Source organism: Scylla paramamosain, chromosome 22 (assembly GCF_035594125.1).
Source record: "Scylla paramamosain isolate STU-SP2022 chromosome 22, ASM3559412v1, whole genome shotgun sequence".
Taxonomy (NCBI): Eukaryota; Metazoa; Arthropoda; class Malacostraca; order Decapoda; family Portunidae; genus Scylla; species Scylla paramamosain.
This window is the reverse complement of record NC_087172.1, coordinates 8,420,899-8,565,077: the sequence shown is the minus strand read 5'-3', so window position 1 is coordinate 8,565,077 and position 144,179 is coordinate 8,420,899. Positions and strand designations below refer to the sequence as shown.

The 144,179-nt window shown below is 40.4% G+C and overlaps 2 protein-coding genes and 1 long non-coding RNA gene across 3 annotated transcripts; all 3 read left to right on the top strand.

The window, feature by feature from the left end:
• Positions 1 to 52,794: 52,794 nt before the first annotated feature.
• Positions 52,795 to 95,487, top strand: LOC135111808 (organic cation transporter-like protein). Its single transcript, XM_064025520.1, has 5 exons — positions 52,795 to 52,936; positions 60,081 to 60,171; positions 90,778 to 90,931; positions 95,076 to 95,181; positions 95,380 to 95,487. Exons 2-5 carry the CDS (start codon positions 60,090 to 60,092, stop codon positions 95,485 to 95,487), a joined length of 450 nt encoding a protein of 149 aa, XP_063881590.1. The 5' UTR covers positions 52,795 to 52,936; positions 60,081 to 60,089.
• Positions 95,488 to 97,727: 2,240 nt separating this feature from the next.
• On the top strand, positions 97,728 to 116,528 carry LOC135111853 (uncharacterized). The gene is made up of 3 exons (XR_010273924.1): positions 97,728 to 97,879; positions 116,171 to 116,312; positions 116,442 to 116,528. It is a non-coding gene; the product is annotated as an uncharacterized LOC135111853 (long non-coding RNA).
• A 1,160-nt stretch (positions 116,529 to 117,688) lies between these two features.
• Positions 117,689 to 142,909, top strand: LOC135111807 (organic cation transporter protein-like). The gene is made up of 5 exons (XM_064025519.1): positions 117,689 to 117,962; positions 118,393 to 118,577; positions 141,596 to 141,741; positions 142,044 to 142,078; positions 142,827 to 142,909. Exons 1-5 carry the CDS (start codon positions 117,689 to 117,691, stop codon positions 142,907 to 142,909), a joined length of 723 nt encoding a protein of 240 aa, XP_063881589.1.
• Positions 142,910 to 144,179: the final 1,270 nt, after the last annotated feature.

The following is a 144,179-nucleotide window of genomic DNA, read 5'->3' as shown; positions in this document are numbered from 1 at the left end:
GAGAACAATAGGAGGGACCCCATCAGGTTCATAAGCCTTCCAAGGGTTTAGGCCAGCGAGGGCATGGAAAACATCATTGCGAAGAATTTTAATAGGTAGCATGAAGTAGTCAGAGGGTGGAAGGGGAGAAACAATCCCAGAATCGTCCAAGGTAGAGTTTTTAGCAAAGGTTTGAGTTCAGCTTTAGAAATAGATGTGATAGCAGTGGTGTTATCTGGTTGAAATAAAGAAGGGGAAAGAAGAAGATGAAAAGTTAGGGTCTCTGACACGGAAGCAGTAGTCATTCCAAGGAAAATCAGCAAAATACCTCCTCAGGTCCCCTCCAACTAGCAGAGGCAAAACGCCAGAGGCACCTTTGCTTAGGGGATCCTGAGGAGGGATTGGAGCGATACTCATACAGATATGAGATTGTGATCGGAAGAGCCCAACAGAGAAGAGAGGGTGACAGCATAAGCCCAAGGATTACAGGTCAGGAAAAGGTCAAGAATGTTGGGCGTATCGCCAAGACGGTCAGGAATACGAATAGGGTGTTGCACCAATTACTCTAAGTCGTGGAGGATAGCAAAGTTGAAGGCTAGCTCACCAGGATATATATATATATATATATATATATATATATATATATATATATATATATATATATATATATATATATATATATATATGTATATATACGGAATACGAATATATATATATATATATATATATATATATATATATATATATATATATATATATATATATATATATATATATATATATATATATATATATATATATATATATATTCGTATTCCTGACCGTCTTGGCGTATCGCCAAGACGGTCAGGAATACGAATAGGGTGTTGCACCAATTACTCTAAGTCGTGGAGGATAGCAAAGTTGAAGGCTAGCTCACCAGGATATATATATATATATATATATATATATATATATATATATATATATATATATATATATATATATATATATATATATATATATATATATATATATATATATATATATATATATATATATATATATATATATATATATATATATATATATATATATATATATATATATATATATATATATATATATATATATATATATATATATATATATATATATATATATATATATATATATATATATATATATATATATATATATATACGAGTATATATATATATATATATATATATATATCGCCAAGACGGTCAGGAATACGAATAGGGTGTTGCACCAATTACTCTAAGTCGTGGAGGATAGCAAAGTTGAAGGCTAGCTCACCAGGATATATATATATATATATATATATATATATATATATATATATATATATATATATATATATATATATATATATATATATATATATATATATATATATATATATATATATATATATATATATATATATATATATATATATATATATATATATATATATATATATATATATATATATATATATATATATATATATATATATATATATATATATATATATATATATATATATATATATATATATATATATATATATATATATATATATATATATATATAATGTGTGTGTGTGTGTGTGTGTGTGTGTGTATGTGGGTTTTATTGCTGTTTCAATCAGTACACCGCATGTAGCTGTAGCCCTTCGAATTTTACCCTGTCAGAAATTAATAATAACGTTACCCTATGGGAGGGTCCACAGGGGCTGGAGTCCCACGGTTAATAGGTTACAAAATGTAGCCCCTTTCCCCCATTTAAGTTACAAAATGTTTACCCTATGGGGGGTTAGTTTACCTTATGGGGGTCTAGTATTTTAGGGGTGGTCGAAGGGAGAGTATTAGTTAAAACTGCCAATTACCTTGTGTTAGAAAATGTGTAAGAAAACTATTGATGTAAGTGGCAGAAAAAGAAGTCTAAGCTGTGATTCTTTAACTGTAACATATTTTTAATATGGAGAAGGTTTGTTATTTTTATTCATATCATTTTAACATACTTCTCTGATATTTCTCCTGCAACTGATCTAAGGATAGCCTAACTTAATAACCTAACCACAGAGGATTAGCAAACTCATTTATCTTTGTCTTTATCTTTATTTGCTTATTTCAGGCCCCATTCCACGAACACATTGTTCTCTACAGAGCCTTATACAATATCCCTCATAAAAACATAAATAACAATCTTAAATACAAATAATAAGCCTATAAAAAAAGAAATAGTTATAAAAATGAATAAAATCTAGAAATAAATTGACATTTTCACTTATCTGATTCTGATCTACGTTCACATCTATAAGGCAATGGAAAATCACATGACAACCATATGAATTTTATTTGATGTAGTATCTAAAAATAAATAAATAAATAAGAATAAAGACTTCACATTGTTTTCTCTTTTTTTCTGAATAAACAATTATTATATTTAGTAAATAGTTAGTTTGAGTTGTGGGATCCATATACTAGCAAGAATAACAATACACCTAATCAGTTGATGATAAAAAATTTAAAAAAATAAATAATAAAAAAATGAGTAACTTACAATTAATTTGAGTATGGCCAGTTACCTTAATTTTTGATAATTAGCATCCTAAGTAGTATAAAGTTATATTAAAACTGGTATCACTGGTGTATTTTCCAATACATATCAAAATGACATTTTTACCTATCATGATCTGATCTAAGTTTACATCAATACGGCACTGGAAAATCCCATGACAACCAGATTAATTTTATTTGTCCATTCTATACTGGACTAATTTGGACATGGGTTTGTAGTTTGTGTGTTTGATGTATGCTATATAATTACTTCAGTGTTTCTTGTGAGTCAATTATTACCTACAATAAGTTTACTGACATGTTAGGAGGAGGCAGAAGACACCTGCCGAAACGATAATTACTCCCAGTGAGGTCTAAAGCACTGTTCAGGGGGTGCTGTGAACTTATCATTAAGCTGTGACCTCACTGAACGTTTCCCTTTGTGTCTCACAACACAAGGGGGCAGTCACAGCCTGCCCTCTAAAGACAACTCTCTTCCTCCACACAAAACTACAAGCACCTAATAACACACACACCCTTCACTCAAAAATTTTAAAATCATCATGGCGACTCCTACACCAGCCTCGGACTCCTCATCTGGGGAGGGGACCATAAATATCCCCAGGTCGGACTGCCTTTCTGTCGACGACCCTAAGTGTCTTGACACCCCCCTCAACTTTTTCTTCATTAACTTCTGCAACATTCGCGGTCTAAGATCTAATTTTCAATCTGTAGAACACCACCTCTCCTCTTCTAAACCTCATCTTCTTTTCCTCACTGAAACTCAGGTGTCTGAGGCAACTGACAGTAGCCCCTTTTCTGTTCCCTCCTACTTTCTCTGTCCTCATTTTCGATCCAAAGCTGGATGCTGCGTTTATGTGCGCAATGACTTAACCTGCTCTCGTGCCCACGCTCTTGAATCTTCCGAGTTTTCCACCATCTGGCTACGACTACAGAGTCATTCTCATACTAAATTTATCTGTACTGTATACCTCTCTCCTAACTCCTCTGACTATAAGAAATTCTTTGACTACTTAACTTAAAAAGTGGAGCACATTCTGACCCTCTTCCCTTTTGCAGAGATCTCCATTCTTGGAGACTTCAATGTTCACCACCAGCTTTGGCTTTCCTCTCCCTTCACTGACCATCCTGGTGAACTAGCCTACAACTTTGCTATCCTCCATGACCTAGAGCAATTGGTGCAACACCCTACTCGTATTCCTGACCGTCTTGGAGATACGCCCAACATTCTTGACCTTTTCCTGACCTCTAATCCTTATGCTTATGCTGTCACCCTTCTTCTCCGTTGGGCTCCTCTGATCACAATCTCATATCTTTATCTTGTCCTATCACTCCAATCCCTCCTCAAGACCCCCCCTAAGCGAAGGTGCCTCTGGCGTTTTGCCTCTGCTAGTTGGGGGGACCTGAGGAGGTATTTTGCTGATTTTCCTTGGAATGACAACTGCTTCCGTGTCAGAGACCCGTCTTTGTGTGCTGAGCGCATAACAGAGGTGATAGTGTCTGGCATGGAGGCGCACATTCCTCACTCTTTTTCTCGTCCTAAACCTTCTAAACCTTGGTTTAACACAGCTTGTTCTCGTGCTATACATGATAGAGAGGTGGCCCACAAAAGGTACTTAAGCCTTCCATCACCAGAATCTCATGCACTTTATATTTCTGCCCGGAACCATGCCAAGTCTGTTCTCCAACTAGCCAAAAACTCCTTCATTAACAGAAAATGTCAAAACCTTTCAAGATCTAACTCCCCTCGTGATTTCTGGCATCTAGCCAAAAATATCTCCAATAACTTTGCTTCTTCTTCTTTCCCTCCTCTACTTCAACCAGATGGCACCACTGCTATCACATCTATTTCTAAAGCTGAACTCTTTCCTCAAACCTTTGCTAAAAATTCTACCTTGGACGATTCTGGGCTTGTTCCTCCCTCTCCTCCACCCTCTGACTACTTCATGCCACGTATTAAAATTCTTCGCAATGATGTTTTCCATGCCCTCGCTGGCCTAAACCCTCGGAAGGCTTATGGACCTGATGGGGTCCCTCCTATTGTTCTCCGAAACTGTGCCTCCGTGCTTGCACCTTGCCTAGTCAAAGTCTTTCAGCTCTGTCTGTCAACATCTACCTTTCCTTCTTGCTGGAAGTTTGCGTACATTCAACCTGTTCCTAAAAAGGGTGACCGCTCTAATCCCTCAAACTACCGTCCTATTGCTTTAATTTCCTGCTTATCTAAAGTTTTTGAATCTATCCTCAACAGAAAGATTCTTAAACATCTATCACTTCACAACCTTCTATCTGATCGCCAGTATGGGTTCCGTCAAGGCCGCTCTACTGGTGATCTTCTGGCTTTCCCTACTGAGTCTTGGTCATCCTCTTTTAGAGATTTTGGTGAAACTTTTGCTGTTCCCTTGGACATATCAAAAGCCTTTGATAGAGTCTGGCACAAGGCTTTGATTTCCAAACTACCCTCCTACGGTTTCTATCCTCTCTGTAACTTCATCTCAAGTTTCCTTTCTGACCGTTCTATTGCTGCTGTGGTAGACGGTCACTGTTCTTCTCCTAAATCTATTAACAGTGGTGTTCCTCAGGGTTCTGTCCTGTCACCCACTCTCTTCTTATTATTCATTAATGATCTTCTAAACCAAACTTCTTGTCCTATCCACTCCTACGCTGATGATACCACCCTGCACTTTTCCACGTCTTTTCATAGACGTCCAACCCTTCAGGAAGTAAACATATCACGCAGGGAAGCCACAGAACGCCTGACTTCTGATCTTTCTAAAATTTCTGATTGGGGCAGAGCAAACTTGGTATTGTTCAAAGCCTCAAAAACTCAATTCCTTCCATCTATCAACTCGACACAACCTTCCAGACAACTATCCCCTCTTCTTCAATGACACTCAACTGTCCCCCTCTTCTACACTGAGCATCCTCGGTCTGTCCTTTACTTATAATCTGAACTGGGAACTTCACATCTCATCTCTAGCTAAAACAGCTTCTATGAAGTTAGGTGTTCTGAGACGTCTCCGCCAGTTTCTCTCACCCCCCCCAGCTGCTAACTCTGTACAAGGGTCTTATCCGTCCATGTATGGGGTATGCTTCACATGTTTGGGGGTGGTTCCACTCATACTGCTCTTCTAGACAGGGTGGAATCAAAAGCTTTTCGTCTCATCAACTCCTCTCCTCTAACTGACTGTCTTCAGCCTCTCTCTCACCGCCGCAATGTTGCATATCAAGCTGTCTTCTACCGCTATTTTCATGCTAACTGTTCTTCTGATCTTGCTAACTGCATGCCTCCCCTCCTTCCGCGGCCTCGCTGCACAAGACTTTCTTCTTTCTCTCACCCCTATTCTGTCCACCTCTCTAACGCAAGAGTTAACCAGTATTCTCAATCATTCATCCCTTTCTCTGGTAAACTCTGGAACTCCCTGCCTGCTTCTGTATTTCCACCTTCCTATGACTTGAATTCTTTCAAGAGGGAGGTTTCAAGACACTTATCCACCAATTTTTGACCACTACTTTCTATGTTTTTTTTATGCTTTTATGGGACTGGCATTTCAGTGGGCATTTTTTTTTTTATTAGATTTTTGTTGCCCTTGGCCAGTATCCTTCCTACATAAAAAAAAAAAAAAATGCACGTGGGATGTGAGTCTATACAAAAAGATGGACACTTTAATTCGTCATGTAAGACACACTTGGTATCAAAAGTAAAGTTTTTGGAAATAGCATTTACAGTCATATATACTGAAATATTATATTTTCTGCTTGTTTTCCTAAATTTGCCAAATAACAAGTGGAATATTATTTATTGTTAGCAAGAAATACAGTGTAAGCAATTTACTGTAGGTAATGTATGCTTTCCTTCATTTTATGATCGAGTTGATCTAGCAGCCTTATTCATAATAGCTTCCAACTTCTTCAGTTCATATTTTGCCAGATTAAAGTACAAAAGAATTGCAATAATCAAGTCTGCTAATGACTTAATTATGAACTAACATTTTTACAGAGGAATCATCAAGATATATCGTTATTAAGCAATATTATGCAGATAATACCTACGAATTCTTGTAACCTCATCTACACGATCATTGAAATTTAAGTGTTTATCTAGTGTAACACCCAAATTCTTAACTTTATTAGAAACATTTACAATTCTTCCATTAATATTAAAGTAATGTATGCCATACAGTCTTCTAATATCACACATTTTACCAACTATAAAACATTCAATTTTGTTTTCATTCAATTTTAGCTGTTTTCCATCCATTCATTTCTTAGCATCACACACAATCATAAATAGATTATTATCCATATTCTGCACATGTTTATAAATATATAAAATTGGGCATTGTCAGCATAAAAAGTAAAGTTTACATCATGATTGCAAAGTGTGACAATTCAATAGTGTGTGTGTGTGTATATATATATATATATATATATATATATATATATATATATATATATATATATATATATATATATATATATATATATATATATATATATATATATATATATATATATATATAAGCGCACCAGTCCTAGCACACTACGAGTACTTTGAGGTACCACCTTTCAGGTCTTGGCTCAGAGAAAACATTGCCAACCTACACACAATACATCTTTTCCTCCAAGTAACTTCTCAAGTAACACAGAGCACCATCTTTCACTCCTATAGCACATAAATCATGAAGTAACAGCTCATGCACAATAGTATCAAACCCTGCACTCAGATCTAACAGTACTAGGATACTACGCTGTCCTGCATCCGTACACGGTAACAGAGAATGAACAACATTGCACAGTGCCGTCTCAGTGGAATATAATCGTGTGTAAGCAAACTGATTATCGGTTAATACATTGATTTGTTCTAAGTATTCCATTAACTGGTCAAGTATTAAAATTTCAAAAATATTCAACAAAAACAATGAGTTCGATAGTGGTCTGTAAGAATTAAAATCCTGGTGGTTTAAATTTCTCTTCAGGATTGACTTAACAATGGCTATTTTTTTCACTTGATGGAAATGAACTTTGTGATGCTTAGGTTTACAATATTCAGCAATATACATATACAGTATTTAAGAAGTTCTTATCTTGCGTTAAGTAAAAAAAAAAAAAAAAAAATCGGCATAGAATCACTAATCAAATAGGTTTTCTTAATTTATTCATGATTGTATTTAGTTTATTAAAGCTAATGGGCACAATACGGAACATCAGGCAGATAGTCTGGACAGTCTTAGGGGTATTCTTTGAAAGCTGTCAATTACTTTTTTTAATCTTATTGTGAAAGAAATCCAAAAAATAATTTGCAAATGCAATGTCTGAATAACCATCGCGAAGTGTTTTTCTCTTCCTATGTGTTTCCGGTTGATATTTTTGTTACCACTGTTTTGATGATGTGCTTCTTACCGCTCCGTTGAGATGATATAAGATAATTGCCGCCTTTGTTGATGATGATTGCCACTACTGGATCAGATGAGGACACTTGGTGTGGTGATGGCTGCTCTGGAGGAACGGGTAGTAGCTTGATGGTGTTGATAGCGTAGAGGTCGTTGGTAGAAGTTTGATATTGTTGGTTGTGCAATTAAAAGACAATTTATAAGAGCTCTTCTTGATTTAATAATGGACAGAATGTACACACGTGATACCGAGAGACAATTTATTAAAGACGTGATGATACTGATGTGCTCTCTCTCTCTCTCTCTCTCTCTCTCTCTCTCTCTCTCTCTCTCTCTCTCTCTCTCTCTCTCTCTCTCTCTCTCTCTCTAAACTTATATGAACTGGTCTCATCCTGGTCTGATGATGAACTGAACAGACTGATAAGAATTGCCTCTCTACACACTGATATGAACTGACTCTATCAACATACTCAAATGAAATGACTCTCTCAACAGACTGATGGTCTAACTACAGGTACGCTCTATTTTTGTGAGAGAAACGGATCAGGATACAACCTCTGATATGAAAAAATGACCAATGAGATGCTTGGTGAAGGAATCAGTGGTAGAGGTTGTTGTTCTGATTAGTGCCTTGCGAGGAAGACAAGGGAGGCAAATGCAGATAATTTCCCTAAGGACTGGCAGGAATGTAGAGAAGGAAGGTGTGGTGAGAGGGAGAGAGGAAGGAAAAAAGATAAAAAATACAGCAGACTGGCTGGCCATGTGGGAGAATGTATGAATGATGAAACGCACGTGGAATTAAATATATGAATGATAAATATATATAGTAATAATTGTTATGATTAATGCAGTTGCCTTCCCCAACGAAAAAAGCGTCCTCGCATTTAAACATAACAATAATGAGAGCAATAAGATATGAGCAATTAATAGATAATACATGACATCAGAGAGAGTGAGAGTACTGAAACGATAACCTTAATAATAATATGCACACATGATAACATAATATAATACATATCCTTCAATTGTTTACTACCGCTTTGGACCTTTTTATGGGACTGGCATCTCAGTGGGCTTTTTTTTATTATTGGATTTATGTTGCCCTTGGTCAGTGTCCCTCCTACATTAAAAATAAATAAATGAATAAGAGAAATATACACATATATACAGGATGTTGAAAATGGATGATTAAACTTTAAAGTGGGAACGAGGTTTCAGTCTGTAAGAAGAAGGTGTGTGTGTGATTAAGCTTGAGTTGCTTTGAGGATCAGCTGAATCAGAATGAATTCTTACCTGATGTCTACACGCATCGGCAAACCCTTTGTTCACACGATTCAAATGATCAACATGGACGATTTGTTCAACTAAGGTTTTGAGATGTATTAATTTTACTATGTGGCCATGGAGAGGTTCGATTACACGATGTGGACCAGATAACAATGGATCTAATTTAGAGTTGCGATCATGAACTCTGGTGAAGATGTTATCACCGACTTCGATGGGAGAATCTGTTGCTCTACGATGTTGTTTCTGCAACATCTCAGTTTGCGATGCAGTGAAGCGATCATGAATGAACTTATGAGTTATGAGATGACATTTGACGTAGTCATCCATGCTGTAGACAGGACACGGCGCGCTGTGAAGAAATTCATGTGGAAGACGCTCGTCGGTACCGAACAGCATGAAATTGGGAGACTCGTTGATAGTGGAGTGAATTGCTGAGTTTAGAGAGCAAGCTAGCTGAGGAAGCCATTCATCCCATGAGTGCTTTGCTTCTGTTCTGTAATGCAGAACGTCAAGGATACGTTTATTACTATTCTATTTTGCCGTTTGAACTGGGCAAGTGAGGAACAATGTTACATTTCTTGATATAAAATTCTTTACAAATCTGCAGTAAGATAGTGTTATTGAATTCAAAGCCATTGTCAGATAAGATGACACGAGGAGAGTCATAAAGACAAATTATGACGTCAATGATTGCACGAACAACAGAATTTGGAGTTTTGTCTTTGAGAGCAACGAGAATGGTGAAACGAGTGAAACTATCCACGCAGACTAGAAGATACTGATAACCGTTCTCTGTAATTGGAAGTTTGAGCAAATCAACAGAGACTGAATCCCAAGGAGCTGACTTATATAAGAGATCGTCCTGCATGAAAAAAGTATCAGCAGTCACTTGTAACTTAGGAAGATTTGTCTCATCACCAGATTCGAGGTAATAAGCAACACTAGAACATAACATGTCTGATGTTTCTTTATTTCATCCATGGTTGGTATGGCAGGATTCTCTGTGATGGCTCTGAGATAGTGGCAATATTTCGTGAGAGTGCATCAGCCACTGAGTTTGCCTTATCGGAAATGTATGAAAATGTAGGACTGAATTCTTGAATCGTGAGATGTAAGCCAGCAAATTGACCTGTGAAGTTGTTGCCTTTGAAGATCTCTCTGACAGCATAATGATCAGAGTGGACATGAATTTTATAGCCTAATATGAGTTAGCGAAAATGACGTAACGCCCAGATCACAGAGAGACTTTCACGCTTTGTGACGTCATAATTTTGCACTGCCTTGTTGAGAAGTCTATTAGTATACGCTAATACAAGATATTTACCAAGTGAATCCTTTTGTATGAGAACAGCACCGATTCGAAAACCTGAAACGTCAGTGTATAAGATGAAATCTTTCTCGAAATTAGGAAAAGCAAGGACTGATGCTTGACACAAGACAGTTTTGAGAAGATGAAAGGCATTTTTTTTTTTTTTTTTTTTTTTTCAGACTGTATGAATGCAAGATTTTTCTTGAGGAAATGAGTGAGAGGCTGAGCGATAAGATTGATTTTATATATATATATATATATATATATATATATATATATATATATATATATATATATATATATATATATATATATATATATATATATATATATATATATATATATATATATATATATATATATATATATATATATATATATATATATATATATATATATATATATATATATATATATATATATATATATATATATATATATAAACTGGCGATAAAATCCAGTAAGCCCGATGAATTGTCTGATCTGATCGATATTAGTAGGAACGGACATTTTTCACGGCATTTACCTTGTCATTTAAAGTGTGAATACCACCTCTGTCGACTTTATGGCCAAGGAATTTGACTTGCTGTATGAGAAACGAGCATTTGCTGAGTTTGATTTTTAAGCCAGAAGCTTGAAGGCGTGACAACGAGAGACAGTGTGTGAAAATGCTCTTGTTGAGTCTTTGATGTAATGATAACGTCATCAAGGAAGTAGAACAAGGAAGTGAATTTTCCTAAAGTTCAACTTCAAAGAATATTAAATGTAAATCTAGGGTGGAAAATACCCTATTTGAATCACTTACAGCCTGAAGATCACCTGACCTCGGCACTGGATAACGGTCAGGAATAGTAGATACGTTTAATCTCCTGAAGTCGATAACGACACACTAATCGCCTTGTTTCTTAGGAACAAGTAACAAGGGAGCGTTATGAGGTGAACGGGCGGGTTCCACAACATCCTGAAGCAACATACCTTGAACAGCTTCGTCAAGCAGAAGTCTACGTCTGTGTGGCATCCTGTAGCTGGGGATGTAAGATGGTTTGGACCCAGATGTCAGATGGATAGAGTGTGTGACGATGTCTGTGTTGCCCAGAGGTTCGCAAAGGAGCCAGGCAACATTTCTGAAATAATTTAGAAGAGCGAGTAATTCTTGTTCAGATTCTGAGAAATCAAGTACAGGTATGTGATCATCCGTGACAGGCGGGAGAGAAAACATGTCATGGCTGTCATACGTAGATACATTATTGACAGAGGAAGAAGGCAGATCATCCAAGGTTACAACTTTCTTAGAGTAAGGCAAGGCTTCTCCGAGTAGTACACCAGCATTGAGCTTTGGAGGCGCAGATGTAACATTTTTCAGCCCAATTTTGCAGAATCCATTGTCATCGATTGCGGTAAGAACACCTTTACATGGAGATTGTTTTGCATAACAGAGGATATCAGTGCCTGATACAGCAGATTTAACTTTACACCATATAAATTCAGATAGCGTTACTGGATCTGCTAGCAAAATGTGTTTACAAGGAGTTACACCGTCGTCTGACTGGGAAGATGATTGAGAATGAAGCTGTGAGACAGGCAAACTAGATGATGTAATACAAGAATCCCGTGTAGGTAATGTTTAATTGCTACTAGAAAGAAGAGTTGCTACAGACGTTACTACACCAGAAAGAGAGAAAGTATCAGAGGGAAAAACAGTAGGAATATAAGTATCTCTTTGACCGATTTCATTGATGGCAGGAAAAAGGCTGATGCCATACTTGCACGTGGTGTTGAAGCCTATGAGAAGATTAGCATTGAAAGATATGTTTTATACAATGTAGAAATAACCACTTATGTCTGGTTCCTGGGGTGATAAAGACAGTGATAAGAGTACTTTTCTGTGAGGTATGATAATTTTCCCAGATATACCATTGAGATTAATATCAGGAGGTAATGCAGTGATGTGATTCTGTGAAGAGGAATAGAGTCCCCTAAATACATCCATCTTGATAAGGTTAACCGTAGAACCAGTGTCGAAGAAAGTTTTGTATGATGCAGTGACACATAACATCTGTGACCATGCCATTGAATTATCCAGCATATAATATAATGTTAATTGAAGGAAGTACTGAGTTAGGAGGATGGGTGAAGCATACTTTGTGCTCTGTTCGATTTTCTAGGTACATAAGAAGGTAAAGCTTTGAGGATTGATGATGGATTAGCCAGAGAAAGGCGCGAAGAATTTCCTTACAATGTTGAGCAGCCTGAGACTATAATAATGCCTGCAGTCCTGCAAGAAATGACCTACCCTTTTGTGGAAGGAGCAGAATGCATCAGGATTAAATGAGTGTCTTTCTGAGTTATAAAGAACAATCCTACATTGTACGAGAACATGACCAGGCAGCTTGCAACGGTTGCAGGTAACAATTTCTTGATCTCGATTTCGATCGAGTGTACTGATATCTAGGCGAAGGGGATGTACGTCTAGTGTAACTTCCACCAGAAGGAGAGGAAGAACAAGAAGGTGGGTGATGGGGTGAGGTGAAAGATTACCTGAACAGCCTCAGAGTTGGGAAGAGGAGCTTATCGGATATGACTTTGCAGACATCATATATGTAATCTGTTTTGTTGAATTCGATGTCACTTGCAGCCTGGAAATTGGGAGCATCAAGGAAGGTGGTGAACAAGAGATAAAGCTATGAGTCTTTTAACTCATCTTTTGACATTGAGTCACCAGGGAACCAATTTAAGTCTTGGAGCTGAGCGATCAATTCCAAGCTCAGAGAGGAAGCAATGTCTTCTGCCTTATAAGAATTAGTATGTGAGCGGACGTGTTGTGTGATAGATTTTGAAAGTTTGAGAAAAGAATGGGTGGCTCCAAGCCTGGAGTGAATCTAGAAATTTCTTCTGAGGTGAGTGGTGAAGTCATCAAAGGTAGTGCGAGAAGCAAATTTATCTGATCTCACCAACAGGCCAACGAGACTCGAGGGCTCGTGACAGATATGTGATTTCAAAATGGATATTATCTCCTTATCGGATGTGGCTGAAAGTCTAGTACATTCCTCCTCAGTCCTCTGAATAAACTGATTAACAATTTATGTGCCAGCTCCAGAAAAATTTGGAAGTTGATGAAATTTGTGAATGAAGGTTATGTGAGTAGTTGCGGAGGTGTCCGCAGACATTTTGGCAGGTAATGATTAGATAGTGCAGAGTGTGAGTGTGTTTTTATAAGCGACTTGAATCGCACAGATAATCAATGAATAATATGCACAGAAATGTAAAACATAGAATAGCACACAATATGAGAACACAGAATAGCAAACAATATGAGAACACAGAATAGCACACAATATGATAACACAGACAACAATAAATAATAATGAAAGACAGAAGGGAATAATATGTACATTGATAGACAGACAGACAGACAAATGGACAGGCAGGGGCATGATAGGCAGACAGACAGACAGACAGACAGATAGACAAACAGACAGACAAACAGACAGACATAAAGACAGACAGATAGATAGATAGATAGATAGATAGATAGATAGATACCACTTAATATCAGATGGAAGAGATGAAAAGGCAAGAATAATCTGAATCAGATTGAATCTGAATGCAGATGAGGCTTGACCGCGAGTACACAGATGGGAGAAAGTGGTGGGTGGACATGGCTCAGGGAAGGAGAGCCAAGGGACACCCACACTTCAAGAAGAAACAGGAGCGGCAAAGAAGCAAAGAGAAGCGGCGTGATGAGCAGGAACAGGCGGCAACAGGTGTGTCGGCAGACAGGTGTGGCCACGGGGATGAGGCAGGAGCGACAGGAGAGTGAGCACGTGGGGTCTGTGGTAACCCAGGATTGAAGCGTTGTGTGAAGTGATGACGCCTCGGAACTTGCCTGTGATGGGGTGTGATAATCGTGCCTCAACATGTACTGGATTTTTGAGACAGCCGAGAGTTTGCGTGTTTTCAATCGCACATCGCCGCTGGCACCACTGTTTCCGGTTGATTTTTAACTGTCGGTTAATCTCGGCCACACCTGGTCGGATAGATATTACCGCTCCGTTGAGAAGAGATCAGATACTTGCCGCCTTTGTTGATGATGATTGGCATTACTGGATCAGATGAGGAGACTTGGTGCTCTGGAAGACCGGGTAGTAGTTTGATATTGTTGGTCGAGAGTAGGTCGTGGGTAGTGGTTTGATATTGTTGATTGTGCGAGTAAGTCACAATTTATAAGAGCTCTTCCTGATTTAATAATTGACAGAATGTAAACGCATGATACCGAGACAATTGATTACAGACGTGAAGATATTGATGTGCTCTCTCTCTCTCTGAACTGGACTGATCGTAGTCTGATGATGAACTGAAGAGACTGATATGAACTGACTCTCTCAACAGACTGATATGAACTGACTCTCAACAGACTGATTCTCTACCTACGCGTACGCTTTATTTATGTGAGAGAAACGAGTCAGATACAACCTCTGATATGGAGAAATTACCAATGAGATGCTTGGAAATGGGGTGCAGGAGCCAATGGTAGAAGTCATTATTCTGACCAATGCCCTGCGATGAAGACAAGGAAGGCGAATGCAGGTGTTTTTCCCTAAGGACTGGCAGGAATGTAGGGAAGGAAGGTGTGGTATTCCCTTGAGAGGGAGAAAGGAAGAAAAAAGAAAAGGTTAAAAATAGATCAGACTGGCTGGCCATGTGTGGCACACGTGGTATGAAATATATGAATAATGAAACACACCGCATGTGGAATGCAATATATGAATGTGAATATATATAATAATAATTGTTATGATTGATACATATGTGTTCGATCATCAGATAGATAGTAAAAGTATTTTTACATTGGAGGCCATCTCTAAAATTCTCCTTAAAATAAATACATTTGTATTCCCTTGTCATCTTATTAACCTTACTTTTGGATTCAATATTATCTTGCCGCGTCAGCTCATTGGAAAATTTATGCCATTTTCTCTCATTCCTTCTCCTTTCAATTATAGGATTTTGAATCTCAAAATTAAATCACTGTGTGCCTTCTTTCACAACTACCTCCTTATTTATCATTGGACACATATTATCATAGCATGACTTACTGATACTATAATAAAGTTCAACCATGTAACCTAAACATTCCCCCTTAACATTTAAGTACATATCATGAGAGCAAGCAGTTGCAGTTTCTTTTTTTTTTTTTTTTTTTTTTTTTATGTAGGAAGGATACTGGCCAAGGGCAACAAAAATCTAATAAAAAAAATGCCCACTGAAATGCCAGTCCCTAAAAGGGTCAAAGCAGTGGTCAAAAATTGGTGGATAAGTGTCTTGAAACCTCCTTCTTGAAGGAATTCAAGTCATAGGAAGGTGGAAATACAGAAGCAGGCAAGGAGTTCCAGAGTTTACCAGAGAAAGGGATGAATGATTGAGAATACTGGTTAACTCTTGCGTTAGAGAGGTGGACAGAATAGGAGTGAGAGAAAGAAGAAAGTCTTGTGCAGCGAGGCCGCGGAAGGAGGGGAGGCATGCAGTTAGCAAGATCAGAAGAGCAGTTAGCATGAAAATAGCGGTAGAAGACAGCAAGAGATGCAACATTGCGGCGGTGAGAGAGAGGCTGAAGACAGTCAGTTAGAGGAGAGGAGTTGATGAGACGAAAAGCTTTTGATTCCACCCTGTCTAGAACAGCAGTATGAGTGGAACCCCCCCAGACATGTGAAGCATACTCCATACATGGACGGATAAGGCCCTTGTACAGAGTTAGCAGCTGGGGGGGTGAGAAAAACTGGCGGAGACGTCTCAGAACATCTAACTTCATAGAAGCCGTTTTAGCTAGAGATGAGATGTGAAGTTTCCAGTTCAGATTATAAGTAAAGGACAGACCGAGGATGTTCAGTGTAGAAGAGGGGGACAGTTGAGTGTCATTGAAGAAGAGGGGATAGTTGTCTGGAAGATTGTGTCGAGTTGATAGATGGAGGAATTGAGTTTTTGAGGCATTGAACAATACCAAGTTTGCTCTGCCCCAATCAGAAATTTTAGAAAGATCAGAAGTCAGGCGTTCTGTGGCTTCCCTGCGTGATATGTTTACCTCCTGAAGGGTTGGACGTCTATGAAAAGACGTGGAAAAGTGCAGGGTGGTATCATCAGCATAGGAGTGGATAGGACAAGAAGTTTGGTTTAGAAGATCATTAATGAATAATGAGAAGAGAGTGGGTGACAGGACAGAACCCTGAGGAACACCACAGTTAATAGATTTAGGAGAAGAACAGTGACCGTCTACCACAGCAGCAATAGAACGGTCAGAAAGGAAACTTGAGATGAAGTTACAGAGAGAAGGATAGAAACCGTAGGAGGGTAGTTTGGAAATCAAAGCTTTGTGCCAGACTCTATCAAAGGCTTTTGATATGTCCAAGGCAACAGCAAAAGTTTCACCAAAGTCTCTAAAAGAGGATGACCAAGACTCAGTAAGGAAAGCCAGAAGATCACCAGTAGAGCGTCCTTGACGGAACCCATACTGGCGATCAGATAGAAGGTTGTGAAGTGATAGATGTTTAAGAATCTTCCTGTTGAGGATAGATTCAAAAACTTTAGATAAGCAGGAAATTAAAGCAATAGGACGGTAGTTTGAGGGATTAGAGCGGTCACCCTTTTTAGGAACAGGTTGAATGTAGGCAAACTTCCAGCAAGAAGGAAAGGTAGATGTTGACAGACAGAGCTGAAAGAGTTTGACTAGGCAAGGTGCAAGCACGGAGGCACAGTTTCGGAGAACAATAGGAGGGACCCCATCAGGTCCATAAGCCTTCTGAGGGTTTAGGCCAGCGAGGGCATGGAAAACATCATTACGAAGAATTTTAATACGAGGCATGAAGTAGTCAGAGGGTGGAGGAGAGGGAGGAACAAACCCTGAATCATCCAAGGTAGAGTTTTTAGCAAAGGTTTGAGCAAAGAGTTCAGCTTTAGAAATAGATGTGATAGCAGTGGTGCCATCTGGTTGAAGTAGAGGAGGGAAAGAAGAAGAAGCAAAGTTATTGGAGATATTTTTGGCTAGATGCCAGAAATCACGAGGGGAGTTAGATCTTGAAAGGTTTTGACATTTTCTGTTAATGAAGGAGTTTTTGGCTAGTTGGAGAACAGACTTGGCATGGTTCCGGGCAGAAATATAAAGTGCATGAGATTCTGGTGAAGGAAGGCTTAAGTACCTTTTGTGGGCCACCTCTCTATCATGTATAGCACGAGAACAAGCTGTGTTAAACCAAGGTTTAGAAGGTTTAGGACGAGAAAAAGAGTGAGGAATGTACGCCTCCATGCCAGACACTATCACCTCTGTTATGCGCTCAGCACACAAAGACGGGTCTCTGACACGGAAGCAGTAGTCATTCCAAGGAAAATCAGCAAAATACCGCCTCAGGTCCCCCCAACTAGCAGAGGCAAAACGCCAGAGGCACCTTCGCTTAGGGGGATCCTGAGGAGGGATTGGAGTGATAGGACAAGATAAAGATATGAGATATTTTGTCTGTAATTTTACTTAGCAGTTCATTAACATTCAGATTTATGACCTGAGCGAAACATTGAGTGGCAAAGTTATAGAAAGCCATCACACTTAAAAATTATGCGGCATAGTGGTCCTAATAGTCATCCACCCATAAATTAAAGACACCACCGAGATAAATTATATTGTGACTGTAATCATAAAAAAATAGGGTCTCTTTAGATTTTTGGGATATATATATATATATATATATATATATATATATATATATATATATATATATATATATATATATATATATATATATATATATATATATATATATATATATATATATATATATATATAAGCAACAAGAAATGTAGACATTTGATCCAGCTTTAGATTCAGTTCCATATCCTCAAAGGTACTAAACCTACGAAAATCAATAATTTTTACATGAGTGAAGTTCTTTGATATGAACATCCCTACTCCTCCTCCTCTCTTGTGAACCTTTGGTTGGTGTTTCAGGGTATAAGTCAAAGGAGTAATCTCATAAATATCAAACTTATGCTCAATGATCAACTCCCATAATCATATTGTTTTATTTCCAATGGACTGGATGTTGGCATATGCACAATTGATGTTATTAGTATTACTGTACTAGTGTAATTTTTTTGAAGTACACAGTGCCCTGACCATCAAACGGAATAAAGAGAATAAAAAGAATAAAGATTATTCCATTCTTGATAAGTTGGATGGGTGTGCAGACTGTTGTTAGCTTAAAGATGTGCCCACAAAGTAAGCAATGAACAGAAATGTAAATGGTTAATCTCGCTAGAGGGTCGGTTCTCAATATAAAGACGAAGAAGGGCGAATATTTTTCTTTCTCATGTTAATATTACTGCACCACGGAAGTAAAAATTCCGTGTGAATATGGTATATTCATGCTTCTTTTGCAGTATGTCCACAGAAAATTGTTTTGTAGCCCACTTTTTGTAAAATATGAAAGTGCGAGGGGCGTTGTGACTCAAGGATTTTTAGTTCTCGTGCTGTGATCGACTGAGCCTCATAATTATAAGCCTCATTATTACAAGTTTATTTTGGGTAAGTCTATGTTTTCCTTTCAGCCGAATTTGTAGGAGTCCTTATTTTATTGATATGCGTTACCACAATCGCTGTGTGTTAACAAATATATTAGAAACACCACATTTTATTAAGTTTTTCGGAGCGGACATTTGCATCGTTGCATCGGAGGTGAATGGGCCGACCTACTTTGATCAATAAATGAGCTGATAGTGACCATTTCTTATTGAAAAATTACGTAGAATAGCGCAAATCACTCCTTTCTCTACCCTAGCAAAAAAAAACATGGAATTCGCAGTGTTTGCTTCAAAAAGTGAAAGTGCAGGATGATATGTCCATACCGTGCGGAACTCTGTGAATCGAAGGTACTCGGAGGCTGTTAATATTCGATAAATAATTATAAATTATCAGACTACGGATGATGCGTTATATATACTCGTAATAACAATTATTGATGATCATGCTTTATTTGGGATATCAGCCCCATAAAACCTTTCATACACGAATTTGAGCAAGGATAACAGAGGGGTGTGGAGCATAGGGAACACTTTCGCACCTGGACACTTTTGCATGCTATAGCGGGAACAGTAAGAGGGAGAGGTAGGTGGGAACAGGGAGAGGAGAGATAGACAGAGATAGAGAAGGGGAGAGGTGGGAGTACAGGAAGCGGGGGACGTAAGGATGACAGATAGATAGATAGATAGAGAGAGAGAGAGAGAGAGAGAGAGAGAGAGAGAGAGAGAGAGAGAGAGAGAGAGAGAGAGAGAGAGAGAGAGAGAGAGAGAGAGAGAGAGAGAGAGAGAGATTTAGGGGGAACAGAAAAAAAGGGAGAGGTAGGGGAGAATCAAAGAGAGAGGGAGAGGTATGGGGAATAGTGGGCGTGATGAGCTAGGGGAGAACAGTGAGTAAGCGGAAATAATGTGGGGGTAAGAGAAGTGTGATTAGGGGGCATAAGCTGGAACATGGGTACAACATGGGAAAGAGGGGAAAGTAAGTGGACTAAATTATTGGAATAACATTCATATGAATATTAACATAATTTCTATCATTTACATACATCCAATGCATATGAATAGTGCACATGACACATAGTCTTATGTTTGTGAAGACAGTATTGAAAGTGCGTGTTTTGTTTCAGTATTGTGTGCTTGTTGGCTAGTACTTCATCAGTAATAATTATATGTTTTTGATTAGAGGTCTTGAGTTATACACATATTTTTTAAACCAATTTCTGCGTTCCTTCCTGATATCCTATATGATTCTGAATAGCGAACGGCGTTTGGGAGTCAGACTTTGATACGGAGATTACGTTTAACTGTAATACAGGCATTTATTATTTCTGATTTTTTTTCCTTGTCTCCTGTAAAACCTAACTATAATAAGTCTGTTTGTGTTCTGGATTTTCCTTGTTTCTATCGTGTGTGAAACGTTTATTTTTTAATTATTTATTTATTTATTTTTTTTTATGTAGGAGGGACACTGGCCAAGGGTAACAAAACTCCAATAAAAAAAAAAAGCCCACTGAGATGCTAGTCCCAGAAAAGGGTCAAAAGCGGTAGTCAAAAATTGAAAGATGTGTCTTGAAACCTCCCTCTTGAAGGAATTCAAGTCATAGGAAGATGGAAATACCGAAGCAGGCAGAGAGTTCCAGAGTTTACCAGAGAAAGGGATGAATGATTGAGAATACTGGTTAACTCTTACATTAGAGAGGTGGACAGAATAGGGATGAGAGAAAGAGGAAAGTCTTGTACAGCGAAGCCGCGAGAGGAGGGGAGGCATGCAGTTACCAAGATCAGAAGAGCAGTTAGCATGAAAATAGCGGTAGAAGACAGCTAGAGATGCAAAACTGCGGCGATAAGAGAGAGGCTGAAGACAGTCAGTTACAGAAGAGGAGTTGATGAGACGAAAAGCTTTGAATTCCACCGTATCTAGAAGAGCGGTATGAGTGGAACCCCCCCCCCCCCCAGACATGTGAAACATATTCCATACATGGACGGATAAGGCCCCTGTACAGTTAGCGCCTGGGGTGGTGAGAAAAACTGGCGGAGATGTCTCAGAACGCCTAACTTCATAGAAGCTTTTTAGCTAGAAATGAGATGTGAAGTTTCCAGTTCAGATTATAAGTAACAGATAGAGGATGTTCAGTGTAGAAGAGGGGAACAGTTGAGTGTCACTGAAGAAGAGGGGATAGTTGTCTTGGAGGTTATCGAGTTGATGGATGGAGGAATTGAGTTTTTGAGTCATTGAACAATACCAGGTTAGCTCTACCCCAATCAGAAATTTAGGAAGATCAGAAGTCAGGTGTTCTGTGGCTTCCCTGCGTGAAATGTTTACTTCCTGAAGGGTTGGACGTCTATGAAAAGGTGTGGAAAAGTGCAGGTGGTATCATCAGCATAGGAGTGGATAGGACAAGAAGTTTGGTTTAGAAGGTCATTGATGAATAATAAGAAGAGAGTGGGTGACAGGACAGAAAAATGAGGAATACCACTGTTAATAGATTTACAAGAATAGTGACCGTCTACTACAGCAGCAATAGAACGTTCAGAAAGGAAACTTGAGATGAAGTTACAGAGAGAAGGGTAGAAGCCATGGGAGGGTAGTTTGGAAATCAAAGCTTTGTGCCAGCCTCTATCAAAAGCTTTTAATATGTCCAAGGCAATAGCAAAAGTTTCACCAACATCTCTTTGAGAGTGACTGTGTAGCCGTTACCAGATGGTGGAAAACTCGGAAGATTCAAGAGCGTGAGCACGAGAGCAGGTTACGTCATTGCGCACATAAACGCAACATCCAGCTTCGGATTGAAAATGAGGATAGAGAAAGTAGAAGGGAACAGAAAAGGGGTTACTGTCAGTTGCCTCAGACACATGAGTTTCAGTGAGGAAAAGAAGATGAGGTTTAGAAGAGCAGACGTGGTGTTCTACAGATTGAAAACTAGATCTTAGACCGCGAAGTTAATGAAGAAAAAGTTGAGGGGGGTGTCAAGACACTTAGGGTCGTTATCAGAAGGGCAGTCCCACCTGGGGACATTTGTGGTCCTCTCCCCAGATGGTTGCTCCGAGGCTGGTGTATGAGTCGCCATGATAATTTTGAAATTTTGAGTGAATGGTGTGTGTGTTATTAGGTGCTTGTAGTTTTGTGTGGAGGAAGAGAGTTGTTTTTAGAGGGCTGTGACTACCCCCTTGTGTTGTGAGACACAAAGGGAAATGTTCAATGGGGTCACAGCTGGGTTTAAAGGTAAGTTCACAACATCCCCCCTGATTCAGTGCTTTAGACCTCAATGGGAGTAATTATCGTTTCGGCAGGTGCCTACTGCCTCCTCCTGTTTATGTCTGAATCTGAAATGTTAATATGGAGATTATCTTTTATGGACCTCACTATCACTTATATACTCTTTTCACTAGGCAGTTCTAATGGCAATGCTGGTCCACCAATAATAAGGGTGTCCTTTCTCTCATATTAACATCGGCAATCTGGTTTTCTAGTTGAGTCACTCTACTTTCTAGCTGTGATGGATGGTTTTTCATTTGGGATATTGTTTATTCTTTTTGAAGGATGATTATTAGCAGGGCTTTCACTATTATGATGAGGTTTAGCGTGTTAGCAGGAATGGTAGGGTCCTGCACCACTTGACTAGAAACATCTGGTGTCAGTGGCACTGAGTTCAGTAGCACTGACAGGGGTTGTGCAGCAGGTAAAGCGGTGGCGGCTTCTCGTTCCTTGGGTTGTTCTGGGGCCTGGCTGCCTCGATCTTTTGTTTAGGGCATCTTGATACTGTGAGTAGGTCACTATGGCAAATGTTTGAGCGAAGAGCTCAAATTTAGAGATAGATGTGATAGCAGTGGTGCCATCTGGTTGAAATAAAGGAGATACAACAGAAGAAGCAAAGTTATTGGAGATATTTTTGGCTAGATGCCAGAAGTCGCGACGGGAGTTAGATCCTGAAAGATTTTGACACCTTTTTTTTTTTTTGTGTGGGGGGCTAGTTGGAGAACAAAGTTGGCCTGGTTCCGAGCAGAAATATAAAATGCATGAGATTCTGGTGATGGAAGGCTTAAGTACCTTTTGTGGGCCACCTCTCTATCATATATAGCACGAGAACAGACTATGTTAAACAAAGGTTTGGAAGATTTATGTCGAGAAAAAAGAGTGAGAAATGTACGCCACAATGCCAGACATTATCACCTGTTATGCGCTCGGCACACAGAAGCAGTTGTCATTCCAAAGAAAATCAGCAAAATACCTTCTCAGGTCCCCCTAACTAGAAAAGACAAAGCGCCAGAGACATCTCCACTTAGGGGGATCCTGAGGAATATTGGAGCGATAGGACAAGGTACGCAGGATGATCAGTGAAGGGAGAGGAAAGCCAAAGCTGGTGGTGAACACTGAAGTCTCCAAGAATCGAGATCTCCGCAAAAGGGATGAGAGTCAGAATGTGCTCCACTTTGGAAGTTAAATAGTCAAGGAATTTCTTACAGTCAGAGGAGTTAGATGAGAGTAATACAGCACAAATAACTTTAGTTTAAGAGTGACTCTGTAGTCGTAGCCAGATGGTGGAAAACTCGGAAGATTCAAGAGCGTGAGCACGAGGGCAGGTTAAATCGTCATTGCGCACATAGGCGCAACATCCACCTTTGGATTGAAAATGAGGATAGAGAAAGAAGGAGGAAATGGAAAAGGTGCTACAGTCAGTTTCTTTAGAAACCTGAGTTTCAGTGAGGAAAAGGTGGTTAGGTTTAGTAGAGGAGAGGTGGTGTTCTACAGATTGAAAATTAGATCTAAGACCTCGAATGTTGTAGAAGTTAATGAAGAAAAAATTGAGCGGGGTGTCAAGACACTTTGGTTCCATATCAAAAGAGTAGTCTAACCTGGGGACATTTATGGTCCCCTCCCCAGATGGGGTCTCCGAGGCTGATGTAGGAGTCGCCATGATAATTTTGAATTTTGAGTGAAGGGTGTGTGTGTAATTAGGTGCTTGTACTTTTGTATGAAGGAACAGAGTTGTATATATATATATATATATATATATATATATATATATATATATATATATATATATATATATATATATATATATATATATATATATATATATTACACAAATACATGCACACACAGATGTGTATACATGTATGCATGTATATTTCGCCTTTGTTGACAAAACAAGCTTTACTCCTAACTCTGTAAAAGTCCCTCCGGGGTACTTTTGTCTTTCAGCCACTTTGAGAGCACTTTTAGGAGTAAACTCACAATTTTGAGACCCGTTTTAGGAGTTAGAAGGAACATTGAAAGTAATCTTTTACTTTGAGAGTAACTTTTAGCTTTCAAAGTGTGTATTAATAAGGACCCAGACACAGTTCAGAAAGAGAGTCAAACATCGTCACGTCCGTCGAAATCTGTGTTTCGATATCGCGCGTGTTCATCTCTGTCCATCGTTAAATCAAGGAAGTGCATTTGTCTGTTGTGTTACCTTCACTCACACAATCAACCATAATCTAACCCACTACCCATGTACTCCAGTTGTTCATCGGAGAATCAACGAACCACCATCATCTATCCTGTCACCAGCATCTCCAGCAACATCCAGGAAATCAATTTAGTACAAAGTGGTGGCCAGCGTTATCCAGCTGCCATTAGAACAAAGTGGTGTGCTGCGATACTGTGCGATCGAGGAACAGACAAACCTCTCGACTTTCTCAAAATCTAGTACACGCTAAGACCAATTTGCGAGGCGTCTTCTTCATCACATAGAATCGTGTATGTATCGCTATCGGCGTGGCAAATCGTAGTCCTGGGGCCGGATGCTCAAAACTCTCCCTTAGCACGCCTCTAAGGGACCATACAATCACCTTAAGGGCGATCTCTAAGGTCGATGCTCAAAACTCCTTTTAGCGTCTCGTTAGCTTAAAGGAACGTTGTGTTGGGGAGTACAGATAGCATGGCATCTGATGACGTCAGAGTGTCTCGGCCTATTAAATGCAGGTATTACAGTGACGTGCAGCCAATCACATTCGCGGAATTTATCAGCTGTTTGTAAACTTGGGCATGAGGAAAAGCATACCCTGGCAAGCTAAAGGCTAAAAGGCTAAAGGAAGAGTTCTATTACTCATCAGAGAAGTACAAGAGAGAAAGGCAGTTCTGCTGGGAGCGCTAAGTGCTCCTGTAACCACGGAAATCAAGCACACTTAGCAGTGTGTGGACACCTTCTGTTGAGCTTGTGCTGGAGGAAGAAGTGTAGCGGTCCACATCCTCTTCCTTAGGGCTTCCCGTGTGCCTTCCCCTTTAGTTCCCTCGGAGATATACACAAGGGATGGTGACACAGTTCAGGAACCTCAGCAAGAATCTCCATCACCACCAAGGCGACAGAGAGCTCAAATGTAATACCAAAGGTATACCAGAGAGGGAATAGCAATGCAAATATGACAAATGCAAACATCAGAATTTTTTGTATGAAAATTGGAACTCTTTGGACCAGTTGAGCAGCACTTGACTGCTTTACAGACAAATTTGACACTTTTGTTAGGTTGTGGCAGGTTGAGCAAAATAAAGTTTAAGCAAGTTTCTTGTAGTTTGTATTTCTTTTATGTATATTTATAGATAAGCTAAAACTAAGAGGTATTAATAATTAGCATTAAGAAATAGCCATTATTTGTTTAAATATTTAAGTGTAAGGCATAACCATATTTTATGATCCGATTTTGCAGTTTTAGTTATAATGTGATATACATGTATCATTATTTAGAACTGTTAAGGCTTTGTGATGTACAATATGATGTGTGATTGCCTTCAGATATTTAATTGACTCGACTGCAAAAATAACTAATGAACTACCTCTGCTCAGTTCTTAGTTAAATAATTTCGTGTAGTACACACTCCTGAATAATGATAAAATGTAGTCATTATCACCATCATTATAAGATGATGGTGATCAAAAAATTTCTATGCTGGATAAAACATAAGTTATGTGAACTACAAATTATTTGAAATATTACTATATGATCTCAGACTGTGATACCTCTAGTTTTGGATGAAGCACAAATCTCCGTTACAAGTATCCTAGGATACCTCCCCCTCCCCCCCATTACCATTGTATTTTTTTACCTCTGGCATGCATTCCATGCAAATATCTTATGACTGTAGTTTTGTGTGATGCAAAAAATATATTTTTCATTGTACAATAAATGTTGTCATTATATTATACTTTATCATCTTTATCAGTAAATGCGACAAGTTTAAAAGAAATAATGTCTTTGACTTAGTTTTTGGTTTTCCCCACTTCATAAGGTATTAGAACAATTTTTGTTTTCTTTTTCATCATTACAATTAATCCTCCATGCTGTAATTTTCTTCGGAGATTACAGATTGTTCAAATAAATGAGCTGTGTATATTTCCAGGGTATCTTTCAACATATTTCATGATTAAGTGTTCACTATTACACACATCCTGACAATGAAGGGAATGGTACACTTTGTGTCTCACAACACAAGGGGGCAGTCATAGCCTGCCCTCTAAAGACAACTCTCTTCCTCCACACAAAACTACAAGCACCTAATAACACACACACCCTTCACTCAAAAATTTCAAAATTATTATGGCGACTCCTACACCAGCCTCGGAGTTCCTATCTGGGGAGGGGACCATAAATGTCCTCAGGTCGGACTGCCTTTCGGTCGATGACCCTAAGTGTCTTGACACTCCCCTCAACTTTTTCTTCATTAACTTCTACAACATTCGCGGTCTAAGGTCTAAGGTGGTGTTCAGTAGAACACCACATCTCCTCTTCTAAACCTCATCTTCTTTTCCTCACTGAAACTCAGGTGTCTGAGGCAACTGACAGTAGCCCCTTTTCTGTTTCCTCCTACTTTCTCTATCCTCATTTTCGATGTTGCGAAAATGCTGGATGTTGCGTTTATGTGCGCAATGACTTAACCTGCTCTCGTGCCCACGCTCTTGAATCTTCTGATTTTTCCACCATCTGGCTACGACTACAGAGTCACTCTCAAACTAAATTTATATGTGCTTTATACCTCTCACCTAACTCCTCTGACTATAAGAAATTCTTTGACTACTTAACTTCCAAAGTGGAGCACATTCTGACTCTCTTCCCTTTTGTTGAGATCTCCATTCTTGCAGACTTCAATGTTCACCACCAGCTTTGGCTCTCCTCTCCCTTCACTGAACAACCTGGTGAACTAGCCTTCAACTTTGCTATCCTCCACGACCTAGAACAATTGGTGCAACATCCTACTCGTATTCCTGACCGTCTTGGAGATACGCGCAACATTCTTGACCTTTTCCTGACCTGTAATCCTTCTGCTTATGCTGTCACCCTTTCTTCTCCGTTGGGCTTCTCCGATCACAATCTCATCTCTGTATCTTGTCCTATCGCTCCAATCCCTCCTCAGGATCCCCCTAAGCAAAGGTGCCTCTGACGTTTTGCCTCTGCTAGTTGGGGGGACCTGAGGAGATATTTTGCTGATTTTCCTTGGAATGACTACTGCTTCCGTGTCAGAGACCCGTCTTTGTGTGCTGAGCGCATAACAGAGGTGATAATGTCTGACATGGAGGCGTACATTCCTCACTCTTTTTCTCGACCTAAACCTTCCAAACCTTGGTTTTACACAGCTAATTCTCATGCTATACATGACAGAGGTGGCCTACAAAAAGTACTTAAGCCTTCCATCACCAGAATCTCATGCACTTTAGATATCTGCCCGGAACCATGCCAAGTCTGTTCTCCAACTAGCCAAAAACTCCTTCATTAACAGAAAGTGTCAAAACCTTTCAAGATCTAATTCCCCTCGTGACTTCTGGCATCTAGCTAAAAATATCTCCAATAACTTTGCTTCTTCTTCTTTCCTTCTTTTATTTCAACCATATGGCACGCAAGAGTATAACGCAAGAGTTAACCAGTATTCTCAATCATTCATCCCTTTCTTTGGGAAACTCTGGAACTCCCTGCCTGCTTTTGTATTTCCACTTTCCTATGACTTGAATTCCTTCAAGAGGGAGGTTTCAAGACACTTATCCTTCAGTTTTTGACTGCTGCTTTGGACCCTTTTTATGGGACTGGCATTTCAGTGGGCATTTTTTTTTCGGATTTTTGTTGCCCTTGATCAGTGTCCCTCCTACATAGAAAAAAAAAAAATTACAATTAATGTAAAAAATTTCCATTTTGGCTTGGTGTTTTTATAACAATCATTTCACAAAAACTTGTTTTCCTCAATATTTCCTACTACAGTTGTGCGTTCTTGTAGTCCGCTGGGCATCTTAACCCCTGTGAATGTTTTCCTGTAGAGAGCTTCAGTGACACCAGTTATTCGTCTTGAAACACTTGACATACTTGTATCAACAACACTTAGAAAAACACCACTTGCAAAGCATCTCAGGTTATTTAACACTTGTGTTACAACGAGTTGGTTGAGCAACATGTGGATCTAGTTCCTAGCACAGCTGCACGATTTTTTTCACGCAGAAGTGTAGGTAAATTTGCAGTTTCAACTAGTACTCCGCTCCTCTGACCCCTCTTAACCTACTGGACCACCACTCATAAGTAAATTAACCTCACATTTTGTAACCTCCTAACCGGAGCAGGACTTCGCCCCTCCTGGATACCCCTATATTGTAAACTAACCTAACATAACATTTTGTAACCTAAACGATAAGGCTTTGCCCCCCCCCCTGGACTTCCCATAAAATAAACTAACCTAACAACACAGCGGGTGGGGCCTTCGTCCCCTCCCTCACACAGGTCCTCCATATGGTAAACTTATTATTAATTTCTGACAAGGTAAAATGTGGCTAGAAATGCTCCAAACAGTGAGATAAGAACCTGTGAAGAACTGTAGTTACATACTGTGTACTGGTTGAAACTGCAATAAAATCGAAGTGTTCATCACTGACGTGCAGAACATCGAGTGGGTCTGTATCCCTTGTCTATCGCCTTAGAGCACGATCAAGCTCTTCCATCACAAGGAACTCTATCCTGCCAAAAATAGCACGACCACCAGTTCGCAGCGGAGCCGTCTGTCTGCATATCTCAAAACACTTCTGCCATCCTAAAATTATTTTTGGTACTGAATATCAGAAGAAATAATTTTAAAACACCGATAATGCCGATTCACAGGGTATATAGAGTTCGCAGCCTTTATATTAAGGATGGTACCGAAACAACCTTTACTAAAGGGACCTTTGGCGCTGATTGTTAGGGACTTTTACGCTTTGAGCATCGCCCTTAAAGGACCATTAGCACTTAAAGGGTCCTTAAGACTTTTGAGCATCCGGCCCCTGATCCTGCTTGTCCATCACCACGCTAAAATCCTGGGTCAGCTCACCTCGCCGGCGCCCGCTCTGTCCCAGTCATCTCTGCTCTCGCCCGCGAAGCCACTGTGACCCAGCAGAGCCGCTCCATGACACTGGGTTGCTGCACCTTTCTGCCGCCGCGCACCTCGCCCCCGTTCCTGCTCATCACGCTGTTCCTGCTCACCCTCTTCGCTTTGCCTGGTCGCCGCCCTGCTTTATTCTGAGGTGTGGGTGTCCCTTAGCTCCTTTTGAAGCCACCCCCTCCCCCACCAATCTCTCCCATCTGGGTACTCGAGATCACGCCTCATCTGGTCATATTCCCGGTTCGCGGTACACACTAGATCACCGCGCCCTCATCTGCTCCATTTATCTCCGCCGCTGAAGCCCGCCCTTCCCGGACTCGCCAAGGTCATTTCTTCCTGTCTCCACCCTGAGTCCTTCCAGCCGTGTTCTCCAGTCATCCAGCCGTTGAAGGCCCAAAGAAATATTAAAGTTATATTTGGCGCTGGTCAGACCTCATCAAGACAACACTGTGCAATTCTGATTACCACATTACAGGAAGGATATAGGTGTATTAGAATCAGTACAAAGGAGAATGACTAAAAAGATACAAGGGTTGAGGAGTATTCCTTACGAGGTGAAATTGAAGCTCTTAAATTTACATTCTTTAGGAAGACGTAGGTTAAGAAGGGATCTGATAGAAGTTTTTAAGTGGTATAAGGGTTATAACAAGGGAGACGTAAGCAAAATTCGTAGGATCAGCAACCAGGACAGAACAAGAAATAACGGATTCAAGCTTGAAAAAAGAAAAAAAAGTTTAAGAACGAGATAGGAAGAATTTGGTTCTCAAATAGAGTGGTAAATGAATGGAACGGACTCAGTAATTATGTTGGTAGTGCTAGGACATTAGGAACCTTTAAGAGAAGATTAGATGGGTTTATGGATGGGGATGATAGGTGGAAATAGGTAGCTATATTTCATACAGAGACTGCCACGTCTTGCCTCTTGCAGCTTCCCTTATTTCTTATGTTCTTATGTTCTTATGTTCACTGTAAATTTAAGCATTCATTTCAATTCTCATTCATTTCCTTGTCTTCTCCAGTCTTCCTTTTTCTGTTGCCGATCTACTTGTCTGTCTATTTATTTGTCTGTCTGCCTATCCGTTGTTGTTCTGTGTTTATCATATTGTGTGTTATTATGTGTGTGTGTGTGTGATATCTCAGTGCATGTTTATTCATCTATTCTTCTGTGACACACACGTTTTATGAAAACACGGTCTCAGTCTGCACTGTCATCTTCATCAGTATCTGCCACAATGTCTGTTGAAAACACCACCTTTATTCATAAATATCAACTTCCTAATTTCTCTGGAGCTGGTGCAGAAACTGTTCATCAGTTTATTCAGAGGACTGAGGAGGAATGTACCAGACGTTCAGCCATATTTGATAAGGAAAAAACATCGTATCTGTCACTAGTCTTCGAGTCTCGCTGGCCTGTTGGTAAAATCAGATAAATTCGCTTCCCTCACTGCCTTTGATGACTTCACTCAGTTCAGAAATAATTTCCAGAGTCATTCAAAGCTTGGAGCCACCCATTCTCTCCTCAAACTCTCGAAATTCATCATACAGCACACATACTAATCCTTACAAGCCAGAAAACATTGCTCCCTCCCTGAACTCGGAACTGATCGCTGAACTCCAAGATTCAAATTAGTTTATTGGTGACTCACTGTCTAAGGATGAGTTAAAAAGACTCAAAGCTTATCTCTTGTTCACCACCTTCCTTGATGCTCTCAACTTCCATGTCGCAAGCAACATCGAATTCAAGAATACAGATTACATACGAGTATATGATGTCTGCAAAGTAATTTCTGATAAGCGTCCTCCTCTCAGCTCTGAGGCTGTTCAGATACTTGACGCTCCATCTCAGCTCCTGACCTGCCTTCTCGTCCTCCTTCACCTTCTCGCTGACGTTTTTACGCTAGACTTTATCCTTCACACAGAGACCACTATGCTAGATCGAAATCGAGGTCCAGATATGTTACTTGTAAAGTTGCAAACTTGTAAACTATCTGGTCATGTTATCGCGCAGTGCAAGGTTGTTCTTGATAGTTCGTTCCACAAAAGGGTAGGTTATTTCTCGCAAGACCGCAAGCATTATCATGCTCAGTCTCAGATTGCTCTACAATTACCGTCGGGAAACGTCCCGCGCCCTTCTCTGGCCAATCCATCATAACATCATCAATTATTAAATCATCACTTTCTTATGCATCTAAACAATCTACATAGCACAAGGTATGCTTCACACATCATCCTAACTTGGCACTTCCTTCATTTAACATTAGATATGATGGATTATTTAATGGCATTGTCACAGATGTTACGTGTCACTCTGCATCATACAAAGCTTTCTTTGACGCAGGTGCTGCTGATAACCTTATCAAGATGGATGTATTTCGAAGACTCTTTCTCTTCTCAGAATCATATCACTGCATTACCTACTGATATTAATATCGATGGTACGAGTATATCAGGGAAAATTGTCTTACCTCACGGAAAAAGTACTCTTATCACTTTCCTTATCACCCCAGGAGCCAGACGTATCTGATTATTTCTACAATGTATCAAATGTCTCTTTCAAAGCTAATCTTTTCATAAGCTTCAACACCATGTGCAAGTATGACGTGAACTTATTCCCTGCTGCCAATGAAATCGCTCAAGAGGATACTTATATTCCTGTTCTCCCCTATGATACTCCTCTTGCTGGTGTGGTAACGTCAGTCGCAACTCTTCCTTCTCCTAGCGACCAGACATTATCCCCACGGGATTCTCATGTTGCATCATCTAGCTCGTTTGTTTCACAATCTCCTTCTCAATCGTCTTTTCAGTCTGACAACAATATAACTTTTTGTAACCACATTGTGTTAGGAGATCCAGTAACGCTATCTGAATATGCTTTATATGTTGTGAACGCTAAGTTTGTCTGCTGTATCAGGCACTGATATCCTCTGCTTTGAACAGCAATCTCCATGTAAAGGTGATGAGTTAGAATTTGTTATTGCTACCAACAATGACAATGGATTTTGCAAAATCGGGCTGAAAAATGTCACATCTATGCTTGTCAAGCTCAAAGCAGGTGTGCTACTCGGAGAAGCCTTGCCTTACTCTGAGAAAGTTGTAACCTTGGATGATTTACCTTCTTCCTCTATCAATAATATATCTGCATCTGACAGCCATAACATGTCGTATCTGCCGCCTATCATGAAAAATCACATATCTGTTCTTGATTTCCCAGAATCTCAACAAGAATTATTCGCTCTCCTAAATTCTTTCAGGAATGTTATCTCACTCCCTGACGAACCTCTGGGGCACACAGACGTTATCACCCACTCTCTGCATCTGATGCCTGGGTCCAAGCAATCTTAAAACCCCAATTACAGGGTGCCGCACAGCCATAGAGTTCTACTTGATGAAGCTGTGCAAGGTCGGTTGCGTCAGGTCTCTTATATAAGTCGAGTGATGTATCTACTGTGAATTCTAGAGAGCGTTTATCTCAGCTCGTGATACCTCATTCGTTAAAGAGTACCATACTTTACCATGTCCATCTTTCAGCATAGTGCACTCTGTTCTCAGTGTGCTTCACATCGTTCATCGCTCGCGACAGCCCTCACTGCCTTACCCCTTCCCCCACTAGTGAGATCCTCCTTGTCATTGCGGTAGGGGGGGCGGACTTGCATGTCCCTAAGACCTTACGACATGGCGAACGAGGCTAGAGAGGGCTTCAGCCCCTTCTCCGCCCTACTTAGGGAGAGAGGGCTACTCATGCTAGCAAGGTCGCCAGTGAGGAACCAGACTAAATGATTCCCAGAGTCAGGCTGCCAGTACAGGTCAACGGTGCTGCTCATCAGAGGGGCCACTTTTTCGTCCTGTGTTGAATGGTTGGGTGTCTGGGCTGGGATGCGTCGTGGGGGGAGGTCTTAGCTCCGTTGTGGATACACTTTCGCGAAACATGAGGGGCCACCTTTTTTAAATGAGTGGCCTCCATGGGGAAAAGGTACCCCATTCACGGCGGCCAGCGCTCACTCCCTTCGCTCTCCCATTAGGTGGTCTCCCTTGGTCCCTGGAGCCAATCTATTTTTATAGTATCCATCTGGGTAAATACAAGAACTCCTCTGATTCTTGAGGGGCGGTCGACCAGGCCCTCGAGACGTCACCCTCTGGTTGTAATGGTGTTGTGCAGGCGAGAGCTCGTACTCCCTCTGCTGTTATTTCCCAAGATGAAAGACGCCTTGGGTGAGTTGTTGAATCCTGTCTTGACATTCTCATGATCATTAATGTCTATGCCTCCATGTCATACCGTGCTATTCACTCAGTTCTCAAGCCTTTCGGAACAGTTCTCTGTATCCGCCTCAAATTATGAAGGCGATTCTCTCTATAATCGATGTTACCTGACATTTACATCAGATGTTGCTGCCAAAGCAACATCTTCAGGCAATAAACTCTCTGCGTTTTGGAGAGAGCAGCTTAATTACTGAGGTCATTCGATGAAGCATTGTAGCTGACAGCGAGAATGATTATTCTCCTAATGTCTTTGATGATGATGAAGAACGAGTTCCCAAAGTTCGCCACCCACCTACACCTTACTGGTTTGTAGCATATTATAGGGAAAGTCAAGGAAACTTTATTCACGATACCAAGTATCTAGAAAGGGGGATTGGAGTACTCCCTACAAATAACATCAAGAAATATGACAAATGGGTCTTGATCCAAGCTAAAAATTTAACATAGGCGATGATGTTCCTCCATCTATCATGCCCTTCTGATGGAGTCTTTGAATCTATCGAGCTACACCAAACATTCAGTTACTGTAAAGGAAGTATTTACAACAAGGGACTGTACGAACTCTCAGAAGATGACATCTTTCACTTATGTTCAGATGATGTTCAACGAGTGGCCAAGATTAAAGGCAAAGGTAACATGATAATGCTCACATTCTATGGTTCTTTTCTCCCTGACCGTGTTAAGATCAGTCCTCTCTCTCTCTCTCTCTCTCTCTCTCTCTCTCTCCCAGTAAAGGCTTTCATCGATCGTCCATTGCAATGTTACCGGTGTTACGAGTTCGGTAATGGGAGAAACAACTGTACAAGTCTTCCCCGGAGTGGTCACTGCTCTGCCCTTGACTCCCACCCTACTCTCAAATGCAAATCAGTAAACCTTATTTCTTCTTCTGCAGGGAAGTTCATCTATTACGCTCTCGACAGTGTAAGAAGTACCATCTTGAGCAGGACATCCTTCAACTGATTAATTCTCAATTCATTAGTCTTGGTAGTACCAAGAGGGAACTTCTTTTTAGACAGAAAGATGGTGGTGCAAAAACATACGCCTCCTCCCTCCATTCTAGTTTTTCTACCTCTACCAAAGATAATGAGGCTGCAACACCTTTCCGCCTTTCTCAATCATCAAGCATTTCTGCCCATTCCTGTGAGAATGCTGCACCTTCAGTTACCGCCAGCAACCCGTTTTCTGTTTTGGAAAGTGTCATCTACTCTGCATTTTCAACCAAGCTACATGACAGACTCCTCATACAAAAAGTACATATATTCGAAGTCCACGCCCCCGTGGATTCCCAACCAGGAACGACTTCCGAAACTTTTAAGCCACCACAGCAACATAATAACAATTATCTCACGCTTCCTCCTCAGTCCTACGAGAAGTGTTCCCGAGGATCTGCTGAATCCTTAGAGTCAATAGGTGTCTCCCCTTAGAAAATCCCTGTGGGAGCGTCAGATATCCCTGACCCAGACGTAATCAATTAAAGTGATTCATCCAATTCTGATATGGATATAGAGGGGTTCTCTGCCTGTCATCCAAATAAATCTACCTCCAAGAGCGATACCGATACATTTTTGTCGAGAAATCCTCCTCCTCCGGTCTCTTCAGGAGTTTTGGAGACTTGTATGCGAGCAGCTATCCCCACACCAGTTACAGAATCTCAGGTTTCTGTACCTACAAATAACGTACGATCAGAGGAGCCTTGCCAGCCAAGTAAGGTAACTAATCAGGTTAGTAAAGGGAAGCTTCTTTCTCTGGCTTCCCTGAAAACCCCCTCAAAATAGTAAAATTCAAGATCTTGCAGTGGAATTGTCGCGGTTTGTATGCCTTCTGGGAGGAACCCCGGGTGTTGATCTCTAGGTTTTCTCCAGCTTCCATTTGTCTACAAGAGACAATGATCGGAGAATCAACTCACTTTGGTCCTCCTGGGCATCGTACTTTCTTCTCCACTCCATTTCCTGGTCAGGGCCACCACGGTGGCACTGTTAATTTTATTCGCAATGATATTCCTTTTGTTCACCTCCATACTCACCCGTCGCTGTAGGTTGTTGCTATTAAATTTTTATAATTTTTTTTTTTTGTTTATTCATTGTGCAGTATGTATCTGCCTCCCAGTATTCCTATCGAGAGAAATTAATTTGATAATCTTTTAAATGATCTTCCTTTTCTTCTTATTTTATTGGGAGACCAGTGGTCGCCATCCTTTGTGGGATGATGACGCTGTCAATCCTCGTGGTATTTTAATTGTTTCTTTTTATTGAGGATTCAAGATTGAAGATTTTATACTCCAGAGACGTGACCCATTTCCACAGTCAAACTGGTATTTTTACAACAATAGATCTCTCTCTCTCTCTCTCTCTCTCTCTCTCTCTCTCTCTCTCTCTCTCTCTCTCTCTCTCTCTCTCTCTCTCTCTTTGTATCTCTATTTCTTTTTTGGATTTGATCCCAATTTTATTTTTTTTGGATTGGATCCCAATTTTATTGGAATCAACTGATTCTGCACCACAGTCACGTCCTCCCCGATGGTGGCTAGATTGGCACCTATTGAAAGATCTCAACACCATTGCCGGCTCATTGGATGAGATAGGAAACTGTGATGCGGCTTCAACACACTTAACTGATGTCTTGCACTCCGATGCTATTCAGTACATCCCTAATTTCCTAACCATACCGTTCCATGATGGAATGCGGATTGTACAGCCGCTGTTCAAGAAAAGCGTGCCGCTTTTTCTCCCCTTCAACGGTATCGTTGGGACGTCCACTGTTTGGAGGCTTTTCGACGAGCGCGTGCCCATGCTCGCCGCATTTTAAGGAGGATTCGGCAGGAGTCTTGGAAGCATTGTCTCTTCCATCACAGTTCGCACACCACTCACCGAGGTATTCAACAGAGTCCACAAAATATCTAGAAAGTACACTGCTCCTCCCCCACCTGTTTTATCCCTTGATGGGGACATGGTGGCAGACCCGAAGACAGTTGCTGACCTGTTTCCTGAGTACTTTGCAAGTGTCTTTAGAAAGGACCCAACACCTATGACACTTCATTGTCGACATTTACAATCTGCTGGCGTCAATTTTGCCTCCCTGGTGGAGTCTTATAATATCCCATTTTATCGGTCTGAGCTACGCATGTCTGTTTCCCAGTGCTATGATTCATCCCTGGTTCCCAATGACATCCCATATTCCTTTTTTGTGCCACATGCCCGATGAAACTTTTACGTTTTTACTCGACCTCTATAACTTTATTTGAATACCGGTGATTTTCCATCTTCTTGGGGTGTGGCTGTGATTATTCCCATTCCAAAGCATAGAAAAATCATCAGCTAATGATCAATTATCGCTTCATTTTTTTAATTTCATGCATTGGTGGTGAATATCAGGCTTATGTAATATTTAGAGAGAGGGAATTAATTGTCTCCTGTTCATTGTTTCCAGAAAATGCGATCTACGACTGCTGCTTTATTGTCTCCATTTGTGAGCCATTATTTGTCTTCCATTTGTGAGGCATTTGCTAATAAGTAACACTATGCCAGTCTTTTTTTTATTTAGAGAAAGCTTACAACACAGCCTGGCGTCATCGCATTTTACTTTGTTTGTTTGGTCTTTGTGGATGACTCCCCGTTTTTTTTTATAGAACATTCGTTTTTTACGGGCACGTTTTGGTGGCGATCTGTTAAGAGTACGCCCACTTGAAGATGTGCCGGAAATGTCACACTTTTCGCTATAGCTATAGATAATGTCATTGGTGTACTTCCGGAAAGAGTTCTTGGTAGGTTATATGTCGATGACTTGTCTATCTCTGTTTCTGCAGCTCAGATGTCATTGAATGAGAGGAAGCTGCAGGTGGCACTCAACAGGAATTCTCAGTGGGCCAGAAATCAGGGATTTCTCGGCTTCATAGACTATGCCCATGAATTTTTGCTGCATTCGTGTTCACCCTAACCCAGACATTCTGTCATGTGACAGAAAAATCTGGTGTGTGCAAGAAATTTGTTTCATAAGACTTACATTTGACAGTCGCCTGACTTGGGTACCCCACCTTCGTTATATGAAGGCAGCATGCATGAAGGTGCTTCCACTTCTAAGAATTTTGGCTCATACTTCTTGGGCCACTGACAGACAGACACTCCTCGCCTTGCAACGAATTTTTATTTATTTATTTATTTATTTGTTTGTTTTTTATTTATTATTATTATTATTATTTATTTTTTTTTCTAAAATAGAGTACGGTTGTGAAATCTATGTGAAATCTATGTTAGATGCGCTGCACCATACTGGTATTCGCCTGCAACTGGTGCGTTTCGCTCATCCCCAACCCCTAGCTTAATGGTGGTGGACGCTGGTATCTTGCCATTAGACCTACGCCGTCATTCTCTAGTAATAAGGTGTTGGTATCGAATCCATCGCCTTCCTGAGTCTGTCACTTGTACTACAGTTTCTCATGATGCACGTTCACCATTACATGATGCATTCCTAAGCCTTTTGGATATCGGGTTAGGTCTGCCATGACCGAATTTGATATAACTTCCATCTCCCTATGCCTCCATCGCGTTCCAACGCTTGAGTACTGGTAGTTTTCGCGAGTATCGATCTGCCCTCCTGTTGTTATTAAGTCTGGTTCACGGTGAGCACCACGAAAGCGGCAAAATTGCATGGCGACAGTCTTCGAAGCCGAGAAACGAAATCCCAGAGTTGTGGCCCAGTGAGAAATCCTACTGCTTGCCACCCGCAGCTTCTTTTATGTCAGTGCCATCCGCACTACAAAAAAAAAAAAAAATGGAGATAGACAAGTCATCGACATGTAAGCTACCACAAATTCCTTCCGGAGGTACAGCAATGACATTATTTATTGTTACAGCGAAAAGTGTGACACTGTCTATAGTTACAGCGAAAAGTGACACTAAGTATACTTCCTTGCAGCACGCCATTTTCAAGTGGGAGACTCCTGACAGATCGTCACCAACCCGTACCAGTAAAAAATAAGACGTGATAAAAATAATTGTTACATAAAAATAGGGAGTCGGCCACGGAGACTAAATTCGAACAGATTAAGTAAAATGCCATGACGCCAGGCTGTGTCGTGACCTTTCTCTAAATCAAAAAAAGACTATGACATGGTGATGCTTATTAACAAATGCCTCACAAATGGAAGATTCCAGAGACAATAAAGCAACAGTCATAGACATTTTCTTAAAACCGTACTGAACAGGTGTCAGGTAATCTCTTTCTTGAACTACCACATAAGCCTGCCAATTACCAGCAACTTACAAATGCATGATGTTAAGGAAATTGGACGGTAATTGGTCAATAACTGATAATCTTTTCCAGGCTTTAGAATGGGGATAACCACAGCAACACGCCAAGAAAATGAAAAATCACCGGTATTCCAAATAAAATTATGAAGGTCAAGTAAAAAGGTAAAAGCTTCATTTAACATATGGCGCAAAAAGGAATATGGGTTGTCATCGGGGCCTGGGGAAGATATCTTGGCACAGGGACAAAGCCATGAGCAGCTCAAAGAAAATGGAACATTATAAGATTCACCACCAGAGGAGGCAAAATTTATGCCAACAGATTCCAAGTGTCGACGATGAAGGAGTGATGAATTGAAAGTCTTGTGCATATAGTGGGGTCGTAGGGTATGGGGAGGCATGCAGTTAGCAAGTTCAGAAGAACAGTAAGCATGAAAATAGGAGTAAAACATAGTGAAAAACGCAACATTGTGATTCTCAAGAGATGGAAGTCAGAGGAGGGGAGTTGATAAGATGGTGAACTTCTGACTTGACTTTCTTTTAAAAGTGCTGTGTGAATGGAAATCCCCATTACAAAAGAAAAAAAATGATTGAGATAGTGCAGGATGCCTAACTTAATTGAAGCTGACTTAGCAAGAGATGAGATGTGTAACTTTCAGTTAAGAGTTTTAGTGAAGAATAGCCCGAGGATGTAGAGTAATGTTGAGTACAGAGATAGTCGTGTGTCAATGAAGTAATGGGGAAAGCTATCTGGATGGTTGTGTCGAGCAGACAAATGTAGAAATTGAGGTTTTGAGTCATTGAATAACGCAAGGTTTGCTCTGTCCCGTTTTAAAAATTATAGAAAGATCAGAAGTTACGCGTCATGTAGCATCATTGTCTGGCGATTTTTTTTTTTCAGTGTTGTTGCTGCTGCCTTGTACTAAATAAATATCCTGGCAATAATCCTACTCATATCTTAAATGCACTTCTACATATTTGTCAAAAGGTTACATGAAGAGTGAAGTACACATATGTATGTGTGTATGTACCAGTGAATGTGAGGAATGGAAAAGGGAGAAGAGATAAGAAGGAATTACGTGAATGACTATATCAAGAAACTTGAGAGAAGACAGGTAGTGATAAGTAAGGATATGAATGGAAGGGTTAGAGGAGTTGAGGTATACGAGTAGTTGGATAGTGGTGCGTAGATGGAGTAAATGACAACAGTGAGCATTTGGTGGACGGTAAACACTTGGTGTACCTATGTGCAGAAAGGGGGTTATTTTTTGGCAAATTCCTGCTTCCAGCATAGGATGATCCACAGATACATCTGGACAAGGAGTATGATTGATTACATAGCCGTGGATGAAAAACTAAGAATATGTTGGACACAAAGGTAGTGTGAAGTATGTCTGAGGGATCAGATTATACTGTGTATGATAGGAGTAACGATAGTGGGAAGATGAGTATTAGCTAATGAAAAGATGGATAGGCCTTGACAAAGAAGCTCGATTAACTACCTATTACCACCTCTCATCCTTCCTCATTAAGTTATCTTTATTTCATACACAATAACATGATTGTTACTCCTCCACTCACCACTCAGCCTCAATACCTACTCCATCTACCTACTAGCATTCTTTCCATCTTTCCATTAAATATCTCTTCTGGCACACTCATACCTCTTACATACAAGTAATGTTTTTGTCTTTCACACCCCTTTTATATTCTCTTCTCTTCCCACACATGTTTATCTTCATCTTACATATTTCATACTCCCACACTTCATAACTCTCAAAAGCACTCTCAGCTTTTCAACCCACATTTCCATTTACTGGTTCTTTTTTCTCACATTCATATATATATATATATATATATATATATATATATATATATATATATATATATATATATATATATATATATATATATATATATATATATATATATTTCACTTGTATATTTCTCGTTTCTGTTTGTTCACTGTTATTCCCTGAAGCCTGATCCTAGCTCTGTAATACCTCAGGCACCCTGAATGTGTTCTATCTTAGATTTTCTAAAAGTTTCTACTGTCACATCCTAACAACTTTCTCATCCAAGGAAATGTTTTCTGAATTTATACAACACTCTCCTATCCACAGAGTCTCACAGTTGTACGCTTTCTCAATACCTAGAAAAGTTGAATTCTTCCCTCTTTCAGATCTTCCTCTTTTTTTTTTTTTTTTCAATCACTCCATTCACCCTGTTTGTCCTTACCATGAGCCGAATATATCATCTACCTAATTCATCATCAGACCAGCAAAGAAATCCTCACTCCTTGACGGCAGATCATAAATGAGGCATGGAATCATAGGTCTGGCATGCTGTTCACGCATGCGGGAACCCCATGTGCGCATAATTTTTAGAGGAATTTTAGATAACTTCAGACGTGACATCCTGCTGAGTGATCTAAAATACCATAGTTTACCACACTAAATAACATCACCTGCTTATATAAAGCAGGTAGCCTCTACTAAATAACAAAATCACAAACAACTGAAAACTCAAAAAGACAACTTAAAAATCATTTATCCAAATACTAAATAAATAACTAACTACTAAATTTAGTTACTTCAGTATTATTGCGATTATTTCATAAGTAATTGATGTCTGCTTAGTTAATATATTCTACAAACGAAATTCTCTCTCTCTCTCTCTCCATTATATATATATATATATATATATATATATATATATATATATATATATATATATATATATATATATATATATATATATATATATATATATATATATATATATATATATATATATATATATATATATATATATTGTATATGAGTATGTATGCATACGTGTGTGTGTGTGTGTGTGTGTGTGTATAAACTGACTAATGTAGCTTGGCGACATCTGGCAACGCCTCAGTGAACAAGTGCGTATACTTCTAATACAACTGACTGCTAGACCCGCACTGAACCACAGGCAATATTGATGTCATTACATGCCGTGTTGGCAGCACTGAATCTTACGTTTGGCGATGTGGTCTGCGTGCTGATTGGCTACACGAAAATCGGAAGTGTCACTTACACCGGCAGACGGGTGGTAGCGACGCTCGAGTGCTTGTTAGGTGGTGGCAGTCTTACCACTGTGTGTAAATCTTGTAAATACACGGAAACTCTAGTGATCTGGTGTTTACATATCTCTACTAATTTTTACTGAATTAAACATCACTAAACAGAACCAGAGAGAGAGAGAAGAGAATAACGGTGAGTATAATGATGATAACTTCGTCTGGGTAAACTACACTGATTCACCATCACTTGTAATATGTGCTTAAATATATTTTTATGTCTATAATTTATGAAGTTTTGTAATATTACAAATGTGTAGGAAATTAGATCATATCGAAGATAAATCAAAATAAAATGAAACCAATGATCAATTATGTGATTTTTCTACTTGAAAATACTGTTTTAGCAAACTAACTTTGCTGATACTAGTATAATAGTGACCTGCATACAACACTGGCACTTGTAGGGTATTATAAACTAAAGGAAAAGAGAGTATAAAAGGAAAGAGGAAAATGAAATCATATAAATAGAAACACATCATTATTATTAAAGATTAATACCTAATCTCATATTTGAAGTTAATTATATAAATATATTCCTGATCAGCATCCATTATCAGCACTTGAGAGACATATGAATGAAGTGAATTTTCATCAGTAAATTACTGAGCGTCAGAAAGAGATGTGAATGATTAATTACGAGAAAATATATTGGTGCAGTCAGGAAATAAATTTTAAACAAGGTTGAATGCTACGTCTATTATTGCATTATTCAACTTCTGCTGAATTCTTTGTCTTTCTAGGAAACTCCTTTTTGAGCAACAGGCCTCCAAGGAGCTATCCAAAAGATAGCTTATTATATGCGACATTTCACTCGAGATATCTCCAGGCAGAATGAGTAATGGTCTGAATAATGTGTCTGAGTAATGTGTCTGAATCTCATAATACAAGTAGGTGCAGGTTCGTGACTTCTTAGTGTTGAACTGCAGTGGGAGACGTAATCCACTGGAATCAATCCATTTCCAGGCAATGTGGAAGTGGATGACGTCTCCCGTTCATAATCAATTACCTTAAAAAATGTTGCATCTTGAAGCACTAAATAAATTCCAAAGCTGCCTCCGCGGTTGTTGTCATAGAGGTTGACAGGGATACTACATACCTCTCCATGCTGTACCTGATTTCCTCCGAGTTTCTAACATTTCAGGTGCAAGAGGCTCAGTCCTATTATTAGGACTGAGCCTATTATTATCAGGATCCCCCTAAGCGAATGTGCCTCTGGCGTTTTGCCTCTGCTAGTTGGGGGGACCTGAGGAGGTATTTTGCTGATTTTCCTTGGAATGACTACTGCTTCCGTGTCAAAGACCCGTCTTTGTGTGCTGAGCGCATAACAGAGGTGATAGTGTCTGGCATGGAGGCGTACATTCCTCACTCTTTTTCTCGTCCTAAACCTTCTAAACCTTGGTTTAACACAGCTTGTTCTCGTGCTATACATGATAGAGAGGTGGCCCACAAAAGGTACTTAAGCCTTCCTTCACCAGAATCTCATGCACTTTATATTTCTGCCCGGAACCATGCCAAGTCTGTTCTCCAACTAGCCAAAAACTCCTTCATTAACAGAAAATGTCAAAACCTTTCAAAATCTAACTCCCCTCGTGATTTCTGGCATCTAGCCAAAAATATCTCCAATAACTTTGCTTCTTCTTCTTTCCCTCCTCTACTTCAACCAGATGGCACCACTGCTATCACATCTATTTCTAAAGCTGAACTCTTTGCTCAAACCTTTGCTAAAAACTCTACCTTGGATGATTCTGGGCTTGTTCCTCCCTCTCCTCCACCCTCTGACTACTTCATGCCACGTATTAAAATTCTTCGTAATGATGTTTTCCATGCCCTCGCTGGCCTAAACCCTCGGAAGGCTTATGGACCTGATGGGGTCCCTCCTATTGTTCTCCGAAACTGTGCCTCCGTGCTTGCACCTTGCCTAGTCAAAGTCTTTCAGCTCTGTCTGTCAACATCTACCTTTCCTTCTTGCTGGAAGTTTGCCTACATTCAACCTGTTCCTAAAAAGGGTGACCGCTCTAATCCCTCAAACTACCGTCCTATTGCTTTAATTTCCTGCTTATCTAAAGTTTTTGAATCTATCCTCAACAGGAAGATTCTTAAACATCTATCACTTCACAACCTTCTATCTGATCGCCAGTATGGGTTCCGTCAAGGCCGCTCTACTGGTGATCTTCTGGCTTTCCTTACTGAGTCTTGGTCATCCTCTTTTAGAGACTTTGGTGAAACTTTTGCTGTTGCCTTGGACATATCAAAAGCCTTTGATAGAGACTGGCACAAAGCTTTGATTTCCAAACTACCCTCCTACGGTTTCTATCCTTCTCTCTGTAACTTCATCTCAAGTTTCCTTTCTGACCGTTCTATTGCTGCTGTGGTAGACGGTCACTGTTCTTCTCCTAAATCTATTAACAGTGGTGTTCCTCAGGGTTCTGTCCTGTCACCCATTCTTTTCTTATTATTCATTAATGATCTTCTAAACCAAACTTCTTGTCCGATCCACTCCTATGCTGATGATACCACCTTGCACTTTTCCACGTCTTTTCATAGACGTCCAACCCTTCTGGAGGTAAACATATCACGCAGGGAAGCCACAGAACGCCTGACTTCTGATCTTTCTAAAATTTCTGATTGGGGCAGAGCAAACTTGGTATTGTTCAATGCCTCAAAAACTCAATTCCTCCATCTATCAACTCGACACAATCTTCCAGACAACTATCCCCTCTTCTTCAATGACACTCAACTGTCCCCCTCTTCTACACTGAACATCCTCGGTCTGTCCTTTACTTATAATCTGAACTGGAAACTTCACATCTCATCTCTAGCTAAAACAGCTTCTATGAAGTTAGGTGTTCTGAGACGTCTCCGCCAGTTTTTCTCACCCCCCCAGCTGCTAACTCTGTACAAGGGCCTTATCCGTCCATGTATGGAGTATGCTTCACATGTCTGGGGGGCTTCCACTCATACTGCTGTTCTAGACAGGGTGGAATCAAAAGCTTTTCGTCTCATCAACTCCTCTCCTCTAACTGACTGTCTTCAGCCCCTCTCTCACCGCCGCAATGTTGCATAAGTAGCTGTCTTCTACCGCTATTTTCATGCCAACTGCTCTTCTGATCTTGCTAACTGCATGCCTCCCCTCCTCCCGCGGCCTCGCTGCACAAGACTTTCTTCTTTCTCTCACTCCTATTCTGTCCACCTCTCTAACGCAAGAATTAACCAGTATTCTCAATCATTCATCCCTTTCTCTGGTAAACTCTGGAACTCCTTGCCTGCTTCTGTATTTCCACCTTCCTATGACTTGAATTCCTTCAAGAGGGAGGTTTCAAGACACTTATCCACCAATTTTTGACCACTGCTTTGACCCTTTTAAGGGACTGGCATTTCAGTGGGCATTTTTTTTTATTAGATTTTTGTTGCCCTTGGCCAGTATCCTTCCCTACATAAAAAAAAAAAAAAAAAAATTAGGCTCCCATAGTCGCGGTGGGGGACCCTTGCTTCGCCCTATTTATGGGGAGAGGGCTACCCTTGCCAGCATTTAGTATGGTCCCATGAGGGACCATACTAAATGGTTTCCAGTTAGGCTGCCGATATGGGTCAACGGTGCTGCTCACCAAAAGTCGTCCTGTGGTGGATGGTTGAGTGTCTGGGCTGGGATGCGTTGTGGAGGGAGGTTTTAGCTCCGCCATGTACAAAATTTCGAATCATGAGAGGCCACTTTTTAAAACGAGTGACCCCCATGGGGACGAGCTTTAACTAGGAAAGGTGCAAGCACGGAGGCACAGTTTCGGAGAATAATAGGAGGGACCCCATCAGGTCCATAAGCCTTCCGAGGGTTTAGGACAGCAAGGGCATGGAAAACATCATTGCGAAGAATTTTAATACGTGGCATGAAGTAGTCAGAGGGTGGAGGAGAGAGAGGAATAAGCCCAGAATCGTCCAAGGTAGTTTTTAGCAAAGGTTTGACCGAAGAGTTCAGCTTTAGAAATAGATGTGATAGCAGTGGTGCCATCTGGTTGAAATAGAGGAGGGAAGCAAAGTTATTGGAGATATTTTTTACTAGATGCCAGAAATCACGAGGGGAGTTAGATCTTGAAAGGTTTTGACATTTTCTTTCAATGAAAAAGTTTTTGGCTACCTCTCTACCATGTATAGCACGAGAACAAGCTGTGTTAAACCAAGGTTTAGAAGGTTTAGGAAAAGAAAAAGAGTGAGGAATGTACGCCTCCATGCCAGACACTATCACCTCTGTTATGCGCTCAGCACACAAAGACGGGTCTCTGACACGGAAGCAGTAGTCATTCCAAGTAAAATCAGCAAAATACCTCCTCAGGTCCCCCCAACTAGCAGAGGCAAAATGCCAGAGGCATTTTGCCTATCGCTAGTTGTCCTATCGCTAGTTGTCCTATCGCTCCAATCCAGAGGATTGGAGCGATAGGACAAGATAAAGATATGAGATTGTGATCGGAGGAGCCCAACGGAGAAGAAAGGGTGACAGCATAAGCAGAAGGATTACAGGTCAGGAAAAGGTCAAGAATGTTGGGTGTATCTCCAAGACGATCAGGAATATGAGTAGGGTATTGCACCAATTGCTTTAGGTCATGGAGGACAGCAAAGTTGTAGGCTAGTTCACCAGGATGGTCAGTGAAGCGAAAGGAAAGCCAAAGCTGGCGGTGAACATTGAAGTCTCCAAGAATGGAGATCTCTGCAAAAGGGAAGAGGGTCAGAATGTGCTCCACTTTGGAAGTTAAGTAGTCAAAGAATTTCTTATAATCAGAGGAGTTAGGTGAGAGGTATACAGCACAGATAAATTTAGTATGAGAATGACTCTGTAGTCCTAGCCAGATGGTGGAAAACTCGGAAGATTCAAGAGCGTGGGCACGAGAGCAGGTTAAGTCATTGCGCACTTAAACGCAGCATCCAGCTTTAGATCGAAAATGAGGATAGAGAAAGTAGGAGGGAACAGAATAGGGCTACTGTCAGTTGCCTCAGACACCTGAGTTTCAGTGAGGAAAAGAAGATGAGGTTTAGAAGAGGAGAGGTGGTGTTCTACAGATTGAAAATTAGATCTTAGACCGCAAATGTTGCAGAAGTTAATGAAGAAAAAGTTCAGGGGAGTGTCAAGACACTTAGGGTCGTCGACAGAAAGGTAGTCCGACTTGGGGACATTTATGGTCCCCTCCCCAGATGGGGACTCCGAGGCTGGTGTAGCAGTCGCCATTATGATTTTAAAATTTTTTCGTGAAGGTGCTTTTAGGTGCTTGTAGTTTTGTGTCGGGGAAGAGAGTTGTCTTTAGAGGGCAGGCTGTGACTGAATGAGAGGAAGCTGCAGGTGGCACTCAACAGGAATTCTCAGTGGGCCACAAATCGGGGATTTCTCGGCTTCATAGACTATGCCCATGAATTTTTGCTCCATTCGTGTTCACCCTAACCCAGACATTCTGTCATATGACAGAAAAATCTGGTGTGTTTTTTTTTTTATGTAGGAAGGATACTGGCCAAGGGCAACAAGAATCTAATAAAAAAAATGCCCACTGAAATGCCAGTCCCATAAAAGGGTCAAAGCAGTGGTCAAAAATTGGTGGATAAGTGTCTTGAAACCTCCCTCTTGAAGGAATTCAAGTCATAGGAAGGTGGAAATACAGAAGCAGGCAGGGAGTTCCAAAGTTTACCAGAGAAAAGGATGAATGATTGAGAATACTGGTTAACTCTTGCGTTAGAGAGGTGGACAGAATAGGGGTGAGAGAAAGAAGAAAGTCTTGTGCAGCGAGGCCGCGGAAGGAGGGGAGGCATGCAGTTAGCAAGATCAGAGGAGCAGTTGGCATGAAAATAGCGGTAGAAGACAGCTAGATATGCAACATTGCGGCGGTGAGAGAGGGGCTGAAGACAGTCAGTTAGAGGAGAGGAGTTGATGAGACGAAAAGCTTTTGATTCCACCCTGTCTAGAAGAGCAGTATGAGTGGAACCCCCCAGACATGTGAAGCATACCCCATACATGGACGGATAAGGCCCTTGTACAGAGTTAGCAGCTGGGGGGGTGAGAAAAACTGGCGGAGACGTCTCAGAACACCTAACTTCATAGAAGCTGTTTTAGTTAGAGATGAGATGTGAAGTTTCCAGTTCAGATTATAAGTAAAGGACAAACCGAGGATGTTCAGTGTAGAAGAGGGGGACAGTTGAGTGTCACTGAAGAAGAGGGGATAGTTGTCTGGAAGGTTGTGTCGAGTTGATAGAAGGAGGAATTGAGTTTTTGAGGCATTGAACAATACCAAGTTTGCTCTGCCCTAATCAGAAATTTTAGAAAGATCAGAAGTCAGGCGTTCTGTGGCTTCCCTGCGTGATATGTTTACCTCCTGAAGGGTTGGACGTCTATGAAAAGACGTGGAAAAGTGCAGGGTGGTATCATCAGCATAGGAGTGGATAGGACAAGAAGTGTGCAAGAAATTTGTTTCATAAGACTTACATTTGACAGTCGCCTGACTTGGGTACCCCACCTTCGTTATATTAAGGCAGCATGCATGAAGGTGCTTCCACTTCTAAGAATTTTTGGCTCATACTTCTTGGGCCACTGACAGACAGACACTCCTCGCCTTGCAACGAATTTTTATTTATTTATTTATTTTTTTGTTTGTTTTTATTTATTATTATTATTATTATTATTTCTTTTTTTTTCTAAAATAGAGTACGGTTGTGAAATCTATGTGAAATCTATGTTAGATGCGCTGCACCATACTGGTATTCGCCTGCAACTGGTGCGTTTCGCTCATCCCCAACCCCTAGCTTAATGGTGGTGGACGCTGGTATCTTGCCATTAGACCTACGCCGTCATTCTCTAGTAATAAGGTGTTGGTATCGAATCCATCGCCTTCCTGAGTCTGTCACTTGTACTACATTTTCTCATGATGCACGTTCACCATTACATGATGCATTTCTAAGCCTTTTGGATATCGGGTTAGGTCTGCCATGACCGAATTTGATATAACTTCCATCTCCCTTTGCCTCCATCGCGTTCCAACGGTTGAGTACTGGTAGTTTTCGCGAGTATCGATCTGCCCTCCTGTTGTTATTAAGTCTGGTTCACGGTGAGCACCACGAAAGCGGCAAAATTGCATGGCGACAGTCTTCGAAGCCGAGAAACGAAATCCCAGAGTTGTGGCCCAGTGAGAAATCCTACTGCTTGCCACCCGCAGCTTCTTTTATGTCAGTGCCATCCGCACTACAAAAAAAAAATGGAGATAGACAAGTCATCGACATGTAAGCTACCACGAATTCCTTCCGGAGGTACAGCAATGACATTATTTATAGTTACAGCGAAAAGTGTGACACTGTCTATAGTTACAGCGAAAAGTGACACTAAGTATACTTCCTTGCAGCACGCCATTTTCAAGTGGGAGACTCCTGACAGATCGTCACCAACCCGTACCAGTAAAAAATAAGACGAGATAAAAATAATTGTTACATAAAAATAGGGAGTCGGCCACGGAGACTAAATTCGAACAGATTAAGTAAAATGCCATGACGCCAGGCTGTGTCGTGACCTTTCTCTAAATCAAAAAAGACTATGACATGGTGATGCTTATTAACAAATGCCTCACAAATGGAAGATTCCAGAGACAATAAAGCAACAGTCATAGACATTTTCTTAAAACCGTACTGAACAGGTGTCAGGTAATCTCTCTCTTGAACTACCACATAAGCCTGCCAATTACCAGCAACTTACAAATGCATGATGTTAAGGAAATTGGACGGTAATTGGTCAATAACTGATAATCTTTTCCAGGCTTTAGAATGGGGATAACCACAGCAACACGCCAAGAAAATGAAAAATCACCGGTATTCCAAATAAAATTATGAAGGTCAAGTAAAAAGGTAAAAGCTTCATTTAACATATGGCGCAAAAAGGAATATGGGTTGTCATCGGGGCCTGGGGAAGATATCTTGGCACAGGGACAAAGCCATGAGCAGCTCAAAGAAAATGGAACATTATAAGATTCACCACCAGAAGAGGCAAAATTTATGCCAACAGATTCCAAGTGTCGACGATGAAGGAGTGATGAATTGAAAGTCTTGTGCATGTAGTGGGGTCGTAGGGTATGGGGAGGCATGCAGTTAGCAAGTTCAGAAGAACAGTAAACATGAAAATAGGAGTAAAACATAGTGAAAAACGCAACATTGTGATTCTCAAGAGATGGAAGTCAGAAGAGGGGAGTTGATAAGATTGTGAACTTCTGACTTGACTTTCTTTTAAAAGTGCTGTGTGAGTGGAAATCCCCATTACAAAAGAAAAAAAAATGATTGAGATAGTGCAGGATGCCTAACTTAATTGAAGCTGACTTAGCAAGAAATGAGATGTGCAACTTTCAGTTAAGAGTTTTAGTGAAGAATAGCCTGAGGATGTAGAGTAATGTTGAGTACAGAGATAGTCGTGTGTCAATGAGGTAATGGGGAAAGCTATCTGGATGGTTGTGTCGAGCAGACAAATGTAGAAATTGAGGTTTTGAGTCATTGAATAACACAAGGTTTGCTCTGTCCCGTTTTAAAAATTATAGAAAGATCAGAAGTTACGCGTCATGTAGCATCATTATGTCTGGCGAATTTTTTTTTTTTTTTTTTTTGTCAGTGTTGTTGCTGCTGCCTTGTACTAAATAAATATCATGGCAATAATCCTACTCATATATTAAATGTACTTCTACATATTTGTCAAAAGATTACATGAAGAGTGAAGTACACATATGTATGTGTGTATGTACCAGTGAATGTGAGGAATGGAAAGGGGAGAAGAGATAAGAAGGAATTACGTGAATGACTATATCAAGAAACTTGAGAGAAGACAGTTGGTGATAAGTAAGGATATGAATGGAAGGGTTAGAGGAGTTGAGGTATAGTTGGAAAGTGGTGCGTAGATGGAGCAAATGACAATGGTGAGCATTTGGTGGACGGTAAACACTTGGTGTACCTATGTGCAGAAAGGGGATTTTTTTTTTGGTAAATTCCTGCTTCCAGCATAGGATGATCCACAGATACATCTGGACAAGGAGTATGATTGATTACATAGCAGTGGATGAAAAACTAAGAATATGTTGGACACAAAGGTAGTGTGAAGTATGTCTGAGGGATCAGATTATACTGTGTATGATAGGAGTAACGATAGTGGGAAGATGAGTATTAGCTAATGAAAAGATGGATAGGCCTTGACAAAGAAGCTCGATTAACTACCTATTACCACCTCTCATCCTTCCTCATTAAGTTATCTTTATTTCATACACAATAACATGATTGTTACTCCTCCACTCACCACTCAGCCTCAATACCTACTATATCTACCTACTAGCATTCTTCTTTCCATCTTTCCATTAAATATATCTTCTGGCACACTCATACCTATTACATACAAGTAATGTTTTTGTCTTTCACACCCCTTTTATATTCTCTTCTCTCCCCACACATGTTTATCTTCATCTTACATATTTCATACTCCCACACTTCATAACTCTCAAAAGCACTCTCAGCTTTTCAACCCACATTTCCATTTACTGGTTCTTTTTTCTCACATTCATATATATATATATATATATATATATATATATATATATATATATATATATATATATATATATATATATATATATATATATATATATATATATATTGTATATTTCTCGTTTCTGTTTGTTCACTGTTATTCCCTGAAGCCTGATCCTAGCTCTGTAATACCTCAGGCACCCTGAATGTGTTCTATCTTAGATTTTCTAAAAGTTTCTACTGTCACATCCTAACAACTTTCTCATCCAAGGAAATGTTTTCTGAATTTACATAACACTCTCCTATCCACAGAGTCTCACAGTTGTACGCTTTCTCAATACCTAGAAAAGTTGAATTCTTCCCTCTTTCAGATCTTCCTCTTTTTTTTTTTTTTTCAATCACTCCATTCACCCTGTTTGTCCTTACCATGAGCCGAATATATCATCTACCTAATTCATCATCAGACCAGCAAAGAAATCCTCACTCCTTGACGGCAGATCATAAGTGAGGCATGGAATCATACGTCTGGCATGCTGTTTAGATAACTTCAGACGTGACATCCTGCTGAGTGATCTAAAATACCATAGTTTACCACACTAAATTACATCACCTGCTTATATATAGCAGGTAGCCTCTACTAAATAACAAAATCACAAACAACTGAAAACTCAAAAAGACAACTTAAAAATCATTTATCCAAATACTATCCAATAAGTATTATTGCGATTATTTCATAAGTAATTGATGTCTGCTTAGTTAATATATTCTATAAACGAAATTTTCTCTCTCTCTCTCTCTCTCTCTCCATTATATATATATATATATATATATATATATATATATATATATATATATATATATATATATATATATATATATATATATATACTCGTATATATATATTGTATGTGTGTATGTATGCATACGTGTGTGTGTGTGTGTGTGTGTGTGTGTGTGTGTGTGTGTATAAACTGACTAATGTAACTTGGCGACATCTGGCAACGCCTCAGTGAACAAGTGCGTATACTTCTAATACATCTGACTGCTAGACCCGCACTGAACCACAGGCAATATTGATGTCATTACATGCCGTGCTGGCAGCACTGAATCTTACGTTTGGCGATGTGGTCTGCGCGCTGATTGGCTACACGAAAATCGGAAGTGTCACTTACACCGGCAGAGGGGTGGTAGCGACGCTCGAGTGCTTGTTAGGTGGTGGCAGTCTTACCACTGTGTGTAAATCTTGTAAATACACGGAAACTCTAGTGATCTGGTGTTTACATATCTCTACTAATTTTTACTGAATTAAACATCACTAAACAGAACCAGAGAGAGAGAGAAGAGAATAACGGTGAGTATAATGATGATAACCTCGTCTGGGTAAACTACACTGATTCACCATCACTTGTAATATGTGCTTAAATATATTTTTATGTCTATAATTTGTGAAGTTTTGTAATATTACAAATGTGTAGGAAATTAGATCATATCGAAGATAGATGAAAATAAAATTAAACCAATGATAAATTATGTGATTTTTCTACTTGAAAATACTGTTTTAGCAAACTAACTTTGCTGATACTCGTATAATAGTGACCTGCATACAACACTGGCACTTGTAGGGTATTATAAACTAAAGGAAAAGAGAGTATAAAAGGAAAGAGGAAAATGAAATCATATAAATAGAAACACATCATTATTATTAAAGATCAATACCTAATCTCATATTTGAAGTTAATCATATAAATATATTCCTGATCAGCATTCATTATCAGCACTTGAGAGACATGAATGAAGTGAATTTTCATCAGTAAATTACTGAGCGTCAGAAAGAGATGTTAATGATTAATTACGAGAAAATATATTGGTGCAGTCAGGAAATAAATTTTAAACAAGGTTGAATGCTACGTCTATTATTGCATTATTCAACTTCTGCTGAATTCTTTGTCTTTCTAGGAAACTCCTTTTTGAGCAACAGGCCTCCAAGGAGCTATCCAAAAGATAGCTTATTATATGCGACATTTCACTCGAGACATCTCCAGGCAGAATGAGTAATGGTCTGAATAATGTGTCTGAGTAATGTGTCTGAATCTCATAATACAAGTAGGTGCAGGTTCGTGACTTCTCAGTGTTGAACTGCAGTGGGAGAAGTAATCCACTGGAATCAATCCATTTCCAGGCAATGTGGAAGTGGATGACGTCTCCCGTTCATAATTAATTACCTTAAAAAATGTTGCACCTTGAAGCACTAAATAAATTCCAAAGCTGCCTCCGCGGTTGTTGTCATAGAGGTTGACAGGGATACTACATACCTCTCCATGCTGCACCTGATTTCCTCCGAGTTTCTAACATTTCAGGTGCAAGAGGCTCAGTCCTATTATTAGGCTCCCATATTCGCGGTGGGGGACCCTTGCTTCGCCCTATTTATGGGGAGAGGGCTACCCTTGCCAGCATTTAGTATGGTCCCATGAGGGACCATACTAAATGGTTTCCAGTTAGGCTGCCGATATGGGTCAACGGTGCTGCTCACCAAAAGTCGTCCTGTGTTGGATGGTTGAGTGTCTGGGCTGGGATGCGTTGTGGAGGGAGGTTTTAGCTCCGCCATGTACAAACTTTCGAATCATGAGAGGCCACTTTTTGAAACGAATGACCCCCATGGGGACGAGCTTTGACTAGGAAAGGTGCAAGCACGGAGGCACAGTTTCGGAGAACAATAGGAGGGACCCCATCAGGTCCATAAGCCTTCCGAGGGTTTAGGCCAGCAAGGGCATGGAAAACATCATTGCGAAGAATTTTAATACGTGGCATGAAGTAGTCAGAGGGTGGAGGAGAGAGAGGAATAAGCCCAGAATCGTCCAAGGTAGTTTTTAGCAAAGGTTTGACCGAAGAGTTCAGCTTTAGAAATAGATGTGATAGCAGTGGTGCCATCTGGTTGTAATAGAGGAGGGAAGCAAAGTTATTGGACATATTTTTGACTAGATGCCAGAAATCACGAGGGGAGTTAGATCTTGAAAGGTTTTGACATTTTCTTTTAATGAAGGAGTTTTTGTCTACCTCTCTACCATGTATAGCACGAGAACAAGCTGTGTTAAACCAAGGTTTAGAAGGTTTAGGAAAAGAAAAAGAGTGAGGAATGTACGCCTCCATGCCAGACACTATCACTCCTGTTATGCACTCAGCACACAAAGACAGGTCTCTGACACGGAAGCAGTAGTCATTCCAAGGAAAATCAACAAAATACCTCTTCAGGTCCCTCCAACTAGCAGAGGCAAAATGCCAGAGGCACCTTCGCTTAGGGGGATCCTGAGGAGGGATTGGAGCGATAGGACAAGATAAAGATATGAGATTGTGATCGGAGGAGCCCAACGGAGAAGAAAGGGTGACAGCATAAGCAGAAGGATTACAGGTCAGGAAAAGGTCAAGAATGTTGGGCGTATCTCCAAGACGGTCAGGAATATGAGTAGGGTGTTGCACCAATTGCTCTAGGTCATGGAGGACAGCAAAGTTGTAGGCTAGTTCACCAGGATGGTCAGTGAAGCGAGAGGAAAGGCAAAGCTGGTGGTGAACATTGAAGTCTCCAAGAATGGAGATCTCTGTAAAAGGGAAGAGGGTCAGAATGTGCTCCACTTCGGAAGTTAAGTAGTCAAAGAATTTCTTATAATCAGAGGAGTTAGGTGAGAGGTATACAGCACATATAAATTTAGTATGAGAGTGACTCTGTAGTCGTAGCCAGATGGTGGAAAACTCGGAAGATTCAAGAGCGTGGGCACGAGAGCAGGTTAAGTCATTGCGCACATAAACGCAGCATCCAGCTTTGGATAGAAAATGAGGATAGAGAAAGTAGGAGGGAACAAAAAAGGGGCTACTGTCAGTTGCCTCAGACACCTGAGTTTCAGTGAGGAAAAGAAGATGAGGTTTAGAAGAGGAGAGGTGGTGTTCTACAGATTGAAAATTAGATCTTAGACCGCAAATGTTGCAGAAGTTAATGAAGAAAAAGTTCAGGGGAGTGTCAAGACACTTAGGGTCGTCGACAGAAAGGTAGTCCGACCTGGGGACATTGATGGTCCCCTCCCCAGATGGGGACTCCGAGGCTGGTGTAGGAGTCGTTATGATGATTTTAAATTTTTTTAGTGAAGGTGCTTTTAGGTGCTTGTAGTTTTGTGTCGGGGAAGAGAGTTGTCTTTAGAGGGCAGGCTGTGACTGCCCTCTTGTGTTGTGAGACAGAAAGGGAAACGTTCAGTGAGGTCACAGCTGGGTTTAATGATAAGTTCACAGTACCCCCTGAACAGTGCTTTAGACTTCACTGGGAGTAATTGTCGTTTCAGCAGGTGTCTACTGCCTCCTCCTTGTACGTACCCCAGCAGCATACACAAAGGCTCATACTTCTTTGGGCGCCGACAGACAAACCCTCCTAGCCTTGCACCGAATTCTTATTCTTTTTAAATTGGAGTACGGTTCTGAAATTTATTCGTCTGCTACTGAGGCTCGGCTCCTTATGTTGGATTCGGTGCACCACGCTGGTACTCGCCTGGCAACTGGTGCTTTCCGCTCTTCTCCAATCCCTGGCGGATGCTGGTGTCCTGCCATTCGACCTACGTCATCAGTCGCTAGTAATGAGGTGTTGGTATCGAATCCACTGCCTTCCTGTACATGTGGAACCTCATGGGAATGAAAGGGCCGATAGACTGGCTAAAGAGGTAGTAACTTGGGTTGCTCCTTTCACTCCCATTCTCTTTCATGATTTATACTCCATTATATGGGTGGCAGTTCTTGGCAGTCCATGCGCCGCTCAAAGACTGCACTGGCCCGTCTCCCAACGGGTCACACACGTCTCACTCACGGCTCCCTCATGTCCCGGGAATCCAACTATTCTGTGATGACTGCTTAGTTCCCCTTACAGCGCGACACTTTCTAATGGAGTGCCCTAGTCTGGTGGAGCTGCGGGATATCTTTTGCGCTGTCGCGATGAGAATTGGACTTTCCAGTTCTCATCGCGAAAGAAGGGCTCTCTCTCTGGGACATGAGGTTCTTATGTTTGTGGAGAAGGCTGGTCTTTTAAACAAATTACAGATTACCTTTTAATCTGTTCTTCTATTTATTTTATAAGTAATATGATATTGGGCAGAACCTTATTTTTTGCACTGGGAGAACATGGAGGCAAGTGAGTAAGACACGTGATGAACAACACTGGGTCTTGAGACCTGGGTCAGTGGGGTCAGTGTCTTGGGTACGTAACGAATAGCGCCAGATATTTGGGTCAGTGGGGTCAGTGTCTTGGGCACGTAATGAACAATGCCAGATATCTGGATCGGTGTATTGGGTACGGAATGAACAACACCAGACGCAATGATCTAGGACAGTGGTGTCAGTACCCCCTCACTTTAAATAAAATTAAGTAACTGGGACATTACTTTAACAACCTTCTCATTTTTATCACTTTTTTTTCTTTTTTTTTTTTTTTGACTTCCCATTTCCTTTTTTACGTTTATTTGCATAGTGGTGTTTAAACATTTTTTTTATTTATATAACATTGTTTTTAATACCGGTATTTTAAGAGCTGCAATCTTTAACGCTTTGTAGCGGAGCCATATGACCGCAATGCTGCGGCCCCATAGCTTAAATCAATCAATCCTGTTCTTAGGGAACCTAACACAAGGCCTTCCATCTCTCTCTCTCTCTCTCTCTCTCTCTCTCTCTCTCTCTCTCTCTCTCTCTCTCTCTCTCTCTCTCTCTCTCTCAGACTTGCCTGTGATGTATCTTGGGGGTAAGGGGCATCACTCTACTGGGGCCTGAATCCACTTCGATACTACTGTAGGCTGTATCCCCAATTCTGTATAGATGTGATGCTTCAGGCGCACAGTTATACACAAGCTGAGTTATGAGAAAAAGGTTCTTTTGCTTCTGGAACGTTCAATTATGCCAAAGAAGCTTCTGTAAAAGATAAAAAAAAAATAAATATAATCTTCATAAAAAGCATTACCACAATCCTCTTAACTTGCTATCTACAATATCATGCTTTTCGTTATATCAATGATCTGCACAATTTGTTTTACCGCTCATTCCTTAACAATTATATAGTAAATCTTGAACTCATAAAAATACCAACAAAGAGAATATATAAAACTTAAACAAAATTTCTATAAAAGCAACTGATGGCTGCATGCTATGCACATATTTTTTACTTATAAAAATTATAATGCAGTTCACTTGACATTACACACAAAGTTCTATCCTGGAGGTCTACATGTTGCACAGGCAACCCACCATCCTAAAACAAAACCATGTTTACAAAACATTAACCATTTGAATATCAATGATGATGACTGAAGAAACTGATCCCTTGTACTTTTGGAATGAAAACTTACCTGGCACTTCTTCATATGCCCACCAATGGTAAAGTCCATGATTAAGGCAGCATTGCTTCTTCACTCGCATTCGACCTTGATGCTGCACACTGTCATCCACCTATAAAAAAAAAAGTTGACGGCTAGTTCACCAGGATGGTCAGCGAAGGGAGAGGAAAGCCAAAGCTGGTGGTGAACACTGAAGTCTCCAAGAATGTAAATCTCTGCAAAAGGGAAGAGAGTCAGCATGTGCTCCACTTTGGAAGTTTAGTAGTCAAAGAATTTCTTATAGTCAGAGGAGTTAGGTGAGAGGCATACATCACAGATGAATTTAGTTTGAGAGTGACTCTGTAGTCGTAGCCAGATGGTGGAAAACTCGGAAGATTCAAGAGCGTGGGTACTAGAGCAGTTTAAGTCGTTGTGCACATAAACAAAAGATCCAGCTTTGGATAGAAAATGAGGATAGAGAAAGTAGGAGGGAACAGAAAAGGGGCTACTGTCAGTTATCTCAGAAACCTGAGTTTCAATGAGGAAAAGAAGATTAGGTTTAGAAGAGGAGTGGTGGTGTTCTACAGATTGAAACTTAGACCTTAGACCGCGAATGTTGCAGAAGTTCATGAAGAAAAAGTTGAGGTGGGGCGTGTAAAGACACTTAAGGTTGTTATCAGAAGAGCAGTCCGACCTGGGGACATTTGTAGTCCCCTCCCCAGATGGGGACTCCGAGACTGGTGTAGGAATCGCCATGATAATTTTGAATTTTTTCAGTGAAGGATGTGTGTGTGTGTGTTATTAGGTTATTAGGTTATTAGTTTTGTGTGGAGGAAGAGAGTTGTCTTTAGAGGGTATATTGTGACTGCCCCCTTGTGTTGTGAGACAAAGGGAAACGTTCAGTGAGGTCACAGCTGGTTTTAATGATAAGTTCACAGCACCCCCTGATCCAGTGCTTTAGACCTCACTGGGAGTAATTAACGTTTTGGCAGGTGTGATGTCATTCCACATCACAAAACACATAAATAAAGCGTTTCATGACAAGATTTGGAAAGGAGATAAATGTCGTGTACCGAAGCTGAAGATACTATATTAGCAAGATCTCCAATATGAAGACTTTAAGTTATTAATAGTTATGATGTGCTCTCTTCTTAAAGTCAGATAACTATCAAGTTGTGGGTGCTTTTAGATCTTTTCATTCACCCTATGGTCTCCCAGCTAACATATCATCACAGAAAGCACTGCTAAATATAATAATAAATTAGCTGTGTTCCGAGCTAGCGCGAGAGTGGTCTATCTCGGTAATGAATAATGGTCACTGGGATATGAATCCAGTGGTTGGTCGTATTTCGTAGCAAAGACAGCTCTTTTGCTGTTGTCCTTGGGTTCCCAGCTTCTAAGTTATTATTAACTTACCGAATTTAACAGGTTGCAAGCGGCAGAGCGACGGAGATACGTCTTGAAAGGAATTGTAACGGTAGCGGGTGGCTGGCGACTGGTACGGAGACAGGCAGGTTATCTACCCTCTGGTTTCCTTGCCACATCAGAAAAAAAAAATTATACGCCTTTCGTACACTTCTACCTTAGTTTTATTTAATTTAGTGACTAATACTTAGTTTGTATTAGATTAGATTAACATTAATTACCCTTTAACCCTTTGCCATAGCTTTACAATTTATATACAATTCAAAACACAGACCAATAACGCATTGGTATTATTACAAGTGGAAATTTCCACACAAACTTTACATGGTTGGAGGAGCTGAGTGAAAAATACACAACAGAAAAAAAAAAAAATATATATATATATATATATATATATATATATATATATATATATATATATATATATATATATATATATATATATATATATATATATATATATATATATATATAATGAGGGTGATACTAAAATATTAGCCAGATGAAGGTCAATTCAGAAGATTCAAGAAAGTATGCTCATGGATAATAAAAAATTTACTTTAATAAATACAGCAGCCAGAAAGCTTTAATTACGAAAAAAGAAACGAGAAGAGAAAGTAAAAGAGAAAATGAACTGTTGTTAGTACCATACATAATGTAGTCATAATTTTCATGATCAGAATTTTGTATTCTATAACATTTAAGTAACCCCATAACTAATACAAACAATTCGAACAGTTGGGCAGCATGGTTCGTCAGCTGGATGATCTTCTCACCCACCTGGGAACTGGTAGATGGTCTGTTCTGCACTTCATCGTACTGAGCTTTTGTGAGTATCGGATATGAATTATGATATCTCTCTCTCTCTCTCTCTCTCTCTCTCTCTCTCTCTCTCTCTCTCTCTCTCTCTCTCTCTCTCTATATATATATATATATATATATATATATATATATATATATATATATATATATATATATATATATATATATATATATATATATGTGTGTGTGTGTGTGTGTGTGTGTATATATATATATATATGTGTGTGTGTGTGTGTGTGTGTGTGTGTGTGTGTGTGTGTGTGCAGAAAGATAACGCGATATAAAACGAAAAACGTCAGAACGAACGAGAAAAAATACTGAAGGAAAGGGAAAGAGAGAGAAATGAGAATAGAGACAGGCAGGGAATGAGACTTGGATGCATGCCTGACATGTAGCCTACCCAGCCTGAAGCCCACTCATATTCCCCATGTAAATTTCCTTACTTCTCCTTATCTATTCAATCTGAGTCTCACCCATAATTTAGTAGTAGAGTTGCTCTTGACAATAAAGTGATCAGTGTTCATCTAACCCCACTTCTTTAATCATTAGAAAGTAAAAAAAGTAAAATGTCTGATTTATATAAGCCAGCGCGGGGTATAGAGCAGGAAGCGGATGGGTGTATGAATGTATGTTGCCACCCCCTATACCCCTTCCTTGTACCCTTCACCTCCACCACTCTTAGCAGCAGAGCGGGAGAGTGTTTTGGGGCGGTATCACGCATCCGGTCACTACCCAGCGTTTAGATGGAGCAGATGTATTGAGACGGGCAATATTATCTGATGGAGACTGAGGCATGATTACAGTTAATCAATGTCAGTTCCTTTAAGGGGATGAGTGACTCATTACTGGGTGTACGCCCCGGCCTACTTAAATAGCATAGGAGTTTCCAAAGTAGACTGCCAGGGAGTGTATTTGCATATAACACACTCCATACCCAGGGAAGTGACTGCTTGACTACATGCGTGTGCTGGAGTTCTTTTACAGTGAGCGGTGAATTACCCTCTTGTGTGTTCATGGAGAAGTGTCTGCATTCGTTTCCCTTGTTAGTGAGCTTTTGTGTTAAATGCTACTGTTGGCTGATGCTGCTCAGCTGCAAAGGATTTAATTGAATAGCTGTTTAGTAAATTTTACTCCCTCCTCAGATCCTGACAAGGCCTGCCATCCAGGAGGCAGTAAACAACACTACTCAGCTTGAGGCTATAATACACTGTTGGACAGTGGGAGGATTTGTTACGAAGGCGATTGTCCAACGGGGCTTTATACCTCGACCATTTATGTGTTATTACTTGTGATACTTGTTTCTCCCTAGACATGGTTGCCGATCCTTTCACAGCTGTGGGTGTTAAGGATTGTTAAATTATTTCTCTTGTCTGTAGGTGGGTGAAACAGACTGACAATCTCATTGGTGTGACCTGGCATTGTGACCAGTTGTGAAAAGGGTGCAGGAGTCACAAGGGATCCTATACACCTGTATTTGAGCCCTGCACTGAGTCCTGCACTGAGGAGGTGGTTCAGAGTGGGTCAGGTCCAGTTGCGGCAGCTGCGCGAAGGGCCTGGAAATTGTGGTCATATATACACACACACACACACACACACACACACACATATATTTATATATATATATATATATATATATATATATATATATATATATATATATATATATATATATATATATATATATATATATATATATATATATATATATATATATATATATATATATATATATATATATATATATATATATATATATATATATATATATATATATATATATATATATATATATATATATATATATATATATATATATATATATATATATATATATATATATATATATATATATATATATATATATATATATATATATATATATATATATATATATATATATATATATATATATATATATATATATATATATATATATATATATATATATATATATATATATATATATATATATATATGAGAATACTGATTAACTTTTATATTAAAGAGGAGGACAGAATAGGGGTAAGAGAAAGAAGAAAGTCTTGTGAAGCAAGGCCACAGAAGGGGAGGCATGCAGTTAGCAAGATTAAAAGAGCAGTTAATATGAAAATATAAGAAAAGATTCATATAAGGACAGATAAGGCTCCTGTACAGAGTTAGTATCTAAGGGGAGGAAGGGGTGAGAAAAAACAGGCTAGGGATGAAATGTGAAGATTCCATTTCAGATTTAGATGAGAGACTGAGGAAATAACATGTAAAGAAGTTGAATATCACAAAAGAGGGGATTGTTATCTGGAAGTGTGTGTCGAGTTTATATATGGAGGAATTGGGTTTCTTGAGATAATGAACAATACTAGGTTTACTCTACACCAATCAGAAATTTTAGAGAGGTCAAAAGTCAGGCGCTTTGTGGCTTCCCAGCGTGAGATGTGTAATTCCTGAAGGGTTGGACATCTACAAAAAGACAGGGAAAAGAATATTTACTGTCTACCACAGCAGCAATAGAACGGTCAGAAAGGAAACTTGAGTTACCGAGAGAAAGTTAGAAAGCATAGGAGAGTAGTTTGGAAATCAAAGCTTTGTGCTAAACTATATAAAAGGTTTTGATATGTCTAATGCAACAGATAAAGTTTTACCAAAATCCCTAAAAGTGAATGACCAAAACTCGGTAAGGAAAAACTAGATGACTAGTAGAGCGGCCTCGACGAAACTCATACTGGAGATCAGATATAAGGTTATGAAGTGACAGTTGTTTAAGAATCGTCCTCTTGAGGATAAATAAAAAAACCTCAGAGGTAGTTTGAGGAATTGAAGCCCTCACCATTTCTAGGAACAGGCTGAATGTAAGCAGACTTCCAGCAAGCAGGAAAGGTAGATGTTGATAGACAAAGATGGAAGAATTTGACTAGGCAAGGTGCAAGAACGGAGGCAGTTTCGAAGAACAATAGGAGGGACTCCATCAATTCCATAAACCTTCCGAGGGTTAAGGTCAGCGAGGGTATATAAAAAATCACTGTAAAGGATCTTAATGAATAGCATAAAGTAGTCAGAGGTTAGAGGAAAGGCAACAACAAGCCATCAATTATTCAGGGTAGAGATTTTTAGCAAAGGTTTAAGCGAATAGTTCAACTTTAGAATTAGATGAAATGGTAGTAGTGCCATCAGGTCGAAATAAAATAGGGAAAGATGAAGCAAAGTTATTTATTTATTTATTTTTTTCCTAGTAAAGTTAGATTTTGGAACATTTTGACAGTTTCTATCAATGAAGGAGTTTTTTGCTAGTTGGAGAACAGACTTTGCATGATTCCGGACATAAATATGAAGTGCATAAGATTCAGGTGATAGAAGGTTCACGTTCATTTTGTGGGCCACCTCTCTGTCATGAATAGCACGAGAACAGGCCATATTAAATTAAGATTTGGAAGGATAAGGTCGAGAGAAAGAGTGAGTAATGTACGCTTCCATGCCAGACTCTATAACCTCTGTTATGCGCTCAGCACACAGAGACGGCACTCTGACACGGAAGAAGTTCGTGGAGGATAGCAAAGTTAAAGATAGTTCAGGAGGATGATCAGTGAAGGAAGAGGAAACCCCAACCTGGTGTTGAACATTGATGAAGTCTCCAAGAATGGAGACCTCCGCAAAAGCGAAACGAATCACGACGTGCTCCACTTTGGAAGTTAGGTAGCCAAATTTTTTTTTTTTTTTTTTTAGTTAGAGGAGTTAAACAAGAGGCATGCAACGCAAACAAATTTATTTTGAGAATGACTCTGTAGTCAGTAAGATTTAAGAGCGTGGGCACGAGAGTACTTTAAGTCGTTGCGCACATAGACGTAACATCCACCTTTCCATTGAAAATGAGGATAGAAAATGTGGGAGGGAATACAAAGCGAGCCACTGTCAATTGCCTCAGACACGTGTTACGATAAGGAAAAGAAAATGAGGTTTAGTAGAGGAGAGGTAGTGGTCTACAGATCAAAAATTAGATCAGAGGCTGCGAATGTTGAAGACGTTCATCAAAAAAAAAGTTGATGAGGGTGTCAAGACACTTAGGGTGTTGAAGAAGAGCGGATGGTTCTGATATTTGAGATATTGAGATATATGTGGTCTCCTCCCAAGACGGGCTAGTGTAGGAGTCGCCATATTGCCTCCCCCCTTTGATGTGAGACACAAAGGGAAACGTTAAGTGATATATATATATATATATATATATATATATATATATATATATATATATATATATATATATATATATATATATATGCATATTTATTTATTTATTTATTTATTTATTTATTTATTGTAAAAATCCTGGTTATCCTTCCAAGTGGACGTTACACTGGTGCCGGAATGTTTAAAAGGTCTGGACTTTTAAAGGCCTCGAATACCTACCCAACCTATCCGAAATCACCATCTAATAAACCCTCTCACAAAACCATTACCTTGGCACAGCACACCAGAAATCACCTCAATACCACATCAGTGTTGAGATACAAAACACAATTATTTTATATGATAACAGGTTATATTAATAATAACAATGTTAACTCACAAATAAATTGAGGTAGTACACATAATTAGGGAACAAATTTCTCCCTTTGACCAACACAGGATAATTCCTGCACTCAATCACAATAGATTCCCCTTTTTCTCAGGCTCTTATATCGCCTCCCCTGTTGCTTAAAGGTTATACACACATATATATGACATTCCCGTCACTTCACAAAGCATTAAAACCCTTTTAGTCCTTCATAGGCCGCTGAAATATTTTCCCCAGCAGCGGGAATTTCCCTAGACGCTGTCACTGCGTCACCAAATAACAACTCCCGTATTTTACTTCCTGAAACCTAACAAGATATCACGGCCATCACCATAAACCACCTATAACACCACCTCCAAAGACACCAATGACGCCACAACACCACCGCAGCCCCAACCACAAAAATGGCTGCCTCTCACCCCGACACTGTGCCCTCAGCGTAACATAACCAACACAACTCACCAAATTTCAGTGGACAAGAGCTCTTGGTACCACAAAAGACTCACCAACCTGATCCTGGATATTAGGGTTATACCGCCACACCAGTAATACCTCAACACACTCCATCACCACACCACACCCGAATTTATCCTCTAAGAAACGCCACCCCTCTGTTCTCCCTCAGGGCCTATGGCGCTCTGCAAAATACTGCTGAGTGAGATACACAAGCCAGACTGTATCATCCCCTCCCCTCCACACATTCCATTTCAAATACACATTTTCCCTTACATATACATACATGTAAGGAAATTGAATTATTAAAAGAATAATACTACATGATATAAAATGAGTAAATAAGCCCTATACTAATTTACAACTAAAAATAAAGATATGTTTAGAAGGAAAACGGAACACGGGAAACACTAGGAAAACGTGTTCCTTTTCAGGGTAAACTCGGCCAATTACATGACAATAAAAAAAGTATATATATATATATATATATATATATATATATATATATATATATATATATATATATATATATATATATATATATATATATATATATATATATATATATATATATATATATATATATATATATATATATATATATATATATATATATATATATATATATATATATGCCTGTCCCCTTTTACTGTTGTGTTTTTCGTCTCTTACACTGCTATGCCCCTAGTGTGATATTCTAGTTTTTTTCTATGATTTTTACCAGTGTATTTATTTTTAGCATTTTTTTTTTTTTTTTTTTTTGCCTGATGATGCCATCTGTGAAGGTGAACGTTGCATGAAAGAATCCTTGGGTGTGTCCCTGTTCACCATATATATATATATATATATATATATATATATATATATATATATATATATATATAGAGAGAGAGAGAGAGAGAGAGAGAGAGAGAGAGAGAGAGAGAGAGAGAGAGAGAGAGAGAGAGAGAGAGAGAGAGAGAGAGAGCTGTGTGAAAAGAAGAGGTACTTGGAAACAATGGATATGAAGAAATTGTGATAGGATCATGAGTGGAAGGAGAACAAGCAATGTCACACACACATGAATCCATTAAGAAAGTGATTCACAAGTTTACAAAGTAAAGGCAAGATCATGGGAAGGTCATAGACAAGGCATTGATAGACTATGTGGTGACTATCTCATTGAGGAAGATCGGTTGTTGTTTCTGGTTGAGAGCCAAGAGTGCGGGATGCGTAGTATGGCGAGCCACGGGAGAGGAGGGGAATGTTTTAAAAGTAAGGGAGCTGGACAGTAATAATAATAATAATAATAATAATAATAATAATAATAATAATAATAATAATAATAATGAGATGTCCATGTATATATTATGTTATTTTTTTCTTTACGCCAGTATTATCATTATTACTACTATTTATCATATATATATATATATATATATATATATATATATATATATATATATATATATATATATATATATATATATATATATATATATATATATATATAATTTGTATGTAAAGCAATGTTAGGACCTGATGATAAACAGTAGCATTACCTAGGGGGCAGACAAGATGTCATTCGGCAGATCACAGTTGATTCCAGGATCACTTGCCTTTACCATGATGTCCACTCACTGCTTTAAGCCTTGTATGCTTCAAGATAACTATACTGAATTTCGTAATAATTTCTTGCGTGCCTTTGGAGCTTCACGGACTCACGATTCCTTTCTTTGGGCTTTTCGTTATGCTTTGTCGCTTACTTCGCAGCTCGGAAATGTAGGTCACATGGTCGGTCAAGCTCATGCTACCGAGTATACACATGATGCTATTGCATTTTTGAAGTCTGGGAACTGGATACAAAATGGTCAGATGAATCTAGATAAACTACAAGTCTTCTTAGATCTCACATGTCATGTTAATTTTCTTACTTCTCGGGAGAGACGTGTTGCCTCCACCATTGAGATTAAACCTACTGACTCTCTTTTTGATGTTGCCATGAAAATCAGCAATAAACTGCAGGAATTGCCTCATCCTCACAGCTTCTCACCTGTTGTAAGTGACCCATCTCGTGCACCTTCACCAGCTCAGACGTCTGCCGTTGATCGTATTTCCTCTCAAGGGTTGCCTTCCTCACGGCGTTCAGTTTTTTCATGCACCTATTGTCGCAAAGATGATCACACCTACTCATATTGCTTCCTTCTTAAGAAAAAACTCAAGTCTGCTCGCTCATCGCCTCCACCCAAGCATGACACAATTTCTAGGATTGTGCCTTAAAGGCAGTTTTCAGACCACTCTCATCGTAAATCTTCCTCACCTGGTCGTCGTGTCCATTTTCATTCCGCTACTCCTACACGATATACGCGCTCACCATCTCTGGTCCCGAGACCTCGGATGCCTCCTGAGTGTCCATTTGAACCATATGACAGATGAATGTTTCAAAACTCTAGAATTGCAGCAAGAACAAGTCATAACAGCCTCTCCCTTAAATTTTCAGAGCCGTCAAACTCAACGCGGGAAAAATTATTGCCATCTTGTTCGGAACACTCTCTCACTCTTCCCAGTGTCATTGCTGCCTTTCAAGGTATGCACGTTTACCAGTGTTTTTCTTATGACACTCCTCTTTCCTTGGGAGTTGACACTTGTGCTTCTTGTAATCTCTTGAGTGTCCAGGTTTATTCTAAATTTAAAGACTTATTTAACGTTCCCTTACAGCCTGCTGACAATAATCTTTTCAGTGTACAAGGTTTTTCCTCACATGTACTTGGTACAGTTGTTTCACCTTGCCTCTTGCCAAAAATACACCACCAATTGAAGCAATTTTTTTTGTAATTTCTGATTTTGTTCTCAACAGCGATGATCTATTAGGACTTGACTCGCTTGTGACTTATAGTATTGATATTTTTCCTCAACATCATGTTATATCACATCAGGATATTTTTATCTTTGCAATGGACATTCCGGCACCACTCTTAGCCTCTAAACCTCCTGTTCACACTTTAAAGCATTTACACACCACAGATCCAGGTTTGTCATTTCCTGATTTCAGAGTCGAAACGTTCAGTCTCTGCTGTGGATGTCTGTTCTGCTGTTGTGATTGGAGATCAGCGAGTGGGCCCTATGAGTGCTGTTCGCCTTCCCGTTCGCCTGACAAATGCACCTGTTGACTCCTGCGTCTTATCTTTGTCAGAGTCTATCTGCATTCATAGGTTGGCTCTTGAAAGTACTCTTTCCTGTGTCTGAGAAGATCGTGTAACTGATGCCTTGGTGACTAACCTAACTGGTGCCCCGATTTCTCTCAAGAACGGCATACTTTTTGGTTCTTTTGAAGTCTGCGACAGTAAGTCCTTTGATGACTCTGCACCTTATGCACCTCTGCACAGTTTTCAGCTCATGTTAGGGTGTTGGATTTCCCAACAGCAAAGTCTCGTCTCCTCGACTCGACCTCGACTCGTCTCCTCGGCTAATCAAATATAAACCGGCTGTTGCTTTGCCTAACAAACCTCTTGGTGTCACAGACCGTATTGCGCATCACATTCGGTTAAAACCTGATACACGTCCTTCTTTTTTGCCTTCCTATCGTTTGCCTCAGTCAGTGTGCTGTTGCTCAGAATTTAGTTGATGGAATGCTGAAAGACGGTATCATCCAAGAATCACAGTCTCCGTGCAATTTACTACTGTTTTTGGTTTCAAAGGAAGACGGTTCTTTTATTTCTGTAGTTGATTTTCGGAAAGTTAACTCTGTGACCGTTCCTGATCATTATCCTTTTCCTGTTTTAAGTGATCATTTGCAGTCCATAGGAAAAGAAAACACTGTATTCACTACTTTTGACTTCAAATCAGGTTTTTGGCGAATTCCATTGGATTATAGTAGCCGCGAGATTACTGCCTTTCCTACGCCATCAGGTCATTGTGAGTGGCTCCGTGCCCAAATGGCTTTACGTAACTCGCCCCTGACTTGCCAGCGACTTGTTAATGGTCTTTTTCAAGGTCTTATTGGCGATGCTTTGTTTGATGATTTGATCTTGGTGTCTCGTGATCTTGAGTCTCGCTTTGACAAACTTGAATTTGTTTTGCAAAATTTCAGGAAGCAGGTCTTAAACTTAACCTGCCTAAGTGTAAATTCCTTAGCTCACGAATTGAGTTTTTAGGTCATGTAGTTGACGAGGATGGCATTCACACTGCTGATGCTAAAGTTCGATCAGGTCAAGATTTTCCTATCCCAAAGTTAGTAAACCACGTGTGTTCTTTTCTCGGTCTTGCAGGTTATTACCACGCATTCATCAGAGACTTTGCATCCATTGCGTCACCTCTCACGCGCCTTCTCAAAAAGGATGTCTCTTTCATATGGCACGACACCCAAGAAACTAGCTTTGACCGACTCAAACATGCACTCACTGATGCTCCAGTCCTTTTCTTTCCAGATTACAGTCCGCCTTTTACACTCTTCCCCGATGCAAGTGCTTTCGGAGTAGGCGCTGTTCTAATGCAGCAGACTGAGAGTTCTTCTCCTCAGGTCATTGCATATGACAGCCGTACCGTGACTGGTGCTGAGACTCGCTATTCAGTTACTCATCTAGAGGCTCTGGCACTGGTATAGAATTTACGTCATTTTCGTGACATCATCTATGGCTATCAATTGACTGTTTATACTGATCATGCTGCGTTGCTTCACCTTTTCAAGGGTAAACATTTTTCAGGTCGTCTCACCAGATGGTTTGCCATAGTCAATCAATTTAAACCGACGATCAAGTATTTGCCCGGTAAAGCAAATGTAACTGTAGATGCTGTCTCTCGAAATATTGCTGTTGCTTCTGTGTCGGAAATTACTAATTTCTCACGAGAGGAACTTTTTACTGCCCAGTGTCAAGACCATTTATGGTCTGCTGTGGTATATGCCTTAAATTCGGGTGATGAGCCTGTTTTACCCAAGTTGCATGTACCTTTGTCTCAGTTTTCCCTTGTTGATGGTATATTATGCCGTACTGTGTCAGTTCACGAGCAAACGGTGATGCAACTTGTCATCCCCATCTTTTGTTTCATCTGTGCCTCAGCTCATTCATGATGCCCCCCCAGTCTGGTTATCCAGGCCGTGACAAATCTTTAACTATGACTCATAAGGGTTATTACTGGCCTACAATGAGCTTTGACATCACGAATCATGTAGCGCAATCTCTTTCTTTTGTACAAACTAGAAGCATCACTCACACAGTTCCAATGCTTGAATATCCGACTTCTGTTGGTCCTTTTGATATTGTTGCTATGGATCTTCTGCAATTACCTCGCAAGGTAATTATGTTGTAGTCTGCTTTGATTATTTCAGTCACTTTGTTATTCTTGTAACTTTGCCCAACAATTCTGCTGCAGTTGTGACCCATGCTTTAGTGTCCCACCTCTTTTGTCCATTCACTACACCTTCAGTTTTGTTTTCTGATTATGGGTCAGAGTTTAAGAATGAGGTACTTAATACCATTTGCCAGCAGCACAGAATTTCTCAGTGCTTTATTATTGCTCACCATCCAGCTTCTAATGGACTTGTGGAACGGACTAATAGAAAAATTTTGGAGATCCTTTGGCATGTTCCAGGTACACTCATGGGAAGATCGGCTTCCACATGTAGCTGCTTCCATTAATGGATCTGTGAATTCGTCTACTAGAAAGACTCCTCAGTATATTGTGTTTGGCGAAAAGAACTGTCTCTCTTAAGACATACTAGTAGCCCCACGTGCCATTGTATTCCGCTGATGACTATGCTCAGTCTAATATCCGCACGTTTCAGACTATCCAGTGCGTCTGTGCGATAAAGACTACAGGCTTTACGCGCGGAGATGATTAGTCAGCAGCACAGTAGAGCCAGGCCTATGTCCCTTGGTATTGGTGACACTGTCTTTAAGGCCTCACCTCTGCGTCAGTCAGTCTCAGTCTCCACCTGTCTCATACTTCTGTTCATCCTGTCCCTACACATTCCTATCACCTCCGTAGGTTATGTAACATTTTTTACATTTATCATAATATTACATTTATCATGTAATATTATGAACAGTAAAGTATCGTATTTGTGAATAACTTTTGGGACATTTAATGTTAATGGGTCGTTGGTGGTGGTTATTAGGGTGGGCAGGAGTGACGTCAGCAACATGGACGGCAGCGAGTGACTGGAGCAGGCAAGGCTGGAGACAAGAACACGTCAGACACCTCGCCACCACCACACCTGCCACCTGTTCGCTGCCCCACTGCCAGTAATTGTCCAAAGCTGTGTTGTGACCTGTGTATTCCTTCTCAACGTATCTTGTTAAGTAGAGAGAAGAAACAAGATAAATTTGACTTCAACCTGATCCCCGAGTTTGATGGCAATGGTACGCAGTGTTACGCAGGAGTGGCTCGAGAAACTGAAACTTGTTTGCAAGCTTCGAGGCATCGACGATGTAGCAAGTGTGGTTCCAGAACACCTAACGGGAGGTGCGTTCGCCGTGTACCTACAGCTGGCCGAGTGGGATAAGAAAGGACTGAAAAGCTGAAGGAGACGCTGCTGGCCGCATTTTTACGTGGTCTATGAACAGCTTGTGAGCCGAAAATTGCACAGTGGGGAATCGCCAGATCTGTATTTGGCTGAGCTTCGGCGCCTGGCGTCCCTGTTTGGCGGAATAAGTGACAAAGCCCCTGCCTCCGCCTTCGTGGCCGTACTGCCGGAGGACGTCCGCCAGCTGCTCCGAATCGGGTCACGTATGGAGGATCTCGACTTGAACCAGGTTCTTGCACGGGTAAGGGCGGTTATCAGGGACGACAGCCCCATTGAGTCATCGTCTTCGGAGGCGTGCCTTGGCGCTATAGCAGACCATGGCGCCGCGCCTCGTGTGGCTGCCGCTAGTCAACGGTGTTATGTGTGTGGTGACCCTAATCATCTCGCCAGTGACTGTTTGACTTGCCAACAAGCTCATTGCCGCACACGGTGTCGAGTGAGGTGCTATCAATGTGGTGGTTTATGCCACATTGCATCAGGGTGTTCGGGAAACATCAGCGCCAGCCTCCTCTCTTGGCGGTCAGTGAGTGAGGCGCTACCAAGTGCTATGGTGAGTGTGGAGGGTGTCCATCGTCGTGTGTTGGTGGACACCGGGTGTTCTCAAAGTATCGTCCATGTTTCATGCTGCAGGGTATGGATGAAGGGTGCCGTTGACATGGTTACTGAGCGAGGAGAAGTGGCAGTGCGAGGGAACAGGTGTCTTACGGCTCCGGCTTAGCGGCGGGACTTCCACTGACATATGTGTGTGTAACAACTGCGAGGCCCCTTGGTTTTATGGTAATTCTCTGTATGGATGGCATAACGGCCTTTGGATGAATTGTAGTCGATGTTCAGAATAATGTTCTTTTTGGCATAGAAAAGCCAAAGATCTGAGTGGTTGCTAACACTGTGGTGGGAGTGGACGAACCTGATTTTAGTGCCACTTATGACCCTTTATCCATTTGTTGGACGTCAGCCCGGAAGTGGTCTGAGGGTAAGAAGCCTGGTGTCCTGCGGAATACGGTAGAGGCATACTCTGCGCCTCCCGAGGCAAGAGACCTGTATGAAGAGGAGCTCCAGAAGTGGATAGATGATGGATGGTTGCTTCCGTACGGACCGGTTAAGGGCCTGATTCCTCTCATAGCCGTTGTACAACGCAACAAGAAGAAAGTACGGCCTGTAATGGACTTCAGAGAGCTGAACGCACACATCGACACGTTCATGGCGGACTCGGACGTGTGCTCAGACAGACTGTGGGAGTGGCGGAGGCAATGGGAGAATGTTTTGTGTGATTGACCTTGCTAAGGCTTATCTCCAGATTAGAATTCATGATTCCCTGTGGCCATATCAGACTGAATTTTAAAGGCCAGAGGTATTGCTTAACGCGATTGGGATTCGGCTTAAACGTTGCTCCGTTAATATGAAAACAGTGTTCAATAGTGTTCTCTCACAAGATCCAATTGTTAGAAAAAGAACGTCAGCTTACATCGACGACATTCTTGTTAATGAAAACATTGTTGAGGCCAGTCGTGTAAAAGAGAAGAGAGTCGTGTGTGGAAGAGAGACGTCAAGGTGGACAACATACCAAGTGAATTGATGAAGCGGGCGGTGTTTTCATTCTGCGGCAAGCTGGTGGGCCACTATCCTGTATATGGTTGGCTGCGAATGGCAACAGCCTTCATCAAGAGGAGGACCAATTGCCTCTCGAAGAGATGGGATGAATTAATCGCCGATGAGGAAATCCGGAGGTTTCTGGATGAGGTCGTGGTCGAAGTTAGGAAGAATGATCCTGTGAGAAGACCTTGGAGTGCCAGAGGTGACGAGGCCACAATGTGGGTGGATGCCACTTCCCTGGCGCTTGGTGCTGTAGTAGAGATCGACGGCAGCATCGTCGAAGACGCCAGCTGGTTACGCAAAAACGACTTAAATCACATCATAGCCAAGTTGGATGTAGTCATCAAAGGACTAAATTTAACATTGGCCTGGAAGGTCAGAACAGTGGAATTGATGACAGACTCTTCCACGGTACATCGATGGATCTCTGATGGCCTCTCCAGCAGAAGCAAGCTCAATACCAAGGCTGCGAACGAGATGCTCATTCGGAGGAGAGTTGGCATAATAATGTCGCTGGTCGAGGAGTGCACCCTCAAGTTATCGGTTATTCTCGTGTCTTCAATCAACAGCAAGGCTGACAGTTTGATACGCGTGCCGCAGCGTTAGCTGAAAGTCCCCGATGCCTGCCCCACAGCCACGCAACCAGTGTGTTCAGCGGTCATCACTGCACCACACGACCCAGCAGTCACCAAGCGGCAGGAGCAAGCTGTCGTTGCGAATCGTAAGGCGTGCCAATCCATGGACCCAGCACCTGTAAAGTGGCGGAAGGGGAGCTTGGACGTGGAGAGAGTCTGGCAGAGAGTTGGTATGGATATCACTCACTGCAGTGGGTGGACGTACCTAACTCTTATCGACTGTGGGCCATCACAATTTTCTATTTGGCGTCAACTGAGACTTCAGACCAGCAACAGCATCACCAAGCAGTTAGAGGTACTGTTTTGTGAACGTGGACCCCCATAAGTTGTTAACTGAGAATGACACCGCTTTCCGCATTAGGCTGTTTGAAGACTTTGCTAAGAGATGGGATGTGCACCTGATGTGCACATGTTCCGTCAGAAAATGTCATAGCTGAACGATCCCATAGAACTATAAAGATTATTGCTGCGAGGAAAGGTTGCTCTGTAGCGGAGGCGGTATATTTTTACAACTTAAGGTCCCGCGATGACCACGACCATGTTGTAGCAATATCCTCTCAAGAGTCCGATGAGTGAATCCCTGTGAAGAAAGCAAGTTAGAAGCAGACGGCCCCTACCAGACTGGTGATGAATTGTGATGAGATCGCCTGATGTTCGTTGTGATGGACAGCATCACACCAGGCTGATGAAGTTAATAGAATCCCCAGCCACTTTAAGGATCTTCATTACTGCACTTCCCAGACACCTCAGGAGAATGTTGCAGCCACGGACGGTGAGGACGATGAGCTTCTCATTCAGCATCCTGGCTAGGCTGATGAGGAGGAGGAAAACGACGAAGATGTTGCTGCTCAAGATGAGTTGGATCGAAAGCTTCCAAGGCGTTCATCGATGAATAAAAGGCCCCGAGTGCGTAATCTACGTGAATATAATATTCAGTGGGGAGTGTAATATTATGAACTGTAAAGTATCGTATTTGTGAATAACTTTTGGGACAATTGATGTTAATGGGTCATTGGTGGTGGTTATTAGGGTTGCCACGTAAGTAGGGGGAGGAGGCAGTAGACACCTGCCGAAACGATAATTACTCCCAGTGAGGTCTAAAGCACTTTTTTTTTTTTTTTTATGTAGGAAGGATACTGGCCAAGGGCAACAAAAATCTAATAAAAAAAATGCCCACTGAAATGCCAGTCCCTTAAAAGGGTCAAAGCAGTGGTCAAAAATTAGTGGATAAGAGTCTTGAAACCTCCCTCTTGAAGGAATTCAAGTCATAGGAAGCTGGAAATACAGAAGCAGGCAAGGAGTTCCAGAGTTTACCAGAGAAAGGGATGAATGACTGAGAATACTGGTTAACTCTTGCGTTAGAGAGGTGGACAGAATAGGGGTGAGAGAAAGAAGAAAGTCTTGTGCAGCGAGGCCGCGGAAGGAGGGGAGGCATGCAGTTAGCAAGATCAGAAGAGCAGTTGGCATGAAAATAGCGGTAGAAGACAGCTAGATATGCAACATTGCGGCGGTGAGAGAGGGGCTGAAGACAGTCAGTTAGAGGAGAGGAGTTGATGAGACGAAAAGCTTTTGATTCCACCCTGTCTAGAAGAGCAATATGAGTGGAACTGTTCAGGGGGTGCTATGAACTTATCATTAAACCCAGCTGTGACCTCACTGAACGTTTCCCTTTGTGTCTCACAACACAAGGGGGCAGTCACAGCCTGCCTTCTAAAGACAACTCTCTTCCTCCACACAAAACTACAAGCACCTAATAACACACACACCCTTCACTCAAAAATTTTAAAATCATGGCGACTCCTACACCAGCTTCAGAGTCACCATCTGGGGAGGGGACCATAAATGTCCCCAGGTCGGACTGCCTTTCTGTCGACGACCCTAAGTGTCTTGACACCCCCCCTCAACTTTTTCTTCATTAACTTCTGCAACATTCGCGGTCTAAGATCTAATTTTCAATCTGTAGAACACCACCTCTCCTCTTCTAAACCTCATCTTCTTTTCCTCACTGAAACTCAGGTGTCTGAGGCAAATGACAGTAGCCCCTTTTCTGTTCCCTCCTACTTTCTCTATCCTCATTTTCGATCCAAAGCTGGATGCTGCGTTTATGTGCGCAATGACTTAACCTGCTCTCGTGTCCACGCTCTTGAATCTTCCGAGTTTTCCACCATCTGGCTACGACTACAGAGTCATTCTCATACTAAATTTATATGTGCTGTATACCTCTCTCCTAACTCCTCTGACTATAAGAAATTCTTTGACTACTTAACTTCCAAAGTGGAGCACATTCTGACCCTCTTCCCTTTTGCAGAGATCTCCATTCTTGGAGACTTCAATGTTCACCACCAGCTTTGGCTTTCCTCTCCCTTCACTGACCATCCTGGTGAACTAGCCTACAACTTTGCTATCCTCCATGACCTAGACCAATTGGTGCAACACCCTACTCGTATTCCTGACCGTCTTGGAGATACGCCCAACATTCTTGACCTTTTCCTGACCTGTAATCATTCTGCTTATGCTGTCACCCTTTCTTCTCCGTTGGGCTCCTCCGATCACAATCTCATATCTTTATCTTGTCCTATCACTCCAATCCCTCCTCAGTATCCCCCTAAGCGAAGGTGCCTCTGGCATTTTGCCTCTGCTAGTTGGGGGACCTGAGGAGGTATTTTGCTGATTTTACTTGGAATGACTACTGCTTCCGTGTCAGAGACCCGTCTTTGTGTGCTGAGCGCATAACAGAGGTGATAGTGTCTGGCATGGAGGCGTACATTCCTCACTCTTTTTCTCGTCCTAAACCTTCTAAACCTTGGTTCAACACAGCTTGTTCTCGTGCTATACATGATAGAGAGGTGGCCCACAAAAGAAGGGCCTCATCTCATGCACTTTATATTTCTGCCCGGAACCATACCAAGTCTGTTCTCCAACTAGCCAAAAACTCCTTCATTAACAGAAAATGTCAAAACCTTTCAAGATCTAACTCCCCTCGTGATTTCTGGCATCTAGCCAAAAATATCTCCAATAACTTTGCTTCTTCTTCTTTCCTTCCTCTATTTCAACCAGATGGCACCACTGCTATCACATCTATTTCTAAAGCTGAACTCTTTGCTCAAACCTTTGCTAAAAACTCTACCTTGGACGATTCTGGGCTTGTTCCTCCCTCTCCTCCACCCTCTGACTACTTCATGCCACCTATTAAAATTCTTCGCAATGATGTTTTCCATGCCCTCGCTGGCCTAAACCCTCGGAAGGCTTATGGACCTGATGGGGTTCCTCCTACTGTGCCTCCGTGCTTGCACCTTGCCTAGTCAAACTCTTTCAGCTATGTCTGTCAACATCTACCTTTCCTTCTTGCTGGAAGTTTGCCTACATTCAACCTGTTCCTAAAAAGGGTGACCGCTCTAATCCCTCAAACTACCGTCCTATTGCTTTAATTTCCTGCTTATCTAAAGTTTTTGAATCTATCCTCAACAGGAAGATTCTTAAACATCTATCACTTCACAACCTTCTATCTGATCGCCAGTATGGGTTCCGTCAAGGCCGCTCTACTGGTGATCTTCTGGCTTTCCTCCGTAATTTCATCTCAAGTTTCCTTTCTGACCGTTCTATTGCTGCTGTGGTAGACGGTCACTGTTCTTCTCCTAAATCTATTAACAGTGGTGTTCCTCAGGGTTCTATCCCGTCACCCGCTCTCTTCTTATTATTCATTAATGATCTTCTAAACCAAACTTCTTGTCCTATCCACTCCTACGCTGATGATACCACCCTGCACTTTTCCACGTCTTTTCATAGACGTCCAACCCTTCAGGAAGGAGGTAAATATATCACGCAGGGAAGCCACAGAATGCCTGACTTCTGATCTTTCTAAAATTTCTGATTGGGGCAGAGCAAACTTGGTATTGTTCAATGCCTCAAAAACTCAATTCCTCCATCTATCAACTCGACACAACCTTCCAGACAACTATCCCCTCTTCTTCAATGACACTCAACTGTCCCCCTCTTCTACACTGAACATCCTCGGTCTGTCCTTTACTTGTAATCTGAACTGGAAACTTCACATCTCATCTCTAGCTAAAACTGCTTCTATGAAGTCAGGTGTTCTGAGACGTCTCCGCCAGTTTTTCTCACCCCCCCCCCCCCAGCTGCTAACTCTGTACAAGGGCCTTATCCGTCCATGTATGGAGTATGCTTCACATGTCTGGGGGGGTTCCACTCATACTGCTCTTCTAGACAGGGTGGAATCAAAAGCTTTTCGTCTCATCAACTCCTCTCCTCTAACTGACTGTCTTCAGCCCCTCTCTCACCGCCGCAATGTTGCATATCTAGCTGTCTTCTACCGCTATTTTCATGCCAACTGCTCTTCTGATCTTGCTAACTGCATGCCTCCCCTCCTTCCGCGGCCTCGCTGCACAAGACCTTCTTCTTTCTCTCACCCCTATTCTGTCCACCTCTCTAACGCAAGAGTTAACCAGTATTCTCAATCATTCATCTCTTTCTCTGGTAAACTCTGGAACTCCCTGCCTGCTTCTGTATTTCCACCTTCCTATGACTTGAATTCCTTCAAGAGGGAGGTTTCAAGACACTTATCCACCAATTTTTGACCACTGCCTTGACCCTTTTATGGGACTGGCATTTCAGTGGGCATTTTTTTATTAGATTTTTGTTGCCCTTGGCCAGTATCCTTCCTATATAAAAAAAAAAAAAAAAGCAGGAGTGATGTCAGCAACAGGGGCGGCAGCGAGTGACTGGAGCGAGGCAAGGCTGTCCAACTAAGTTGTGTTTTGTCCACGGACATCTTGCTGTAGAGTAGCTGTGGTTCTGCAAAAAAAAAACAAAAAAAAACTCACCTCTAAGTATGATGAACTTACCTTGTAAATATGCTGTCTCCCTGGGATTAAAAATTTAACTCAAACTTACATACTTATTTTTATATGTAAAACACAAGGCGGGGAAACGAAAATAGGAAACAGAAAGAAAAAGAGCAGTTTTATTGATAGGGAAGGTGTTGGTATGCTGGGTTCTACTAAAAAAAAAAAAAAAAAAAAGTAACATTCTAGGCAGAGTAACAATGCCCTACAAATCTACAGAAATAACATTATGAAGAAGATGCAGCCGCTACTCATACTATAAAACATCAAACAAAAATAGCAAGATGGTTATCCCACCATCTTTTCTCTTCTACTGTCTTTCAATATTTTCTAGCTTTTATTCTTCTTCTGTACAGACTCTTCTTCACCCCTCTTTTCTATAAACTAAAAAAAACTATAAAACTAAAAAAAGAAGAAAAAAAAGGCGGTCCGGCTGGAGACGAGAACACTTTAGACACCGCCACCACAACACTTGCCACCTGTTCGCTGCCCCGCTGCCAGTACTCGTCCATAGTTGTGTTGTGACCCGTGTATTCCTTCTCTACGTATCTTGTTAAGCAAAGAGAAGAAATCAAGGTTTGTTTCCCTGCTGCCTCGTATCATGTACTTTTTTTTCTCTGTTTTTGCTGTCCCATGGGTTTGTCTGTTTTGCTGTGCCCCTGGGAGGGATTATTATTTTCATGCCTTATGTTAGAATTACATTGATATTTGTTTTTGTGCTATCCTACACTGATATTTCTTTTTATTCTACTGGAGGGATATTTTCATAGCATTTATATATATCATTATTATGTCCTTCTATTTTATCATCTCGTGTGTCTTACAAAGATAAAACCACTATACATCCATATTCATGTATTTTCATTGTTATTATTATTCCATTTTGTTATTTTCTGAAATTTTGTCTGTTCTTCTTTCTTGTTATTATATCATTGTCTTTGCTTTTGTGTGCCTTCCCTCATTACGCATACTTACACATTTGTCCCTATATATGAACACATTTCATATTCTCATTATTATTCTTGTGCTTTATGGTATTTACTATGCATTTTTTTTTTATTTATTTATTTATATATTTTTTTTGCATTCCCATATTTGTCTTGCCTTCATTTATTACTTTGTGTGCCTTACACAGATAAGCGCACTCCATGCTCATGTATCTATTTGATATGCTTGAGCCACTCGTAATTATATATATATATATATATATATATATATATATATATATATATATATATATATATATATATATATATATATATATATATATATATATACGAGTATATATATATATATATATATACACACACACCAAAAAATATGCTTAGAAATGCCTCAAAAAGATAGCAAAAAATTTCAGCCTCCATGCGGCAGTGCTTCCATACATCCTAGATCAAAATGGATGTGATTTTTTGGCTTTTTTTTCAGGTCAAAAAGCATGGAAAAAGTACAGTAATGTATGAAAATATTAAAAAAAGTTGTTTTTTGAACAGGTCTAAAGTCGTATGTTTTGTAAGTGTGGGTTCAATTGTGTTCGGTAAGTCTCGTACTTTGTGGCATCTACTGGTTTCTCTCTCTCTCTCTCTCTCTCTCTCTCTCTCTCTCTCTCTCTCTCTCTCTCTCTCTCTCTCTCTCTCTCTCTCTCTCTCTCTCTCTCTCTCACACACACACACACACACACACATACACACACACACACACACACACACACACACACACACACACACACACACACACACACACACACACATGCACACAACTAGTACTGCTGCTGCTGCTGCTACTTGTTCCCACATTACAGAAAGGATATAGGTCTATTAGAATCAGTACAGAGGAGGATGACTGAAAGGATACAAGGAATAAAGAATATTCCTTACGAAGCGAGACTGATGCTGTTAAATTTACATTATTTAGAGAGACGTAGGTTAAGAGGGGACCTGATAAAAGTCTAAGTGGTATAAGGGTTATAACAAGGGGGACGTAAGCAAAATTCTTAGGATCAGTAACCAGGATGGAACAAGAAATAACGAGTTCAAGCTTGAAAAATTTAGGTTTTAAAAAGAGATATGAAGAAATTGGTTGTCAAATAGAGTGGTAGATGAATGGAACGGATTAGACAGATTTATGGACAGGGATAACAGGTGGAAATAGGTAGGTATTTTTCATACAGGGACTGCCACATGTAGGCCTGATGGTTTCTTGCAGCTTCCCTTATTTCTTATTATGTTATTATTATGTTCTTATCTACTGCAGCTGCTTCTATTTCTACTGCTATTTGTACAGAAGTCCGCTGCTGCATTTTTATAATGCAAAGAAAATAGTGTCCTTAAAAATAATAAATAAATAGATAAAAAAAAAAACCCTCCCTTGTCCGTAATCTTTTCCAAAGCCTGCCTAAACTTTCTGAATAGCTCCTCACTCTTGACCTTACCAAGGTCATTCCCTTCCGCTCTAAGAAGAAGGAAAAAAAACAAAAAAAAAACAATGGATTTGGTCCTATCATTTTCCAAGCACGTGTCTTGCTACTTTCCCTATCCCAATCTCTGGCAGACACACCCTCGACCTACGCTTCCTGTCTCTGGCACAAAACGCACTATCTAGGTGCCTAACCCGACTATAACCAAGCACAAACATTCTACCTTGGGGCAGGGTAACCGCGTCTGCACCCATCCTTCTCCTTGTCTTCCACCGCCACGTCTACCTCCTCCTCCGGCACTCCCTATAGCACAGTGAAGGGATTCCTCATCTCCACGTGGCGCACCTCCAGTCGAGGCGTCTTGAGGACCTTCAACCTCTTGGCGCCCCTGCACACAACTGACCACGGAGGTACTGCCATCTTTGTTCGCACAGATATTCCTTTCATCAACCTGGAGATTCACTTGCCAATGCAGGTTGTTGTTGTTTTTATGAATAATTTGCATACATTGTGCAGTCTGTATCTGCCTCCCAGTGTTAGTTCCGAAGGGAATTAACTTGATAACCTTATAAATACTCTTCCTTCTCTTATTTTATTGGGAGACTTGAATGGTCACGATCCTTTGTGTAATGATGACGCTGTCAACCCTCGTGGTTTTTTACTTCCTTTTTTTTTTTTATGCAGGATTCATTATTATATATTTTAAACTCTGGGGACGTGAACAATTTTCATAGTCAAACCGGTATTTTTACAACAACAGACTTTTCTCTTTGTACCTCTGATTCCTTTCTTGATTTTAACTGGAAAATTTTACCAGAGCTATATGGAAGCCATTACTTCCCATGTAATTTAATCAATAATTCTATACTATAGTCGCGTCCTCCCCGGTGGCGTCTGCATAAGGCGGATTGGCAGCTATTCTCAGAACTCAGCACCCCTGCTCTCTCAGTGGATGAAATGATGATGAGGCTGCAACATATTTCACTGATATCTTTCACTCCGCTGCTCTTCGGTTTGTCCCAAAGACATCTGGTCGCTTTCCTAAGCGTCCTGTTCCATGGTGGAATGCAGCTTGTACAGCTACCATTCGAGAAAAGCGTGCTGCTTTTTCTCATCGACGACATCCCGGGGACATCCATTGCTTGGAGGCTTTTCGAAAAACGCGTGCCCGTGCTCGCCGCACCTTAAAGAGGGCTCGGCAGGAGTTTCGGAAGAGTTATGTCTCTTCCATCACAGTTCGCACTCCGCTAACCAAGGTTTTTAAGAAAGTCCGCAAGATATTTTGGAAGTAGTCTGCACCTCCCCCACCTGTTTTATCCCATGATGGGGGAACTGTGGCAGACCCTAATACAGTTGCTGACCTGTTTGCTGAGCACTTTGCTAGCTTCTCCAGAAAGGATTCAGCTGCACCTATGGCACTTCATCGTCGACATCCATCGTTACATCGTCGACAATCCGTTGACGTCATTTTTGCCTCCCTTGGTGGATAGTCTTATAATGTCCTATTTTCTTTCTCTGAGCCATGCATGGCTATGTCCCAGTGCCATGATTCATCCCGAAATCGCGATAACATCCCATATTCCTTTTTGTTCCACATGTCCGATGAAGCTTTTACCTTTTTACTTGAACTCTATAACTTTATTTGGAATACAAGTGATTTTCCATCTTCTTGGGCTGTTGCTGTAATTATCCCCAATCCAAAGCCTGGAGATCATCAGTTAGTGACCAACTATCGTCCAGTTTCCTTAATCTCATGTACTTGCAAGTTACTAGAAAAGATGGTGAATGTCAGGCTTATGTAGTACTTGGGGATAGGCAATTGCTTGTCGCCTGTCCAATTTGGTTTTCGGAAAATGAGGTCCACCTCTGATGGGCTTTTATCCCTAGAATCTTCTATATGTGAAGCATTCGCTAGTAAACAGCATCAGGTTGCAATATTTTTTTTTTATTTGGTTCCACTGCTGTTCCAAGTTCGGTCTCTGTGGCGGACTCTTAATTTTTATATAGCAGTTTTAATTTCTTCGTTTTTTTTTTACGGGTACGGATTTGCGGCTTCCTGTCTGAAGCTTGCCCACTTGAGGGAAGTATACTCAGTGTCACTTTTTCTGCTCTAGCTGTAAACGGTGTCATAGATGTGCTTCCAGAAGGACTTCGTGGTAGCTTAGATGTCGATGACTTGCCAATCTCCTTTTCTGCAACACGAATACCTTTGATTGAAAGTTGCAGTTCGCAATTAAAAGGGTTTCTCATTGGGTTCTAACTTGAGCATTTCGTTTCTTGGCTTCAAAAACTGTAGCCTTATATTTTTTTGCCGCCTTCGTGATCTTCACCTTGATCCAGATATATATCTGTATGATGGAAAAATTTCTTTTGTAGAGGAAGCTCGTTTCCTGGGACTCATATTTGACAGACGCCTGACTTGGGTACCTCACCTTCGTTATATTAAAGCAGCATTTATGAAGGCGCTGTCACTTCTTAGGGTTTTGGCTCATACTTCCTTCTCTTGCACCGAACTCTTATTCTTTCTAAGTTGGAATATGATTGTGAGGTTTATTCCTCTGCTACTGAGGCTCGGCTTCGCGTGCCGGACTCAGTGCTCAATGCCGATGTTCGCTCGGCAACTGGTGTGTTCCGCTCACCCCTAATCCCTAGCTTACTGGTGGATGCTGGTGTCCTTCCATCGGACCTGCGTCGCCAGTCCTTGTTGTTGAGGTGCTAGTATCGAGTCAAACGTCTTCCCGAGTCTGTCTCTTGTGTGGCCGTCTCCTGCGACTCTCAGCTTTCTCAAGTGTATGTGTCTCACCCGAGTTTCCCTAAACCTTTTGGTTTCAGGGTTATATCTACTATGGTGACATTAAATCTATCTTCCGTCTCTGTATGTCCCTGTAGGTTCCCTAGAGTTGCTTACTGGCAATTCCGGGACATTTCTGTCTGCGGTCCTGCTACTCCTAATAAGAACTTATTACTGGATTTGTAGTCCTGTGCATTGTTCTTGGAACACTATTCCACACATTCTGATTCCATCCCCTGACGGCTCAAAATCCGAACGGGGAGTCGTATTTGGTGTTCTCTCTCGAGACGGATACTCCCCGGTGCTGCCTCTGTTTTTACAGCAGAGCTGGCTGCCATTATTTTACCTTTAAGAAATATTTTTATTCTCCCTATATATAATTTTTTTTACAATATTTGGCGATTCTCGCAGTGTTCTTTCCGCTGTTCAACATTTTAGCTTTTCTTTCCTTCATCCCCTTGTTTTATCGACTCTTCAGTGGCTGTATCTTTTATAGCGTAGAGGCCATCACCTCGGATTTTGCTGGGTCCCTGCACATTTTGGAGTCCAAGGGAATGAGAAGTTCGATAGCCTGGCTAAAGGGGTGGCAACTCGGGTTGCTCCTTCCACCCCCATTCCTTTTTATGATTTATACTCCAGTATAAGGATGGCAGTTCTTGCCAGTTGGCATTTTGTGATGACTGCTTACCCTTACAGCTCGACACTTTCTAGTGGAGTGTCCCATTCTGGTGGAGCTGCGAAACGATATCTTTTTTGCTATCGCGATGAGGATGGGACTTTCCAGATATCACTGATACTTGGAGAAAGAGAGAGAGCTGTCTCTCAGGGACATGTTCTTTTTTGTGGATTTGTGGAAAACTTTGATCTTTTATTTAATTATTTAAATAAAGTATAGATTACCTTTTCACTGTTCTTCTATTTATTTTATCAGTAATATACTATAGTATTGGGTGGAACTTTATCCTTGCACTGGGAGAACATGGAGGCAAGTGAGAAAGACACGTAACAACTGTGGATCTTGGGGTCTGGGTCAGTGAGGTCTGTGTCTTAGGCACATAACGAATAAGGCCAGATATCTGGGTCAGTGGGGTCAGTGTCTTGGGTACGAAACGAACAATGCCAGACACAGTGATTTGGGTCAGTGGGTTTAGTACCCTCCTCATTATAAATCAAATTAAATCAACCTAATTAATTAAATGTACCGACCCTCTGATTTCTAGTACATGTTTTTTGGCGGTTCTTCCCACTTTCTTTTTTGATTACTTTTTTTAGTGGTCTTTTATAATTTTTACCATATATATATATATATATATATATATATATATATATATATATATATATATATATATATATATATATATATATATATATATATATATATATATATATATATATATATATATATATATATATATATATATATATATATATATATATATATATATATATATATATATATATATATATATATATATATATACATATATTTAATATCAATATTTTTAGCTGCAAACATTATTGATTTTAAAGGTTTGTAGCGGCGCCATATAACCACGATGTTGCAGCGCAATAACTTAAATCAATAAATTCTCTGCACACTCCACTACGGCTTTCTTAAAATTACTCCACCCTAACGCAAAATCATCCACCTCCTGCTCTCTCACTTCCTTCCAGTCATTATTTAATATATTCTGAAACTACTGTTTTTATTGTTATTATTATTATTATTATTATTATAATAATAATATTATTATTATTATTACTATTATTATGTACTAGGGGTTGATCTAGCACATATGGTAATGTCCAATTCCAGGTACAACAGCAAACACTGCGTAAAAGCTGCCAAGTACAGATTAAACCTAAACGGCCCAGAGGGCAGTCGCTGAATGAGGGACGCGTGACGCAACCTATGGAGTGATAAAAAAAACAAAAGATGAACGAGAGGCGTTGTACATAAACAAAATATATATATGATTAATAGTAGTAATAATGATAATAATGGCATAAAGAAAATTAACTAATAATATATATATATGGACATCCTATTATATAGCTCGGCCACACCTATGTTACGCCCCCGCAGCGAAAACATTATATATATATATATATATATATATATATATATATATATATATATATATATATATATATATATATATATATATATATATATATATATATATATATATATATACGAGTAAAAATGGCATTAAGCAAGGAGCTACGAGGTCGCACAGTTGACGTCTCAGAACCTCCACCTGCAGTCCACAAGCAAACATCACATCGGCCGTCTACCAGATCTCTCACTGAAGCCTTTCTGGTCGGATACCCTTCAGCTTGCATCAGTGGTTCCCAGCTTCCCACCAACAGACAAGCATTCCAGTAATTCCTTTATCTCCAAAGTTTACCAGAAAATACAGGGAAACCCATGGTTCAAGACATCGCCTATGAAACAGTTGATGCTATCATCCCATTCTGGCAGACGGCTAGGATCAAGACGATGACCAGACAGAACTGCATGAAGCTTTTCGTGAAACTCTATGACAAACACAGCACTGATGGAGACCAAAGGAAGAGCAAGTGGCCCTGGACGAAAGAGGAGTGCATTTGTCTTGGAATTGGACAGCCTGTTCGACACAGGAGCTCCAAATGCTGTCCAGGATATAGAGAGCAACAGACTGTTATCCATGGAGAAGAAAGATGAGGACATCAGGTTCTACCAGGACCAGAGGACTGAGAGGAAAGGTCGCATGTCGGGTCATGACAAGATCTTTGAGACAAGATCCCAGCAACAAGTAAGCCGGACTGAGAGGCAACTACAGAGGCAACAACAAGGTAATCATACTTTCATACTTTTAGTAATCATACTTTTGAATATCACAACAAGTTGGAAGTTTTACATGCTTACCACACCGTATTATTTTGCAATTTTACATCCTTACCACACAGTATTATTTTGCAGCTGCAGCAGAACAAGAGACAGTTCTTCACGTGGATGAGATTATCTGGGGTGATTCCAGTGACAGTAACGATAACACAAAGGATTTGGATTACCAGCAGCCTCGACCTGGAACTCCTGGATGTTCTTACCATGAAGACGCCGTGACTTTGACATTCCCGAGGAGAGTCATGGAATGTGATGCCATCTGCAATACAGCTGATCGTCTTGGCTTGTCTGACAATCAAGTTACCCTAGTTGCCCTAGTTTCTGCCACCTTGAAAGCTGGTGGGGGCTGATCTGGACAAATTAATAATTTCTAGATCAACAACACGTCATAACAGAATGCTATCCAGGTGCAACATCAGCCAGAGCTACATGGCGGAGTTCAGTGAGGACCCTCCCCACCTTGCTGCTCTACACTGAGACTGGAAGATGCTCAGAGACGTCGTGGGTAGTGAACCTGGGACCACCTCAGAGACTTTAGCTGTGCTCATGTCTGGACCAGCTGCCTATCCTGAAGGGAAGTTACTGGGAGTACCCATCATTGACAGCTCAACAGGCACAGCTCAAACTGAGGCATCAATGGACTTGTTGGAGGCATGGGGGCTTACAGGTGTCATAACTACCCTTGTTTTTGACACTACATCTACTACATCCAGTAACAGTGGAGTACACAGGGGATCTGCCAAACTGCTTGAGGAAAAGCTGAGCACTAATGTGTTTTACCTGGCGTGCAGACACCACATCCTGGAAGTGCTAGTTCGAGCAGTCTGAGAAAAGCTGTTTGGCAAGGTGAAGAGTCCAGAGAATCCGTGGTTCTGACACTTCAAGGATGTGTTGGGGAAACTGACAACAGACACCCCTAAAACCCTGATGATCAGAAGCAAATGGCTCAGGGAAAAGAAGAGGGATTGTGAGGAAATACTTCATGACATCCTCACATCTGAGGAGCCACCGAGAGCTGAGTACAAGGAAAGGGCTGAGCTCACAGTGATTGTTCATGGAGGCACACCTCCCTGTGGGATTCACTGGAGTCGACCAGGGGTCATTCACCAAGCCTGATGGATGGCCAGGAACTTGTATTCCATGATGATGATATCAGATATCAGATGCTGATATTTTGTGACCAGCTTGAGTGTGATGAAGAGACTGTTGCAAAGCTGGAACGACTCAACATCTTACTGGTGCTGTTCTACACAACAGTGTGGATGACGTCAACATCTGCTGCGGATGGTCTGTGAATGACTTTCATCTCATCCAGGACATGTTGAGGTACAAGAGATCAGACCCAGAGGTTGCTGAAGCAGTTTTACAGAAGATGGAAAATTACAAGTGGTACTTGACACAGGAGGTCGTGCTATTTGCGCTCTTCAGCAGCAGGGGGAGTGACAAACAGAAACAGGACACCGCTGCTCAGCTGCATGCCACTTAGAAGCCAAACAGCTTCAGAAGGGGAAAACCTGTGTTTCAGAAGGTAACAACCAAGACCACACTAGTGGATCTCATTGGTCCGGAATCCCACCTTCTGTTAGACATCCTCAGCGTTGTATCTGACTGGCTCCTGAATCGGGTGGCCAGAGAAGGACTACAAGAAAGCTTTGGAATATGTGAGAAACCTCAGAGTAGTCAACGACATCGCTGAGCGTGGAGTTAAGATGATGAGTGATTTTGCAAATGTCATCACCACAGATCCCGAGCAGAGGGAATATCTTCTCCATGCTGTGGAATACAACGAACGGCGCTTCGAAAGCTTCAAGAAGCAAACACTTAACAAATGACTGTGCAATATCATTTTGATACATATAATCATGATTATTTTGGTAGTTTCAGATGATGGTTTGACTTGTTGCAAAATTACATTTTCCACTTTGTTTGATAAATGTCAAAAGTATGGAATCTTGTTATTCTTCTTTAAATATTATAAATAACATGCCATTTTTGTACAGATGTTAATCAGAATATACATGTTCAAAAGAGCATTAAAATGCTTTAATTTGATAACTATTTTGTTGCTCTATCTTGTTCCATGCAAAAACCATGTCTCTAGGTTAGTAAAAAAATCAAGATTTTCAACATTTCGTATCTATTAAAAGTCACGGGGAAAATTCATCAATTCTAACGGTTGATATATGTAGAGTAGATCCTGCTCATTCATTTGGTACCTAATTTGTTGCCTTACCTTGAAGAGATAAAATATATATATATATATATATATATATATATATATATATATATATATATATATATATATATATATATATATATATATATATATATATATATATATATATATATATATATATATATATATATATATATATATATATATATATATATATATATATATATATATATATATATATATATATACTCGTAAGTATCTTGTGGAGAGTTTTCTGGATTTGGATAGAGTTTCTGAGCTGGCCTTGCTTTTGTACTGTTCAGTATTGCCCAACATCATTAACAAGTTTCTGTAAGTATGAAATATGAGATTAAATGCTGAAATTATGTATGAGTTTTGGTCTAAATTCCCTTGAAATTCAAACATCCTTACAAAAAAACATGTCTCCAGATTAGCAAAAAAGTCAGAATTTTCAACAATTTCATATCTTTTAAAATTCACGGGGAAAATTCATCAATTCTAACGGTTACTATATGTAAAGTAGATTCTCTTCTTTCATTTGGTACCTAATTTGTTGCTCTACCTTCAATAGAAAAAAAATATATACCACATAATATGCTTAAAAATGCCTCAAAATTGGCCCTGTTGGTAAGATAGAAAGCAGAAGACTTTAGCCTCCATGCGGCAATGCTTCCATACATCCTAGATAAAAAAGGGTGTGAGTTTTGGCTTTTCAGGTCAAAAAGCTTGGGAAAAAGTAGTAAAGTATGAAAATAGAAAAAAAAAATGTTTTTTGCACAGGTCTAATATGACTAATATCAACAAAGTACAAATTCCAGACTTCAAACAGGCGCTCACTAGACTACAAGATTCATGTCACATAAGTTGAAGTCGAGGTTGAACGACTGTCGAGCTGAGAATTTGTTCATGTGATGGAAGTGTAATACAGTCTGAGGAACAGGTGTCCCTTGCCTGATGTTTGTCGGAAACGACAACGTAAACGGAAACGTAACGTAAAGCTTTTCAAGTATCAATAGTCTTATGGATGTAACTAATAGTATCGCAGAACTGTCTGACTATGCGTATGAAATGGTATTATATATGTAAATAGTTACTGTTTTTGGGTATTTTAATAACACAGCAGTGATGATTTACAAAAGGCAGAATGACTTGTTTCGGTATGCAAGTTGTTTTATACATTTTTACATTTTTACTTATATTTGTTGGCTTGCAAAATAATTTCCATGTAATGAATCACTGGAAATTTTTAAGCTGAAAATTGGTTTCTGAATTTTAAGGTCATCTTTATAAGAAAAGCTAAGATTACAAAAATTTGGTTTGTAGGAATATCTTAAGATTATATTCAATCTATTTTAAGGATATTTTCTTAGTTGCTTGCTTCTTAGGATTTATTTTAAGATCATGTTTTAAGTTCCTGGTGTTCTGGATCTATTTTATGATTAGGATTTAAATTGCTGGCTTTTGGGATCTGTTGTGATTAAGTTGCAAGTTGCTGGCTTTCGGTTTCTATTTCAAGATTAAGTTTTACATTGTTAGTTCATATGGTCATAAAAAGTTATAGACTACAACCACTATAAAATAATGTGACACTTTTGTACAATTTTGTAGTCAATTAACTACTACTACTACTACTACTACTACTACTACTACTACTACTACTAATAATAATAATAATAATATCAATATTAATATAATGTGTGGGCCCAAACATAAACATACGTATAATTTCCTCAGGTTCCGTCTTTTTGGCCCCACAAGCCCTTGGCGGTGCTTTCCTGGCTCCGCGACTTGAGTACTCTTGTCGTTTGAACAACTCGAATAATGTGGCCTCCGTCAAGTTGTCTTCATTGCTGTCAGAGACAAATTCTTCATCCTTCGTCACATCAAGGTAACTTGACAGTCGGAAAAAAAATAAATAAATAAATAAATAACGCATGACACTAAAGTATCACAGTAAGAAACTTGAAGGTTATCATTAATGTCCCACATTTTTATTATTTTTTTTTTATTGCTTATCACTAGTCATTGTTGTCATAGAGAGAGAGAGAGAGAGAGAGAGAGAGAGAGAGAGAGAGAGAGAGAGAGAGAGAGAGAGAGAGAGAGAGAGAGAGAGAGAGACAGAGAGAGAGAAAGAAAGATATACATTTATAGACAGATACATAGATTCATAGATAGTGACGAAGTTCCGAGACAATAAAGGTGAGCAAGGGGAGCATCCAAAGTTCTTTCTTTATTTCGCTTTATAACTTACATCTCTTTCAACCTTCACAGAAGGCATCTGCAAACTAAAACATAGACTTTTATATTTAATACAATATAAAAAGATATATAAACTTTAAAATAAGAGCAAAAAACACATAATGGGCACAATAAAAGTATATATATATATATATATATATATATATATATATATATATATATATATATATATATATATATATATATATATATATATATATATATCTTTTTTTTTTCTTCTTTTTTCTTTTCTTTATGTAGAAGGGACACCGGCCAAGGGTAAAAAAAAATAAATATACTCGTATAAATAAAAATGAAAAAAAAAAAAAGGCCACTGAGATACCGGTTTCTGAACAGGATCCAAAGCGGTAGTCAAAAGTTGAAGGATAACTGTCTTGAAACCTCCCTCCTGAAGGAACTCAAGTCATAGGAAGGTGGATACAGAAGCAGGCAGGGAGTTCCAGAGTTTATCAGGGAAAGGGATGAATGATTGAGAATACTGGTTAACTCTTGCAATAGAGAGGTGGACAGAATAGAGGTGAGAGAAAGAAGACTCTTGTGGGAGGAGGGAAGGCATGCATTTAGCAAGATCACAAGAGCACTTAGCATGAAAATAGCGGTACAAGATAGCTAGAGTGCAACATTGCGGCGAAGAGAGGGAGGCTGAAGACAGTCAGAGACGAAAAGCTTTTGATTCCACCCTGTCTAAAAGAGCGGTATGACTGGAATCACCCCCCAGCCAAGACATGTGAAGCATACCCCATACATACATGGACGGATAAGACTCTTGTGCCGAATTAGCCTGAGGGGTGGGGGTGAGAAATACTCGCGAAGACGTCTCAGAACACCTAACTTCATAGAAGCTGTTTTAGCCAGAGATAAGATGTTAAGCTTCCAGTTTAGATTATAAGAAAAAGGACAGACCGAGGATGTTCAGCTGAGTGTCACTGAAGAACAGGGGATAGTTATCTGGAAGGTTGTGTTGAGACTACGCTGTGCAGTTCTGGTCCCCACATTACAGGAAAGATATAGGTCTATTAGAATCAGTACAGAGGAGAATGACTAAAAGGATTCAGGGGATGAGGAGTATTCCTTACGAGGCGAGATTGAAGCTGTTAAATTTACATTCTTTAGAGAGACGTATATCAAGAGGGGACCTAATAGAAGTCTTTAAGTGGTATAAGGGTTATAACAAGGGGGATGTAAGCAAAATTCGTAGGATCAGCAACCAGGGTAGAACAAGAAATAACGGGTTCAAGCTTGAAAAATTTAGGTTTAAGAAAGAGATAGGAAGAAATTGGTTTTCAAATACAGTGGTAGATGAGTGGAACGGACTCAGTAATCATGCTGTTAGTGCTAGGACACTAAAGAGCTTTAAGAGAAGATTAAACAAGTTTATGGATGGGGATAATAGATGGAAATAGGTAGGTATATTTCATACAGGGACTGCCACGTATAAGACTGGTCGCTTCTTGCAGCTTCCCTTATTTCTCATGTTCTTATGAGTTGATAGACAAAGGAATTGAGTATTTGAGGCATTGAACAATACTACTCGTAAGTTTGCTCTGTCCCAATCAGAAATTTTAGAGAGATCTGAAATCAGGCGTTCTGTGGCTTCTCTGCATGAACTCTTTACTTCCTGAAGGGTTGGACGTCTATGAAAAAACGTGGAGAAGTGCAGGGTGGTATCATCAGCGTAGGAGTGGATAGGACAAGAAGTTTAGTTTAGAAGATCATTGATAAATAATAGGAAGAGGGTGGGTGACAGGACAGAACCCTGAGGAAAACCACTGTTAATAGATTTAGGAGAAGAACAGTGACCGTCTACCACAGCAGCAATAGAACGCTCAGAAAGGAAACTTGGGATACAGTTACAGAGAGGGGGATAGAAGACGTAGGATAGTAGTTTGGAAATCAAAACTTTGTGCCAGACTCTATCAAAAGCTTTTGATATGCCTAAGACAACAGCAAAGGTTTCACCAAAATCTATGACCAGGACAAGAAAAACCAGATCACCAGTAAAGCAGCCTTGACGGAACCCATACTGGCAGTCAGTTTTGAAGTGGTAGATGTTTAAGAATCTTCCAGTTGAGGATATATTCAAAAACTTTAGATAGGCAGGAAATTAAAACAATAGGACGAAAGTTTGAGGGATTAGAACGGTCACCCTCTTTAGGAACAGGCAGAATGTAAGCAAACTTCCAGCAAGGAGAAAAGGTAGATGTCGACAGACAGAGTTGAAAGAGTTTGACCAGTCAAGGTGCAAGCACGGAGGCGCAGTTTCGGAGAACAATAGAAGTGACCCCATCAAGTCCATAAGCCTTCGGAGGGCTTAGGCCAGCGAGGGCACAGAAAACATCATTGCGAAGAATTTTAATAGATAGCATGAAGTTGTCAGAGGGTGGAGGAGAGGGAGGTACAAACCCTGAATCGTCCAAGGTAGAGTTTTTAGCAAATGTTTGAGCAAAGATTTCAGCTTTAGACATAGATATGATAGCAGTAATGCCATCTGCATGAAATAAAGAAGGGAAAGAAGAAGCAAAGTTATTGGAGATATTTTTGGCTAGATACCAGAAGTCACGAGAAGAGTTAGATCTTGAAAGATTTTGACATTTTCTATTGATGAAGAAGTTTTTAGCTGGTTGGACAACATACTTAGCATGGTTCAGGGCAGAAATAAAGCTCATGACATTCTGGTGATGGAAGGCTCAAGTATCTTTTGTGGTCTACCTCTCTATCATGTATAGCACGAGAACAGGCTGTGTTAAACCAAGGTTTGGAAGGTTTGGGTAAAGAAAAAGAGTGAGGAATGTACGCCTCCATGCCACTATCACCTCTGTGATGCGCTCGGCACACAGAGACGGGTCTCTGAAACGGAAGCAGTTGTCATTTCAAGGAAAATCAGGAGTAGAAGGCAGTAAGCACCTGCTGAAACAATAATTACTCCCAGTGATCAGTCGATGCTGTGAACGTATCATTAAACCCAGCTATGATCTCGCTGAACGTTTTCCTTTTTGTCTCACAACACTAGGGGGCAGTCACAGCCTGCCCTCTAAAGACAACTCTCCTTCTTCACACAAAATTACAAGCACCTAATTACAAACACACTCATCACTCTAAATTCAAAATTATCATTGCGGCTCCTACACCAGCCTTGGAGGGGACCACAAATGTTCCCAGGTCGGACTGCTCCTCTGATATCGACCCTAAGTGTTCCCAGGTCGGACTGCTCCTCTGATATCGACCCTAAGTGTCTTAACACCCGCCTCAACTTTTTCTTTATTAACTTCTGTAGAACATCACCTCTTCTCTAGTAAACCTCTTCTTTTCCTCACTGAAACACAGATGTCTGAGGCAACTGACAGTAACACCTTTTCTGTTCCCTCCTACTTTCTTTATCCTCATTTACAATCCAAAGCTGGATGCTGCGCATATATATATATATATATATATATATATATATATATATATATATATATATATATATATATATATATATATATATATATATATATATATATATATATATAATTATTATGGAACTTCATTAATAATTTTTCTAAACCACGTGGTAGGGCTAAGGATAGGGGAACAGGCCTTGTCGGTACGGTATTTCTTCATCAAGAGGAAGGTGGCAGTCACCCACAAAAAAAGAACTCATTGGAAAATAAGTACTGTCGTACCACAGCAATTTCTAAATTCTTTCATTCACATCAATAAACTATTTATAAAAGAAGTTATTCACGCATTATAGGTATACTAAGATGGAAATAATAAATTGGAATTTTTGACAGGAATGAATGTCAGTACACAATTGACACACCAGAGGGCAAGATAATAGAAGAATGCACTGAGTTCCATTTCGATAACTCTACTTTCTCCTCCACCTTTACATCCGAGGTAAAGAAACGCATGTGTGTGTGTGTGTGTGTGTGTGTGTGTGTGTGTGTGTGTGTGTGTGTGTGTGTGTGTGTGTGTGTGTGTGAGAGAGAGAGAGAGAGAGAGAGAGAGAGAGAGAGAGAGAGAGAGAGAGAGAGAGAGAGAGAGAGAGAGAGAGAGAGAGAGAAAATCTTTCACTCCTCGTCTTCTCTTCTCCAGTATCAATTAGGTTGTGACAGAAGCTATCTGCAGACCTCCTTCCAAAGTATGTACATGCTTGGGTACTTCGTGGCATCACCCGTCAGCGGCTATTTGTCAGACAAGTAAGTGCTGAAAGTAAGCATTATAATAATCTCTCTCTCTCTCTCTCTTTACTCTCTCTCTCTCTCTCTCTCTCTCTCTCTCTCTCTCTCTCTCTCTCTCTCTCTCTCTCTCTCTCTCTCTCTCTCTCTCTCTCATTTGACAAGGTAACCCATCAAAGGCTCCTGAGAAAGGTTAGGGCACAGGGGATAGATGGGAAGGTGTTAGGCTGGATAAGATCATGGCTTAGCGACAGGTGACAAAGAGTTGCAATAAACGGCTCGAAATCCGATTGGGGCCATGTAATTAGTGGGCTGCCACAAGGATCAGTATTAAGGCCATTGTTGTTTCTAATATCTATCTATCTATCTATCTATCTATCTATCTATATATATATATATATATATATATATATATATATATATATATATATATATATATATATATATATATATATATATATATATATATATATATATATATATATATATATATATATATATATATATATATATATATATATATATATATATATATATATATATATATATATATATATATATATATATATATATATATATATATATATATATATATATATATATATATATATATATATATATATATATATATATATATATATATATATATATATATATATATATATATATATATATATATATATATATATATATATATATATGTGTGTGTTTGTGTGTGTATGTATATATATATATATATATATATATATATATATATATATATATATATATATATATATATATATATATATATATATATATATATATATATATATATATATATATATCAGTAGTGGATAGTGCAATCAGTAGTGATGTTAGTAAATTTGCGGATGACACAAAGATAGGTAGATTAATTAGGTCAGAATCGGATGCCATCGCCTTGCAGGCAGATTTAGGTGGAATGAATGAATGGACGGACAGATGGCAAATGCGGTTTAATATCAACAAATACTTAGCGTAGGTAGAGGAAACCCACACAGTAGGTACACATTAAACAACGAAACTCTGGTAGGTACAGATTACGAGAAGGATTTAGGAGTCATAGTTGGCTCTGAACTCCGTCTAGGAAAACAATGCATAGAGGCCAGAAATAGGGCAAATAGGGTACTAGGATTGATTTTTAAGAGTGTTAAAAGTAGAAGGATTGAAGTAATATCAAAGTTATACTTGGCGCTGGTCAGCCTCATCTAGACTACGCTGTGCAGTTCTGGTCCCCACATAACAGGAAAGATATAGATCTATTAGAATCAGTACAGAGGAGAATGACTAAAAGGATACAGGGGATGAGGAGTATTTCTTAAGAGGCGAGGTTGAAGCTGTTAAATTTACACTCTTTAGAGAGAGGTAGGTTAAGAGGAGACCTGATAGAAGTCTTTAAGTGGTATAAGGGTTACAACAAGGGGGATGTAAGCATAATTCTTAGGATCAGCAACCAGGGTAGAACACGAAATAACGGGTTCAAGCTTGAAAAATTTAGGTTTTAGGAAGGAGATAGGAAGAAATTGGTTCTCAGAGTGGTAGATGAGTGGAACGGACTCAGTAATCATGTTGTTAGTGCTAGAACATTAGGGAGCATTATGGATGGGGATGATAGATTGAAGTAGGTAGGTGTATTTCATACAGGGACTGCCACGTGTAAGCCTGGTCGCTTCTTGCAGATTTCTCTCTCTCTCTCTCTCTCTCTCTCTCTCTCTCTCTCTCTCTCTCTCTCTCTCTCTCTCTCTCTCTCTCTCTCACACACACACACACACACACACACACACACACACACACACATACACAACAGATAATCTAAGGTGTGTGTGTGTGTTTTACAGATACGGTAGGAAGATAATGTTGAGGCTCGGTTACGTCGGATTCCTATTGTTGGATCTGATGTCTGCCTGGCTGCCTCTTCTCTCCACCATCCTCGTCTCCCGCTTTTTTCTCGGGTGTCTTCATGCAGTCTGTGCCTCTGTCTCCATCGTTCTCAGTAAGTCCCATACAGTCGGATAACACAATTGAATTAAGTTAGAGAAGCTACACTGTTAAAAATATTATCCTTTCAAAACACAGATCTATTCTAATTCCCACATCTGCACAGTACTTCAATATGCCGGATACTAACATGAACTCTCTCTCTCTCTCTCTCTCTCTCTCTCTCTCTCTCTCTCTCTCTCTCTCTCTCTCTCTCTCTCTCTCTCTCTCTCTCTCTCCTATATGAAAGTGATAGAGGTCATGGAACCCAAAATGAGGACTGTAGCTGGTATAGCTGAGGGCAATTTTTGGGCCGCGAGCATAATGCTGTATGGTGGCTTAGCCTACTTCATAAGAGACTGGAGGATTCTCCAGACAGCAGTGACCCTGCCCGCACTACTCATCCTGCCTGTTTTATGGTGAGTCAAGAGGAGGTGGAGTGGTATTGTGTGAGGTTCAGGGAAAGTGTGGATGAAATTTATATAAAGTAGAAGTTTGAGAATGAACACAATACTATATATATATATATATATATATATATATATATATATATATATATATATATATATATATATATATATATATATATATATATATATATATATATATATATATATATACTCGTATATATATACTAAGGTTTATCAAACAAAAATCATAATTATAAGTCTTCTCATGATGCACACCTACAGCAGTCATGACGATGTCTTGATGCTGTCGTGACGTTCGTCATTGTCATGATAAATTTTGCCATGATAACATCATGATGGGCCTATAGACGCCAACTATTGTGTCATTATAGACCTATGCATGACACGAAAACCTCATGATAACGTACCGATAAAGCTACGTTGTGTACAAAGTTCATCAAGTTCCTCAAGTGTGCAGTCACGATAATCGTTACGACAGCACTACTGGAATAAAGTCGTGTCCTTTTCGTGGAATTCCATCACGACTTAAGTCAGTCACAATAGCGGAACGACGCCGATGTGTGATTGTCATGAATGAGTCACACCTCAATAACGACGTTAAAAATGGCATTTTTTTTTTTCATTTTGATCGTAAATTTTCAGTTATGATAAAAGCACGGCAATTAAGATAGTGTCATGACAGAATCACGACAGTGACGCAATTTCGTCACAAGCGCCGCTCACAAGCCTCTCTGAGCGACTGCGGGAGATGATAGAAGAGGTAGCGACTAAAACTTGCTTTTCTTCCACCAATTAGGAAAGTGTGTTCCCTGTCTTCTTCACCTTTGACCTGCTATATATTGACTTCGACTGGTCTATCTCATCGGTTGCTTTTAAAGACCTATAGTGTTGCTTGCTATTGATCATTGTCTGTGTGGTACATTTCTTCTAGCTCTCAGTCAGCAAATACGTCTTCGGACATCTTGAGAGGCGTCAGTTGCCTTCTTGTAGGTGATGACAGCTTTTGAGTGTGTCATGATAGACTTATATATGTCACTAAAACATCATGATAACGTAACGGTAATGCTATGATGGGTATAAAATGCGTGGGGTTCCACGAGTATTCAAAATAAACGTTCAAGAGAATGCTATACCACCAAAAGTCGTGACACTACACTACTATTATGCATCATAATAACGCTACGACTGCTATTAGTAGGGATTACGTGATGATTATCGTGACTGTATACACGAAGTTTAAGTAATCTGCTTAAAGTGCCGGAAAGTTGAGCATGGTAACTGATAAAAAAAAAAAAAAAGGGTCGGAATATCGAGGTCATATGGCGTCACTACAAAATTTCTAAAGCAACTAAAATGCTAGGTTAAAATAGTGATAGCAATAATTGTGGTATATTAAATTCCTAGTAAAAATAATTAAAAATTACAAGATATAAAAGAAAATATAATTAATCAGAACAAAGTGAAGTGCTACAAATTAAGAAGGCTGGTATTTGAATACATCAATTTTAAGAGGGGGTGGTACTGACACCACTGACCCAGAACAGTACATCTGGCGTCGTTCCTTCCGTACCCAAGACACTGGCACCACTGACTAAAAATCTGACATTGTTCGTTATGTGCCCAAGAATTTTTTTATTTTTTTTATGTAGGAAGGGCACCGGCCAAAGGCACCATAATAATAATAAGAAAAAGGCCTACTGAGGTGCCTGTCCCCGAACAGAGCCAAAGCAGTCATCAAAAGTGTCCGCAAACCTCCTTCTTGAAAGAGCTCAAGTCACAGGAAGAAGGAAAAACAGAAGCAGGAAGGGAGTTCCACAGTTTTCCAGAAAAAGGGATGAATGATTAAAAATATTGTTGGTATATTGGTATATATTGGTATATTGGTAAAATATACAGTTAACAAGATTAGAAGAGCAGTTAGCATGAAAATAGCGGTAGAAGATAGCAGGAGAGGTAACATTGAAGAGGAGAGTTGATAAGACAAAAAGGTTTTGATTCCACCGTTTCTAAAGGAAACTGCCCCCATATGTGTGAAGCATACTCCATACATGGACAGATAAGGTTCCTGTACAGCAGGGGTATCAAACTCAAATCCTTTTGAGGGCCAATCATGCACTTGGTTATGGTCTCTAGGTCCATCAAAGATTTGGTAATTACTTATTGGCAAGACTGAAGATTACAACTTATTTTGCTGGTCATCGTGGTTTACCAGAAATACATTATTAAGGTAAAAGGTAAAGGTTATTATGTGTCGTCCTAACAGTTAAGTTACATTTTCCTCAGTTATAACAATTATAGTAACGAGATGAAAAATCTTGTCACCTCGCGGGCTACTTAAGACCACCCCACGAGCCACATTTGGCCCGCGGACCATGAGTTTGACATCCCTGCTTTACAGAGTTAGCAGCTGTGGGGAGTGAGAGAAACTGGCAGAGACGACTCAGAACGCTTAACTTCATTGAAGCTGTTTAAGCTTGCAAAAGATTGTGAAACCCTAGCTTAGAAGATCATTGATAAATAAGAGGAAGAGGAATACCCTGGGGAATACTACTGTTAATGGATTTAGGAGAACAGTGTCCATCTACCACAACAGCAATAACAACGGAAAGAAAGGAAACTTGAGATGAAGTTACTGAGAGGATAAAAGCCATAGGAGGGTAGTTTGGAAATCAAAGCTTTGTGACAGACTATCAAAAACTCTTCATATGTCTAAAGCTAGAGCAAAAGTTTCACCAAAATCCCTAAAAGAGGATGATGAAGACTCAGCATGTAAAGCCAGAAGATCACCAGAAGAGCAGTCTCGACAGAATCTATTCTAGCGATCAGATAGATAAAAGATTGTGAAGTGATAGATGTTTAAGAATATTCTTGCTGAGGATAGATAAAAAAAAAAACAATAAATAAATAAATAAAAATTAGAGAGGCAGGAAATTAAAACAATAGGACAAATGTTTGAGGCATTAGAACGGACATCCTTTTTTTAGGAGCAAGCTGAATGTAGGCAAACTTCCAGCAAGAAGGAAAGGTACATATTGGTATACAGAGTTGGAAGAGTTTGACTAGGCAAGTGCAAACACAGAGCCACGGTTAGGAGGGACGCCATCAGGTCCATAAGCCTTCCGAGGGTTAAGGTCAGTGAGGGCATGGAAGACACCACTGCGAAGGATCTTAATGGGTAGCATGAAGTAGTCAGAGGGGGGTGGAGGAGAGGGAGGAACAAGCTCTGAATCATCTAAGGTAGACTTTTTAGCAAGTATTTAAGGGAAGAGTTCAGCTTTAGAAATTGATGAGATGGTAGTGGTGCCATCGGGTTTAAAATAAAGGAGTTAAAGATAAGCATTATTGGAAATGTTTTTGGTTTGGTGCCAGACACTTTTTATCAATGGTTAGTTAAAGAACAGACCTGGCATGATTCCGAGAAAAAAAAATACAAAGTGGATGAGATTCTGGTGATGTAAGATTCGAGTACCTTTTGTGGACCACCTCTATCATGTATAGCAAGTGAACAAGCTGTTTAGAAGGTTTAGGCTGTGAGAAAGAGTGAGGAATGTACACCTAAATTCCAGATACTATCACCAGTATTGTGCGCTCATCACACAGAGACGGGTCTCTGATATAGAAGCAGTAGCCATTCCAAGGAAAGTCAGAATAATACCTCATCAGGTCACCCATTTAGCAGAGGCAAAACATTCGAGGCACCTCCGCTTTAAGGGGATCCTGAGGAGGGATTGGAGCGATAAGACTAGATATAGATATGAGGTTGTGATCAGAGGAGCCCAATGGAGAAGATAGGGTGACAGCATAAGCGGAAGGATTAAAAGTTAGGAAAGGATCAAGAATGTTTGGCGTATCTCCAAGAGGGTCAGAAATACGAGTATGATGTTGCACCGGTTGCTCTAGAATCTAGATCATGGAAGATAGCAAAGTTAAAAGCTATTTCACTAGGATGGTTAGTGAAGGGAGAGGAAAGCCAAAGCTGGTGGTGAACATTGAAATCTTCAAAAATGGACATCTTCATAAAAGGTAAGAGATTCAGAATGTACTCCATTTTGGAGGTTGTCAAAGAATTTCTTGTAGTCAGTGGAGTTAGGTGATAGGTATACATCACAGATAAATTTAGCTTGGAAATGGCTCTGTAGTCGTAGCCAGACAGTGGAAAATTCGGAAGATTCAAGAGTGTGGGCACGCGAGTAAAGTAAGTCATTGCGCCCATAGACACAACATTCAGCTTTGGATTGAACATGTTGTTAAAGAAAGTAGGAAGGAACAGAAAAGGGGCTACTATTAGTTGCCTAGGACACCTGTGTTTCAGTGAGGAAAAGAAAATGAGATTTAGTAAAGGGGAGTTGGTGTTCTACAGTTTGAAAATTAGATCTAAGGCCGCGGATGTTGCAAAGGTTAATGAAGTTGGGAGTGTCAAGACACTTTGGGTTGATACCAGAAGAGCAGTCTGATCTTGCAATATTTGTGATCCCCAGATGGGGACTCCGAGGCTGGTATAAAAAGAGTCGCCATATTTAATTTTGAATTTTGAGTAAAGGGTGTGTGTGTAATTAGGTGCATGTAGTTTTGTGTGAGGTAAGATTTGTCTTTAGAGGGCAGGCTGTGACTGCCACCTTGTGGTGTGAGACAGAAAGGGTGAGGTCATAGCTGAGTTACTGATGAATTTACAGCACCCCTTCATCCAATGTTTAAAGCCTCACTGGGAGTAATTATCGTTTTGGCAGGTGTCTACTGCCCCCTCCTTAGGATCCCACTCACCCAGATATTTGGTAATGTTTCTTATGTGCTGAAGATACAGACCCCACTGAACTAGTCCCCATAGCCCAAAGTTACTCATTGTGTGTCTTCTTCACTTGCCTCAAGGTTCTCCCGTTGCAAGTTTAAAGTTCTGCATAACGTTATTACTAGTAAAATACTTTAAACCAACAACATTTAAAAAGGAAGCTATAATTCATTAAGAAGACCAGCCTTTTCCACAGACATCATGGCCTCACGTTCCGGGAAAGAGTTCTCTCCTCAGCTTTTTTTTTTTTTTTTTTTTTTTTTTTATGTAGTAGGGGCCAAGGGCAACAACAAAATAAAAGGCCCATTGAGTTGTCAATCCCCGACAGAGTCAAAAGCGGCAGTTAAAATGTACAGGATAAGTGTCTTGAAACCTCTATCTTAAAAGTGTTCAAGTCACAGAACTTGCTATCAGCGAGATTCAGAAAGTCACATTCCCCCCACAGCAAAGGACAAGATATCGCTCACATAGGTCCGCCAGACTAGGAAACTCTACCAGAGTGTCGTGCTATAAGATGGACAAAGCAGTTATCACAATATAATTGTGTTTCCCTGGACATGCGCAAGACGAATGTGACCTGTCCAAAGGCAGGCCAATGCAGACACTGAGCAGCACTCCCGCACACGAACGAATAGCAGATGTTATATCTCCCATCTTAGTAATGACAACTAATGTCCCGCACATGTTCTGCTAAATGGTAAGATCGACCACCCCAACTGTGGAGTACAAGTCATGAAATGGAACGGGGCTGGAAAGAAAGCCTTCTCATTTCCTGAAACTCCCACATGCGCTGGGACTCACAAAACCTAACATGGATGCTTCAACTTTGGAAAAGGTAAAACCACTCAAGAATTGATTAAACGAGAAGATGAAAAGAAGAACTGTATAGTTCCACTATAGAAAGAACACTACGAGAGTTCATAAAAATTGTAAAAGATGAAACAGGAAGAGTAAAAATATAATTCTTAAAGCTAGAATAATGGCTGATAGCTTTGCCTTAAATACATAAGCATCACCAGAAAGGTTACCCCCTCGACGGAATGAAAGGAAGATGACACCATCGAGGAGGAGGCAACAGCCAAAACAATAATTACTCCCAGTGAGGTCTAAAGCACTGGATCACGGGGTGCTGTGAACTTATCATTAAACTCAAATGTGATCTCACTGAACGTTTCTCTTTGTGACTTACAACACAACGCGGCAATCGCAGCCTACCCTTTAAAGACAACTCTCTTCCTTCAAAATTATCATGGCGACTCCTACACCAGCCTAGGAGTCCCCATCTAAGGAGAGTACCACAAATGTCCCCAGGTCGGACTGCTCTTTTAGTATCGACCCCAAGTGTCTTGAAACCCCCTCTCAACTTTTTCTTCATTAACTTCAGCATTCGCAATCTTAGATCAAATTTTCAATCTGTAGAACACCACCTCTCCTCTACTAAACCTCACCTTCTTTTCCTCATTGAAACATAGGTGTCTAAGGCAACTGACAGTAGCTCCTTTTTTGTTCTCTTGTACTATCTCTATCCTCATTTTCAATCCAAAACTGAATGTTGAGTTTATATGCACAGCGATTTAACCTGCTCATTTAATCGTGCCCACGTTCTTGAATCTTCGAGTTTTCCACCATCTGGCTACGACTAGAGTCACTCTCAATCTAAATTTATCTGTGCTGTATACCTCTCACCTAATTCCTCTGACTTTAAGAAATTATTTAACCACTAAACTTCGAAAGTGGAGCACATTCTGACTCTCTTCCCTTTTGCGGAGATCCCCATTCTTGGAGACTTCGATATTTACTACCAGCCTGGGCTTTCCTCTCCCTTCACTGGCCATCCTTGAAAACTAACCTTCAGATTTGCCATCTTCCACGACCTAGAGCTGTGATTCACAAACATTTTTTTTCTGATCTTTACTCACTTTTCATATATCATCCTCATACATGGACTCCTCTCTCCCCCAATCGACATCGCGTGATTACAGTGACTGTCTATAGTCCTATGTGTATTTAGATCCATTATGAAAATATCTAATTTTATTCATTCCGTCTCATTTTGTTCTTGTATGGTGGCCCCTGAGATTTACTGTATGGTACATTCCTCACCCTTTTTCTCTACCTAAACATTGGTTTAACATAGCCTGTTCTCGTGCTATACATGATAGAGGTAGACCAGAAAAGGTACGTGAGCCTACCATCACCACAATCTCATCCACTTTATACTTCAGCCCGGAATCATGCCAGGTCTGTTCTCCAACTAGCCAAAAACTCCTTCATTAATAAGAAATGTCAAAATCTTTCAAGATCTAACTCCCCTTGTGACTTCTGGCACCAAGCCAAAAACATTTCCAATAACTTTGCTTCTTATTTCCCTCCTTTATTTCAACCAGATGGCACCATTGCTATCACATCTATCTCTAAAGATGAACTCTTCGCTCAAACATTTGCTAAAAACTCTACCTTGAACGATTGGGGCTTGTTCCTCCCTTTCTTCCACCTTCTGATTACTTTATACTACCTATTAAAATTCTTCGCATTTATGTTTTTCATGCCCTTGTTGGCCTAAACCCTGGGAAGGCTTGTGTACCTGATGGTGTCCCTCCTATTGTGCTCAGATACTGCGCCTCCGGGTTTGCACCTTGCCAAGTCAAACTCTTTCATCTCTGTGTGTCAACATCTACCTTTCCCTCTTGTTGGAAGTTTACCTACATTCAACCTGTTCCTAAAAAGAGTGGCAATTCTAATTCATCAAACTACCGTCCTATTGCTTTAATTTCCTGCTTATCTTAAGTTTTTATTCTATCATCAACAGGAAGAATCTTAAACATCTATCACTTTACAACCTTCTATCTGATTGGCAGTATAGGTTCCGTCAAGGCCGCTATACTTGTGATCTTCTGGCTTTCCTTACTGAGTCTTGGTCATCCTCGTTTAGAGATTTTGGTGAAACTTTTGTTGTTGCCTTAGACATATCAAAAGCTTTTGATAAAGTCTGGCACAAACTTTTCATTTTCACACTATTCTCCTACAGCTTCTATCCTTCTCTCTGTAAATTCATTTCAAATTTCCTTCCTGATCATTCTATTGCCGCTGTGGCAGACGGTCACTGTTCTTCTGAATCTATTAACAGTGGTGTTCTTCAGGGTTCTGTCCTGTCACCCACTCTCTTCATATTATTCATCAATTATCTTTTAAACCAAACTTCTTTTCCTATCCACTCCTGTGCTGATGACACCACCCTGCACTTTTCCACGTCTTTTCATAGACGTCCAACCCTTCAGGAAGTAAAGAGTTCACGCAGGGAAGCCATAGAAAGCCTGACTTCTGATCTCTCTATAATTTCTGTTTGGGGCAAAGCAAACTTGGTATTGTTTAATGCCTCAAAAAACTCAATTCCTCCAACCTTCCAGACAACTATCTCCTCTTCTTCGATGACACTTAACTGTCCCCCTCTTCTACACCGAACATCCTCGGTCTGTCCTGTTCTTAAAATCTTAACTGGAAATTTCACATCTCACCTCTAACTAAAACAGTTTCTATGAAGTTAGGCGTTCTGAGACGTCTCCGCCAATATTTTTCATCCCCATAGCTGGACAAGGGCCTTATCTTCCATGTATGAAATATGCTTCACACGTATCGGGGGATTCCACTCATACCGCTCATTTAGACAGGGTGGAATCAAAAGCTTTTCGTCTCATCAACTCCGTCTTCAGCTTCTCTCTCATCGTCGCAATGTTGCATCGTTTGCTATCTTCTACCACTATTTTCATGCTAACTGCTCTTCTCATCCTCCTAATTGCATGCCTCCCCTTTTCCTGCTGCCTCGCTGCACAAGACTTTCTTCTTTCTTTCACCCCTATTTTGTCCACCTTTCTAATACAAGAGTTAACCAGTATTCTCAGTCATTCATCCCTTTCTCTGGTAAACTCTGGAACTCCCTGCCTGCTTCTGTATTTCCACTTCCTATGACTTGAACTTCTTCAAGAGGGAGATCTTATCCTTCAGTTTTTGATTGCCGCCTCGGACCCTATTCGGGGACCGGCATCTTGGTTTTCTTTTTTTTTTCTTCTTCTTTTTTTCTTGGCCGGTGTCCCTTCTACAAAAAAAAAAAAAAAAATCGACTCAAGTATCAGATATGAGCCATCTATAAATACTGGGATGAAGTCGGAATGTCTGAAAAAGTGTTTAAAAATAATGTATAAGACTCATAATCCAGTGACGCTTTGTTATTAGGAATAGCAGGTCCACAGACAGAAACATAGGGAAACTGCCGGTAATCAACTCTAGGAAACCAATAGGGACATATAGGAAGGGAAGGCACATTCAATATTACAATACCGGACGCAACCATAAACCATAAAAAGGTTTAGGAAAACTCAAGTGAGACACATTGTAGAGAACGTGAATCTAGGGAGACTGACATAAAAACTGACTGAGGAAGACCGTGAACTCGATACCGACACTGGCGATATCCTTGAAGTCCAGTGTAAGGACATAGCATCCACCAGTACGCTATAAATTGGAGATGAAACGAACACACTAGTTGCTAAGCGAACACCGGCATGGCCGACCGAGTCCAGCACTCGTAGTCGTGCTTCAGTAGCAGACGAATAAACTTCGCAACCATATTCCAACTTAGAAAAGAATACGACTTAGTGCAAAAGAGGGAGGGTCTGTCTGTCACCGGCCTAGTGCCTCCAGACAAGCTGCCTTAATATAACGAAAGTCAGGCAGCTGTCGAATATAAGACCCAAGGAATGAGTTTCCTCCAGGCAGCAGAAGTTTATGTTCTTAGTCTATGAAACTGAGAAACAGAATCCACAAGAAATATTAATTGCTTTCTGCAACTTCTTCTCAATGAATGGCATCTTCGTCGCAGAAAAGGAGATTGACAGGTTATCGACTTATAAGGAATCACGAACTCCTTCTGGAAACACGCCAGTAACACTATTTATAGCCACAGCCAAAAGTGACACTAAATATACTTCCTTGCGGCGCGCCATCTTGAAGTGGACGAGTTTCAGACATGACTGAGATATAAAAAAAAAATAAATGAATAAAATAAAAAATACTGAATAAAGATAGGGAGTTGGAGACCAAACTCGAACAAATTAAAATTAACTCGAACAAAATACCTTGGCACCAAGCCGTGCCTAATACTTTCCCCATATCAAAGGATATTGTTACGACCAGAGCCAAGCCTCTCTCACATACGAGTCCGTTACCACTAGGCTGCCACCCTTGCAGCCTAATCTGGGGGCAAATTACTACGTAAACCCAGGCCAATTCACTGGTTGCACACAGTTACAAAGCCTGAGAGGTCGCCACCTAGTCGCATCCTACAGGGAAAATACAACATACAACGCCAACTTTTCTCACTAGCTAAGAAAGGACTCGCAAATCCACGTACTTAGATGAGACAGAGATAACGGACGCCACAAACATGAGACTATAATATCCCATGAGCTACCTCCATCAGCTCTCCACCCATTGTTCAGCAGGAGCACTGTAGCTCTCTGGTCCGAACTTCACTTCTGTCCAATCTCTCCGAAGACAGGTTCAAACTCCTTAAAATTGGTGAGCCCCGAGAGAAAACAGATAGCAGAACTCGGATGGCAACACAAACTGGTCATCTGGCCAAGACAAAGACACTGTGAAAACAAGAAGACCAGTAACATTTAACACAATGACACTAGAGAAGAAATGGATACCCGCACAAAATGGACGCTTTACAACACACTCACAGACAGCGAGTAGCACCAAGACCAAAGTAAGCCTTCCCAAGACGCCTAGACTAGCCATGGACAAGGCCCACAATTGAGCTTCCACACTAATATATTCTGGGGTGTGCAAGACTAAGCCCAACTCAAACACTAGTCATCTTATGCCCCTTAACACATTCTCCCATACAACCATCTGTCCACGCCTGGTATCTTCTCTTGTCAGGCTGCTATTGACCCCAACCAATGTCATACACAAAGACAGAGTCACTCGAGGCTTGCGGCCAGATTATATCAATCTACTATTTCCCCTTTCCTCGGTGAGTCTTCTAGAGAAGATGTTTCCTGTCAAGGTGTCAGCAGACGCTTTCCTCTGTTTCTTCGTGCGAGGTGTTCATTATTGTGCTGGTACTTTTGTATATCACATAAACTTTGAAAACTAGAGAATTAATGCATTTTACATGTTTTGAAATGATGTAAAATATTATGTGATTCATGTTTATATAAACAATACGGGATATGGTGATATCCACTAGGTTTAGCAGAAAATAACAGACGAATCCTGTTGGCAGCCATGGTGACGTTTTCAAATGAGACCTCTAGTTTCACCGCAGTTTCATCAGTATGAAGCAGTACATTCACTTTACCTAGGTAGAACTGCCCGTGAACATGAGTAAGGAAGACCTGCAGTACACTGTACCCTAGCTATAAGATTGGGATATGGTCTTAGAAACACAATAGTAAAGCCAATTCATCAAAATGGGGTTGGTGGGGGGAAGCGTTCCTGCCAGCCACCACCACCCCGCGATTTGCTGGCCATCATTTCAAAACAACCAAAGAAATACACATATATAATGCAACTTTATATTATAAGAATTAAATAAAAAGCATTTGAAGCTCGTCGGCGCCCAACTCTTGAACACGGTACACTGGTTTAGGCTAAGTTAGGTTAAGATTAGCTTGAGTTAGGTTTAGACTCTCATGAATACGAAAGCCGAGTCTTAAAATTGTTTGAAATCGTTATAATGATAATAATAGATTTTTTTTTAATAGGCTAGGTTATGTTATGTTAGGATTAGTTTTGGTTAGGTTTAGACTTTCAATAGGAGAGGTGAGTCTTAAAAATTGTTTGAAATCGATACAATGTTAATAATAGATAAATAACTTTTTTAGCAATAACAGATGAAAAAAAGGAAATGATAACTAGCTACAACTAACGATGACGAACGTCAGCCACATTTCTTTAATATTTTTCTTATGATATCGAAAAATTTTTGCTACTCAATGATCTTGTAACGTTAATATTAGCGATACATTATTATTAACATTAATATAACTTTTAGAGCATTAGGATACTATATAGCTATAAAATCGAACTTCATACGAGACATCATGCTAAGTGATCCAAAATATCATAGTTTATCATATCAAACGACATCGCCTGCTTACATATAACCTTCCACTTAGACTCTTTGATATACCTCCTCACCGCACCCCATTCCACGAACAAGTGTCTGTACGATAAATTGGGTGCCCGGACTGTCCGGACATTTCATACTGCCACACCGGGACAAGTGAGAACAGTGTTGCCATAAAAAAAAAAAAAATTCAAATCTCGTCATATTCAACCTCTAAACCTACTTAGATTACATTACGGCCTTACTTAGATAGATCAGGGCCTAAAATCGCTAGATTTCAGCAAGGCCTAAAGAATATACTCTAGTCTCTTGGCCTTGGATTTCAGGTAAGTACAGTAAGGAAAGTACACACGCAGAGAGAGAGAGAGAGAGAGAGAGAGAGAGAGAGAGAGAGAGAGAGAGAGAGAGAGAGAGAGAGAGAGAGAGAGAATGCAGGTTCAGCTTTATTTTGTATATCAAAAAGAAATATTTATATTACACATCTAATTAAAAAAAAAAAATAAATAAAAAATACCAAGTCAGATGCACCCTCCTCCTCTTCCACCTCCTCACACGAAGTACTAGGCCAGTACTGGTGTCTGCAAATCTCCACTGTAATCTTGAGATGTTCCAATCTTACTTGCAACACATGGTGGAATTTCGTAATCAAAACACGATTTTTCATGTCTTTTATTCCTGTATGAATTGCTAGAATTGTATTTGCCATTTTTGTTTCCATTCGGTTTCTAAGTTTACTTTTCACTACATTTAGCTATCTGAAAGTTCTTTCTACTTCAGCATTAGAATGAGGCAAAGTAAGTACTGATAATGCAAACTTTGTAAGTGTTTACTTCAATCCAAAATGAGACTGTCTGGGTGACTACACACCACTTGACTAATGTAAGATTCTTCCATTGACTTTCTATGCAATCAACAACACCAGGGGGCACTTGCACCAGTTCCATTACAGGAGTTAAGTAATCTTTAATGCAATGGAGTTAATTATCAACAGACAGCAAAGACATTCTTTTTTTTCAAGAACTTTTACATTGTCTGTTAATCTGTGCCTTATTTCTTGTACTAAGTTGGTCGCGAATTTAATGCACCTGCCTCTTAGTGACTTCTTTATATGAACAGAATATCCTTTCTCCTTCAGATCCTGCTCTAGTTCTTTCTCGAACTTATATCCTAAATATGGTTTAGGATCCAGGTTTTCCTCTATATTACATTCGAGTGGATAAACATTTGAAGTAAACAGAACAACTTTCTGGCCTAATGACTTGATTAATAATGTAACGTCTACAACTTCATTAGATTCGAAAGATTTGTTAACCCTCTGAATATCTTTTAAAATAGGCATCAGAAACTTTGTGTGTTAAGTTAGTTCTATCATTATACATAGAGTACAACATTTCAGTTGTGCAGCACTTTTCAATGTGGTGAACAATATCAAAATGAGTCTTTAATTCCAACTACTGTTTATCAATTATATCAACTACCGTTGCATTGAACAACCACCGTGGTTCACAAGCTTGAACAATTTTGAGTGGATCATGACCTTTAGTATATAACTTTTTGTAAGTTACTTGCCTTGTGGATGACCTTCAGAACCAGTTGTAGGTATCACTGATCAAAAATTCTAAGTTGGTAGAACATCAATGGTAGCAGCAGGGACAGCTAGTTTTAGTGAATTACACACGCATCTTGTCAGTACGAGATGTGGAACTTCAGCTTTAAACTTCTCATAAATACCGTTATTAATACCAATCATTACTCTAGCATTGTCAGTTCCTATTCCTCTCAAATTCTGCAAATCCAGTCCAACTGAATTTATTGTTCTACCAGACACTTTTAGAAGTCCCTAAACATTTTAGAACATTTTATTTTATTCAATAGAAACATTTTCAGGATATTCTATAACTTTCTAGAACACAGTAGTAATAAGTTGAAGTATAAAAAAAATTCTAGAATCCACGAGAATTTTCTAGAATGATTCAGAATATTCTAAAGTATGTTCAATAATATTCTAGAAAGATTGAGAACATTCCGGAACACATTCTAGACAAACTAAGAATAATCTAGAGTACTGCTTGAGATTATAAAAGTAGGGGCTTGCAGACCATCAATCAGTTTTGCTTTGGCTACTTGAGAAGACACATCACAGGAGGTAAAATGGCATCAAGAGGCTGCAATAATTCTCCAGATGCATTCTGTTTTATATGTGGTCAATTCATCAAGACAAGCCCAAAAATGTTCTCTGTGACAGCATCTGGAAAAATGTGTGAAACTTACAAAGTATATTTTGATGTGGCAGTTGGGGATCTATACAAGACCTGGGCACCTCATTTTGCTTGTAAGCATTGTATAACACTAGAAGGTAAAATAACTTAGTTTTTTTCAAAAGCAAAATCCAGTTAAGACTTAAGAATAAAAATAAAATAAGTTTAACAGAAACCCATGCTGTTGTTCTTTTTACAGAATGGTATAGAGTGGAAAACAGAACCGTGAAATTTATTACTCGGAGAATATGGCGTGAAACTACTGATTACTCAACTGACTGCTTTTTTCTGCATGGTGTATCCTTCCAAACGCAGATCTGGGAAAAATGTGCCTGCTGTTTTCTATCCAGACATTCCATCTGCCATTGCACCAGTACCACACAGTACTGATCTTCCTGTACCAACTCCTCCAAAAAGAAGTTAACTATCAGAAGAAAGCAGCAAGTCAGAAGATGAGCTAAACAGAGAGGAAGACTGTGACATCACAAATACAGTTGTAGCTGAGAGGAATCCTTACTGCCCAAACCAAAGAGACCTCATTGACCTCATCAGAGATCTTGGTTTGGCAAAGTCAAATTGTGTGCTTTTGATTTCAAGGCTGAAGGAATGGGATTTATTTGATGACAGTGTGCAAGTGACCAACCAAAGAGAACTTCACAAACATTTCTACAGCTTCTTTGCAAAGGAGGACAGGCTATGCTGCTGCAATGATGTATCAGGCTTGTTTGATGCTATTAGAATTGTTTGCAATGCAGATGAATGGAGACTCTTTAATGACAACTTCTTCAAAAGCTTAAAAGTTGTACTTCTGCAAAATGGTAACAAGCATCCATCTCTGCCTCTTGCTCATTCTGTATATCTTAAGGAGTACTATAGCAGTGTAAAGTTTCTACTGGAAACTTTGAAGTTGGGAAGTTATTGGAGACTTCAAGATGGTGGCTTTCTTGATGGGACTACAAGGAGGTTTTACCAAGAATCCCTGTTTTCACTACCTTTGGGACGGTAGAGACAGAGCAGCATGTTACCAGAGAAAACACTGGCCTCCAAGGATTGACAATACAGTGGGAGCACACAATATCAAACATGACCCATTGGTGAATCCTCAAAAGGTTTTGTTTCCTCCACTACACATCAAACTGGGTCTCGTGAAACAGTTTGTTACAGCTCTTGACAAACAGTCTGGTGACTTCAAATATCATCAAGACTTCTTTCCTAAGCTTTCAGAGGCAAAGGTGAAAGCTGGTATCTTCATTGGACCATAAGTATGGAGTGATCAGAATTTCTGCAGAAGGTCACAGAAAAGAAGAAAAGCTTGGGAGTGTTTCATTGCTGTAGTACAGAGCATTCTTGGCAACAACAAGGCTGATAACTATGTGAAACTGTTTGAAGCTTTAGTGAAAAGATATGATGAGATGGGCTACAGAATGTCCTTGAAGTTCCATATCCTAGATGCTCACCTCGACAACTTCAAAGAAAATATGGGAGCATATTCTGAGGAACAACGGGAGCGCTACCACCAAGATATGATGAACTATGAACAGAGATATCAGGGATCCTTCAGTGAAAACATGATGAGAGTCTACATTCGGGGGTTCATACGTATTGTATTCACGCAAATCAAGAAAAACTTTATTTTTAATCCTAAAAATTAGTTTCAGAGCTTTTAAAAATGTTTGTGTCATTTGAATTTATGTGTTTTGTTTTCTGTCCAAAAATTATGAATATTATTTATTTATCTATTTATTCTTATTTATTTATTTATTTATTTATTTATTTATTATTTTTTATTTATTTATTCATTTATTTATTTATTTATTTATTTCATTTATTTATTATTTATTTTCATTTTTTTTATTTATTTTTATTTTTCTTATTTTTATTTATTTATTTATTTCATTTATTTATTTATTTTTTTTTTTCTGCTTGCTAAAGCTCACTAAAAGGGCCTGATGTAATTTAATAACTTCATCGTAAACTCTCTCTCTCTCTCTCTCTCTCTCTCTCTCTCTCTCTCTCTCTCTCTCTCTCTCTCTCTCTCTCTCTCTCTCTCTCTCTCTCTCTCTCTCTCTGCTATCCTCCCGTTATTTCTCTTTTTACTTTCTTTTCTGTGCTGACCACTAAGATAGTCAGTATGACGGTATCGTAACATGATGCTGACTGATAGTAAATGCTTCACGAACAAAATATTCTGAAGATAAAAAGAGCATCAAATATAGCCATTTCTTTCAAACCATATATTGGACAGGAGATAAGTGATAGCCTGTCCTGAAGTAACACATCAGCCTGAAATTTACCATTTTTTCAGCAACTTATAAATGCAAAAGATTACGGAAACAGGGCGATAATTTGTCACCAACTGATGACCCTTTCCAGGCATAAGGAAGGTCAAGATGGCCTGGAGAATCAGAGTTGAGATACAGCTATTTGTGGCTCTAAGATGGAAAAGGGAACATTACTATTTTCCTCCAAGAAAATACAGATGGCGACGATGATGTGTCATAGGGTAATTAGGATTTTTTCCTGGAAACGCTAGGAAATTGATTTGGAAATACATCAGCAACCACCTTGGAATCAGCCACCGTCTTATCAACATAAACAATACAGGAGGGGTAAGAAATCTTGGGAACTCTATTCCACATTTGTGGGAGTCTTAGTTGTAATCGAGGAGACACAGGGTTTCCATGACGTTCGCTGTACATTATTTAAGACCTTTTGAGCATGAACCATGGTAGGAAGGAAGAGGTGATGTAAGGTGAAGGACGAATTTTCAATCATTTCATAGATATTTGACATTAAAGCAATTATCATTCCAGGGAAAATCAGTACTACTTATACGTATATCAGATTGCCCTACTAGGCGGAGGCTTAATGACAGAAGCATTTCCAGTTTGGTAAATCGAGAAGTGCCACTTGATCGACAGGATAGACATATAGACATGAATAGAGAAAACAGTTTTACAAAGTAAGAAGTTTAGAAATTTAGAAAACGGCGATAATTGTGGGGCACGTCTCATAGGCGGAATGTGGATAGCGAAGAAGTCGAAAGCACGCTCTCCACGTTGGCCAGTGAAAGAATATGGTAGCCAAAGCTGGTGATGAACACAAAAATCCTAAAGAACGGGGATAAAGGGATAAAAGTTAGAATGCTCTTAGCTTTGACAGTTATTTAGTCAAAGGATTTTAGATAGTTGGAGGAATTAAGAAAGAAATAGGCAGCACATATACATTTTGTAATGGTGGGAGAAATCAAGATTCAAAAGCGTAGGTAAGAGAGCACGGTGGATCATTGCATAGTAAAAATGTAACAGCTAGTTTTGGCTCGAGTAACAGAAAAATTAGAGTTAGAGGGAACATAAGAATACTCTTTTATATTAAGATAAACCTATTTGTCACGTTACACTGTCTTGAAACGGGGATTTTCGATCTCTCATATCACCAACCTACTCATCTCTCACTCTCTCTCTCTCTCTCTCTCTCTCTCTCTCTCTCTCTCTCTCTCTCTCTCTCTCTCTCTCTCTCTCTCTCTCTCTCTCTCTCTCTCTCTCTCTCTCTCAATATTTTTGAATCCTCAATGGGAAGATTCTTAGGAATGAATTGTTCTTCTGGTCGTCGGTATTGCTTCCGTAAAGAACAATCCATCTCGGCCTTGTTGATGGCCTTGGTAACATCTCATATATATATATATATATATATATATATATATATATATATATATATATATATATATATATATATATATATATATATATATATATATATATATCAGCTCGCGACAGTTTTTAGTAATCATGGTAATTTCTATTTAATCTACAGTATATTCGCCCGTCTGCGTCTTTTGCTATCCTTCTCCTCCAGATTTTTTATTTTCTTCTTTCTTGCGCCCTTATCTTCTCGGTTCGTGTTAATATCCTTTCGGTTATTCTTATATTTTCAGAGTTTACTGAAGTGTGAGTAGTAGTAGTAGTAGTAGTAGCAGTAGTAGTAGTAGTATGTGACAAAAATAAACTTGCCAAAAGATATCAGTTGACACTTAAAATGGATACAAATCTAAGACTATTTTTGTTGTTTGGTGTGGTCCTGAGACATAGATACTTTCTCAGTTTTATAGATGAGTCTCCGCGATGGTTGTTCATTAACGGCAAACCTCAGGAAGCCCTCCTAGTTCTCGGCAAGGTGGCTCAATGGCATAATGTTGAAGTTCCACCTGAGGCAGCGATGACAGAACTGGTTGACGAACTGCAGGTATACGGAGAGAGAGAGAGAGAGAGAGAGAGAGAGAGAGAGAGAGAGAGAGAGAGAGAGAGAGAGAGAGAGAGAGAGAGAGAGAGAGAGAGAGAGAGAGAGAGAGATACAAAATTATTCCCTTTTTAGGAAACACGGGCTTCCACGACCCAGCAACAGCTGTCCTTGTGGGTTCTCTTCAAATCCATTATACATGGAGCCTTGATGTTGTTCAGGTGAGATTTCACTTGTCTCTTATTGATTATTACTTTATGTATTTTGTCCGTGATAAAATGTTTATGATTTTTTATTTTTTTATTTTTTTCACAAGTATTCAACGTAGAGTTTTAGTTACCTTTTCTCTGTTGAGAAGGAAGAATGAGAAGAAGAATGAGAAGGCTAATACTTGATAGACAATTATGATAGTCACCTATAGAATAAAGTAGATTCTTTTGAACTGAAAAGTAGAGGCAGCGGACTTCAATAATCGAAGAACAGGTACCCAGTACAGCTTCATAAGAACAGAGTGCAGTCAAGAGATACGGATTAAATATTATATCACACCATCTTTTCTCCTCTACCGTGTCCGTTGTCGTGCCAAATCTCTCCCCGGTCCAAATTTCTCCCTATTGAAACCACTTTGCATGCGCACCATATTGAGGGGACAGCATTAAAACATCACCCAGGTGTTTTATATATTTTCACGTATTATCAACATCTTTATTTGAGGTTTTATTGACCAATTACCATTGCTTCATTGGATGTGGACATGTTAGGATAGGAATGGATCAAGTAAGCAATAGTGAGTGATAACAGAGCAACAAAATCTTCTCCATGTGCAAGTATCAAGTCCTACCACCATGTTATGTATTTTACGCATTATCAACATCGTTGTGGAATTTTATTGACAAATTACTAAAGCTTCATCGACTGTGGAATATTTTAAGATAGGAATCTAGCAAGTAAACAAGAGCAGTGAGTGATAACAGAGCACCAAAATTTTCTCCCTTTGCATATGTCAAATCCTACCACCATGTTTTATGTTTAAAATTTTCCACAGAAAATGGATCATTAGCAATTTGTCAATAAAATTCCATATCCATGTTGATAATACGTAAAATGCATAAATATAAAACATGGCGGTAGGACTTGACATAAGCAAAAGGGAGAAGAATTTGATGTTCTGTTATCACTCACTACTCTTGTTTACTTGCTCAATTCCTGTCCTAACATATCCACACACAATGAAGCAATAGTAATGTTTTGATGCTGTCCCACGATACGATGCGCATGCGCAGTGGCGTCACCCGGGAGAAATTTGGCACAACACTGTCCCAATAGCGAAGAAAATATTTGTACTTCTTTATCCATCACGCACGCAAAAGTTAAGATAGACAATGTTACTATGCAGGACATCCCGTCTACGAATCATCACCCTCTGCATCTACGTTGACTTCCTCATGGTGGGGATGGTATACTTCGGACTATCACTCAGTGGGACGAACATAAGTGAGAATCCCTTCGTGTACATGGTGCTGTCCGGTGTTATGGAGGTACCAGCCTATTCTCTCACTATTCCCATTGTGCATCGCTACGGCAGAAAGCGCACGCTTTCCGTTTTGTTCGTCATCAGCGGAATAATTCTCCTTTGTTTAGCCTTCAGTTCTGCAGGTTAGTAGTACTAGTAGTACGGTACTAGCAGCAATATTAGCAGCAGCAGCAGTAGTGTTAAAAGTATTAGTAGGAGGACATGTCCACGCTTCCTCGAAAAATAGTAGTGATGGTAGTGGCAATAAAGAAATAAAAAAAAAAAGTAGTAGTAGTAGTAGTAGTAGTAATCGTATCGTTGTTGTTGGTGATATTGTTGTTGTTACTGTCGTCTTCAAGGAAATAGTAGTAATGTAATAGCAGTAATGTTATGGTAGTTGCTGAGTAAAGATTTAATAAAATGGTCAACCTTGGCATCACCATGACCAACAGCAATTTTCTCGTAAGATATTATATACAGAATATTTGGTGATCCGTTGCCATGATCTGCTGCCATGAAGGCATGCATCACCATTATTTATTTATTTATTTATTTCTATTTAACTCTCATCAGCGAAAAGCACCGTCGCAGTAACTCTCGCCTTGATGGGAAAGGTGACTATCACAGGGAGCTTCCAAATTGCCATCATCTTCTCTGGCGAACTTTTCCCAACGGAGGTGAGAAGTCGAGGCGTTAGTACCTCCTGCATGATGTCCCGACTAGGGGGGATTGTGGCGCCTTTCATCACGGATGTGGTGGTAAGTTTTCACGGCACGAATGAGTTGACAAGAGTGGAATTTATTGGACAGATAACCGAACGAGTAGATACTTTTTTTTTTTTTGGCAGCAGTGCCCCCATTGCTTCCTCAGTAAGTAGTTACATCAAGTAACGCAAAACCATACTTAATTCATGTTACTTGTTGAACAGATGAACTGATGATGTATGAGGTCCACCTAAAAAAAGTTGACTTTTTTTTCTATTCACTTATAAATTGTTGTCAATCCTGCTCTTTCTTCTGGTACATGTAAGAAGGCAGAAGAAAATATGAGTATATGTTTTGCCTTGTGAAATGATCGCATATTGTCATTTTCCGCCCAATACGCTACTAACACTTGAATGTTTTTGCAGGATAATCTGATTAGAGCTTCATTTCTCTGAGACTTTCATGAGAGAGAGAGAGAGAGAGAGAGAGAGAGAGAGAGAGAGAGAGAGAGAGAGAGAGAGAGAGAGAGAGAGAGAGAGAGAGAGAGAGAGAGAGAGAGAGAGAGAGAGAGAGAGAGAGAACGTCGTTCATGATATAATTCGAAAGAAAAAATATATATATATATATATATATATATATATATATATATATATATATATATATATATATATATATATATATATATATATATATATATATATATGGCAATGCTAAAATCTTCCGTTTTCTCTTCATTTCTATGAGGAAGGATAAATCTTTCACGAGACTGAGAAATCAAGCTCAACTCAGAATATTCTGTAAAACACTTTGTTAGGCGCGTAATGGGCGGAGAATTACGATGTTTTAACACTTCACTAGGCAAAACACAGATTTTCTCCTCCCTTCTTACATATACAAGAGCAGGACTGATAAAAATTTATAAGTGAATAAAATAAATAAAATTATATATATATATATATATATATATATATATATATATATATATATATATATATATATATATATATATATATATATATATATATATATATATATATTCTTCTTCATACGACCTTAATCCCACTGTATTGCAGGGTGAGCCGCTCGAGTTATCCTTCTCCATCTGTTTCTATCCATTCTATCATCTTCTTGCACTCCCAGCTTGTTCATATCACTCCTTATTACGTCTCTCCATCTTATTGTCTGTCTCCCAACCCTCCTTCTCCCCCTAACCTCCACCATCATTGCTTTCCTCACTGGTTCATCCTCTTCTCTCCTTATCACGTAACCAAAATATCTTGGTCTTGCTTCTCTTGCCTTCTCCTTGATATTACATATTCCACACATTCTTCTTATATCTTTACTTTGTCTCCTTTCTAACAGTGAAATGCCAGCTATCCATCTCACCATCCTCATCTCCGTTCTCTCCAGAATGCCTTCCTCTTTCTTCCAGAGACATGGTCTTTAAGACCATGTCTCTGGAATTCAGTGCATTCTTCTTCCACTCTACTGCTCTTCTAGACAGGGTGGAATCAAAAGCTTTTCGTCTCATCAACTCCTCTCCTCTAACTGACTGTCTTCAGCCCCTCTCTCACCGCCGCAATGTTGCATATCTAGCTGTCTTCTACCGCTATTTTCATGCCAACTGCTCTTCTGATCTTGCTAACTGCATGCCTCCCCTCCTTCCGCGGCCTCGCTGCACAAGCCTTTCTTCTTTCTCTCACCCCTATTCTGTCCACCTCTCTAACGCAAGAGTTAACCAGTATTCTCAATCATTCATCTCTTTCTCTGGTAAACTCTGGAACTCCCTGGCTGCTTCTGTATTTCCACCTTCCTATGACTTGAATTCCTTCAAGAGGGAGGTTTCAAGACACTTATCCACCAATTTTTGACCACTGCTTTGACCCTTTTATGGGACTGGCATTTCAGTGGGCATTATTATTTCAGTGGGCATTATTAAATTTTTGTTGCCCTTGGCCAGTATCCTTCCTACATAAAAAAAAAAAAAAAAAAACTTATTTTTGCACTGGGAGAACATGGAGGCAAGTGAGAAAGACACGTAACGAACAAATCTGGGTCTTGGGGATTGGGTCAGTGAGGTCAGTGTCTTGGGTACGGAATAGACAACGCCAGACATATTAGTCTGGGACAGTGGGGGTCAGTATCCTGTCACTTTAAATTAAATTAAATAAGATTAAATTAAGTAGCTAACACCACTTTACTAACCCTCTATTTTTTTCTGGCTCTTCCCATTTTCTTTTTCATGTTTTCTTTCATTGTGGTCTTTTAACAATTTTTACCATGCCTATAATATTAATACCGATATTCTAAAAATTGCAATCTTTGTCGTTTTTAAACGTTTGTAGCGGCGCCATATGACCGTGATGTTGCGGCGCCAAAACTTAAACTAATCAATCACCCCACTCGGCTCGAAATCCGAGTGGGGTAATGTAGTATTAGGGCCATTGTTGTTTTCAATATATATATCAATGACTTGGATAGTGGAATTACTAGGGATGTTAGTAAATTTGCGGATGACAGAAAGATAGGTAGATGAATTAAGTCGGAATCGGATGCCATCGCCTTACAGGCAGATTTAGATAGGATCAATGAATGGACGGACAGATGGCAAATGCAGTTTAATATCAACAAATGCAAACCAGGAGTTATGGTTAGCTCTGAACTCCGTCTAGGTAAGCTATGCATAGAGGCCAGAAACAGGGCAAGTAGGGTATTAGGATTAATTTTTAGGAGTGTTAAAAATAGAAGGCCCGAAGTAATATTAAAGTTATATTTGGCGCTGGTCAGACCTTATATAGACTACGCTGTGTAGTTCTGGTTCTCACATTACAGGAAAGATACAGGTCTATTAAAATCATTACAGAGGAGAATGACCAAAAGGATACAGGGGATGAGGAGTATTCCTTATGAGGCGAGATTGAAGCTGTTAAATTTACATTCTTTTAGCGAGACGTAGGTTAAAGGGGGACTTGATAGAAGTCTTTAAGTGGAATAAGAGTTATAACAAGGGTGATGTAAGTAAAATTCTTAGGATCAGCAACCAGGATAGAACAAGAATAACGGGTTCAAGGTTGAAAAATTTAGGTTTAAGAAAGAGATAGGAAGAAATTGGTTCTCAAATAGAGTGGTAGATGAGTGGAACGGACTCAGCAATCATGTTGTTAGTGGTAAGATATTAGGGAGCTTTAAGAGAAGATTAGACGGGTTTATGGATGGGGATGATAGGTGGAAATAGATAGGTATATTTCATAAAGGGACTGCCACGTGTAAGCCTGGTCGCTTCTTGCAGCTTCCCTTATTTCTTATGTTCTTTTGTTCTTATGTAGAGACCGAAAAGGAGGAGAGAGAGCTGAGAAGGCTTCAGTTGGAGGCTGAAGCTGAGGAAAGGAGATTAAAGAATGAGGAGGCTAGAGAAGCCAGAGAATGAGTGAGTGAATGAAGAGTGGAACTCCCCCAGACATGTGGAGCATACTCCATACATGGACGGATAAGGCCCTTGTACAGAGTTAGCAGCTGGGGGGGTGAGAAGAACTGGCAGAGACGTCCCAGAACACCTAACTTCATAGAAGCTGTTTTAGCTAGAGATGAGATGTGAAGTTTCCAGTTCAGATTATAAGTAAAGGACAGACCGAGGATGTTCAGTGTAGAAGAGGGGGATAGTTGAGTGTCATTGAAGAAGAGAGGATAGTTGTCTGGAAGGTTGTGTCGAGTTGATAGATGGAGGAATTGAGTTTTTGAGGCATTGAACAATATCAAGTTTGCTCTGCCCCAATCAGAAATTTTAGAAAGATCAGAAGTCAGGCGTTCTGTGGCTTCCCTGCGTGATATGTTTACCTCCTGAAGGGTTGGACGTCTATGAAAAGATGTGGAAAAGTGCAGGGTGGTATCATCAGCATAGGAGTGGATAGGACAAGAAGTTTGGTTTAGAAGATCATTAATGGATAATAAGAAGAGAGTGGGTGACAGGACAGAACCCTGAGGAACACCACTGTTAATAGATTTAGGAGAAGAACAGTGACCGTCTACCACAGCAGCAATAGAACGTTCAGAAAGGAAACTTGAGATAAAGTTATAGAGAGAAGGATAGAAACCGTAGGAGGGTAATTTGGAAATCAAAGCTTTGTGCCAGACTCTATCAAAGGCTTTTGATATGTCCAAGGCAACAGCAAAAGTTTAACCAAAGTCTCTAAAAGAGGATGACCAAGACTCAGTAAGGAAAGCCAGAAGATCACCAGTAGAGCGGCCTTGACGGAACCCATACTGGCGATCAGATAGAAGGTTGTGAAGTGATAGAAGTTTAAGAATCTTCCTGTTGAGGATAGATTCAAAAACTTTAGATAAGCAGGAAATTAAAGCAATAGGACGGTAGTTTGAGGGATTAGAGCGGTCACCCTTTTTAGGAACAGGTTGAATGTAGGCAAACCTCCAGCAAGAAGGAAAGGTAGATGTTGACAGACAGAGCTGAAAGAGTTTGACTAGGCAAGGTGCAAGCACGGAGGCACAGTTTCTGAGAACAATAGGAGGGACCCCATCAGATCCATAAGCTTTCCGAGGGTTTAGGCCAGCGAGGGCATGGAAAACATCATTGTGAAGAATTTTAATACGTGGCATGAAGTAGTCAGAGGGTGGAGGAGAGGGAGGAACAAGCCCAGAATCATCCAAGGTAGAGTTTTTAACAAAGGTTTGAGCAAAGAGTTCAGCTTTAGAAATAGATGTGATAGCAGTGGTGCCATCTGGTTGAAGTAGAGGAGGGAAAGAAGAAGAGGCAAAGTTATTGGAGATATTTTTGGCTAGATGCCAGAAATCACGAGGGGAGTTAGATCTTGAAAGTTTTTGACATTTTCTGTTAATGAAGGAGTTTTTGGCTAGTTGGAGAACAGACTTGGCTTGGTTCCGGGCAGAAATATAAAGTGCATGAGATTCTGGTGATGGAAGGCTTAAGTAGCTTTTGTGGGCTACCTCTCTGTCATGTATAGCACGAAAACAAGCTGTGTTAAACCAAGGTTTAGAAGGTTTAGGACGAGAAAAAGAGTGAGGAATGTACGCCTCCATGCCAGACACTATCACCTATGTTATGCGCTCAGCACACAAAGACGGGTCTCTGACACGGAAGCAGTAGTCATTCCAAGGAAAATCAGCAAAATACCTCCTCAGGTCCCACCAACTAGCAGAGGCAAAACGCCAGAGGCACCTTCGCTTAGGGGGATCCTGAGGAGGGATTGGAGTGATAGGACAAGATAAAGATATGAGATTGTGATCGGAGGAGCCCAACGGAGAAGAAAGGGTGACAGCATAAGCAGAATGATTACAGGTCAGGAAAAGGTCAAGAATGTTGGGCGTATCTCCAAGACGGTCAGGAATATGAGTAGGGTGTTGCACCAATTGCTCTAGGTCATGGAGGATAACAAAGTTGTAGGCTAGTTCACCAGGATGGTCAGTGAAGGGAGAGGAAAGCCAAAGCTGGTGGTGAACATTAAAGTCTCCAAGAATGGAGATCTCTGCAAAAGGGAAGAGGGTCAGAATGTGCTCCACTTTGGAAGTTAAGTAGTCAAAGAATTTCTTATAGTCATAGGAGTTAGGAGAGAGGTATACAGCACAGATAAATTTAGTATGAGAATGACTCTGTAGTCGTAGCCAGATGGTGGAAAACTCGGAAGATTCAAGAGCGTGGGCATGAGAGCAGGTTAAGTCATTGCGCACATAAACGCAGCATCCAGCTTTGGATCGAAAATGAGGATAGAGAAAGTAGGAGGGAACAGAAAAGGGGCTACTGTCAGTTACCTCAGACACCTAAGTTTCAGTGAGGAAAAGAAGATGAGGTTTAGAAGAGGAGAGGTGGTGTTCTACAGATTGAAAATTAGATCTTAGACCGCAAATGTTGCAGAAGTTAATGTAGAAAAAGTTGAGGGGGGTGTCAAGACACTTAAGGTCGTCGACGGAAAGGCAGTCCGACCTGGGGACATTTATGGTCCCCTCCCCAGATGGGGACTCCGATGCTGGTATAGGAGTCGCCATGATGATTTTAAAATTTTTGAGTGAAGGGTGTGTGTGTTATTAGGTGCTTGTAGTTTTGTGTGGAGGTAGAGAGTTGTCTTTAGAGGGCAGGCTGTGACTGCCCCCTTGTGTTGTGAGACACAAAGGGAAACGTTCAGTGAGGTCACAGCTGGGTTTAATGATAAGTTCACAGTACCCCCTGAACAGTGCTTTAGACCTCACTGGGAGTAATTATCGTTTCGGCAGGTGCCTACTGCCTCCTCCTCCTGAACTGCCCAATATTATATTACTTACAATATAATTATAAAAACAGTTAAAAGATAATCTGTCCAATCTGTTCTGTCCAATATTATATTACTTTTAAAATATATAAAAGAGCACTTAAAAGGTAATCTATAATTTGTTTAGAAGACCAGCCTTTCCCACAAACATAAGAACCTCATGTCCCGGGGACAGAACCCTCTCTCCAAGTATCAGCGACATCTGGAAGGTCCGATCCTCATCGCGACAGCGAAAGAGATATCGCTCCCGCAGCTCCACCATAACGGGGCACTCCACTAGAAAGTTTCACACTGTAAGGAGAACTAAACAATCATCACAGAATGATTGGGTTTCCTGGGACATGAGGTAACCATGAGTGAAATGTGTGACCTGTCCGGAGACGGGCCAGTGCAGTCTCTGCACTGCCCCTACACATAGACATATGTCCATAGGCGGAAAGTTGCAGAGGTTATGTCCCCCATCTTAGTCATGGCAACCACATCTTCCCACCTGCCCTGCCAGCTGGCAAGAACTGCTACCCTTATACTTGTGTATAAATCATAAAAGGGAATAGTGGTGGAAGGAGCAACCTGAGTAACCGCCTCTTTAGCCAGCCAGCCTATTGGCCTTCTCATTACCGTGAACTCCCACACGTGCTGGTACCCAACAAAATGTTATGTGATATTCTCTGCGCTGAAGCAAGTGAAACCACTCAAAAACAGATTAAATTAGGAGAGGGAGAGAGGAAGTAAAATAGTCCACGGCAGACAACGCACTACAAGGGTCTCTAAAAATAGTAAAACTTAAAACCGGTAAAGTAAAAGTTATTTTTAGGGCGAAAATAATGGTAGGTAACTCTAAAAACAGACAAAAAAAAAAGCTCTAAAAACAAAGGCAACTCAGAAGGCTATAGCCTTGACAGAAGGAAGGAAATATAACACTATATCCCACTCCTGTTTCAGACTTTGAACCATCTGTGTAGACAGGGACGGAGCCAGAGTGTGTTGAAGAGTGTTCAACAAATAAAGCATGAGACTTATTGTGATAATAAGTTTTTTTTTTTATTATTAAAAGCAGGAGGGCAGATCGATATCCGCGAAAACTGCCAATACCCGACCCTTGGGAGGCGATGGGGGCAAATGGAGATGGAGGGTATATCAAACTCGGCATGGCAGACTTCACCCGATATCTAAGTCTTAGGAAAATTATGGCGAACATCATATAAGGGAGAACGTGCATCATGAGAAACTGTCTCAGAGAAACAGCGTCAGGAAGGCAGTGGATTCAATACCAACACCTCATTAGTAGAGACAGTGGCAAGATACCAGCATCCACCAGCAAGCTAAGGATTGGGGATGAGCGGAACGCACCAAGACGAATACCAGCGTGGTGCACCGAATCCAACACACGCAGCCGAGCCTCAGTGGCAGACGAATAGATTTCACAACCGTACTCTAATTTAGAAAGAATAAGAGTTCGGTGCAGGGCTAGGAGGGTCTGTCTGTCAGCGCCCCAACAAGTATGAGCCAAAACTCTTAGAAGTGACAGCGCCTTCATGCATGCTGTCTTAATATAACGAAGGTGGGGTACCCAAGTCAGCTGACTCAAATGTAAGTCCCAGGAAACGAGTTTCTTCCACACAAGAGATTCTTCTATCATATAGATACAAGTCTGTGTCAGGGTGAATACCAGGAAGGCGGCAAAAATGCATGGCCACAATCTTAGAAGCCAAGAAACGAAATCCCAAGTTGCGCCCCACTGAGAAATTCTATTGAGTGCCACCTGCAGCTTCTTCTTAATCAATGGCATCCGAGCTGCAGAAAAGGAAATAGACAAGTCATCGATATAAAAGCTACCAAGAACTCCTTCCGGAAGTATACCAATGATACTGCGAAAAGTGTGACACTAAGTTAAGTACACTTCCTTGTGGCACGCCATCTTCAAGTGGGCGTACTCCTGACAGATCGCCACCAATCCGTACCTGTAAAAAACTATGACATAAAAACTGTTGTATAAAAACAGGGAATCGGCTACGAAAGCCAAACTCAAACAAAGTAAAATCCCATGACGCCAGGCTGTGTTATAAGCTTTATCTAAATAAAAAAAGACTGTGACATGGTGTTGCTTATTAGCAAATGCCTCACAAATGGAAGATTTCAGTCGTAGATCGCATTTTCCAGAAACCGTACTGAACTGGAGACAGGTAATTGTCTCTCTCCAAGTACTACAAAAGCCTGATATTTACCATCTTTTCCAGCAACAAATGCATGAGGTTAAAGAAATGGGGCGATAATTGCTTGTTAACTGATGATCTTTTCCAGGCTTTGGAATGGGAATAATTACAGCCACACCGCAAGGGGATGGAAAATCATCAGCATTCCAAATAAACGCAAATTCCGCAAAAAGGAATATGGGATGTCATCAGGATCCAGGGATGAATCATGGCACTAGGACAAAACCATTCGTAGCTCAGACCGAGAAAATGGGACATTATAAGACTCTCCACCAGGAGACACTTGCAAAGTGCTCAACAAACAGATTGTCATCATGGGATAAAACAGTTGGGGAAGGAGCAGATTACTTCCCAGATATTTTGCGAACTTTGTTGAAGACCTCGGTGAGTGGTGTGCGAACTGTGATGGAAGAGACTCCTGCTGAGCTTTTTAAGGTACGGCGAGTATGGGCACGCGCTTCTTGAAAAGCTTCCAAACCGTGGACGTCCCCACGATGCCGTCGAAGCCGAGAAAAGGCTGCACGCTTTTCTTGAACAGCGTCTGTACAAACCGCATTCCACCAAGTAACAAAACGTTTAGGAAATCACCAGATGTCTTAGAGATGGACTGAATACCACCGGAATGCAAGTAAGGTAGGTTGCAGCCTCATCACAGTTTCCAGTCTTATCCATTGAGCGGGCAAGGGTGGTGAGATCTTTGAATTGGTGCCAAACCTTCTTATCTAACCGCCATCGGGGAGGACGTGACTGTGGTGCAGAATCAGCTGACTCCGATAAAATTGGGAAGTGATCGCTCCCATGTACATCTGGTAAAACTTCCCACTTCAAATCAAGAAAAGAATCCTCGATAAAACAAACAATTAAAAGACCACGAGGGTTGACAGCGTCATTATCCCACAAAGGATGGCGACCATTGAAGTTTTCCAGTAAAATAAGAGGAGAAGGAAGATCATTTAAAATATTATCAAGTTCATTTATCTCAATAGGAACACTAGGAGGCAGATACAGGCTGCACAATGAATAAAAACGTTTTATAAAAATCTTAAGAGCAACAACCTGCAGCAGCAAGTGAATCTGTAGGTGGATAAAAGGAAGATCATTGCGAATAAAGATGGCAGTTCCATCGTGGTGGTCCTGACCAGGAAATGGAGTGGAGAAGGAAGCACGATACCCTGGGGAAAGAAAGTATGCTGATTCTCCGAGCATTGTCTCTTCCAAACAAATGCAAACAGGAGAAAATTTTAAAATCAACACCAGGAATTCCTCCCAGGAGGCACGCAAACCGCGACAATTCCACTGCAGAATCTTGAATTTTATTATTTTGAGGTTAGAAGCTTCTCTTTGCCAACCTGACTAGTTGCCTTACTCGGCCAGCGAGGTTTATCTGATCCTACGTTACTTGTAGGCGCAGTAACCTGAGATTTTTGTAACTGATGTGGGGATAGCTACCTGCACGCGAGTCTCCGAAACTCCTGAAGAGACAAGAGGAAAGGATTCCTCGATAAAGACATATCAGTATCGCTCTTGGAGGAAGTCTTATTCGAATGATGTGAAGAGAAACTCACTATATCCATATCAGAAATGGATTAATCACTTTGACTGATTATGTATGGCTCAGGGACATCTGACATCCCCACAGATATTTTCATTGAGTCTAAAGACTCAGCAGATCCCCGGGAACGTTTCTGGTAGGACTGAACAGGTAGCGTGGGAGAATTGTTAATATGTTGCTGTAGCGGTTTAAAAGTCTTGGAAGTCGTCCCTGTTTGGGAATCCATGTGGGCGTGGACTTAGACAATATGTACTTTTGTACGAGGAGTTTGTGATGCAGCTGGTGAAGATGCAATGGAAGGCTTTCCTGAAGATGTAGTAGAGGGCTTGGTTGAAGATGCAGAGGAAGTGACACTTTTCAGAAAAGAAAACCTGTTGCAGACAGTGGGTGAAGCAGCGACATTCTCACAGAAGCAGGAAGAAACAATTGATGGTTGAGAAAGGCAGAAAGGTGTTGCAGCCTTATTTCGTGTGGTAGAAATAAAGGAACTAGAGTGGACAGAGGAGGTGTACGTATTTGCCCCACCATCTTTCTGTTTAAAAAGAAGTTCTCGCCGGGCACTGCCAAGAATTGAAAATTAGCCAGCTGAAGGAAGTCCTGCTCAAGACGGTACCTGTTACATTGTTGAGAAAGTAGTAGATGAGCTTCCCTGCAGAAGAAGCAATAAGGGTTTGATTCGCATTCAGGGGTACGGTGGAATCAAGGGCAGAGCAATGACCACAACGGAGAAGACTTGTACAGTTGTTCCTTCTAAGACCGAACTCGTAACAGCGGTAACATTGCAATGGACGATCGATGAAAGCCTTTACTGGGAGAGAGAGAGGAATGGTCTTAACACGGTCAGGGGGAAAAGAACAATAGAATGTGAACATTATCATATTACCATTGCCTGTAATCTTGACCACTAGTTCAGCATTATCTGGACATAACTGAAGAATGTCATCTTCTGAGAGTTTGTACAGGTCCTGGCTGTAAATACGTCCTTTACAGTAACTGAATGTTCGGTGTAGCTTGGTAAATTAAGACTCCATCAGAAGAGCATGGTAGATGGAGGAGCATCATCGCCTGTGTTAAATCTTTAGCTCGGATCAAGACACCTTTGCCATATTTCTTAATGTTATTTGTAGGGAGTACTCCAATCTCCATTTCTAGATACTTGACAGCGTGAACAAAGTTTCCTCGAGCTTCCCTATAATATGCTACAAACCATTAAGGTGTAAGTGGGTGGCGAAGTTTAGGAGCTCGTTCTTCTGCATCATCAAAGACATTTGGACAATAATCATTTCTGCTATCAGCCACATTACTTGATCGAATGACCTCAGCAAATAAGTTCTTCTCTCTAAGACGCAGATAATTTATTGCCTCAGGATTAGCTTTGGCAGTAACGTCTGATGTAAATGTCATGTACCACCGATTAGAGAGACAATCGCCATCATATTTGGAATGGATACGGAGAACTGTTCCGAAAGGCTTGAGAACTAAATGAATAGCACGGCATGACATAGAGGCATAGACAATAATGATCATGAGAATGTTAAGACAGGACATAACAACTGACCCAAAGCGTCTTTCACCTTGGGAAACAACAGGAGGAGGAGTACGAGTTCCTGCCTGTACAGCACCATCACAACCAGAGGATGACATCTCGAGGGTCTGGTCGACCGCCCCTCGAGGCCCAGAGGAGTTTTTATATTTACCCATACGGAGACCGCTTACAGGGACAACGAAAGGAGCAAGCGCTGGGGTACCTCGTGCCTATGGAGGCCACTCTTTTTAAGAAATGGAAATGGCTCCTCATGACTCGAAAGTCTGTCCACGATGTAGCTAAGACCTTCCCCTCACAACGCATCCCAGCCCAGATACCCAACCATTGAACACAGGACGACCTCAAGAGGAGGCCCCTCTGGTAAGCGACACCGTTGACCTGTACTGGCAGCCTAACTCTGGGAACCATTTAGTCTGATCCCTCACTGGCGACCTTGCTAGCATGGGTAGCCTTGGTAAGGAGGAGCAGGGGCCGAAGCCCCTCTAGCCTCGCTCGCCAGGTAATAGGGACACGCAAGCTCCCACACCACGACAAGGGGGAGTGCAAACAGGAGAAAATCTAGAGACCAACAGCCGGAGTTCCTCCCAGAAGGCACGCAGACAAAAGATAATTCCACTGCAGAATCTTGAATATTACCATTTTGAGGGGGTTTTCAGGGAAGCCCCAGAGAGAAGCTTATCTCTGCCAGCCTAATTAGAGTGGCGAGATTTATTGTTGCTTGTAGAAGCATAAACCTGAGATTGAGTGACTAGTGTGGGGATAGCTATCCGAGTCTCTGAAACTCATGAAAATAACGGAAGAGGTGGATTCTTCGACAAGGATGGTATTGTATCGCTCTTGGCGGATGGCCTATCGAGAAGAGGGACAGAGAGACCCTCCATGTCCATTTTGGATGTGAAAGAATCACTTATATTATTTATATCTTGTTTATTGTCATCTGAAGCTCTCACAGGGATCTTTCTATGGGGGCACCTGTTGAGTCTAAAGATTCAGCAGACCCCTGGGAACTTGCGGAGGGAGCTTGGAAGACTTGTTTGTATTTGTCTATGGATTTTAGAAGTCTCGGGGTTCGTTCGTGGGCATGAACATTTTTTGTACGAGGAGTTTGTGATGTAGCTGGTGATGATGCAGTGAAGGACTTTGCTGATCATGTAGCGGAGGGCTTGCTGAAGATACAGAGGTGACACATTCCAAAACAGAATAATTTGTTGGACACGGTAACCGATGAAGCGACACTCTCACAAGAACGGGAGGAAATAGTTAGTGGCTGAGAAAGGTGGGAAGATGTCACAACCTTATTGCCTGTGGTAGAGGAGGTCAAACTAGAGTAGAGGAAAGAGGCATAGGTCTTTGCCCCACAATCTTTTTGTCGAAAAAGAAGTTCCTACCTGGCACTTCCAAAACTAATGAACTGAGAATTAGCCAGGTGAAGAATGTCTTGCTCAAGACGGTACCTCTTACATTGTCTAGAACGTAGCAGGTGAGCCTTCTTACAGTAGAAGCAATAGGGTCTTGATTCGCATTTAGGAGTAGGGTGTGAGTCAAGGGCTGAGCAGTGACCGCACCGGGGACGGTTGGGACAGTTCTTCCTCCCATGACCGAACTCATACAAGGATGGTCAACGAATGTCTTAACTGGAGGGGGAAGAGGATCAATCTTAACACATTCAGGGAGAAAAGAATCACAGAAAAGAGCATGATCATATTACTATTTCCTTTAAGTTTGGCCACTCGATGAACATTATCAAGGCATAGCTGAAGGATGTCATCTTCTGTTAATCTGTACAGGTCCTGGATGAAAATGAGTGCTTTGCAGTAATTGAATGTTCTGTGTGGCTTGGTGGATTCGAAGATCCCATCAGAAGGGCAAGGTAAATGGAGGGGCATCATTTTTTTTTTTTTTTTTTATGTAGGAGGGACACCGGCGAAGGGCAACAAAAATCCAATAAAAAAAAAAAAAAAGAAAAAAGAAAAAAGCCCACTGAGATGTCAGTTATAGAAAAGGGTCCAAAGCGGTAGTAAAAATTTGAGGGATAAGTGTCTTGAAACCTCCCTCTTATAGGAATTCAAGTCATAGGAAGGTGGAAATACAGAAATAAGCAGGGAGTTCCAGAGTTTACCATATAAAGGGATGAGTGAATGAGAATATTGATTAATTCTTGCATAGAGAGGTAGACAGAATAGGGGTGGGAGAAAGAAGAAAGTCTTGTGCAGCGAGGATCAGAAGAGCAATTAGCATGAAAATAACAGTAGAAGATAGCTAGAGATGCAACATTGCAGCGATGAGAGAGAGGCTGAAGACAGTTAGTTAGAGGAAACGAAATGATGAAACGAAAAGCTGAAAAGCTTTTGATTCCACCCTGTCTAGAAGAGCGGTATGAGTAGAACACCCCCAGACATGTGAAGTATACTCCATACATGGACGGATAATGCCCTTGTACAGAGTTAACAGCTGGGGGTGTGAGAAAAACTGGCGGAAACGTCTCAGAAAACCCAACTTCATAGAAACTGTTTTAGCGAGAGATAAGATGTGAAATTTCAAGTTTAAATTATAGGTAAAGAACGGACAGAGGATGTTCAGTGTAGGAGAGGGGGACTGTCATTGAAGAAGAGGGGATAGTTGTCTGGAAGGCTGTGTCGAGTTGATTAATGGAGGAATTGAGTTTTTGAGGCATTGAACAATACCAGGTTTGCTCTGCCCCAATCAGAAATTTTAGAAAGATCAGAAGGTCAGGCGTTCTGTGGCTTCCGTGCGTGAAATCTGCGTGGTCTTTCTAAAATTTCTAATTGGGGCAGAGCAAACTTGGTATTGTTCAATGCCTTAAGAACTCAATTCCTCCATCTATCAACTCGACACAACCTTCCAGACAACTATCCCCTCTTCTTCAATGACACTTAACTGTCCACCCCTTCTACACTGAACATCTTCGGTCTGTCCTTTACTTATAATCTGAACTTGAAACTTCATATCTCATCTCTAGCTAAAACGGTTTCTATGAAGTTAGATGTTCTGAGACGTCTCCACCAGTTTTTTTCACCCTCCAACTGCTAACTCTTTACAAGGGTCTTATCCGTCTATGTATGGAGTATGCTTTACATGTCTGGGGGAGTTCCACTCATACCGCTCTTCTAGACAGGGTTGAATCAAAAGCTTTTCGTCTCATCAACTCCTCTCCTCTACTGAATGTCTTCAGCTTCTCTCTCATCGCCGCAATGTTGCATCTCTAGCTGTCTTCTGCCGCTATTTTCATTCTAATTGCTCTTCTGATCTTGCTAACCGCATGCCTCCCCTCCTCCTGTGGCCTTGCTGCACAGGACTTTATTCCTTCTCTCACCCCCAATTTTGTCCACCTCTCTAATGCGAGAGTTAACCAGTATTCTCAATCATTCATCCCTTTCTCTGGTAAACTCTGGAACTCCCTGCCTGCTTCTGTATTTCCACCTTCCTATGACTTGATCTCCTTCAAGAGGAAGGTTTCAAGACACTTACCCTTCAATTTTGACCAGTGTCTCTCCTACAAAAAAAGATAAATAAATAAATAAAAAGACAGCCAGGAAGACGAGCAGGGTGTTGCACTAATTGCTCTAGGTCGTAGAGGATGGCAGTTGAAGTTGAAGTCTAGTTCACCTGGATGGTCAATGAATGGAGAGGAAAGCCAAAGCTGATGGTGAACATTGAAGAATGGAGATATCTGCAAGAGGGAACAGTCACTCCACTTTGAAAGTTAAGTAGTCAAAGAATTTCTTATAGTCAGAGGAGTTAGGTGAGAGGCATACAGCACAGTTAAATTTAGTTTGAGAGTGACTCTGTAGTCGTAGCCAGATGGTGGAAAACTCGGAAGATTCAAGAGCGTGGGCACGAGAGAAGGTTAAGTTGTTGCGTACATAAACGTAACATAGAGTTTGGATTGAAAATGCGGATAAAGTAGGAGGGAACAGAAAAGGAGCTACATCAGTTGCCTCAGATACCTGTGTTTCAGAGAGGAAAAGAAGATGAGGTTTAGAAGAGGGGATATTGTGTTCTACAGATTGAAAGTTAGATCTAAGACTTAATGTTGCAGAAGTTAATGGAGAAGAAGTTCAGGGGATGTCAAGACACTTGGGGTCGATATCAGAAGAACAGTCCGACCTGTGGACATTTGTGGTCCCCTCCCCAGATTGGGACTCTAGTGTATGAGTCGCTATGATAATTTTGAATTTTGAATGAAGAGTGCGTATGTGTAATTAGGTGCTTGTAGTTTTGTGTGAAGGAAGGGAGTTGTCTTTAGAGGGCAGGCTGTGACTGCCCCCTTGTGTTCTGAGACACAAAGGGAAAATTTCAGTGAGGTCACAGCTGGGTTAAATGATAAGGTCACAGCACCCCCTAACCCATTGCTTTAGACCTCACTGGGAGTAATTATCATTTCAGCAAGTGCCTACTGCCTCTTCCTTGTATTGTATTAAACCTTTAGCTTTAATCAATACACCTTTGCCATATTTTTTTATGTTACTTGTAGGGAGGACTCCAGTCTCCCTCTCTATGTACTTGGCAGCGCGAATAAAGTTTCCTCGGTTTTCCCCCGTAATATACTAGAAATCAGTATAGTGTAGGTGGGTGGCGAACTTTGGAAGCACGTTCCTCAGTATCATCAAAGACATTAGGACAATCGTCATTTTCGCTATCAGCAACATTGCTTGATCGATTAACCTCAGCAATTAAGTTGCTGTGTACAAGATGCAGAGAATTTATTGCCTAAAGAGCATCTTTGGGGGCAATGCCATAAGTAAATGTAACACAGCACCGATTAGATAAAGAATCGTCGTCGTATTTCAAACGGATGCGGAGAACAGTTCCAAAAGATTTGAAAACCGAGCGGATAGAACGGTATGACATGGAGATATTGACATTTATGATCATAAGAGTGTCAAGAAAAGAGTCAACAACTGACCCAAGGGGTCTTCCACTATGGGAAGCGACAGTAGGATGAGTAAGAGCTCCTTCTTACACATCATCATTTCAACCAGAGAGTGATGTATCTAGCGCCTGGTCGACCACCCTTCGAGGACCAGAGGAGTTTTTATTTTTATCCATATGGATATTATAATAATAAAATGGTTCCATGGGGCAAGGGAAAACCACCTACTAGGACTACGAGGGGGACGAGTGCTGGCTGCCATGAACTGGGTACCTCGTCCCCATGGGGGCCACTTATTTTAAAAAGTGGTCTCTCATGATACGAAAGTTTGTTCATGACGGAGCTAAGGCACAACGCATCCCAGCTCAGACACCCAACCATCCAACACATGACAACCTCAAAAGATGGCCCCTCTGGTGAACACCACCATTGACCTGAACTGGCAGCATAACTATGGAAACCATTTAGTCTGGTCTTTCACTGGCGTAGCCCTCTCCTCCTAAGTAGGGCAGAGCAAGGGGTGAAACCACCTCACTCGCCAGGTCATAGGGACACGCAAGCCTCCCAACCACGACAAGGCGGCTCCCACTAAAGGGCCCTCCCAGTGGGGGGGGCGCACCCCCCCCTGCTGGTTGAAAACCACTGAACCATAATTTCCAGACCTCATTACAACTTTACAATCGCATATCTCGCTAACTCAGATGAGGCCATGAGGCCACAGACGACCATTCCACCAAAACTCCCCACTTCTATTATGAAGATGGAGTCCTCCTCAGGCTGTTTAGACCCCCTCATCTCCTTGGCTCAGATACTCAGGTCTCAGGTTGTGGTACCCTAATCCGCACGTCAGGCCATAATCAAACTAGCACATGATAGGCAGACAGGCCATCTAGGTATTAGAAACACCCGTGCCAAGATAGTTAATCACTTCTGGCCTGGCCTCAACAAGGACGTAAATGAGTTTGTTAAATCTTGTCATGTTTGTCAAGCGGTGGGCAATCCCAGTCAAGTTATTCTTCCTTTTCTCATCTCCCCAATACATGATATTTCAGAGCCTTCTGAATGTAGATTGTTGGTTCCCTGCCTAGAGCAAAGCGAGGAAACGAGTATCTTCTAACCATCTTGGATCCCATCACTTGTTATACCGAAGCTATCCCCCTTAAGTAGATTTCAGCTCCAGTGTCAAACACCTGTTACATTTTTTTTTTTATATCACCGTCGGAATCCCTAGTATTGTACGAACTTGACAATGAGACAAATTTCACCAGCCATTTATTCGAACAAATCATCAAGGAACTCGATGTGCATCATGTAACGTCCTCTGCTTACAGACCACAATCGCAAAGCTCTCTGGAACGTTTCCATCAAACACTAAAGTCAATGTTAAAGAAATATTGTTTGGAGAGCAGCAGGGATTATGATAAAGACATAGATTGGTTGTTATTTGCTGTCAGAGAAAGTTTCCAGGAGAGTGGTTTTTTTTCCTCTTTCGGTCGTAGTAGTGGCTCCAGCATACACCTGTCCCAAATGTCACCCTGGCTCAGTACATCGACACTCTACAGGATAAACTTGCCACAGTCTTGCCATAGAAAACCTCGGCAAATCTCACGTATGTATGAAGGGGCAACAGAGAAAGGCGATTGTGCGATCGTTCTCACTGGGTGACAAAGTGTTAGTCTTCTTCTCCATCCCTGGAACTTCACCTAAAAGCAAATGTTTAGGACCTTATGACATTACCAAGAAAATCTTTCCCACGAATTACATTATCCTGACGCCTGATAGGCGTAAGGACATACAACTAGTCCATGTAAATTTCCTAAACCATATGGGGAAAGAGCGTCAGGGAATCATCAGAAAAGCAGGGTGTAATGCTCATTATGAATTTGAATGAAAACGAGTCGAGAGGTGATGACGCATTCCTGCTAGAACAAGATATAGAGTTCCTCTGTCCTGGATGTAATTCGTCTAACTAAAATTCTCCAAAAATTAGAGCCTTATCTGACATCAGAAAGATGAGAAGAAACCTATCACCGTGCACCGTGTAGACTAAACCCCATTATAGCAGAGATTATGAAGCAATAGGTCCAATATCTTATGGAGAGAGACTGTTCTCCAACAAACCAAAAACTCCACCAATAAAAAATGTCAAAATCTATCTAGATCTAGCTCCTCACAACTTGTGAAACCTAGCTAAAAATATCTCCAACAAAATTTCCTCATCTTACCTTCCTGTGTTTCAATCTGGTGGCACCACTACCACCTCATTTGTTTTTAAAAGCTAAACTCTTTTTTCAAAGTTTTCCTTAAAAAAAAAATTAATAATAATAATGATAATAATAATAATAATAATAATAATAATAATAATAATAATAATAATGATAATAAAAAAAGACTCCATCTCGGATGATTCAGGGCTTGTTTCTGCCTCTCCTCCATCTTCCGAGTATTTCATGCCTGTTATTAAGATTCTTCGTAATGTTGATTTTTTTCTTTCATGTCCTTGGAACGTTCATGGGACCTGATGGCGTTCTTCCAGTTTTTCCCTGAAACTGTTTCTTCGTGCTTGCACCTTGAATAGTCGTATTCTACCAATATGTCTGTCACCATCTATATTTCCTTCCTACTGGAAGCTTGACTTCATTTAACCTTTTACTAAAAAAGGGTGACCAGTCTAATCCCTCAAACGATCATCCTGTTTGTTGTCGTGCTACAGTTTTCTGTCCTCAACAGGAAGATTCTCAGTCACCTATCACTTCACAACTTTATCTGTTCGCTAGTACGGATTCCGTCGTGGTCGCTCTGTCGATGATCTTGCTTTCCTTGCCGAGTCTCGGTCATCCTATTTTAAAGATTTTGGTGAAACTTTCGTTCTTGCTTTTGACATATCAAAAGCATTTGGTATAGTCTGACACAAAGCTTTGATTTCCAAACTACCCTCTTACGAGTTTCTGATAGTTTTATTGCTGCTGTGGTAGAAAGTCACTATCATGCCAAGTCTTTTCTCCAACTAGCCAAACATTTCATCAGTAAAAAATTTCAAAATCTTCCTATATTTAACTCCCCTCGTAATTCCTGACACCTAAGGAAAAATATCTCTAATAACTCTGCGTCTTCATCTTTCCCTCTATTTTAGACTGATGGTACCACTGCCATCTCATCTATCTCTAAAGCTGAACTCTTTTTTCAGTCCTTTGCTAAAAACACTATCTTAGATGATTCAGGTCTTCTTCCTCTCTCTTTTCAACCATCTGATTACTTCATGCTACCCATTAAAATCCTTCATAGTGAAGTTTTCCATGCCTTTGATGGCCTTAACCTTCGGAAGGCTTATGAACCTGATAGGGTCCCTCCTGTTGTCCTTCAAAACTGTGCTTTCATACTTGCATCTTGTCTACTCAAACTCTTTCAACTCTGTCTATCAACATCTAATTTTCCTTCTTGCTGAAGTTTGCCTGCATTAAGTCTTTACAAAAAAGAGTAACCTCTCTAATCTCTCAAACTATCATCCTATTGTTTTAATTTCCTGCCTCTCTATAGTTTTTCAATTTATTCTCAGCAGGAAGATTCATAAATATCTATCATTCCAAAAACTTGTATCTGATCGCCAATATGGTTTCCGTCATGACCGTTCTAGTAGTAATCTGGCTTCTGGCTCCTTCTCCTATATCTGTTAACAATGGTATTCCTCAGCGTTCTGTCCTGGAAGTTTGCCTACATTCATCCTGTTTGTGAAAAGAGTGACAGCTCTAGTCCCTCAAACCACCGTTGGATTACTTTAATATCCTGACTCTCTGATTTTTCATCTGTTCTCAACAGGAAGATTGTTGAACGTACATCACTTCACAACCTTATATCTGATCGCCAGTATAGTTTCCGTCGCGGCCATTGTATTGGTGATCTGGCTTTCCTTAATAAATTCTTGATTTTCCTCTTTTAGTGATTTTGGTGAACCTTTTGGTGTTGCCTTTGACATATCAAAAACATTTAATAGAGTCTGACACAAAGCTTTGATTTCCAAACTACGCTCCTATCGCTCCCATCTTTCTCTCTCTGTAACTTCACCTTAGGTTCCCTTTGTGGCCGTTATATTGCTGCCGTGGTAAATAATCACTTCTAAATCTATTACACTGGTATCCTTCACAGTTCTACCCTGTCATGCACTCTCTTCCTATTGTTCATCATTGGCCTTCTAAACTAAATTTTTTCGTCTATCCACTTCTACGCTATGATACCACTCTGCACTTTTCCACTTTTTTTTGATAGACATCCAACCCTTCAGGAATTATACATCTCACGCAGGGAAGCTTGACAGAATGCTTAACTTTTGATATATCTAAAATTTTTTATTGGGGCACTAAACTTAGTAATGTTCATTCCATTAGTAACTCTATTCTTCCATCTATGAACTTGACACAACCTTCCAGATAACTATCCCCTCTTCTGTGACATTCAACTGTCCCCTTCTTCTAAATGTAATTCCCTCGGTCTGTCCTCCAAATCTAAATTGAAATTTTCACATCTCATCTCTAGCCAAAACACCTTATATGAAGTTAGGTGTTTTGAGTCATCTCTGCAAGTTTTCTCACAGCGCCAGCTGTTATGTCTGTACAGGGGCTTCATCTGTCTTTGTATGGAGTTTGGGAAAGGGGTTCAACTCATACCGATCTCTTAGATAGGGTGAAATCAAAAGCATTTCGTCTTATCAAATCTACTCTAACCGACTGTCTTCAGCCTCTTTCTCATCGCCACAATATTGCATCTCTTGCTTTCTTCTACAGCTATTTTCACGCTAACTGCTCTTCTGTTCTTGTTAACTGCATGCCTTCCCTCCTCCAGCAGCTTCGCTGCACACCACTTTCTTCTTTCTCTCATCCTTATTTTGTCTATCTCTCTAATGCATTTATTCCCTTTTCTGTTAAACTCTGGTGCTTCTATATTTCTTCTTTCCTATGACTTAAAATCTTTCAAGAGGGAGGCTACGATAATTTTTTTTTTTTTTTTACTTTTCTATGGAAACTAATACTCTAGTAGGTCTTTTTTTTTGTTTACGTTTTTGTACCCTTTGGCCAGTGTCCCTCTTACATAAAAAAAAATATCAAAAGCATTTCATTGTATCTGGTAAAAAAAAACTTTGCTTTCCAAGCTATCTCCAACGACATTCATCCTTCTCTATTTAACTTAATTGACCGTTCTATTGCTGCTGTGGTAGAGGGTCACTGTTCTTCCAGGTATATTAACAGTGGTGGTCATGTCACCCACTTTCTTATTTCTCAGTCATCTTCTAACCCAAACTTATTACCCTATTCATTCCTACCCTTATGATACCAATCTGCATTTTCCACATCTTTTTGCAGACGAAGAAACATTTATGCATCAAATAGCCCTTGCAGGGAAGCCACAGAACGTCTGACTTCTAATCTTTCTAAAATTTCAAACTTAGTGTTGTTCGATGCATCAGAAACTCAGTTCCTCCATCTAAGAGTTCGACACACTTTTCCAAATAACTATCACCCTCAGTGACACTCCACCGTCCTCTTCTACACTGAACATCATCGGCCTGTCATTTACTAATAATCTTCTTATCTCATCTCTAGCTAAAACAGTTTTTATGGAGTTAGGTGTTCCGAGTCGTTTCGTTTTTTTTTTTTTTCTTTTTTACCCAAGCCGCTACCTTTGCATAAGGGCTTTATCCATCCATGTATGGAGTGTGCCTCACATATATGGAGATGTGCGGCTCTGCTCATACTGCTCTGCACAACCTCGCTAATTGCGCTTCTGATCTTGGTAACTTCATGCCTTCCCTCCCTATTATGTCCACCTCCCTAACGCAAGAGTAAACCATTATTTACAGTCTTTCATCCCTTTCATTGGTAAACGCTGGAACTATCTACCTGCTTCAATATTTTCCCCTTCCTATTCGATTTTTTCTTTTTTTTTTCTTTTTCCCAAAACAGAGGTCTCAAGACACTTCACATATTTTGGCTAAATCTTTTGCCTCTTCTGTAAGGCCTGGTACTTCAGTGGTCCATTTTTTTTTTTTTTTTTCATATACAATTTGTTGTCATCATCTACTGCCCCTCGTTTCATTAGTCGATAATGGTTCTTAGACTGGTTTCAGTCTCCCGAAAATAAGTGGAACAGACTCTAAACCATCTTTTGTCCCTCTAAATTAAAAATAAATAAAAAAAATCTTATGAGACCTTCCATGTACTTTTGGAGAATAATGAACGGAGTGCACTGTGTGATGACAGGTTCACGATGAACTGCTATCTTTAATCACGGCAATCGTCTTGCAGCCGTCAGCATAGATACAGGGACTGCCACGAAGAGGCCAGATGGCTTCTTGTAGCTTTCATTACTTTATCTTATATTCTTATATGTGAGCATACTCAACTATTATGAAGTACACCTCTTGACCGCCGTAAGTTACTTACAAATGTCATTTCCGAAAATCAAAATGGTAACGTCGAACATGTGTTTCTAGTATAGTTCTGAGGGTAGTAACTTAAGTCAGGTTTATCACCCTACGCCAGTGTATCTTTCTTACTTTACTGTTGTTTGACATCTGATGTACAGTAATTTCTCTCCACAGGGCACCGTTTACCCTTGGGCACCTTTCTTTGTCTTTGGGTTGGGTGCTTTGATTGCAGGAGCAGGAACCTTGTTGCTGCCGGAGACTAGTAACCAAAAAATGCCTGAAACCGTGGGGCAACTGGAGTCGAGGAAGCCACTCAGGAGGTAATTGAATATTTGATTACTCTCTCTCTCTCTCTCTCTCTCTCTCTCTCTCTCTCTCTCTCTCTCTCTCTCTCTCTCTCTCTCTTTCTCTCTCTCTCTCTCAAGTACACACACACAGACACACACACACACACACACACACACACACACACACACACACACACACACATACAGACACACTTATGTTATGCGCTTTGCATAAAAATCACAGATCTTAGAAGCAGAAACAATATTTATTGCAAAGGAAATTAGAAAAGCACTTTCTGCCAGAGGTGTGGTGGCAAAACACTTCGGGTTCGTAGGGTCCAGAGGAAGCACACTAGAGTAATAGAACAAGGTACGGAAATAAAATTGCGACTGTAGGTGCCTAAAGAAGATCACAGTTTAACTGAATAATTAAGTGATTGTTTAAAGTTAAGACTCCGCAATATCGCAGTCATATGGCGCTACTGCAAAAGGTTTAAAGATACTAACATGGTAGATTGAATAATTGATATTAAAAACAAGATTGTGACAGAGTAAAAGACATATTAAAATTACTAGAAATGCGAATTGGAATAACCTGCGAAAAGTAAAGTGCTACAAATAAAAAGTGTCGTTATTTAAATGCATTGATTTCATGTGAGAGGATACTGACCCCACTGACCCAGAGCAGTACGTGTGACGTTAGTCTCATACCCATGACACTGACCCCACTGACCCACATATAAGGCATTCTTCGTTATGTGCCCAAGACAGTGATTCCACTGACCCAGGTTACAGAACCCCTTGTTATTCAATATGTATTTTCCTCACATATGCAAGGTTAAATCTCTACCTAATATCATATTATTAATAAACTAATTATTAATGAAATTAATAATTAATGTTTAAAAGGTAAGCAATAATTTGTTCTAAATACCAGCCTTTCCCACGAACATTAGACCTCATGTCCAGGGAAGAGCCCTTTCTCTAAGTATCAGCGAGATGCAGAAAGCCCTATCTTTAACGCAACAACAGAATAGTTATCGCTCACGCAGGTCCACCAGACTGAGACACTCGGAAAATGTCGCACTGTGAGGGACTAAGCAATCGTCACATCACAGTGTGGATGTGTTTCCCGGAACATAAGGTAACCATGTATGAGGTGCGTGTCAACAGTCCATACATGAGCCTGTGCAGTCTCTAAGGCTCCATGCACATGAACATCCTGTGCGCATGTCCCCGGACGGACAGTAAGAGGTGTTACAACGCTGTTGCTACACCTAACGTACTTATCCCATCACCCCTTTACGCTCACGATTGTGGTCTTGAGCGGATTTCTTGACCCGCTTCAAACGTCGAGGTGCATTGAGTTGATGAAGGTCTTCATGTTGAGTAGGGGATTCGTCTTGGATCAGGGAGCTGCCTGTAGGGGGTGGGATGACCCGAAGGAAACGGCGGTTCCTACACCAGAGGCGACCACTTGGTTAACCTGACCTGATAGTCCCGGGATTGGCCGATGCCCAGCATTGTACCCACCTTGTTCGTGGATGCGTGGATCGTGGATGCGGACAAGGGCACCAATCTCCAACGGTTGAAAACGGCGGGCACGGTCATCATATGAGGCCTTGGTGTCCTGGGCATGTGCAGCAGCGCGACGATCACAGCTTTCTACTCTTTCTTGCCACTCCTTCGTGAAAGCCTTCGCATGGGCAGGAACACAGAAGTGGAGAGGGTGGTCGAAGAGTACCAGGGCAGGGGGGCCTCTTGAATGGTTGGAAGTATTGTATAACTCCAGGGGTCATCAGTCAAACGCCTCACAGTTGATGTTGCCTGCGTGGGCCACTTTGAAAATGAGGTCCTTGCCTTTCTTGACTGCGGCCTCGGCATGTCCATTTGATTGTGGATAGTGAGAGGTAGACACTAGATGACGAACTCCCCAACGCTCTAAAAAGTCCATAAACTGGCTGATAAATTGTGGTCTACCATCTGTCTGTACTTGTGCTGGGACGCCCAGTTCACGGAAGATCTGACGAAAGTGAAAGGCCAATCAGAGAGTCGATGAGCAACGAGAAGTAAGTACCTCCCATCTTCACCGAAGAAATTGGCAGATATGGACTCAAATGGTCTGATGGGATTTTTCTCACACCACAAGGGTACTTGGTGTTGGCTCGGTTGCATCATCTGGCACTGCTCGCATGCATGGACTGTATTGATAATATCGGATTCCATGCTGAGTGTAAGAGGGGTCATTTTGAGCTGCGGTCCATAATTCGTCGAGAGTGAGGTCGCCCAAAGCTGAGATATTGGTGCTGGCAAGGGATTGTATGGCTTCCAGTGACGACGTTCCTTTTGGAGAGACTAGCCTTAGTGCTGAGCATCTCATCTTCAGGGGTTAGGCAGCTTGTGGGGGCACGAGAGAGGGCATCTGGGATGCACAGCTCCTTTCCGGTGCGCTAAGCTGTGGTGAAGACGGT

Bases quoted from the DNA above. Each gene is read 5' to 3' on its own strand.
- LOC135111808 (XM_064025520.1), top strand. From the start codon at position 60,090: ATGGTTCGTCAGCTGGATGATCTTCTCACCCACCTGGGAACTGGTAGA. The intron at 60,172-90,777 runs GTGAGTATCGGA...TAATTTCCTCAG, and splicing joins CTTCATCGTACTGAGCTTTT to GTTCCGTCTTTTTGGCCCCA. The intron at 95,182-95,379 runs GTAAAGAAACGC...TCTCTTCTCCAG, and splicing joins CCTCCACCTTTACATCCGAG to TATCAATTAGGTTGTGACAG.
- LOC135111807 (XM_064025519.1), top strand. From the start codon at position 117,689: ATGTTACTATGCAGGACATCCCGTCTACGAATCATCACCCTCTGCATC. The intron at 117,963-118,392 runs GTTAGTAGTACT...AACTCTCATCAG, and splicing joins TTTAGCCTTCAGTTCTGCAG to CGAAAAGCACCGTCGCAGTA. The intron at 118,578-141,595 runs GTAAGTTTTCAC...TTCTCTCCACAG, and splicing joins CTTTCATCACGGATGTGGTG to GGCACCGTTTACCCTTGGGC.